The sequence below is a fragment of the Marmota monax genome, unplaced genomic scaffold, assembly GCF_021218885.2.
Source record: "Marmota monax isolate L192 unplaced genomic scaffold, Marmota_monax_Labrador192_F-V1.1 WCK01_AAM20220418_F8-fsc00075, whole genome shotgun sequence".
Classification (NCBI taxonomy): Eukaryota; Metazoa; Chordata; class Mammalia; order Rodentia; family Sciuridae; genus Marmota; species Marmota monax.
Genome location: NW_026694772.1, coordinates 9,301,554 through 9,426,435, shown reverse-complemented (window position 1 = coordinate 9,426,435; position 124,882 = coordinate 9,301,554). Strand labels below are relative to the sequence as shown.

At 36.9% G+C, this 124,882-nt stretch overlaps 2 protein-coding genes and 1 pseudogene across 5 annotated transcripts; 1 reads left to right on the top strand and 2 right to left on the bottom strand.

Moving 5' to 3' along the window:
• Positions 1–9,966: 9,966 nt before the first annotated feature.
• On the bottom strand, positions 9,967–67,198 carry Apoo (apolipoprotein O). 4 transcript variants are annotated; one of them, XM_046425312.2, is made up of 9 exons: positions 66,979–67,180; positions 49,043–49,150; positions 45,635–45,754; positions 42,396–42,450; positions 39,991–40,086; positions 34,030–34,121; positions 30,182–30,262; positions 29,984–30,066; positions 9,967–13,825 (listed from the first exon to the last, which is right to left on the bottom strand). In XM_046425312.2, exons 1-8 carry the CDS (start codon positions 66,985–66,987, stop codon positions 30,010–30,012), a joined length of 618 nt encoding a protein of 205 aa, XP_046281268.1. In that variant the 5' UTR covers positions 66,988–67,180; the 3' UTR covers positions 9,967–13,825; positions 29,984–30,009. The 4 variants fall into 4 exon arrangements, with proteins under 4 accessions (XP_046281268.1, XP_046281269.1, XP_046281270.1 ...); XM_046425313.2 differs by lacking the exon at positions 29,984–30,066 and adding an exon at positions 17,922–17,987 and having other exon boundaries at positions 66,979–67,166; XM_046425314.2 differs by lacking the exon at positions 29,984–30,066 and having other exon boundaries at positions 66,979–67,172.
• On the top strand, positions 66,626–97,692 carry CUNHXorf58 (chromosome unknown CXorf58 homolog). Its single transcript, XM_058572913.1, has 9 exons — positions 66,626–66,689; positions 69,711–69,840; positions 71,480–71,570; positions 78,421–78,515; positions 78,936–79,047; positions 84,079–84,210; positions 91,105–91,334; positions 93,905–94,064; positions 94,739–97,692. The coding sequence occupies exons 2-9, from the start codon at positions 69,731–69,733 to the stop codon at positions 94,913–94,915; spliced, it is 1,107 nt and encodes a 368-aa protein (XP_058428896.1). The 5' UTR covers positions 66,626–66,689; positions 69,711–69,730; the 3' UTR covers positions 94,916–97,692.
• LOC124079630 (translation machinery-associated protein 7-like) lies at positions 74,874–75,206 on the bottom strand (annotated as a pseudogene).
• Positions 97,693–124,882: the final 27,190 nt, after the last annotated feature.

Below are 124,882 nucleotides of genomic sequence, written 5' to 3'. Positions count from 1 at the left end.
TTTTTTTTACCCATTTTTATGTGGTGCTGAGGATCAAACCCAGTGCCTCGCACATACCAGGCAAATGCTCTACCACTGAGCCACAACCCCAGCCCCCAAAATAATTTTATTTAATCCTATTAATAATTCTGAGATGAAGACACTAAAGTAACTGAGAGCATTCCTAGCAAAAAAGAACAACAAGTATAAGGAAGGAATAAGGCTGTGACCTGTGTGTTGCCCATCCCTGTGGGTGAATTTGTCTACTGTGACAAAGTGGCAACAGATGCTCTGGGAGGAAAGGGGTATAAATGAGGAAGTGGGACTTGCAAGGGGGATGAATACTTCCTGGTTCAACACTTCAGCTGGGGGCTACTTTCCTTATTCATGGTTTGAGCTGAGCCAGAAAGTCAGAGAATAACTCAGGACACACAGGCGGGTGGGCATCATGTGTCTGGGCTCTGATAGGTCCCCTTAATAGGACCTCTTGGTGCCCACCAAACTCAGAGAAGCATTCAAGCAGTCACTTTTTTGTCCATCAAGATTCTATTTTTAGTTGCTTTTAGCAACTATCTGAGTCAGTTGGAAAAAATGTATGCTACTCTACCTCAAATTTTTATCCTATCAAATTCATCATCTCTATCATCAACTTCCTAGAAATAGGTTAATGAAATAAGCCACAGAGATAAACAACTGAGCCAGTACCACCCAAACTCCCAGAGTACATTTTGATTAAACTTTGAGGCAATCCTTCATTTTCATTTTAGACACTATATACAATCCTGTATAGGCCAGAAAATGGTGTCAAGGCAGAGTTCAGACAACCAGGGAGCTGCTCAGGCAATGTAGGACACACAGCCTTTGGTTTTTCTGGCTTTTTAAAAAATGTGGTAAAAAACCACTTAAGTTTTTTGTTTTTGGTAGCAGGGGCACTTAGGGTCTCGCTAAATTGGTGAAGCTGGCTTGAACTTGCAATCCTCCTGCCTTAGCCTCCCAAGTGGCTGGGATTATGGGTGTGTGCCATCATGCCCAGCTTAACATAAATTTTACCATCAACTTTTTTTGTGTGCTGGGCATAAAACCCAGGGCTCTGTTCATATTAAGCATGCACTTCTAACCATTTTTAAGGGAATATGTTACTTAAGTATATTTACATTGTTGTGCAACAGATCTCTAAAACTTTATCTTGCTGAAACTCTATGACTAATGAAAAATAATTCTCCTTTGTCCCATCCCCTAACCCCTAGTAAAACATCATTTTACTTTCTGGTTTTGTGAATCTGACTACTTTACCTCACATAAATGGAATTTTGCAGAATTTATGTGACTGGCTGATTTCACTTAGTGTCTTCAGAGTTTATCCATACTGTAGTATGTGGCATGATTCCCTTTTTTTAATATTTATTTTTTAGTTTTAGGTGGACACAATACCTTTATTTATTTATTTTTATGTGGTGCTGAGGATTGAACCCAGTGCCCCACCCATGCTAGGTGAGCACTCTACCACTGAGCCACAAACCCAGCCCTGATTCCCTTTCTTTTTTGTTAAAGGTGGAGAGAGAGAGAGAGAGACAGACAGAGAGAGAGAGAGAGAGAGAGAGAGAGAGAATTTTAATATATTTTTTTTTTTTTTAGTTTTCGGCGGACACAACATCTTTGTTTGTATGTGGTGCTGAGGATTGAACCCAGGCCGCACGCATGCCAGGCGAGCGCGCTACCGCTTGAGCCACATCCCCAGCCCCAAGGATACCCCTTTCTTTTAAAGACTGAATAATACTCCATTGTATGGCCATACCATGTTGTCCATCCAATTATCTGATGATGGACATATGGGTTAATTCCACCTCTTGGCTATCGTGAGTAGTTCTGCTATGAACATGAATCTACAAATATGCAGTCTTTTAATATTTTTTAATTTGGTACTGGGATCTAACCCAGGAGCACTTTACTACTGAGCTACATCCCCAGCCTTTTCTTTTTACTTTTAATTTTTTGAGACAAGGTCCCGCTAAGTAACTGAGGCTGCCCTAGAACTTGTGATCCTTCTATCTCAGCTTCCTGAGCCATTGGGATTATAGTCATGCACCATCGCGCCCAGCATATGCTCATAGTCGCATAGTCTTTTTTTTCTTTCATAACTTATTTATTACCACTTTGATGTGCAAATCAGAAACCTGAAATCTTTTCTTCTGCATAAGGGTGTTAATGTTTTATCTGGAATTCCAATGTCAAGTACAGAATTTTACACAGATTAACTTTAAAAGGGGTGTAGGTAAGGGAAATGGTAGGGAAATGTCAGTATCTTAAAGGAATGAGTTGATTCCTTTCCAGACGCAATTGACCTTTTGCTCAGTGGATTTCTTTGCCCTGCCTAGCTCAGGCACCTAGGTTCATAAAGGGAAACTATTCACACTGTTCACCCTTTTCCTCCAAGCTTTTTTTAAATTGATTTTTCTTAATATATGACAGCAGAATGCATTACAATTCTTACTACACATATAGAGCACATTTTTTCATATCTCTGGTTGTTTATAAAGTATATTCACACCAATTCATGTCTTCATACATGTTTTGGATAATGATGTCCATCACATTCCACCATCATTAATTACCCCATGCCCCCTCCCTTCCTCTCCCATCCTTCTGCCCTATCTAAAGTGTATCTATTCCTCCCATGCTCCTACTCCCTACCCCACTATGAATCAGCCTCCTTATATTAGAGAATACATTCAGCATTTGTTTTTTGGGGATTGGCTAACTTCACCTAGCATTATCTTCTCTAACTCCATCCATTTATCTTCAAATGCCATGATTTTATTTTCTTGTATTGCTGCGTAATATTCCATTGTGTATATATGCCACATTTTCTTTATCCATTTATCTACTGAAGGGCATCTAGGTTGGTTCCACAGTTTAGCCATTGTGAATTGTGCTGCTATAAACATTGATGTGGCTGTGTCCCTGTAGTATGATGATTTTAAGTCCTTTGGGTAAGACCAAGGAGAGGGATAGCTGGGTCAAATGGTGGTTCCATTCCCAGATTTCCAAGGAATCTCCATACTGCTTTCCATATTCAATGCACCAATTTGCAGTCCCACCAGCTCATAGTCTTTTTTAAGAAAATATTTTTTAGTTGTTGATCGACCTTTATTTTATTTATATATATGTGGTGCTGAGAATCTAACCCCGTGCCTCAAACATGCCAGGCAAGTGCACTACCACTAAGCCCCAGCCCCAGCCCCTGTACATAGTCTTTTAAAAATGTATTAATTAAGATATAATTCATATACCATATAATTCACACATATAAATTAAGTGTAAAACATAATATTTTTCAGTACAGAGTTGTGCAACCATCACCCCCAAAAGAAATCCCACTGGAAGTCACTCCCCATGGTCAGTTCATGCGTCAACTTGACTGCAGTTCCCAGGTGTTCAAACACTAATCTAGGTGCTATTGTGAAGGTTGCCTTGTAGGTATGATTAAAGTCCATGATCAGTTGACTTCAGTTAAGCGGGCCTGATTCAATCAGAGAAAAGGGTCATTAAGAGCAGAACTGAGGTTTTCCTGAAGAAGAAAATTCTGCCTGTGGACTATAGCTTCAGCCTAAGAATTCACTTGCCTCTTCTGACTATTTCAGACTCACTTAGCCAGCCCCACAATTGCCTAAGCCAAGTCCTTGCAATAAACTTCTCGTATGTATCTCCTACTTGATCAGTTTCTTTGGCTGAACTCCCATTGATAAGCTCCCACCCCTAGAGTCCTAAGCAACTATTAATCTGCTTTTTGCCCCTATGGATTTGCCCATTCTAGACATTTAAAATACATGGGATCATACAACATGTGCTCTTTTGTGACTGGCTTTCACTTAGCATGTTTTTAAGTGTCACCAATGTAGCATGTATCAATACTTGGTTCCTTTTATGGCTGGATAATATTGCATTGTATGGAAATGTTTTGTCTATCAATACACCAGATGATAGACCTTTAATTATTTCCACTATTTGGCTATTATGAATAATACTGTTATGGACATTTATATGTAAGTTTTTGTGTAGACATAGGTTTCATTTATCAGTATATACCTAGGACTGGCTCTGCTGAGTCACATAGCTCTATGCTTAACATTTTGAGGAACTACCAGACCGTTTACTCCACATTATCGTCAACAGTTGGGTATTTCATTGTGGTTTTTATGCCTATTTTCCTGATGACTAATACTAATGATGGTAAATATGTTTTCATGTGTTTGTCACTTATGTAAATTCTTTTGAAAAATGTTTAAATCCTTTGTCCAGTTTCATATATATATATATATATATATATATATATATATATATATATATAACTGTTGAGTTGTAAAAGTTCTTTATATATTCTGGATACAAATCTCTTATCAGATATATGACTTACAAATATTTATTTTCACATATTCTATGGGTTGACTTTTTTCTTCATGGTTAGTTTGTTGTGCTTTTGGTGTTGTATCTAAGAAACCATTGCCCAACCCAAGGTCCAAATTTACTTTTACCAAGATTTACTCCTATGGTGTCTTCTGATAGTCTTATTAGTTCTGTCATTTAGGTATATGATCCCACACAGACTTCTACAAGTCTTACCTATTGGTAGTGCTTCCCCAGGGAAATACCATGGCACTATCAAAAAAAGAAACGAACTATTGTGTTTAAAACAAAATGTACAATGTGTACTCTTCAGCATTCTGATCTCAGTTGAGAACAATATTTGAAATGAGCCAGGGCTCTCTGTAGGACAAATAAATGCTTTCATAAAGATGTCACTTTTGAATGGAGTGCAATCTATGACGTATTTACTTATGAACCAGCCCAAACAGCTTGCTGCCATAGCATGAGGGAAGAAAGACTCTACTGTGAGAATCGGGGGGGGGACCCCAAAACAACAACAACAAAACACCCTAATCACTAATTTGGTCTAAACAAGAGAGCTTAGAGTTTTCTGTGGCTTTCATAAACTATTTACTTTTTGCTCGAGGAAGATGACTAAAAACTTTTTTAATGTCTTGTGACCTGAAAATATTTAATGTAAATATAATAGGACTTTTATTTGTTTTTCCTGTAAAGTGGAGGGGAAGATGGAACAACATAAAACAAATACCATCTTAACAGGCTGTTTTGGGGGGGGATCCTCCAGATTCACTAAAATATCTCACAGGATCCAGTATGTACTTGTACTCATGGCTTAGGTTTATTGTCGCAAAGGATATATGACAGGTCCAGCAAGGGAAAAAAACACAGGATTACTATGTTTTCTCCCTCCTGGCCTGGAAGGGGACATATTCAATGTGTCCCCATCTCCAGCAGCAAAACTGGAGCTACACAGGTGCACTATTTCTGCCCAGCAAAGCATATTAGAGATTCAGTACTCAAGGATTTTACTGGGGCTGGCACAATAGTCACCCTCTGCATAGCAACTACCTAATGTCCCAGAATAAAATCAGGTGTTGGCCATAACTCATGCCATTTGCACAATCTATGTTACCTGATATAGCAGAGTTTGGCACCCCAGCCTTATAAGCATAGGAACTGTTGGGAAGTAATTTCCTAAGGGCCAACCCTGCCAGCAGACTGTTCTAAAGATGGCAGGCTCAAGACTGCTGTGTGAAGTATATCTCTTCTGCACAGAGGCCATGCTCTCATGTAAGCTCAAATTTTAGGTTTACTTAAGGAAACATGCAAATTTAGTTTTGTTAATATTCTGAATTTAGTATCATTTCAGAGAGCTGAACTTTTTCTTATCTAGGAACAAAAATTTAAGTATAACACTTCAGCAAATATTGTCCAATGGCATGTGTAAGTTACTAAGACATATGTTTGTCACTTGTATAACTTCTTTTAAAGGACAGTGGCATACTATATTATGCAAATCAATATTAATTCTAAGTTAAACATCCCTGTTAATTAAAGTAGGACATGTTGGCTCTCAAGCAATGGGATTCTTAACCAGACATTCCAATTCCTATCAATATATGAAAGTAATAAGAGATTATTTTATTTTTTATTTTGGGTTCCAGGAAATGAACCCAGGGGTGGGGTGCTTACCACTAAGTCACATTCCCAGCCTTTTTTATATTTGACTTGGAGACAGGGTCTCGCTAAACCGCTTAGGGTCTTGCTAAGTTGCTGAGGCTGGCCTCAAACTTGCAATCCTCATGCTTTGGCCTCCCAAGTCACTGGGATTACAGGCCAACATGGCCAGCAAGAAATTCTTTTCTTTTTTTTTTTTAAAGAGAGAGAGAGAGAGAGAGAGAGAGAGAGAGAGAGAGAGAGAGAGAGAGAGAGAATTTTTTAATATTTATTTTTTAGTTATCGGCGGACACAACATCTTTGTTTGTATGTGGTGCTGAGGATAGAACCTGGGCCGCATGCATGCCAGGCGAGCGTGCCACCGCTTGAGCCACATCCCCAGCCCTAGAAATTATTTTCTATATACATAACATTAATGAATATTCATGATTGAATTATAGGAATATATCAAAGGTGCCCCAAAAGCTCATCTCTGGGCTCACCCTTGCTAGACTTGCGGGGGACAAAAGGTACTCCCAAGGAAAAATACAAAGAGCATGACATAAATCCTAACTCAGTAAATCATCCATCCAAGTCAACATCCCCTGTTTTACCAGGCTTGTTTCCTCTGATTAATTTCCCTTACCTAAAAAAAGTTATTGTGCCCCCCAAATTTAAAACTCTTGCCTAGATATATTATATTCAGGTCTTAGACAAACATCCTTGGGTGCTTTTTTCTCACAAGATCAATGCATGAAACCATTACCTATCATTGATATTTAATTTGTACATTATGATGTTGCTGCCCTGTAATTATTCTGATTGTTTCATGCACTTAACTTTTTCTTCAAATCTGAACTGTGAATGGTATTTCTCTACCCTGCCCATGCTAACAGATCATCTAGACCATGTATTCAGTAGATGCTTAATAAATTTCAGGGGTGAAATTGCAGAATAAGAAGGCTTTTGAAGATGCACCTAAGCCAACCTCCTGTTTTCAGATTTGAAGTCAGAAATAAAGGGACATAAAACCTGACCTTTGTGGCAATCAAACAAATCAAATACCTACAGATACCTTCCAAAGGCTCTGACTGAAACAGAATCATAATGCAATTGTGAACTGTCAATAATTCACTCAGCACACATTGGCAACATATGCACCAGTTACATCAGGTCAGCACTGCCGGAACACTAAGAAGACACTTGCCCTGGCCTCAGAATTATAGTCTATGGAGGAGATGAGGTGTGAACTAACAAGGGGGAAACATCCATGAGGCCACTAGAAATCTAGAAAGTGATCAGGAAGTTCAAGAGTTGGGGGAGATTAAATTCCTTGCTTTTTGTAGAAACTGTTTCTAAATCTTTTCATTATTTTTTATTATATCAATGTTACATGGACACTGAGGTTTTTTTTATTTTTATTTTTTAATTTTGAGTCAAGCTCTCCCCAAACTGTTCTCCTAAGTCTGTTGCAAAAACACAGAAGTCCTATAGTCTCCCTCTCCCCATCCCTTTCTTGTATGCTAATTATATCTTTTAAAATTTAAACTTAAATGCTAAGCAAACACTCTACTGAGTGAAGAAGTTAATATTAAGAATCTCATGTTTACTTTGTAAACTTTGGTTCCATGTGTCCACAGGCACCCCTCCTGTAATGAAGGCATCTCTCTCTCCATTCCCATTTTTCTTTAATTTTTATTTATTTTGCAGTGCTGGGGATCAAACCTAGTGCCTCATGCATGCTAGACAAGTACTCTGCTATAGTTTATAGTTAACTATAAAGTTCTATATTTAGCTATACATCAAGCCCTATTTAAAAAAAATATTTTTAGTTGTAGATGGAAATAATACCTTTATTTATTTTTATTTGGTGCAGAGGATTGAATGTGATAGGCAAGTGTTCCACCACTGAGCTACAATTCCAGCTCAAGTCCCATTTATTTTTAACTGATATATAAAAACATAAAAGTTGTACATATTTATGGGATACCATGTGACATTCTGATATATGTGTCTAATGCTTAAGCCAGGGTAAACATATCTCCTCAAGTATTTATCATTTTTCTTTTTTAACATTCACCATTTAAAAAAATATTTTTTAGTTGTCAATGGACTTTTATTTATTTATATGTGGTGCTGGGAATCAAACCCAGGGCCTCGCACATGCTAGGTAAGTGCTCTACCACTGAGCCACAACCCCAGACCTGATTCACCATTTCTTTATAGTGAAAACATTCAAATTCCTATTTTTTAGTTTTTTGAAATATATGGTACCTGTTATCTCTAGTCACCCTACTGTACAATAGCACACCAGAATTTCTTGCTCCTATCTAACTCTAACTCAATACCCATTGATCAACCTTCCCCCAGGTGCTAAAGCCATCTTAAAAACCCATTTCCTCTTATCTTCCTGGGGTTCCAGGAGAAACTAATGTATATATAATTCAGACACTACCATTACCTGAGTGCTATTTTCTCAAAACTTAGAAGAGATATGAAAGATAAATTTAGATGGCTAATACTTAAAAGCTGATGTTTTCCCTGTAGTGAACAAAACATTTAAGATCATTCTCCTGATGATACACAAATTTGGGGTCACTCCTAGTAAAATCTCAGTATTATATCATCTAAGCACTTGAAGGATTCACTATGACTATTTCTGAGTGTGGGAAGCAGTTTTTCAATTCCATATTTTTCTCCATCATTCACTCATTCATTCATTTGGTGTTGGGGATTGAATCCAAGGATGGCATACTACTGAGCTACACCCACAGCCTATTTATTTATTCATTTATTTACATCCATAGCTTGCTTATTTATTGCTTATTTATTTGTTTGTTTATTTATTTATTGGTACTGGGGAATGGACCAAGGGGCATTTAACCACTGAGCAACATCCCCAGCCCGTTTTTTAATATTTTGAGACAGGATTTTCAAAGTTGCTTAAGGCTTCACTAAATTGCTGAGGCTGGTTTTGAACTTGTCATCCTCCTGCCTCAGCCTCCTGAGCCACTGGGATTATAGATGTGTGCCACACATCCAGCTTTTTAATTTTTTTTTATTTTTATTTTTTTTAATTTTGAGTCAAGATCTCCCCAAATTGCTTAGAGCCTCGATAAGTTTCTGAGGCTGGCCTTGAATTTGCATTCCTCCTGCCTCAGCCTGCTGAGTCCCTGGGATTATAGGTGAGCATCACTGCACCTAGTTTTTTTTCTATCTTTGCCTTTTACCTTTTCTTCTGTCTTACAATGCCATCAATAGGGCAGCATTGGAGGGGGAGATTTACAAGGTTGTTTTTTTTTTTTTTCCTTTTTCCTTCTTTCTTAAGATTCTGGGGATGGAATCAAGAGCCTCATATTTGCTAGGCAAGCACTCTACCACTGAGCTACTCCACCAGTCCTATAAGGACTTTGATTAAGGTTATTTCAGTTTGAGGTAGCCAGGGAGAAGAGTCACTCCCTTGGCTATTCTTTTGTCTTTCAGAGTTCAGCAGCAAAGCACTACACTTGATTAAGAAAATAAAAGCCCCTAAATATGAGACATAGGTGATTTATTCAGTATGTCAAAGGAACAAAATGTGAAGTGAAATGCTTGCTTATAAAAACAAACTTTTCTTTCATCCAGAAATTTCCTTGGCCATAATTTCATAAACATAAATAAGACTGAACTTCAGTCACATCTGGAGTTTGACCTGATTGTACCTTTACTCCTGTGTGCTGGCTAATTACTGATCTGAAACATGAATAGAAGGATATTAGACAGGAGGTTTACAGAGTGAAAACCAATACCTTAACCAAGTTTCTTTCAACCCACGGTGAACAAAATCATTATTTCAAATATTTGCCTTTAATGAAAATTAAGCTTGAAAGAGAATTTAGTTCCACAAATATAATGCTGATCCCCTCAAAATTGTTTTTGCATTAGACTTGGTGAACTAAAAATTGATAACTTTCATACTCATGGTTTATTAGTCAGTTTATACAATAGGAATGAATACTGCTGGCCACAAAGAAAAGTGTTCTCTAAATATTTAGCTTTTCTCAAACGATAAGTGCAAGGTGCATTCATTAAACATGACAATGACAACAAAAGTCCCATCTATTTTCTCAGAAGTCAAGGATTCTAAATTATAGTTTCACACTCATAAAAATCAGTAATACTCACTACATGGCCTAATTTTAACATTCATTGACTTCCTGTTTGACCTCTAGTAAGTCCTATTTTTAACACCTGTATATGCAAAACACACATTTCACCTATGCTTTGGATTTTCTTTGGGGTATTTACATAATTGATTTATTCATTAGGGTTAGGTGCTCTGCATTATGTGGGCCACTACTGGGCTGGGTACCAGCATTGCACTTGGAACAAAAGCTGCTGACCCACAGGCCTAGACACCTCTACCCTAAACTCTGGGTGGTACTGTCAGTCAGCTCAACTGGCTCTGGGTTCTGCTATGTACTACTGCTTAGCTTTTGTCTCAAGGTGTGATAAAGGTGGTAAGATTGGTGAAGGCATTCTTTAGTATTCCTAATCCTTTCTTTCCTCTGGTTGAAGCAGAGGAAAATCTTGATGTTGTTTGTTTGTTTGGTATCAGGTATCGATCCCAGGGGCGCTTAACCACTGAGCTACATTCCCAGCCATTTTTATCTTTTATTTTGAAACATGATCTCACCAAGTTGCTTAGGGCCTTGCTAAATTGCTAAAGCTGGCTTTGAACTTGCAATCCTCCTGACTCGGCCTCCCAAGCCTCTGGGATTGTAGGCATGCACCGCCGCCCCTGAACCAATCTTGATTTTTTACAAAGCACTCTTTCTTGGGAATCTGTCATCACAGAACAAACCAAACCACATTTATCTCTTCAGAGGAGTTTAAGTCAATTTGTAAGGTAGATAACATTCCCTCCAGAGTCCCTGAAGTTCTTCAAATAGAACTACAGAACTATGTTGATTATGTTGCAGATAAAGTAGATGGAGAGTCATGGTTTTTATTATAAGGAGATATGACCATAAAAGATGGAATAAGAAGTATAACAGTAGATAGAAGTATCTTGGCACAGAAAAAGAATAACAAGAATAAAGCTGGCGGCTGGGACTGTAGCTCAGTGGTAGAGTGCTTGCCTATCATGTGGGAGTCACTGGGTTCGATCCTCAGCATCATATAAAAATAATATAAAGGTTATTGTGTCCAAAATTTAAAAAATGCTTAAAAAAAGAATAAAACTGGGCATGATAACACATGCATGTAGTCCCAGCAACTCAGGAGGCCAGCCTCAGGAATACAGTGATATCCTGGCTAAAAATAAAAAAATAAAAAGGGATGGGCATGGTGGCACATTCCTGTAATCCCAGTAGCTCAGAAAGCTGAAGCAGAAGGATTGCGACTTCAAAGCTGGCCTAGGCAACTTAGTGAGGCCCTGTCTCTAAATAAAAATTTAAAAAAGGGCTGGGGATGTGGCTCAGTTGTTGTGCCCCTGGGTTCAATCCCTGGCACCAAAAATTAAAAAAAAAAATTAAAAATTAAAAATGAAAAGGGCTGGAGATGTAGCCCAGTGTAAAGCACACCTTGGCCCATTCCCTAGCACCCCAAACAAATAAAGTACAAATGTACCGAATTCAGGAATAAGGCAAGAGAGGAGAGAGAGAAAATGGCACTTTGAAAGTATAAAGAATTGGAGAAACACTTTAGGGACTTAAGTACTTATTTTTTTGGTGCATTATATGGGCCACTACTCAGGCCATTGAACTCAGGGCCTTGTGCATGCTGTCTATGCTCCCCCACGGAGCTACATCCTTAGCCTCCAAATATGCATTTGTTTTTTGTTTTGGTACTGGGGATTGAACCCAGGGGTACTTAACCATTGAACCATATCCCCAGCCCTTTTTGTATATTTTATTTAGAGACAGGGTCTCATTAAATTGCTTAGGGCCTTGCTAAGTTGTTGAGGCTGGCTTTGAACTCACAATCCTTCTGCCTTAGCCTCCCAAGCCACTAGGATTACAGGCATGCACCACCATTCCCAACCCCAAATATGCATATTTTATATTCCCTATAGTTTAATATACATAGGAGGCATGGAAAGTATTAAATATAAAAAGAAAGCTGCACTTGAATACAAACAACCAGGAAAAGATCTTTGGGCCACCATCCATAAATCAAAAATAGTTCAAAGGGTAACTAAGCTATCTGTGTTGGTAGATAATTCCTCTGCTGTACTAAACACAGATCAAACAATAGTAGAGCTTGGTGATACCTAACCCCACCACCAAATGGAGGAGTTAAGAGGTTTCAAAAAAACATTTCAATAGTGACTGAAGGATTAGCAATGAGAAGTAATATTGTATATTAAGGAGGCACTCAAATACCTATTGATTAATCATCTCCAGAGCATGCTGAGGTATAGGCCATTTCTTCTTAATATTCTATAGATCAAGCAACCTCAATGAAGAAACTCATGGAATTTCCACTTTGCAGAGTGACAGAACCCTAAGACAAATGGAGAAAGCATATTTATAATTTAGGCACAGCTTTAATATATTTGTATGATTTGTCCAGTAACACAAAAAAGTAAGATTTCTGGGTGACTAGGATTATCCCATGTACAACTTTGCTTTAGCTCATTGAATTCAGTAACAATACCAGCTGTGTTCCTGCCATTTTGGTTCTATTAAAAGTATTTAATACTAATACATGCATTTCTATTTGTGCATGGCTATCTTCCCAACCATTATCGATTCTGGAAGATCAACAATTAGGAATTATACTGAAGACAAGCATCAAAGGCTTACAGTTTCCAAAACAGTCTAAAATTTGGAAATTTTAAATTCTCTCATATTGCCCTTGCCATCCTTCCTGGCTAGTTGACAACTCAAAAAAAGAGACTCCTGCTGATCCTTGCTCTAGGAACAGAGAAATCCATCTGTGGTGCATTCAAGGGCCACAAAGTGGGAGGACACAAGCTATACAAAGAGCTGATACACATAGCCACATCCCCATTCATCCACTGGCAGAGCACATATACTACTTCATTATGAATTTCACTTCCATTCAAGATCTGGAAGATCTGTATAAACTGGGAGATGACAGTCACAACAAGGGTTACTATTACAGTTTTCTTCTGTTATGTCTTCTAATTAGTACAGGCATACTGTGTTACTTATTGTTCCTTGTGTTGGTTTTTTCTTCTTCCACATTTTTTATTGGTGTTTTGTAATTGCATATATTGATGGAATCTGTTGTTACATATTCATACATCCATACAATATAACAATATAATTTGGCCAATATCACTCCCCAGCATTTCCTTGTGTTGATTTTTAAAGCACTGTCTCTTACCTAGAGTCCCTCTCCTCGGCCCTCCTTTGGGTTTGGGGAATCAAACTCTGCAGACTGCTCTCTGCTACTGTCCAAAGAAGAGTTAATGTTGTCTTTAGCAAACAACATGCATACACACAGAAACATGCACCACGCACACTAACTATGCATATATATGAATACAAGATATGCTTAAACTATCAATGATATCGGTAAAGAAAGCAGGACACCTTTTTTTTTAATTTGGATTTTAATTATGTACATAAATAGTGACATGAGAATAAGAGTTCTAAGGCTTGTACATTATCTCCAGGTAAAAGGATTTCAGCTTAGTCCACTTGTAGTATGGCATTACCCAAGATAATGAAAAGGCCTACTATAGATTTTCCTGAAGAAGAAGGCCAGTTTACTATATTCAATACTGACTTCTCTGCCATTTTTCTGTAGAAATACTGATTTACTGTCTGGAGTTTCCACTGTTTACCTACAACTAAAAGAAAAAAAAAGAAAAACATAAGCAAACTGTGCCAGAAAAAAATGACTCTAAAATTTAATATTTTGAAATTATGAAACCACATAAAATATTATGTTATTATTACATGACCTTAAGGATCATGAGCCAGAGAAAACCGTAATTATTCTCATTTCACAAATGAACACTCAGATTCTCAACTGGCTGTGTCTCTATGCATAATTAAACAGACAAATGGATGAATATGAAGTAGAGGCCTAAATGGCACAGCACACACCATACCTCTCTCTCCCTCTAAAGATCAAACAACTACATTTCCATGTATCTGCTGGAGGAGAGAATATTATCCTCAGTTAGATATATACCTCTCCTCATATCACCTCATCATTGTCTTTCAGAATGAAACATGTGATTTCAAAGACATGTCAAAGCCAAACTGAGTCTTCTCCAGATTGTTTTTTTCCTTGTATGTAATGAATACAAAGAAGTAACTGGAGATTTATAAATATTTTATTGTTTTTGAAATTCTGGGAATTGAACCATACACATGCTAGGCAAGCACTCTACCACTGCACTACATCCTCAAAACCAATATTTTAGAGGCCAGTGAATATTCACTTGATCATTTAATACAAACCCCCAAAATTGTAAGTTAAACATATAGACCACTAACATCTTTTCTATGTCAATTTATTAATCTGTTTTTGGCTTCTCTAAGAATTTGATACATTTACTACATTGTTAAACTCTAAAAACTGGAAACAACCTATATTAACAAGGATTAAGCAGACCACAATAGTAATCCAGACTAGGAAATCATTAAATAAATAAAAAGGGAATGAGGCCAGGTACAGTGCCACACACCTGTAATCCCAGCCATTCAGGAGGCTGAGGCAGGAGGATTGCAAGTTCAAAGCCAGCCTCGGCAACTTAGAGAGACCCTGTCTCAAAATTTAAAAAAAAAAAAGGGAGGGAGGATATTAAATTTTTTAAAAAGTGGGCTCAGTGGCATGCATTCAAACCCCATTACCAAAGAGAAAAATAAAAACAAAAAAGAAAAAAAGAAGGAATGAGATGGATCTATAACTATGACAATAAACTATGTACATAATATATTAAGTAAAAAAAAGTAGGGTCATTCATTCATTCAACATAGCTAAACATACTACCATCTATGAAGTATTCTTACCAAAAAATGGAACCTAATATGGTTAAGTCTTTGGATCTAATTATCTATTTATGGGAAATAGAAGAAAAGAACCAAGGGGCTGGGGCTGGGGCTCAGTGGTAGAGTTGTGCCTAACATGTGTGAGGCACTGGGTTCGATTCTCAGCACCGCATATAAATAAATAAAATAAAGGTCCATTGATAACTAAACAATAAAGAAAAGAAAAGAGCCAAGAAACAATGGAGTGACAGTAAATGGATGTATTCAATCACAGCCAGAACATGGTAAATTCTAAAGGACAAATAAACCAGGTTTTCAATGAAAAAAATGGTAAAGGATTAATGAGGCAGAGAGAACCATCACAATTTAAAAGTTATACTCCATGTATGTAGAATATGTCAAAATGCACCCTACTGTCATGTATATCTAAAAAGAATTTAAAAAGAAAGTTAATGGGTAATATCAGTACCAACTAAAAAAGAGACTTAAGTCAAGCACAAGGGGCAGACCTTTTTTGAATCCTGGTTCAAACAAACTACAAAAATGTTATTAATGAGTCAGGTGCAGTGGCATATGCCTGTAATCCCAGTGATCTGGGAAGCTAAAGAAGGAAGACAGAAAGTTTGAGGCTAGCCTCAGCAACTCAGCAAGACCATGTCACAAAATAAAATATAAAAAAGGGCTGGGGATGTAGCTCAGTGGTAGAGTACCCCTAGATTCAAAATTCCCACTACCAAAACAAAAATTTATTAATGAGACAATCATGGAAATTTGTACACTGATTAGGTATTAGATGGTACTCAGGAATTACTGTTAATTTCTTTACTTGTCATAATACAATTATGATTATGATCTCATTTTGTCAAAAAAAACAAAAGCATGCATGTATGCATATATATGTATTTATATAAACATGCGTACGTACACACATACACATATATTATATATAAACTAAAAAGTACAAAATGATACTAAAATTATGAACCAAAATTACCTCTTGGAAAGGAATAAAAATAAGAAAAGCTTTGAAAATATTTATGTGGGACTGGGGATGCAGCTCAGTGGTACAGCATTTGCCTAGCAAGTGTAAACTGTGGGTTTGATCCCAAAGGAAAAAAATCTGATTAGATTATAAAAGAAAACGCATACTATTTGCAGAAAATTTTAAAAATACAGAAAGTTACAAAAAAACCCAAAAAACTTAAAATTCATCCCACTACCTGAAAGATACATGCTTTAATTTCCTGCTATATATAAATTGAAAGAGGAACTGGATTTGTTTTCTACGACCCAAAGCAGGATTAGTACCATTGCATAGGAGTCAGAGGAGACTTCACTTAGTAAAAGAAATAGCTTCCTAAACATTAGAACTGTCCAAAGACAGCTGTGCTGTCTGGTGTTTCCTATCAGTAGAGGTGTAAAAGGGAGAACACACAGGGTTATAAGGAATTCTGCTTGAGGCTTAGGTTGGGTCAGTACTCCCTCAAATTTTAAGTTTATATGACTTTCTGGCTCTCTACAAATATGGAAATAGCTTGAAGAAAAAAAACCTAAAATTCATCATTCTCATGAATTTTAAATAGTAACCATAATTTTCAATAAATATAATACAAAAGTTTAAGAAATTTTCTGATTATATGGGCTGGAGATATAGCTCAGTGGTAGAGGCCTGGGGATCAAACCCCAGAACCACACATGTGTGCGCATGTGCATGCACACATAGACACATACACACAAAAAAAATTTCTCATTATAAAAGGAAATTCATATTCATTGCAGAAAATATTAAAAATACAGAAAAGCTGTAAAGAATATAAAAATAATCCTACTACCTGAAAGATGCACACTTAAATTTTTTATGTATCATGGTCTAACAATGTAACATATTACCATTTTCTTTTCTCCACTGAATAATAATTGTACATATACTCCCATGCAAACACATATATTTTTGAAACAGAATAATATTCCTCTTTATGAATATACCATAATTAAACTATTTTCTAGGTTGTTTACAAATTCAATATAATCAAACTATCAGGATATCATAAGAGCTATTGTAAAATTTTTTAATATATACACAAAGTAATAATATAAATAGTGTTTTTGTACTTAGCAGGTGTTTGATAAGTAAATATTGATTAAAAAATGAAAATAGGGACTTAAGATAAAAAAATCACACTTATTTTCTGCCTTCATCTGATAAACCTTAAGTTTATCTAGCCTCAGATTATTTAATCTTCAAAGAAAATGATTATGCCTAATAATAAAGAAAGAATAAAGAACTTCCTATGTCACTTAATATTGCTACATAATCTTGAGCTTCCCTACAATAGTAATGTACTTAATAAATGTTTACTGAATTAGTATTAGGTGAATCCAAGTATGCTTATTATAAGAAAGGGCTGTTTGAAAAAATAAACTAAAAAAATATGGGCATTTTTTGACTGTTTGAAATGGATTTGTAGTTGGGCACTGTGGCACATGCCTACAATCTCAGTGACTTAAGAGGCTAGAGCAGGAGGATTGCAAGTTCAAGGCTATCTCAGCAACTTAGCCAGACTCTGTCTCAAAATAAAAACTAAAAAAAGGATTGGGAATCTACCTCAGTGGTAAAGCATCCCTAGGTTCAATCCCAAGCCAAAAAAAAAAAAAAAAAGAAAGAAAGAAAGGCAGGCAGGCAATAGATTCATAGATAAAAACCAACTCTGTGGTTCTAGATTGTCCTAAAACAAACAAACAAACAAACAAAAAACCCAGGTGCTCCTCAGGAACAAATGAAGTTAAGTCATGGCACCTAAGCTCAGAAATTAAAGATGGAAAAAATAAGCCCTATGTTTTCCACATAAGGTGAAAATTGCTATAATATATTAAATTAATTAAAAAGAAATCATTTCAGCTGGCCTGAACAATGCCAAAAATAACCAGAAATTTCTTGTTCTTTACCTGATTAAAATGGGCAGAACATGGAGTTTTCTACTTATTTCCAGGTGAATTCTTCACATTTCCTGGCTTGTAAAACAAAAGTGAAAGCTTTAATGCAGTTTGAAAAGTAATAGAGAAACTCCTCAAAGTGTTTTTTCAGTATTTGGCTGAATACAAACATTAAGTGTCATTATTTTCTTGAGGGGTATCAAGCCATTTTTTTGAAGGGCTCGAGGAAATCAAAGAGGGCTGAGGAGGACAATGAGATCCCAAATTCTCAGCCGGACTTGCAGTCACTGACCATTAAATATCATAATGCAAAGTGACCCATTTCTCAGTAAACTGAAGGATTACTAGGGCTCCCTGAGGGCCCTGCTGTAGAAAGTAACTTAGGCACAAAGAGCAGTAAATAAAGCTCCATTAATCTCCATTATGCAGATTCAGCCAAACAGTTGATTCTATAAAAAAATCAAATCAATAGTGAAAAGATTTTGTATTTCCTGAAAGATTTAGATTTACTTCATACCACTGAAAGATTTAGATTTACTTCATGCCACTGTCATTGCTGGAGAAGGCTTTATACCTGTGGGAGGGCTTCCTGTAGGTACTCCGTCCCTGCATTAGCCACCATAGGGGCCAATTCACCAAACACACTTAAACTGAAAGGTTTAAAAATAGACCACACCCAGTCTGCCTGGCCACCACCCAGGAACACATAACTAGGTCATATCATCCATGAGAAGTGGTGGAGGAAAGTTTCTAGTGGGAAAAATTAATATGCTAAATGTTTAAGGCCTTAATTTCTTTCCTATATGTTTTTAAAACTTTAATTCTGAAATCTTGTGAATAAAACCTACTTGACAATAGTCAAGCTTCCTTCCACGAGCTGGCAGTCTGAAAATCTCTAGGCTGCTGCTGAGCATGCAATGGGGCTGTGCCCCTTTGGTCTGGACTTTGCACAGTTCTCCTGGGGGCCTTCTTTCAGAGGTATTCATGGTGAAGCTGGGGTGGGGGTGCATAAGAAAGCAGGAACACCCAACTGACCCTGTAATTTCAGGGTATAGTTTCGAAGCAACTTTGTGGCTTCCTGGAGTGATTGAGAACTGGTCTATAAGTATTGCTTTATATCCACTGTTGCAGCATGATTAACAGTGTCCCCTTTCAATCTCAATAGTATCCTACTTCGGATGATAAATTATATTATCACCTTATCTATACACCATATTCAATTGATGATGGAATTCTGGGAAACAAGGCCATATGCACTGCTTGATGGTTCAACATATAATACTCAGATTTACTTAATGCTCTGAACAGAGCTCTACAGGACCCAGCACCTCTCTGCTTTCTTGTCCTCTCTCTTCCTTCTCCAGAGCCACTCCCAACCCTAGCCCCTACGTGTGCACACACGTGAACACACACGCGTACACACACACCACACCACAGCCCAAGGCCTTTTTGCCATTGTTCAAACTTGCCAACCTCCTTCCTGGACATGACTTTTGTACAATGTATCCCTTGCATACATTGGAGTGGTCAATCTCAATTTTTGCCTGGATAAATGCAATTTGTCCTTTGGGTCAAGGATTTCTTCATGACCTGCCTTTCAACTGAGACCCTTTTATTCACTTTCATAGCAACCATGTCCTTCTTGATTTGTAAAATTACTTCCTTCATGTTTGAATCCTCCATTAATCTATAAGCTTCATGAGGACATACTATCCCTGGGGCCTCCTAGCATAGAGTATTAAAATCTTTGGTGAATAAACAAATGGAGCAGGGTAGAACCTGGAGATCTGATGACTATTTTAAAAGTATGGGTGTGTGATTCATGAAGAAGACATAAAAAGAGGCTTATGAAGGTGAGGAAGAGAACCATGGCTAACAACTGGGTCTGACATGAAAACAATGTGATTCTATATTCAGTTAAATACATTTAGGTCTCAATTAACATAATGCTTGCCAATACGTCTAATGATATTCTTTGATATTCTACTATCTATCCCCAGTATCTCAATCTCCAAAAATAATATGCTAAATTTAAAGTGTTTTAATCTTTTAGACAATAAGAAAATAAGCACACAGAACATTCTTCTGATTAAGGAAAACAACTCTGCTGCTAGGAAAATTTTCTTGTTTGGTTAATGTATTACTTATAGAACAATAAAACATGAGAGTCAAATATCTACTAAAAACGGATTGAGCCCATCCACCTACCCTATTACAAATCAGACCTCTCCTGGCAGAGACTGCCAATGACCTCACAGAAAATAACATTCTGACTTCAAACGGCAGTTTGTGATTTAGCACAAGCCACAAATCTTTTTTTTTTCATTTTCAGACAGAAATTGTTTTAAAATATTTTATAATTCATTTTCCATATAATATAATTTTAATACATACTTGGTTTTGGTTTTTAAAAATTATTTTTTAGTTGTAGTTGGATACAATACCTTTATTTTATTTATTTTTATGTGGTGCTGGGGATTGAACCCAGGGCCTCACATGTGCCAGGCAAGTACTCTATTACTGAGCCACACCCCAGCCCCTCTGGTTTTGGTTTTTAAATTTATCTTCTTACTACATCCATGAACATGAATAACAATTTCTGTTAACAAAACTGAACCTTTTTTAAAAAAATCAAAATATTGATTTCTAATTAGTATACACTGCCATATGAAGAGGGTTTGCAAGGCAAATCTTTGAGATATAGCAGCCTACTGAAATATTTTAGTCCCTCATCCACCAGTTGAGTTATTTTCATCAATAACAATTCCTCTGAAATGCAGTTTCTTCACTCATAGAATGGGGATATTAATAGACTCTGCCTGAGCAAAAAGCATGTACCCAGGTCAAGTATCTACCACATAGCAATTCTAGTTCACTGGAATGTAGTAAGCAGAACAATACTTCTGCAAGATGTCTGTGTCCTCTAATTCTAGAACCTGAGACCACACTACCTTACATGACAAAGGGAAATTGAAGCTGCTTTAGAATTAAGGTTGCTAGTCAGTTGCCCTTAAAAATGGGGAGATTATCTTGAATCCTCTGGGTGGGCCCACTCAAATCTTAAGAGTTAGTAGGGTCTAACAAAGGAGGCACAAGAAGGAGTCAGAGAGAAGGGGCTTGAAAAGGACTTGGTCTGCTGTTGCTAGCCTCAAAAATGGAAGAAGGCTGTGAGGCAATGCTTCTAGAAGCTGGGAGAGCCTCGGCTGCCAGCCTGCAAAACAGACCTTGATTTTATAGCTGCAAGGAACTGAATTCTGTCAACAACATAAATGAGCAGGAAATTCTCCTCTAGGGCCTCCAGAAAGGAATGCGACCCTGCTGACACCTTGATTTATTATTGGACTTCTGACCTACAGAGCTGAGGTGATAAATTTGTATTACATTCAGGCTGAAAATTTATAGCCATTTATTCAGAAGCAATAGGAAACAAAAATAATTATATAAGGCTTCTTGACTGAGGTGTATAAGCCATATGATTCCAGTTTCTCCCAACAGACTATCTTCTCGGACAAATGCAAAATTATGCAGTGTATATAAGTGGTGATTAATGGTATCAAGTGCTAAAGTCCATTCATTTTATATGCTCCTCATCTGGATAAGCTCCTTTAATCCTCAAAACAGCACAGGAGACACTATCCCTATTTCTCAGAGGGCTAAAGTAATTTCCCAAGGTTTCAAGGCTAGGATGACGTAGAGGCCTAGAGGGAGTCTGGTACTTTTGCTCAAGTCTACCCTCTTAGCCACCAGGCCATGTTACATTCTGCCAGCTAATCTTCTCTGGTACCAAAAGCATATACTTTACTCAAGAGATGATTACCCTCCACCCCCCACATTTTCTAGCTTTTTATTTTACTAAGGATATTTTTTAAAAATATATAAAAATCATGGCCTAGTACTTTTATTTATTAGAATTTAGATTTATAAGAAAGGTACAAATTCAGAACAAATTTGGCTTTATGGAGAACCTACCATTTGTCCTAACTTTTAAAAAAAAATTATAGTAATAAGAACATTTAACATGAAATCTACCCTCTTAGCAGATTTTTTTTTCTTTTGCAGTGCTAGAGATTGAACCCAGGGCCTCATGTATGCTGGGCAAGCACTCTACTGCTGAGCTTCATCCCCAGCCCTTAATATACTTTTAAATGTATGATACAGGATTGTCCTCTAAAGGCACAGTGTTGTATAGCACATCTCTAGAACTTATTCATCTTGTTTGACTGAAACATTGTACCCATTGATTAGCAACTCCCCATTTCTCCCTCCCCCAGGCCCTGGTAAATATCTTTCTATTATCTGTTTCTATGAGCTTACAATTTTAGATACCTCACAATAGTGGAATCATGCAGTATTTGTCCTCCTATTACTGGTTTATTTCAAATACAAATATTTTAAGATCACATACCTTTCTTTTAGCTAAACTGTCCAGTGTGTTGAGAGAACTGAGGAATTTGGAATAGAGGAAGAGAAAGCAGGGCATGTTTACTCAGGGTGGTGGTTGTTGCTTCCCTTTCATTTTCCTGCTGAGCTAGCAAAGGACTGAATAAAACTATTAAAAGCTCAGCTTTAGAAATTCTGCTCAGTTTTCATGCTGGGAACAGGTTTATGTATCTGTATGTGTTTTCCTGCCCTTTAAATAATTAGTTATTCTTGGCCTTTAACAGTCATTCCAGAATTCTTTGAAAGTAATTTGTTGCATTGTTTAAAAGCCTAGTGACGAACTAAAGTATGACATTTACTGAGACATGGCATTGTTTTTAGCTCATTATAAAACAACTCCAAAAAAGCCATCTGTGATACTAAGGACTGACACCTACAACTAGCCTCCAACTCTGATACTCAGATCTTAGGCTAGACTATTCTGAAAAGTTTTCAGATTAGCAATGGACAATCAATAAGTATTATATCCATGCTTATTTTAAGCTCCTAGAGTAAAAGAGTGAAACCACAATACAGAAGATCAATAAAACAACTTTTGATTATCATCAGAAGAAAACTGAAAAGACAAACCCCAAATTTAGGAAACCTCTGTAAATATATAGTCAAAAATATTGATATCTAGGAAAAAATAAAGAATTCCTTATAGGTCAATAAGAAAGGGATAAACAACCCATACAAAATAATGGCCAAAAGACATAAACAGGCATTTCAAGAAGAAACTAATAAATATGTGGAAAAATATTCAATCTCATTAGTAACCAAGAACATGTAAATGAAAACCACAATGAGAAATATTAGGAACATTCTGACATGCCAGGTAGTGAGGAAACTATCCCAGAAAATTTGAGTCATGTTCAAAAGGACTCAGAGCCAACTACCACTACAAAATGGGACAATTTGAAGTTTAATAAAGATAAGAATTTCAAAGCATTTGAAATCATCAAATATTTCTAAATCTACAAATTCATAATGATACTTAAAAAACTAATTGGTGACCTTCTGAGGATGAGAGGAAAGTGATTCACTATTTTGAATTTGGATTATTTATAAGAGAAAAAAATCAAGTATTTATCCTATTTTCCTATATAAACTATGAACTGGGCAACTAAACAGTAGATGGAAGGAAGGGGTTCCTTATCAAAATATTACAGCTAATATGTGAAAATGAAATGATAGAGTAGAACATCACCATTTTCCAACCCCCATGATTCAATGAGTCTTGGTACTGGGTTATCAAAAAGGCAAACCAAAAACAAGACTTATGTGCCTACATAAACCTACAGCCTTGCCAAAGGATCAGAAATGAACCAGCTCAAGCAGCCTCATGATGCAGCTGCCCATTTTCAGGAAATATAGAGAACATGTTAACTGCACCTTAAGTGTATAATCAGCAAAACCCAAACTGCTAAAAACTCTATAGGCTAAACGTGCTATGTTTTTTTTAAAATTTGATTTATTTTATTCATTTTAGTTGTTGACAAACTTTTATTTATATATGGTGCTGAGAATCGAACCCAGTACCTCAGACATTCAAGGCAAGTGCTCTACCACTGAGCCACAACCCCAGCCCCAAACATGCTATGTTTTTTTAAATTTTTGTTTTGGTTTTTTGCAGTACTAGAGTTTCAACCAGGGGCATGCTACCACTGAGCTATACCCACAGCCCTTTTTATTTTATTTTTTTATTTTCAGACAAAGTCTCGCTAAGTTGCTGAGGCTGGCCTTAAACTTTTGATCCTCCTGCTTCAGCCTCCCAAGTCACTAGGATTATAAGCTTGAGTCACTGCACCAGGGTACCAGATTCTTTTAATAATTAAACTGTAATGAAAATTTTAAAAAAGGAGGAAAACCTTTAGATGAAGACCTCAAAAGAAAAGAAGTTAATTAAAAGGCATAGAAGTATAAACTAATGGGCAAGACTAAAGTGACAGGGATGGGTACTTAAGTAAGAAAGTCCTAAACAAAGACAAAGCTATTACAATAAAAGTCAGGAGAGCAGTGATTTTTGGAGGAAAGGAAAGGTCTTCCTGAAATGAGCTACATGGAGGAATTGTGGGGGGCTGGCAAAGTTCCTTTTTTTATTGCCTTAGACAATGGCTTACAAGGATGTCTACCTTTTAATAATTCACTTAGTTACCCCACATTTAAAAGCTTAGGAAAGCCCATTATTGGGGCTGAGGGATATGTAGAAGGATATAGGCAGCCAGGACAAAATGGTGAATGAGGAAGTCAGGGGCAGGTGTAGACCAAAGAAACAAGAAGAAGGTCCTCCAATGAGGTCAACATCCTGGTTGGTGAAAAGTGCTCATGGACACAAGTAGGGGACGATCCAATACACATACTAAAATACACAAGTGGACATGTAGAACACCAATGAACAATAGAGAGAAGAGCATGGACAGGAGAGAAGATTTTTTAAAAAAAGAAGAATTAGAGAGACCATAAAAAGAACAATCCAAAACTTTTCTTATGGGCCCCAAGCTCTGGGGCCCCTTCTCTTCAGAGAAGTCTGTTGCTGTCATTTGCTATCTCTGTATCCTGTTCTTTAATTCTTTGCTGAATGGAGACAACAAGCCCAAGAACCCTAGACAGTAACAAGGCAACAAGGGAAATTTGAATATAAGCTATATATTAGATAATATATATATCAACAACAAAATGTTAACTTTCTTGAGTATGATAATGGTATTGTGATTATATAAGTAACTCTTCATGTTGTTTGGAAGCACATGCTGAATTAGACATAGGTGGAAAATACAATGATATCTACAACTAACTTTCAAATGGTTCCAAAAAAGAATACATAGTACGTGTATGAGAGCACTATGCAAATGTAACAAATGCTAATTTGTGAATCTAAATGAGCAGCATATTCATTGTACTAGTCCTGTAACTGACCTAGTTTTGAAACTTTTTCAAAATAAAAAATGGGGAATAAAGTAATACCATATGTGCACACACACACATCCACAATGAAAAACTATTTTAAAGTCACCAGACTGGCAAAAAGTGGAAACAACCATTTGGCATCATGTAGAAAAACTGAAGATGAGCACATCCTAGGAAGCAGCAATCAGAAATACTGGACTATAAAAACTCACAGATCATAAAGTAGGTACAGAAATGCTCACAGCTGTATGTTGTAAAAACATTATGTTGAAAGTCACCCAACTAGCCATCAACATGGGGTATTTTCCCAGAAATACCCTATGTGTGTACAGTACCCTATGTAAGTTACAGTAGTGAGAAATGAACAAACTAGTGCCATATATAGTCCATAAACATAATGTTAAGGGAATGTTAAGGCAAATAAATACAGAAAGGCTCCTTTGAGATAAACCACACACACACACACACACACACACACACACACACACACACACATATATATGCATACACAAACACATATTTGGTACATTTATATTATAAAGGCAAAAGACAAGCAAGCTAAACCATGGTGTTTTAGAATATATACATATGTGGTTAAACAAAAAGAAAAGTTTAAAGAGAAACAAGGAAATGAAATTACAAAATTCCAGATAGTTGTTGCCCCTGGGAAGACAGAGGGGCCCCATGGAAGACTGGGAAGGCATCGGCAATTTCCTATTTTCAAAGGTAGATAGATGGTTTTCATATGTGTGGTCATTACATTATTGAATTTTAACCTATATACATGTTATATATTCTTTAATAGAAAACATAAAAAAAACAAACCTTAGACCATACAATGACAGTATTTCTGGACACCCCTATTTTTGCTTCACAGTTTGAACAGAAGCCATTTTAGCTGAAGCAAATGAAATCTCTTAAATGACCAATGACTGAAACGAAAGACTGAAAGACATTCTCATCAAAACTACTGGTAGAAGACATAGGTCAAACATTTAGAATCAGTTAGAAGGGAAGTGGCTGAGCAGCATAATGCCAGACTTGTTTTTGGGTACTTGAGAGTACTATGATCACATGGGAAATAATACAATTAAGAACTGAAACATCATTCATAATATTTAAAATTTTAGGGCCCTGTTTTAAACATAATGTCCACAAGCTTCTTTGCATATAACCCAAGGGATGTATATCTGTTATATCATTAGAGTAATAAACAATTATAAATTAGAAAATACTTCATTGAGACTATAATTAAACTTGACTTGAAAACCAACTTCCAAACAAGCCAAGAAACAAACAAAAGTCCCCCCTCATGAAGTGTCCCCTAACTCCCTTCAAAGAGCCTTTCCTCTGGCACTTTATCATGTTTTGCCTTGTATTTTGGTTGTACACTTTATCTCTTTTACTAGATTATAGATTATGTATGTGTGTATATATATACACACACACATACATACACTTTTAAATTACTTGATATTCTATGAAGAAAATGTACTCTGCCCAGGGCCTCCAAATATTCCTGTGCCAGGGGAATTTGAATCTTTGTTCTCATTAACAAAATAAAAAAGCCATAAAATCTATGAAACCCAACAAGGCACTGGGGGCGGGGATATGTCACCAAACCCCAAAGGTACTTCCTTATCAAATAATTTCTGAAACCTACGTATATCGATTCTTAGGGCTTTCTGATATTTTTCATTTCAAACTTGTAAATGTTTAACAAGCCATTCAACATAAATTTTATTGCCTTCTACCGAGAACAAACAGCTGTCAGGAAAATTATGCCTTCAGGGTAAACAAATAGGACAACATTTTAAGTTCTCATAGACTCTGAAGAGGACAAAGGTAGAAAAGACTGGAAAGAAAAAAATGCACACCAATCTTGAGCTAATTAGAAATCTTTACCACCCCACTCCCAGCAGACTCGCATAGAAATCTGAGTAGCATTAATCACCACATAATGCTGGCCTGTTTAATTTGTGTTCCAACCACAATCCTGCCAGCACTGGCTGAATTCTCCCAGCAGTCAGAGAAAGCTGCTTGCAAGAGGCCCTCACTTTAGCCTTGATGTGCGTGCACAGCTGCAGGCACTACAGTGAGGCTTAGAGGCTCCTGGGGGATCCCCTCTGGCTTTGGTGTGTCATAGTCTGCGGTCACACCACAGCCAGCACTAGGAATTGAGACTGATTTAGTCTCACTTTCCACATTTCTTTCTAGGGCTGTGGATAGTTTTCCTGACATTTTATTTCCTTTCCCATATAAAAATCTGGTGTGGACTTGTTAATGAATTTTTTTTAAATAGGAAAGAAAGTATCCAAAGAAAATGTCAGAGAAATGAAAATAAAACTGTGTTTATTTTTTAAAAGGGATTGCCAGAGTACACTTGATACTAATATAGAACTTCCTACTCGAGAGCTAGCTTAAAAAAGGCGCAAGAAGGCCTCATTCCTTTAGAAACCACCAATGTAAAAATTAATCTTGGGATTTCATTTGGCTGAGTGTGTGTCCAGTGACTCAGGAGGCTGAGGCAGAAGGATCACAAGTTCAAAGCCAGCCTCAGCAACTCAATGAGGCCCCAAGCAACAGCAAAATCCAGTTTCAAAATAAAAGGTCTGGAGATGTAGCTCAGTAGCTGAGCGCCCCTGGGTTCAATCTGATACCAAAACAAACATAAATAAAAATAAAAGGGAATAGGGATGTAGCTGAGTGGTTAAGTACACCTGGGTTCAACCCACAGTTCAAAAAAAGGGGGGGGGGATGGGAGAGACTCATTCTTTTACAAACTACAAGTGTAAAAATTAATCTTAATTAATCTTAAGACTTCACTGGGCTGGGTATGGTGATGTACACCTGTAATCCCAGTGACTCTGGAGGCTGAAGCAGGAGGATGGCAAGTTTGAGGTCAGCTTCAGCAATTTAGCAAGGCCCTAGGCAACTTAGTGAAACCCTGTCTCAAAATAAAAAGGGCTGAGGATATTGGCTCTGTGGTTAAGTGCCTCTGGGTTCAATCCCTGCTACCAAAAAAAAAAAAAAGTTCACTGGAAGATTATTTATGTATACAATGAATGCTATAATTTACTTTTATTTGTATATGTGTATGAGTATGTGAACCCAGGAGTGTTTTGCCTCTGAGTTATATCTCCAGTCCTTTTTTAAATTTTATTTTGAGAACAGGTCTCAATAAATTGCCCAGGCTGGCCTTGAACTGTGATCCTCCTGCCTTAGCCTCTCAAGTAGCTAGGATTATAGGTGTATGCCACTGAGCTTAGTCTATAATTTGCTCTGTAATGTTACTTTGCACGTTCTAGCTCAAAATTCTGAATTTTGAGACAGCTGTGCTAGGGATTCAATCTTTGCACATGTTAAACATGTGCTTTTATCACTGATCTACATCCCCATGCCACTTATATATACATATATACTTTTTTTGTTTTCTTTCTTCAGTGCTGGGGATCAAACTCAGGGCCTCGTGGTAGGCAAGTGCTCTACTACTGAACTACACTCCTAGTCCCATATATTTTTAAGAGTATTTTCATTTCAAATCATTGGAATCTAAATGAATTTTCTTTAATCTAAGATGCAGAAGATATGTTAATAAAAGAACCTTAATTCTGGGCTGGGGAGGTGGCTAAATAGTAGAGCACTTGCCTAGCACATGTCAAGCACTGGGTTCGATGCTGAGCATCACATAAAAATAAAAGTATTGTGTCCATCTACAACCAAAAACTATTTTTAAAAAAGAACCCTAATTCTGCTAGGTGTGGTGGTGCAGGCCTATAATCCCAGTTACTTGGGAGGCTGAGGCAGGAAAACTGTAAATTTGAGGCTGCCATGGGCAATTTAGCAAGACTCTGTTATCAAAACAAATATTTAAAAAGAGATGGTGAGGTAGCTTAGTGGTAGAGCACTTCCCTAGCCAGCATGAAGCCCTGGGTTCCATTCCCAGTACTGCAAAAAAAAAAAAAAAAAAAAAAAGGGAAGAAAAAAAAAGAAAAAAGAAAAGAAAGAACCCTAATTCTCCCTTAGCTGGCTAGCTGTGCCTCTGAATGCTTAGAGGAAACATGATACCTTATTGTGTACTCATTCTTCTTTAACAGGAGAAAGGGAGAACATACTAGCAAACACAGGCCACATTCTAGCTATATAACTGCTAGGAGAGATGAGAGGTAACATATCCTTATGATTATACAACCCTTCCTTCTGCTGTTCATCTACCAGATGGCACAAAGAATGTGGCCTGTAGCTGGTGGCTAGTCCCTAACACACCATGGCTCACACCCTTATCTGGGTGATGAAAAGACACAGTATGGGCAAAGGAAAGAACAGAGTTTATGATAAGTAAAAAAAAAAAGGTGGGGATTTCAATTATGTCTTTTGGGGGAGCACGGTATATTCTCTTTGAATCCATTTTTTTTTCAAATTATTTTTTCTTTCTTTTTTTGTCTTCAGTACTATGGATTGAAACTAGGGCCTCACACATGCTAGGCAAGATTCTATTACTTGGCTAAATCCCTAGCTTTTTAAGATTTTATTTTAAGACAGGGTCTCATTAAATTACCCAAGCAGGCCTCAAACTCAAGATCCTTCTGCCTCAGCCTCCTGAAATTAAAGGTATGTATCACAATGCAGCTCTGAATCCAGTTTTGATAAGACTTTAGGATAAGGTGCTACACTTTGAGCAACAATAAATAGATTAGAGTGGAAATTAGGGTCTAAGGCTGCAGTGGAATGCATTTTATGGTCACCATTGATTTGGTCCTGCTGATAATAACTAAGTGCTCCGAAATTGTATTGTTCCTCCACTAAAAAGTCCGAGCTGGAGATGCAACTAAAAACAAACAGAAAAAGCAAGTAAAACAACAGGGTTATCAAATATTTTACAAAACCATAGAGAAACCACATATTTAAACCAAAAGAAAGATAATAAAAATGATGTTTCTTACCTTCTGAAAGTTCTCCTTCCACAAATCTTCTATGACTATGTATCCTCGTAAACCCCAGTCATATAACTTCTCTCCAGTGACCTTGAAATGAAATGGAAAAGATCTATTGCTATTCCATACATGACTAGTGAGGAAGAGAATTCCCTGTTTTCAGGAAGAGCTGCATTTAAGCACATGACCACTACAGGAAGTCTTAGGACATACACATTAAAACTGAGTAACATAAGCAAGTAAAGAGTAAGAATGAAAAAAAAAAAAAGAAAGAAATAAGAGGAAAAAATTAAAACAAAAAGGTAAGAATGATAGTATAGGAAGAAAAGTAGTCTGGGGCTGGGGTTGTGGCTCAGTGTTAGAGGCCTTGCCTGGCATGTGTTGAGGCCCTGGGTTTGATCCTTAGCTCCACATAAAAATAAATAAATAAAACAAAGTTATTGTGTCCATCTACAACTAAAAATAAAAATAAAAAAAAGAAAAATAGTCTGGTTGTATAAGTTATCTTTTTAAATAATTTGCTATAAATTACAGGTATGTATATTTTTGTGGTACTAGGAATGGAACTCAGGGCCTCATGCATGTGAGGTAAGTACTCTACCACTGAGTCACATCCCAGCCCACAAAATGTATATATCCTAAACTTTTGAAACTTCAGAGAAAAAAAATAAGAGACCACTGTTAATATTGAAAATTTCTGAAAATCACATGCAAAAAGGTGTCTATGTATCCCATCTAGCACCCTGCCTAGTACATTACAACCAAAAAAGTCATATCTGCTAAGTTGAAAGTCAATCACTCATTTTAGGGACTCAGAGGAACAGTAAATGAACCCAATGAAGATGATCCTAGTTTTCCCAGCCCCCCTAAATATAAAGTCTTTGGATTTGTACAGAGCTTTTGAAAGTAACAAAATCCAGAATTGTTCCTCTAATATCAGAGGCAAGCTCAGGGAGTTCATGACCTTAAAATGCACTTGTCTACCTTTGGCTAGCTGACTTGAATTGCTGGAAACTTTTTTTAAAAGTACTGAGCCTTCAAAAAAAATGTTTTTAGTAATTTGCATTCATTGGTCCTATGAACGTTGATTGCTCTTCTCTATCATACTTCTAATTTCTGAAAATGTTAGCCTCTTCCTAATTTTTGTAATTAATATTTGTATAATAGTGCTTGATTTACAAGCACTTTCACATGACTTATCTCTATCCTGTATAACACCAAGGAGACAAAAGGAGACACTCAGAGGCCAAGTGAATCATCTAAAGTCAAATGCAAGTAAATTCAGTGTGTTTGCAATATGCAGATTCCTTATAAATCATATTCTTTCAGTTGCTCCTACTGTTTTTAAAATATATGATATGATTCTTGGACCCATTGGTAGATGCATTGAACATTTATTAAACATATGGGTGGTGCTATTCCTTGTATTTTACATTTCTGAGAAAAAAATAACATTCTCCATGAATCTGAGAATTTTCCTATAGTGCACTTATCTAAGTGCTACTGAACAGAAAATACAATATAAACCATTAAGGGGCTTGTCCAAGATCCAAGTATTCATAAAAAAGAAAACAAACTGTGAAATAGGAACTAAATGACACTGAAACAATATCAGAAAATTGCTTTCAATCACTGATGTTCATTTGGTTGTTTTATTCTGATAATATATGCAATGCTGGGCATGGTGGCACACACATCTCAGCAACATAGCAAGACCCTGTCTCAAAATAAAAAATAAAAAGGGCTGGGGATGTGATTCTGTAATAAAGCACCCCTGTGTTTAACCGCTAGTACCACAAACACACGCAAAAAAATACACAATATATATATATAAAACACATTTTTTTTAAAAGAGAGAAAGAGAATTTTTTAATATTAGTTTTCGGTGGACACAACATTTTTATTTTATTTTTATGTGGTGCTGAGGATCGAACCCAGCGCCCCACGCATGCCAGGCAAGCGCGCTACTGCTTGAACCACATCCCCAGCCCAATAACACAATTCTTTAAAAAAGAAAATAAAAATTTTAAAGTGACCAAACATATTTACAACACAAAGTTGATCACTGTAACCATTTTTATGTGTACAATTCAGTGATAGTAAGTTTATGTGCAATGTTGTACAACCACAACCACTCTCCATTTCCAGAATATTTTCATCATTCCAACAGATCCATAATTTTTTAAAAATTTTTATTAGGTGTTGATGGACCTTTATTTTATTTATTTTTAAGTGGTGCTGAGGATCAAACCCAGTGCCTTACACATGCTAGGCAAGTGCTCTACCACTGAGCCACAACCCCAGCCCCATAAAGTTTTATATCTAGTGAAAATAAAGTTAATATAAAAAAATTTTTTAAAGTATATTGTAACTTATTTTTACTTATTTATTTGTGGTGCTGATGATTGAGCCCAGAGCCTTGTGCATGTGAGGCAAGCACTCTACCAATTGAGGTATATTCTCAACCCAAATTAATTGTTTTGTTCAGGTTCATTTTAGGTACAAAAAAAAAAAGACAAAACTACTTCTCACTGACTTTAAAAACAATAAGAATCAACTCAGATTTACATCCTACTATCTTGGTTGTAAACATAAAAGATGTTTTGCAACATGCTGTGACACATTAAGACAAAAAAAAAAGACCTCCACTCTGGGGGCAGCTATATCTACTTCTCAATCAGCAGCCCAGCCTCTTTCCCCAACCCAGCCATTTACTATTTAAATCATAATAGACTGAGATGATGTTTAATCATTCTTTTAAATCTAAGGCAATCAGAAGTCACTCCCTGTTCCTGAGCTGGGACTGGAGCAGGGGCAAGAACATTACCTACTGCCTCCAGGACCTTATAAACAATATCAAACCTATGCTGGGAAGATCATACTGGCCCTTCCAAAGCCATCAATTTCTCACAGTTGGGGGCCACTGGAATCCCACCTACAACTACAGTCCCATCCAGGAATTTGTCATGCAGAATCCAGGGAGTTCATATCAATCTATCTAGCTCAGAGCCTAATACTGGTGACTGCACTATTGTCCTCTTCTGGGACTTAGTATCCTTGTGATACGGCAGTTCTGGCAACTGGGTCCCTATCTCCATAATCTGTTCAGGACCTAAAAACCTACAGCCTGCTTTACTCTTACCAGTTTTCCTAGGGACTCCTATGTTTAGAATTCCCTTCTCTGAACAATAAATCCTAAGCCTGGCCTTTGTCCTCAGAGTGTCTGATTCAGTTGATATGTGGTGGGGCCTGAGAATCTCCATCTCTAACAAATTCCCAGGGGATGCTAATGCTGCTGGTCCAGGAACCACCCTTGGAGAATGGTTTAGTTTACCCATGTTGTCTACCACTGTGATCTACCTCCTTCCAGGATACAATCAAGCTGAGGTGTGAAGGGCAAGAAAGGAGCAACAGCAGAAGGGACCACATGCCCTCAAGTCCCCAGTGAGAAAATTGAGGCTGGCACTAGGGAGATATGGAGGCCAAAGCACAGCCTGTGCCTGCAAGTCTATTGAAGAGAGGTTATGACCAGACACATCTGAACCGAGTGACCCATAATTATCAATTTAGAATGGGTCTTTAGACTTCTGTGTAAGTATACAGAAATATTGCCTTACATTTTCTTGGCTTAATGTTTAAATTAGCATGCATTATTTGAATACTGGCATCATAAATGGAGAGCCAGTGCTGAGGCACACAATGGAGAAAAACATTTCAATTTGTTGTAGTTCATCTATACGTTCAGCCAAATTTTAATCTGGTGTTTTTGTAACTACAAAATAAAATAAAATTAAGCAGCAAATCCATATATCACACACAAGAATGAAGGACATCCTAACTTACTGGGTCTATCTCACCTGAGCAAATGCAATGGCTTGTTGTGGGTAATAGATAGAGGCAGCTAATCCCATGAAAGCAGGTGGATACACAAGCTTCTTTATTTTTGAACCTAATAAACAAAAGGTTGTACACACCATCAGATGATTCATTATCTGTCTCACCATTACAATTTACCTTATACATTTAATACTGAACAAGATTGCTTTGACCTTAAATTGAGAGAATGCATTTAGTAACAGTATTTACATGCCTTTCCCACAGCTTTATTAGAATATAATTCACAAAATTCACCCATTTAAAGTTCAAAATTTAATGGCTTTTAGTATGTTCAAAGAGTTGCATAATCATCATCAAAAACAATTTTATTATCCTCAAAAGAAACTCATACCTTTGGGCTGGGGGTGTAGCTCAGTGGTACAGCATGTGCTGGGCATGTGGGAGACCCTGGGTTCCAGAAAAAGGGAAGGAAGGAGAAAGGAAAGGAGGGAGGGAGAAATGGAAGGCAAAGAAAGAAGGAGAAAAGAAAGAGGAGAGAGGGAGAAAAAGGGAAGGTAGAAGGTAAGGGTGAGGGGTGGGGGGAGAGAGAAAGAAAGAGAAAGAGAAACCCACCAATATCCATTGGCAGTCACTTCCCAATTCCCCTTCCCCCCTGCCAGCCCTAGGCCACCAATAATCTACTTTCTGTATCTATGGATTTGCCTACTCTGAATATTTCATATAAATGGAATCATATGTTCCTTTGTCATTGGCTTCTACCACTCAGCAAATGTTTTCAAGAGAACCACCATTTCTAAGGAAGCAGAAAAACATTATTTTGAAATCAAACAAACAAATCAGAATTCTGGTTTCTAAGGTTTATGTTTTTCTAACAGCAAACTGGCTTCCTATTTAAATAATAAACACAATTGTTCCCTTCCTCTTCTTCCTGAGACTTCATTAAAATAACAGTAAAAGAATAAAATACAAATTTAAAAATCCACCATGAAGAAAAATGTGTGGAGAGGCCACTGGCAGATAAGAAGAATCAACTGGGGGTATAGATCAATGGTACAGCACTTGCCTATCACAGGCAAAGGCCCAGGTTCCATCCCCAGCACTGCAAAAGAAAAAAGTGTTAACCAATTTTCAGAAACTGAAAAGTGAAGAGAAGTAGCCTTAAAGTCTTGAAGAAGGGTTATAGCTAAAGAGGGAGCAGACCTGTCCCAGGCAGAGATGGCATGTACTATGGAGAGTGGAAGTGACACCCAGGAATCAAGACAGGGGACAAGTGCAAGTCATACATGGACAAATTGATCCCTTCCTTTCCCTATGCGATCCCAGTGCAAAACTGCCCATGGCCAGGAATTCAAGCCAGGCCAAATTTTTAAAGCGCAGCAGGGTATTACTAAAGAAATGCCAGGGGTTTTCTACTAACAACCAAGATAGTTGTGTGTGTGTGCACACAGTTAGTGCTTGAGAGTAAAGCCCTTCTAAAACTGATCCTGAGTCCAGTCCAGCTCACCCTGAGGCAGAAGTGTCTGTCAGCAAGCCCCATCTAACACAAAAGCATGCTTACTAGCATTTCAATTGCCCCATTCTGAAACCTGACCTGACAACCAAGGATCACCAGTTGTTGGAGGAAAGCCTAGAACCTAAGACAAGCAAGGGAAAAAACCCCACGGGAAACAGAACTTCAAAACAAAACTAGACCTGTTATTAAGTATCATCAAATAAATTCAAGAAGCAACTACATTAAGAGAAAAAAGAATTCTATGAAAAAAGGAACATTCAGGGAATAAGAAAGAGTTCAAGGAAAGGAACAAAGTAAAAAAAAATCTAAAAGGAATGAAACAAAACAATCAAGAAAATATAAGATATATAGGGTCATTTTTAAACAACTCAACTGCTAATTAATAGAAGTGCAGCAAATTTTCAAAGATGTGCCATATAGATATCATCCTTTAGCTGAAGGCTGGGAGCCACCCAATGTCCAATCAAGGAAAGAAAACGTCTATATAGTCACAGCACCATAGAAATTCAGAAAACAAAAGATTTAAAAAGATCCTTAAAAGTTCGAGGAGGGAAAACAAAGAATGACTTCAGAAGGAACAGGTCTGGCTATTGACTCTCCCATCTATATGCCAGATGCTACAAGACCCAGTTTTCAAAGTTTTAGTGGAAAACAAATGATATCACTATCTAAACTATCACTTGGTATAAGGGCAGACATGCAAGGTCTTGGAAAGTTTGTCTCCCATATATTTTTAAAGAGACTCTTTTTTAAAAGAAATTTAAGCATATGGTTGAACAACATGGCAAAATAAACCAAGGAGAAGATAACCCAGAAGATAAGAACAGGGGGCTCAAGCCCAAGAGAGCATAAAGGAAGTCCTAAAACAACAGCTGTGTTGAAGTCTGAGGTCAGGCTGCAGAGGATGAAGAGCTATGGAGAAAAGAGGAATTGATAAACAACAGGATGCTGAATTTGGAGAAACCTGAGAATGAGGTAAAAACAAAAAGTGGCAGAGGGTGAAAAAGGAGAATGCAGGTGGACTTAACATTAGAAATAGTCACTGAGGGCTGTGGTTGTAGCTCAGTAGCGGAGCGCTTGACTAGCATGTGTGAAGCACTGTATTCAATCCTCAGCACCACATAAAAATGAGCAAACAAAATAAATGTATTTTGTCCATCTACAACTGTGTGTGTGTGTGTATGAAAAAATAAAAAAAAAGTAGTCTCCACTGAGAGGCATGGATGGTGTTTTTGATGGATACACGTTAGGGCAATGTGTATTAATAATATACAATTCTACCAATGCAAGTGCTGCTTATTAATTTTATACTTTATTTTTCTTAAAAAAAAAATTTGTGGGGCTGGGTTTTCAACCCAGGGCCTCAGGCATGCTAGGCAAGCACTCTACCACTGAGCTACACTCCAAGCCCCTGGTTTTAAACTTTAAACAGATAAATATTCAAAGATAAAACTGGGGCTATTGAGAATATGAGTATTATCGACTAGACTATTAATAAGTTAATGTTTCGGGGCTGGGGTTGTGGTTCAGTGGTAGAGCGCTTGCCTCACACGTGTGAGGCACTAGGTTCGATCCTCAACACCACATATAAATAAATAAATAAACAAAATAAAAGTATTGTGTTCATCTACAACTAAAAAAATATATTAAAAAAAATGTTTCTCTCCAAGTCCTATTGCCTGGGTTAAAAGGATATAATTATCCTGGAACAGAAAAATCTGTTATTCCTCAGGTCTTCCCTGTCCACTTGAAGCTTTATGCCCAAGCAGGTGGGGACCAGCTGAAGAGACCAGCAAAACTAATGACACTCATTTTTCACTTCTCTAGGGAAAGCTGATAAGTAGCAGCTCTTGGGTTTTTGGGCCCTGCTGGTCTACACAATGAGCTGGAAGGTCCACACACACCTTAGGAAGGAGGTATGACTGCATGCCCGCATGCCCACCTTCATGCTCACCCCTCCCAAAAAGCCAGTGGTGTAGGCAGTGAGTATCAGCGTTGCGAAAGGACAATCACTCACTGGCTGTCAGTGAGGGGAAGAGCCACCAGAAGGCACAGCTCTCACTCTGGGAGCACTGTGTCACCATTATAGTCGCAGGCCTCCTCATTAACTTAGGCACACTACTTAGCAGGTGTGCTCAAGAAACCCTACCAGGAGGGACTTCTGAGCCCATCCTGCTGCTGCATAGGGGATTATCTCCCTGGAGGGGCCTGAAAACCACACTTGTCACCCATAAATGAGTCTACCATCCCATTTATCTTGCTCAGTGAACCCCTCTGATGCTTTTCACCTCAGGCCCTTCTAAATGGCCATGAAAAAAAATTTACTATCACCTGTGAGTGCATGAATGTGTACATGCACACATGCATGTGCCTATGTGGACATTTTTTTTTAAAAAAAGAATGAAAGTTTCAAATTATTTTAATGCTACCAGGCCCTCCCAGGAAGGGGAAAAAAAGCTAGGAACAAATAAGCAAACAAACACAAAGGGATAGGACCCATGGTAGCAGGTACACTCTGCCCAGGAGAGTGCAGTCTCCAACCCTCCTCAGGACGGAAACCCTAGAGGATGGCGGACAAACACCTGATAGGACAGGAAGTTACCCATAGCACTGAAAGCTTTCTTTGGGCTTGCAAGACTCCCCCACATGCTCAAACAACAGAGAGGGCAGTAGAAGCTTATCTCACTGGATTCCACATTCTAGTCATAGCCACAATTCCAATACCCCTGGCCTTTGGATGTTTATAAATCCCAAGCACTATTTAAATGACAATGGAATCCTTTTCTGAACAGCTTTGCAGGAAATAAGGGGAAAGATATATGAAAAATAGTGTTGCTTTGCAAATTGGTTACTAAAAAAAAAAGAAATGGAAATTTAATTCTCATTGCTTAGTACAAGATGAGAGAAAGGCAAGGAGACCAAGACACCGTTCATTCAGCAGGTGAATTGGGAGTAGCACTAGGGCTGCATTTACGCTCCAGATTCTAAAATAACACTTAATGCATCAAGAAGAAAGAGTTCTAAAACTGGTGAAATAGGTATCAAACTATGGTTCTGTTTTAGGGGGGTCAGATTACAGGGTTCTTTATAGGAATTTCTCTTTAAGAATTTAGGTTTGAAGCTCAGTTGTAGAGCGCTTGCCTTGCGCGTGCAAGGCACTGGGTTCGACCCTCAGTACCACATAAATGTAAAATAAAGATATTGCGTCCATCCAAAACTAATAAATAAATATTTTTTTTAAAAAAAGAATTCCTGTAACTGGAGCTGGGGTTGTGGTTCAGTGGTAGAGTGCTTGCCTAGTATGTGTGAGGCACTGGGTTCGATTCTCAGTACCACATATGAATAAATAAAGGTCCATTTACAACTAAAAAAATATTAAAAAAGAAAAAGAATTCTTTAACTGAATTTTATACCATAAGCATTCATTTTAGAGTCAGCAAAACTTCAAGAATTTCACAAAAACTTAAACTCATTGTAGTAAAGTCTTTTATCATCCTTTATTTTTTATAAATGTTCTGTAATCTAACAGTGAGTGCAGTGTTATTTTGGGGTTGGTGGTGCTGGAGATTGACCTAGGGCCTCATATATGCTAGGCAAGTGCTATATCACTGAGCAATGCCTTCAGTACCTACATAATATATTTAAGTTGACATTTGTTAGCTTTTTTTTATTGAGATGGGGTCCTGCTAAGTTGCCAGTGCTGGCCTTCAACTTCTGATCCTCCTGCCTCAGCCTCCGGAGTAGCTGGGATTACAGGCCACTAAACCCAGCTTTAATTTTAAGCATTTTAAAATTTTTTACATCATTACTGACTGAAGCCATGACACATCAAAAAGTTAATAAGTTCTCTATTAAGTTAGTGCTCTATTTACTGTGATTAATAGCCTGACAATAACAATGAAACATTTAGAAACAGTTTATTTCTCAGGTATGAAAGACTGAACAAAAATTCACTCTAGCCAGGCATGGTGGCGCACGCCTATAATCCTAGAAACTCCAGGGACTGAAGCAGAAGGATCCCGACATCAAAGCCAGCCTCAGCAAAAAGCGAGGCACTGAACAGCTCAGTGAGACCCTGTCTCTAAATAAAATATAAAATAGGGCTGGGGATGTAGCTCAGTGGTCAAGTACCCTGAGTTCAATCCCCAATGCCAAAAAAAAAAATAATAATAATAATAATAATAATAATAATAATTCACTCTGTACCTAAGAGCAGTAAAGAGTTGAACAGTAAATGTACTTATAAGAAAAAACTAATTTCTTTTCTACAAAGAGAACAAAATTTATATTTGCTTAAACAGAATGGAGTAAACGACTATATTAATTACATATTAAGAAGTCAATGTTCAGGAACCAACTCATTATTCTGAAAACTGTTCATTGAAAGTAAAGAACCAAACATACCCTATCTTTCCCACAAGAACTGACTGTTCAAAAAAAAAAAAAAAACCCACAAAATTGCACCCACCTCTAGTGAAAAGGAGTCCAACAAGGCCAGCAAAACCAATAACACCAAGTCTTGGAAAAAATCCAGGAGGTGCATTTTGGAGATATTCATAGCTATCTATAATAAAATCAGATTGGAAAAAAAAATCATAAATTACTCATTAAAAACCAAAGTCTTACATACAAGTAGTACATACAGTATCAAAAGCTTTTCAAACCACATATTGTTTGTATGCTGCTAATAAACTTCTTTTATATTCTTTCAGGAACCAAATATATAAGCCTAGGAAAAATAAGTATCCTTTGCCATCTGAACTCATTATTTGAACTCAAGAACAATAAATTTGGATAATGAAGGAAACTTGTGGGGAATAGCCAACTGTTGGTGGTGACAGAATAAATAAAAATAAACATAACACATAAGCCTATTCACCATGCCTTGTGACTCCATTCACATAATGCATCCTCTCCTCTCCCCTTCAATGAGCCAGTCTCACCCAGATAAGACCTAGCTTGGGCCCTATCACCTCAGAAAAGTGTTTTCTAAGTTCATCAGCCCAGACCTTTTGTCTTCATTGGGAATCACATATTTATTCTCTATACCATCACTTGGTACCTAACTCTATAGCACACATAGCACTATTCAGATGTCCCAGGAAACACACATCTGAATAGTTAAGTGCAGTGTGCTATAGAGTTGGAGAATATAAGCTCCTAAATGGTGGATTTGTGATACTTGTTACATGTTATCTTCCCTCAGTGTTAACAGCGGATAGTCATTCCACAAACATTTATTAAGAACACTGACAGGAGATGAGAAATACTGGATGAATTAAACAAATGAATTTCAGCTAGGTCATGACTTACAAAGCCCTCCTGTATGTCTCACAGCCTCATCTTCAGCACTCTCTATCTCCTTATAGTCCCACCTCCAAGTCTTGATCACACTGTGTCTGCAACACCCACGTGTTGGTGTGGCTAACACTGGTCCTTGAAGATTCATCTTAAAAATCCTTCCCCTCACTGCTCCCAACTCCCCAATCACTATTCAACTAGTCTCCTTCCTCTGTACCTTCAATAGTGGTCTGTAATTATTTCTGTATTTGCATTAGTATTGAATAATTTATTACATGTATCTTATTGGTTGTGACCACTTTCTTAATCAACGTTGATCTTCAATGACTGGCATGATGTGACTTGACAAACATATGCTGAACTGAACCAATAAGCTAGAATGCTGAGTAAATCTCTCCCCCAGAAAACACCAGATACTTAAAATTTTCCTTTCATGATTCTTTGGGAGATGTGATAATCATTTTAAACACTATTACAGAGCTTGTGTTATACATTTGCATTAACTTCCACCTGGTTAAAATTTTTACTTCTTTTGTCTTCAATCTAGTCTTGACTTTCTATCCTCTCAACTTGGTTTTCTGAGGCAATTTTCTACTTTCCTTTATTTTTGCCTACCAGCATAGTGTTGTTTAATTCTAGACATACACATAAGAACAGTTGACAGGAGGAGACCCAGATGGCTTTTCGTGAGCTGAGCAGAAGTAGGTAAATTACAAAGAAATAGGGAAAATGATGTTTTCAGATTGCTCTTGAAGCCAGAGCCCAGCTTCTGGTAACATGCCTTCACTATAGCTTCTGGAAAATGGTCTGAGAGCTTTGGCAGATAATAACTCATAATGGAATGTTTCTGCTTTAGAGTTTTTGCAGTAACTGAGTCCAGGAAAAGAAAAAACAAAACAAATACTGCAAATAATGAATGAAAAGGCTTCTTCAGTGCCATTTTTTTTTTGTTATCATGAAAACACATCCTTTTAAAAACAAGATTTTGATTCACCAAGATGCACAATGAGGGGAATGAAATATGATCAGTCTCTGTTTTACCAGTTCCTGACATTAGTCAGAATGTAGACAGAGCTCAGTTTATGAGTACAGGTAGGTGATAAGTGGCCTATATATGAGAAACAATCAAGGACAATGAAAAAAATGTAGGAACACTACTAATTATGCAATAAGACCTTTCCCAGGCACAGCAGCTCAGTTCCTTCCTGCCTCTAAACTTCTATAGCATGTAATAATAGCAATGTAAGTTAACTACTTTGATTCTAGGAATCTACTGATGAGTTAGTGTGCTGTACTACATTGTACCTGGAAATCCATTTTATTAAAAACACAGTGTATCTGCACTTGCTAACCCTATAATCTTAATAATGTTGAAGAAACTTAGGAGATATGAGCCCCCTGAAATCTGGATGAAAAGAACAAATTTTCTTTCTAGAAAAATTCACACAGTTCTAAAATTCTGTGTAAGATTTAAACAAATCCATATATCTCTAGATTCCATTCATAGAACTCCAGTTAAACAGTTCAATATTATTGAAGTAACTGATTATGCCTAATAACAAAATGACTTACCTAGCCCCCATTGAACCAAACTTTGCATCTTGGGCTTAGTTTTGGAGTATGTTTCCTAAAAAAGTAAAAAGGAACAGAATGAGTACAATTTGCTGATTATAAAGTAACAACATATATATACTTTACTGAACATTTTTGTTTTTGATGCTGGGAACTGAATCCAAGGCCCTGGGAGAGCTAAGAACATGCTCTACCACTGAGCTACACTCCTAGCTATTAACAGATTTTGAATAAAGAGATACTTTCTGAGTTCTTTTTTTTTTGTTTTGTAATTTTCCCTTCACTGCAAACTGCTTAGCAGAATGGTTTCCTATTGCCACAGGGGCAAAGATTCCAACTACAGTGCTTTTAACAACCCAGCATTCTTACTCTTCTCCTAAAATGGAAGAAAATAGACTAAAGATCAATCCCCTTGATAATTTAGAGGCAATCCTTTTCCTATGAAATTAAATTTGTGTTTCATATTGTCTATTTCCTGGTTTTGCCATTATTTTATAGCTTACATCTGGAAAGTACCCATTTGAAGCAGAAAATGACCAGCTTCAATGAGACAAAGGATCAAATGACTCAGTTTGGAGAGATACCCCAAAATTCTGAAGCAAATGAAGTAACAACATTCTTTTAATAACAATAAAAAAAAGCTTTGTAGCCAGGCAGTGGAACAGGCCTGTAATTCTAGCACTCCCTGAGGCTGAGGTGGGAGGATCCTTAAGTCCAGAAGTTTGAGAGGAGCTTGGGCAACATTGAGATTCCATCTCAAAAAAGAAAAAAGAAAAGCTTTGTATATGAACATCAGATGATCCTAAAGGAAACCAGGGACTAGCTAGAAGATATCCACCTTCAAGACGTCTACAGCAAAGATGGAAAAGGAGACATTAGGGTATTAGAAGATCAGAACTGTCATTTAAAAAAAGGATTTGTTTTAGATAATTCAGTTCAAGCCAGAAAAAGTTACTCTCATTATTTTAAATGGCCTTAAATAATAAATGCTGAATTTGGGGGAAGACAGAAAGAAATGAATATTTCTTCAGTAAAATCCATTATAGGTTTCTCTTCCACCCATTAAAGAGAAAGAAAACCTACAGGTTGAAATACAGAGTGACAGTCCACTTCTTTTGCTAGATTAATATTTTACTATTGGGGCTGGGGTTGTAGCTCAATGGTAGAGTGCTTGCCTAGCATGCGTGAGGCACTGGGTTCAATCCCCAGCACCACATTAAAAAAAGTTAAAAACAAATAAAATAAAGGTAAAAAAAATATTTTACTATTAAAACAAATTAGATCTTCAAGGAAGGACTAGAAATTGGTGGTCTGAAAAAGGAACCAGGAATTAGAAATATTTCCATTCATGAAAACTTCATTCCACCCAGGAAAATAAAACCATTATAATTAGAAGAAAATCATTTAGAAGTAGTGCAAACAGATATGCTGATAACTACTTTATCATCCAGAGAGGTGTTTTACTGCACTGAATATCATGCATAAAAGGAAAAGGAAAAGACAAAAACAACGTTAGGTTGTTGAAAGGTAAAAAGATAAAATACTTTCATTAAAAAAATATATTGGGCTGGGGGTGTAGTTCAGTGGTAAATCATGTACTTAGCATGCACAAGGCCCTAGGTTCAATCCCCAGCACCAAAAACAATACAAAATCAGACATACCAGAAATAACAATAGTCAAGCTTACATGACACAAAAATATTTACACAAATTTATTGACCTTATGTTTTTTCTTTCTTTTTTATTTTGTTTTGTTTTTTATTTGATTTTATGGTGCTAGGGATTGAATCCAGGTCCTTATACACGCAAAACATGCTCTCTATCATTGAGCTACACCTCAGCCCCTTGCTGACTTTATCTAAACTATTTACAGACAGATTAAAAACCTAGAACAAGATAACAAAGTCTAAGCACTTTACAACACAATACGTATAAAGTCTTTAGGTATTTCATAACTCACTTAAGTATAAAGGCCCAAATTATATTATTGATAGAGGTCATGGGCAGTACTTTTTTATCTCACTTGGTAAACAAAAACTCAGCAGTGGCACATGAAACTTTCAAATTTTAAGACAAGCCCTGGATAAAAATTGAACTTGTAAATCTCAAGCAAAGTAAATCTGACATTTCATACACACCAACATATTAGTTTTTATTCATTTTTTATTAGTTTTTATTCAGTTTTCAAAATCAAGATGAAATATGGCAAACATATATCAATACCTACAAATTCTGTAAATTGCAAACTTTGGTTTCAGGTGTTAAAAAAACACAGAAATACTTTCACTCCCATCATGACAAATGTCTGACCTAAAACATAAGTTAGAGACAGAAGCCGACCTGTACCTGTAGTTCATTGGGACAAACAATTCAAATATGTAATTCTACCCTATTTTGGCATCTACCTTTCTGTTACAGCATTTTAAATGCACTAAAACCATTTGTTTAAAGTGACACAGGTGTCATATACCTTATATAAAATGCTTAGGACTAGAAATATTTTATATTTTAGAAGTTTTCTTTTTATTTTGGAATACTTGCATAAACTATACCAGTTGAACATCTCTACTCTGAAAATCCAATATCCAAAATGCCTCACGATTAGAGATGCTCAGTTTATAGAATCTCTAGGAAAGAAAAATGTCCCAGTTTTAGTATGTTTACATTATATCCGTTTACTTTCATTACAGTCCCATATGCTCTCTAGTAAACACAATGTTTTCATAACCACAACCAACAAGGCAATTACCAGCCCTCTTCTCTCTAGTCAAGGTGCAAACCCCACCTAGGGAGAGGAAAATTTTCCCTGCAGCTACAGCAACTGGTGCCACAAGGAATCCAGGGCACTGTTGCACCTGCTCTCCCTGTGGCACTGATGAACATTTGTAAGCAGAGAACTCTTAACCTGGACCCTTTTATTATGCCTTTTTCTAAAATCATGTATCCAACATGGACTTTTTTTCTTACCTTTTTGTTATTGTTGTTGTTTTGGTACCAGGGGACTGAACCCAGTGATACTTTATCACAGAACTATGTCCCAGCCCTTTTTATTTTTTATTTTGAGACTGGGAATTGCTAAATTGCTTAAGGCCTTGCTAAATTGCTGGGGCTGGCCTCAAACCTGCAATCCTCCCAAGGAGCTGGGATTACAGGTGCACTCCTGAGTCACCAGGATTACAGGTATATGCTACCATGCTGGCTCTATATAGACTTTTCATTATTGACTCTAACAGCTGTACCTGACACCAACTGGTATACGGCTCAAAATGATGTCGGAGCTGTGAGATGCTTTCTTCAAGTTGAGTCCTTGGCTCCTCCACATATTTACATTGACCCTCGGGAGCTGAGTAGAGTGAAAGCTGCACACATTCAAACAAAAATAAAAAAGCATACACAGTAATGAGATCATGTAATACATTATCAAATTTGTAGGTGCAATATTTCTAATAATTTATAAATTACAATGACTCTAAGGGTTACACACAACCTAAAACTTTACTTCAGATGATCTTTGCACATTATTTCCTTAATCATAAGGATAATGACAAGGGGCTTGGGTTGTAGCTCAGTGGTAGAGCACTTGCTTAGTATGTGTGAGGCACTGTGTTTGATCCTCAGCACTACATAAAAATAAATAAATAAAATAAAGGCATTATGTCCATCTACAACTAAAAAAATAAGGATAAGGATAAGAGGGCAGAGCTACATGGTATCATATCCCTCCTCATCCACTGATGGAAAACAAAGCACCTTTCTTTCATCCATTTACACTGGTATCTGGTATTTCACCCCAGGTTTAGTTTAGAAAAAGGAGTCTATCGCTCTAAAGAGTAGGTTGAGGGGTTAGGGTATAGCTCAGCGGTAGAGTGCTTGCCACATACGTGTGAGGCACTGCGTTCGATTTCCAGCACCACATATAAATAAGCAAATAAAATAAAGGTTTATCAACGACTAAAAAAATATTTAAAAATAAAGAAGTAAAGATATTGTGTCTATCTACAACTAAAAAATAAATTATAAAAAAAGAATGGGTTGGGGGGGGGGGTTAAAAATGCTTGAGAGTAACTGAAGAATAACTGAATACATAGTTCAAATGATCAGTCTGGTGCTAATCAAAGGAGAGCAGGTTTGTTCCCCACCCAGAGAAGAATTTTCTTAGACACTACTGGCTGCCCTCTTCACTCTCAACAATGCTATTGTCCCAAAGCCTGAGAAAAGAGTAAAGGGCAAAAGATAAGCTAATTAGCTTTATATAAACACCTTTCAAGTAACCCTACAAGGGACTAAAGGTAAAACTGTACCTCAAATTATTCAAAGGAAACAGAAACTGAATATCCAAATAATCAGTGGGAAGTACAGACAAAAAAAAGAATCTAAACAATGTAAAGATTTCTTGTTTGATTATTTAATGTATACTAAGTATCTACTTAGGATTTTTACCAGCCAAGAAGCAGAGAGAATCAGATCTCTGATTTCTTTAAGAAAAATGTGAATGTTTTCTTGGCTTGATCAAGCAGTCCAGAATCAGGAAGGCTGCTTAGAAAAGTGAGTTGCAGTTGGGCATGGTGGTACATGCCAGTACTCCAGTGGCTCCAGAGGCTCAGGCAGGAGGATTGTAAATTCAAGGTCAGACTGATCAATTTGGCAAGGCCCTAAGCAACTTAGTGAGACCTTGCCTTAAAATGAAAAATAAAAGAACTAGGGATGTGGCTCTGGGCTAAATTCAATCCCTAGTACCAAAAAAAAAAAAGCTAAGCTGTATTTATAATCTACTGGGACATGGCAGGTTCCCCATTAAAAAATCTATAAAATATTTCTTAATTTTACCCTTAGTTCATCTGTTAAAGTTCAATACCACCATTAAAGTTCATCTGTTGAAAAAGCCGCAGTTTACTAATTTCCCACAAAGAAAACAAACTGTAAGGAAATATATTTCTTTTTAGTTATATATGATAATAGAAATATATACTATGGCATAATTATAAAAGCATGGAATATAATTTCTTCTAATTCAGTCCCCAGTATTTCTTTCTTTCTTTCTTTGGTACTGGGGATTGAACTCAGGGGCATTGGATCACTGAGCCACATTCCCAGCCCAATTTCGTATTTTATTTAAAGACAGGGTCTCACTGAGTTGCTTAGCACCTCACCATTGCTGAGGTGAGGTGCTAAGCAACTCAGTTGGTTCCACAGCTTAACTATTGTGAATTGTGCTGGTTTGAACTCTGGGAACTCTGGGATTACAGGCATGTGCCACCATGGCAGGCCAGTCCCCAGTATTTCCCCTTCCCCTCCCTTCCTTCCACCCCCTGTTGCCTTCTCTCTACTTTATTGATCCTCCTGCTATTTACTTATTTTTTTTAATTAGTATCTTATGGATGTATGTGATGATGAGATTCACTGTGGTATATTTATGTATGTACATAGGAAAATTCATTCCACTGACTTTCTCTATCGCATCTCTCCTCCCTTCCTTTCATTGCCCTTTGTTTACTCCTCTGATCTTTCTTCTATTCTTTTTTTTACATTCCTCCCCACCCTTAATTAGGATTAGCTTCCACATATCAGAGAAAATATTTGGCTTTTGATTTTGGGGGGATTGGCTTATTTCACTTACCATGATAGTCTCCTGTTCCATTCATTTACCAACAAATGCCATAAAGTCAGTCTTCTTTATGGCTGAATAATACTCATTATACATATGTATGTGTGTGTGTGTGGGTGTGTGTGGGTGTGTGTGTGTGTATGTGTATCACATTTTCTTTATCCATTCATCTGTTGAAGGGCACCTAGGTTGGTTCCACAGCTTAACTATTGTGAATTGTGCTGCTATAAACATTGATGTGGCTGCATCACTGTAGTAAACTGATTTTATTTTTAATTTTTTTTGCAGATGGACAGAATACTTTTACTTTATTTTTATATACTGTTGAGAAGCCAGTGCCTCACACTTGCTAGGCAAGTATTCTGCCACTGAGCTACAGCCCTAGCCTAGTATGCTGATTTAAAATCCTCTGGATATATACCAAGGAGTGGGATAGCTAGGTCCTATGGTGGTTCCATTTTTAGATTTTTGAGGAATCTCCATACTGCTTTCCATAGAGGTTATATTAATTTGTAGTGCCACCAACAATGTATGAGTGTACCCTCCTCCTCACATCCTTGCTAACATTGTTACTTGTATTATTGATAATTGCCTTTCTGATTGGAAATGAAATCTCATTTAGTTTTAATCTGCATTTAATTGCTGGAGACGTTGAAGATTTTTTTTTTTTTTAATATATCTGTTGACCCTTTGTATTTCTCCTTTTGAGAAGTTTCTGTTTAGTTCCTTTGCCCATTTACAGATGGGAGAAAATCTTTGCCACTGCTAATCAGGGCATTAATATCCAGAATATACAAAGAGCTCAAAAAACTTAACACCAAATGAAAAACACAAATAATCCTTTTAAATATCTTCTAACTGTGCTGGGGTATAGCTTAGTGGTAGAGTGCTTACCTAGAATGCACAAGGCCACAGCACTGCAAAAATAAAAAATTAAAATAATTATCTTCTAACTATCCTCCTGATATACAATTTGTAAAATCTCTTCTACAGTAACTAAGTCAAATGTCCAAAATATATCACTGCATGAACAGCATGTTACCTCATCAACTTTCATGGAATTTTTGTGAGGCGCATCCTTTTTTGGTGCTGCATAGACTCTGAAGGTGAGCAGGCTCAGGCTGGCTGGCCCCACGGACCTCTGAATTACCTGAAATGCAGAAGCAATTTTCAGCCTTCTATCCATGCTACAAACCAAATATGTACAACATGACATATTCATAAGCTCAGTCACTCCTGCCCTGAAAGACACATACAAGCACTCCATGAGAAGTAAATGTATTCCTGAAGTTCTAAGGAAGTCAGAACCTAAAATACATTTTTTCACAGACATAAAATTTCAGCTCAACTTTATCTTGATTTTCACAAGACAATAGTTTTTAAGTTTCTCTACCTAGGCTTTCCAGTAAAAAATTTTAAAACTATAGCTAGATAAATAGATATTGAATCTTTGGAACATGTTCAGAACCAACTCATCATCTTTCCCTAAGACCTGCCCTTCTTTCTCCATTTCCTCTCTCAGGAATTGTGACAACCTCATCAGAAACTCTGAAGTTAGCAATTTTCAAAAATGTAATACATTGTTATTAACTATGTTAGTCAATAGACACTATGTTGTACAATATAGCTCTCAAACTTATTCTTCCTTTTTCTAACAGAAATTTCTTATTATTTGACCAACATCTCTTCAATGCCCTCCCCCAACCCTCCCAGCCCCAGCAGACTTTTCTAATATCTGCTTCTATTAGTTCAACATTTTCAGATTTCATAAAAAAGGTAAATATATAAAGCAACATGTTAATTACCTTGATTTAGCCATTCCATAATGTACACATATTGCAAAACATCATATTTAGTACACAATAAATGATTTTTATTTGCCCATTTATAATTAATTGATCAACAATTTAAAAAGGAAATTCTGAGGTCATCTTCACCATCACCCTCATCCTATGGATCACTAAATCCTGCCATTCTGCCTATTAAATAATCTCAGTGCTACTTTTGCCTATGTATCCCTTCCTATACAATCTTTCCTTGGACCCTCATTTCTTTCCTGGATTATTTTAGCAGCATCCTTAACTGGTCACTGGCCCTCTAAGGATTAAAACCACCAAACAAGAAAGAATGATTTTTCTTTTTTTTTAAAGAATGATTTTTCTAAATGACAACCTTGATTATGTTCTATAATCAATAAAGACCTTAAAGCCAAAAGAAAAATGGTTATTACTTTCAATGGTATAAAAACAATTAACCCACTCTGAAGTATTAAGTGTTCATGTTGAAAGGTCTTAACTTCAATTAAGATCTTTTGGTATTTATTACCTTGGACTTGTACATCAACCAAAAAGTCTGTTATGACTGACCACAGCCGCCTTCTCTAACCTCATCTGTTAGATGCCCACAAAACCTGAACTCCCTATATTTCTCTCATGCTGCTTTCCAGCTTCATGGGTTCACACATGCTGATTCCTCTAAAAATTCCTCTACCTGCTTTGTCTTTCGGTAGAATTGCCTAAGAGCAGGGAGAATGCATGTTTTTATTTTATTTTTTATTTACCCATTTACTTACGTCTATTAAATTCTCCCTACCATACTGGAATCACTTTCAGGATGAGAATGTGTCTTAAATATTGCTATGGCAGTACCTGGCACATAAGAGAGACTCAATAACTATTCACTGCCTGCCTCAATGAGAAACAGAAAGAGGTTAAAAAAAAGAGTAGTTGTCTTGTTCTTTCTAGTTAGGCATGACTTAGCATAAAAGAAACTATATTACTAAGATTTGCAGTGCCTGCAATGTGAAAGATGAGACTATCCTATAATACAAAATATACAATGCTAGATAATATATAACAAAATGTCTCTTGAAACACACACCTAAAGTCATGTACACAAAAAAAATAAATTCTCATATTTCAGAAAAAAAGAGCTGAAAGCCATAAAGAAAAATGGTTATTACCTTAAATGGTATAAAAACAATTAACATACCCTGAAGTATTAAGTGTTCCTATCAAAGGTCTTAATTTCAAGACAATGTTCCTACAGATTTCTTTTGCTTCTGCTGATATTGGTCACTGTGGTTTGTGTGCATCACAATTATTCAGCAGGACCAGCAATACTTGATCCAACCTAAGGAAATCAATACCCCTCCTAGAAAATTGCTAAGACTTTCAAAAGGGTCTGGTTTTTAAAAATTCAGTTTTGATTAATCAACATGTAGCTCTTTACCCACCCCTGGCCTCTTTTAAAGAGGACAGGTCATCAGAGGCTTGAGTCACCCAAGAGTTCTAAGGCACACAGGCTGCTGGTATCTGGAAACATGAACCCATTGCTTTCTGCCTTCTGTGTCTGGTTGCTTGAACTGGGGACTTTGCATGGTGTTGAGCTGGCCCCACCTCAGGACTTTGTTTCCCACCCTCCCCTTATCTGCTCTAGCTGCTGCACCCCTCCTTACTCCCCCATCTAGCACTTGTACCTCAAATCACTAGGCAGCTTGGCTCCACAGTGTCCCATCTTGTCCTTGTTTTATATCTTGCCTCAGGTTGACCTTTTTCATTCTCAATTGCTGTGTTCAAACCTTACTTTTCACATGTTATATATGCCTTCTCATGGTCTACCTTTTCAGTGCTCTTTCCATTTTATGTTCTTTTTTTCCCCTCAGTGCCAGGGATAGAACTCAGGGCCTTGTACAACCTAGGCAAACATTACTACTGAGCTACACCCAACTCTCACTTTTATGTTCTTTTTTGGTACCAGGGATTGAACCCAGGGACACTTAGCCACTGAACCATGTCCTCCAGCCTTTATTATATATTTTATTTAGAGACATGGTCTCACTAATTTGCTTAGGGCCTTGCTAAATTGCTGAGATTGCCTTTGAACTCAAAGTTCTCTTGACTCAGTGTCCAAGGTGCTGGGATTACAGGCATGCACCACAGCGCCCAGCTAACTTTTAAGTTCTTAATGAACATTCTCACTCACATCTTTCTTTGATTTTAAAGCTCAACTCATTTGCCTTTTTTTGAGACAGGATTTCACTAAGCTGACATAGCTGGCCTTAAACCTGTGATCCTCCTGCCTCAGCCTCCCTAGTTGCTAAGATAACAGGTGTGTGCCACCACAATTGGCTTCATTTACATTTTTAACATTAAATTTTTAACTATTAATTTCTACTGTATTTTCCCCCTTATCTTACTCATTTTTCTAGATTTAATATTATTCTAAATCTGCCCCCCCCATTACTGCCTAAGTTGTTTTCTTCTTTCTTTTCTCCTATTAGTTTTCCTCCCAAGATGCCCAACTCCCATCCCACATCAAGAAGTGTAACCACAGAGTGGTAGCATGGAAGAAATCAACCCCTGTAGAGTCCCTCTTAGCTTTAACAGGCTCTTGACAGATTAAAAAAAAAAGAGGAAAAGCAAACCTCAACTGGAAGACTTGGGAGATCTACAGATGCTCTCTCCATAGAGAGCACATAATTTACTCAGGCTTTTTCAACCTCAGCACTATTAACATTTGGGCTAGATCATTCTTTGTTGTGGGGCTGTCCTATGCGCTGTAGGTCTGGCCACATCCCTGGTCTCTGCCCATTGGATGCCAGTGGTACCCCTCCAAGTCACAACAGTCAAAAATGTCTCTAGACATTGCCAAATGCCTCCTGGGGAGACACCCCCACATTAAGAACCACTGGTTTACTTGAATAAATATTAACTTCTGACATCTCTCATCATCCAGACTTAATGAAAATCTCCATGTTTTAACTCATGGCCTTAAATCTAACACACATAGTGAAAAGCAGAATAGTCTCCACTCAGAGATGAAAGGGAGTGAACTCAGAAGGGAATATTCTGTAGTGAAAGAAATGAACTATATCTTAATTGGGGTACGGGTCACACAAAGTGTATGCTTTTGTCAAAACTCAAATTGTATCCTCAAATTGTATATCTAATATTGTACAATCTTAAATCTGTGAATGTAAACTTCATTTTAAAAATATATAGCTTCCAGCACACCTCATCCATGCTAAGTTCATGTCAAGATAAAGATGGGAACTTTAGGCCAAGGATTATTCTTAAGGAGTCAGCCACACACCCAACCATAGTAAGGAACTAGGTAGTACTGCCCCGTGTGATGTATGGAAACCCATGGAAGCCTCAGTAAAAAGTTCATTGATGCTGATGTACTCAACACCTTGGGGGGTCACCCTTTTGGGGGGCATTAAAGGGGAGTTTTCTTGGTGGGAGACTACTCTACCCTGCCTCTGCACATGTCCACCTTCCCTACTCTAGATTTGATGAGTCTGGTTTGGAGATCAAAGCCACACCTACTCTGTTAAGAGCTGCATCTTTCATGAGTGCTAGGTTATAGACTAGATCCAAAGGCTGTGTTTCTATAGATCCAGCCCCTCTGGACTACACCCTTCAGTTACTAGTTAACTCTTGGGATTCAGATGGTGGTGGCAGGGGTCACAAAGGATGGTCCCCAATGTGCTGGTTTGTCTGAGTTTTTGAATATAGCTATGAGATCCACAGTCATAAGGAAAACTGAAATTTGGCTCAGATAGAGTTAATGACCCTCAGCTCTTCAAAACTCAGGAATGTCACTGAATTTCTTGGCTCAATGTGACTAAATCTTTCTTTCTAGTGTGATTTTATTCCCCAGCAAGATATCACTCTATCAAAGTACATTCTCTACCTTAGACTCTATCTTTCAACATTTGTTTTATTCAGCCCACAGGCACCTTAATTGTCAATGGAAACTGAACAACAAGATTGGCCTTTGATTAGTTGTAACCCTAACATTTGCTATAAAGGGGTAGGCTGCCATTATCTTAAAAGCACTCATTTGCTTCTTTCACTCCACTGAAGCTTGGCAAGGACTGATGACTGCAAAACAAATCTAGCCAGGTAAGCAGTGTTATATATGATATAACAATTACAAGAGGTCAACTGGAATTTCATTTCAAAAACAAATGCTCAATGCATACCTACTCCATGTCAGGCAAACTAAGTATATGCAATCCCTGCTTTACAGAGCTTTCAGGAAGCTTGAGTTTATTAAAAAAAAAAAAAAAAAGACTCAATTAGTATTCTAAAAAGACTCTGGCATACTTGAGTTTATCCTTCAGCTCCAGCAGCAAGGGTGGGTTCCTGAACACAGTTAACCAAGATATAAACCTGGTGAGGCCATAAACACTCAGATCATAATGGGTACCCAGAAAGCTAAACTGTTTTTGCTTTCCAAGTAAAAGAGCATTGTCCAGAATTTTCTAGCTCCAAGACCATATTCTGATTGTGTCCTGGTAAAATTGCTTTAAAAGACAAATAAAACTCCTCAATCTAAATAAGACATTCCAAAAATTATTCAGACTCTAATGAATGATGGGGCCCAAATCCCTGATAATGTGCTTTTGTTTTCAACTCTATGAAGTATTCAATCTTCTCCTCCTCCTGAGGTTTGCAGTGGATACCCTTAGCAAGCTAGGTAGTGACTTAGAAGGAATACAAGGACTACTAGAGTATCCTAGGTATACTAGCATGTTCCATTTGTTAAAAAAAAAAAAATCCCTTATGATCTATGTACTTTCATATATGGCATATTATAACACAAAAAATAAACTTGCTTTATTGATTTTATCCCCTTCTTCCTTCACTACTCAAACTCATCTAAAACTATTCTTCCCATTGCCACCAATGGCCCCACTGGATAGCTGGAATCTTGTCTGCATGCTGAAACTGGTAACCAGCATCTTCAAACTTTTTCCTTGGCTTCCAGAATTCTTCTTTGCCCCTATTCTGCAAGGTTGCTTCTAGGCATTGTGTTCCCCTGAACAGGCCCTAGGGTTGACAGACTCCTTTCCTCTTCACACTCCAGAGCAATTTCATTTAAATCTAGGTCTTTTCCTCCCACACTTGTTATCAATAGCCAAATCAATATCCCCCTGTCAGTTACATGGCACATGCTTGTAATCCCAGCAGCTCAGGATACTGAGGCAGGAGGATCGCGAGTTCAAAAACAGCCTCCAGCAACTAGTGAGGTGCTAAGCAACTCAGCAAGACCCTGTCTCTAAATAAAATATTAAAAAAGGGATGGGGATATGGCTCAGTGGTAAAGTGCCCCTGGGTTTAATCCTTGGTACCAATAAATAAATAAATACATACATACATATCTAGACACACACCCAGGCCTGGATTCTGCCTAAGCTTGGGCTCATATGTCTCACTCCCTTATGGACATTTAACATATAGGTTATATGACAGGCATTTCAATTGCTACTTCAGATCAGACCTATCCAAAAGTGACCCCCCATTCTTTTCTTTTTCTAAATTTTTTTAGTTGTAGATGGACACAATACCTTTATTTTATTTATTTTTTTTAATGTGGTGCTGAGGATCGAACCCAATACCTCACACATCTTAGGCGAATGTTCTACCACTGAGCCACAACCCCAGCCCTGCCATTTTTTCTTGAGGTGATGAAAGGTACTTCATGAATATGTGTGTGTATGTATAAAATCTTCTAAAATATATATATTTAAGGAGTGCATCATGATATTTTAAATTTATCTTTTTCCAAAAACCTAATTGTCTCAGATTCTCTCCTCATTTAATGCTTCCACAATCCATACAAAAAACACCATCAAAGCAACTCTTTAGTGAAACAATGAAAACAGATTTCAAAGATAATACGAAGTGGTTCAGGCCTCCACAGGGACCAGTTATTCACCCTCAGTTGGTATAACTGATAATGTGGAGAAAGAAATTATAACACCACCTGTGATAAGTGTACTAACTGACAAGGGGCAGAATTTACACAGAAGACAAACTAATGTACCACAACCAAAAAACTCTTGGAAAAAACACAGAAGGAGGCAAAATCAACAATTAGAAAGTTTATAAATTTTTTTTAAATGCAAAGTCACCCAACAGACTGGAGGTTAAGAATCAGTGCCACAGGCTGGGGTTGTGGCTCAGCAGTACAGCACTTGCCCAGCACATGCGAGGCCCTGGGTTTGATCCTCAGCACCACATAAAAAAAAATAAATAAAATAAAGGTAATTGTGTCCAACTACAATTTAAAAAAAAAAACAAACAGAATCAGTGCCACTAGGAACATCCTCTACAAGAAGGAGTAACAAAAGAAACTAAAGGTCTGGAACATGAAGATGATTTTCAACATACCACAATCTTTTCAGCTACACCCATGAGTAGAAATGATCAACACACAAAGAAAACTTGGAAGACCACTTAATGGCTGCTACTTGAGTGATATAAAAAAAATTGTCAATCAATAAGTTCTGTGGTGGGGGGTGGGGGGGAATAGAACCAGTATTTACCACTGAGCTCATTTCCAGCCCTCTTTTTTTTTTTTAACGTCTTTAGTTGTTGATGGATTTTTATTTTACTCATTTACTTACATGCGGTGCTGAGAATCGAACCCAGTGCCTCACACATGCTAGGCAAGTGCTCTACCACTGAGCCACAACCCCAGCCCCTCCCAGCCTTTTTTTATTCTTTGTTTGAAGACAGAGTCTCATTGCATTGCTAAGGCTGTCCTCACATTTGCAATCCTGCTGAGTAGCTGGAGTTACTTACAGGCATGCACCACCCAATGTTGTTCTTTGTTAATATACCAGAAGGGGTCTCATGACTCAAAATAATTTGATATCGAAAACTGCATAGGGCTGGTATATAGCTCAGTTGATAGAGTGCTTGCCTCCCATGCACAGCCCCTGGGTTCAATCCCCAGCACCACCCACACACAAAAAAATGTATAAATGCTGGGGATGTGGCTCAGTAGTAGAGTGCTTATCTTGTGTGTGTGTGAGGACCTGGGTTCAATACCAAGCACTGCAAAAAAAACCCTGCATAAACAAATTTAATGCTTTAATTATTTCATTTAAGCTATTATTTTACTCAGCTGTCATACAACCTATATATTAAAACATGAAGTTCTTTCCAAAATTGTTGCATAATATAATTTTTAAAATCTCTGTGGAAAATAAATGTATCAGAGGATATTTTAAAAGTAAATGGCATCTAAAATTAGTCCCCTATTTACAGAAAGGGGCACAACCATATTCTTTTTTGCCCAAATGTTATACTGGTTCTTTGATCTTCAACCAACCTTTTCTGCAATAGTTTCCATTCTGAAAGCATTTTTCATTTGAAACAAAATAATTTTAGGGCTTGTGATATTTTAAAGGCTCAGTGGCAGAGCACTTGCCAGCATGCATGGGGCTCTGGGCTCAATCCCTGGAAGGAAGGAACGAAGGAAGAAACTCAGTCTCAGTATATTTAAAATAAAAATGAGAATGCATATTAGAAAACAGCAGTTGTTTCTAAAAGGGGGAAGATAGGAAATTTGTGGTAAGATTCCAAAGATGTTAACAGTGATTGTGGTATTAAAGATGGTATGGGTAGTGATATTAAGGGTGATTCTTTGGTATTATCTGTATTTCCTAACATTTTTACAATGAATATTGATTTTTCTATGTATATATTTTTAGTTGTAAATGGACACAATACCTTTTTATTTTATTTATTTATTTTTATGTGATGCTAAGGATCGAACCCAGGGTCTCGCACGTGCTAGGCAAGCGCTCTACCCCAACCCTGATTTATTTTAAAATATGCAAAGAACAAAAATGATTAGCTCCTGAGGTTATTTTAAAGAATCTGCCACAAAATATTAAGATAATTCCAAACAAAGAGGGGTAAAAATGTTTTGCTCTGTGATGTTTTTGTATAAATATAGTGACCAGCAATAGTTATGGGAATAAATATATCAAGAGAATAATTAAATCTAAATTCTCAAAATGACAGCTTTGACAGGCATTCATTTGGATTATAAATTTGGGGACACTCATATTTATCAGAAACAATAGAAGCCACAATCATTTCAGTTTGGGCCATAGTAAAGGGGATTATATAACCAATATTTTTCAGAGTTCAGACTTTAAACAAGATTATTTTATGAGAAACTTTCAATTCTGTAGTTCTGTACTAGAATAACTGATATTTCCTATGTTTTCCTATCCACTATAAACAGACTTTAATCTAAAAAGATAAGCCAAGAAAAAAATGAGGCTGTTTCAAGATTAATATTATCTTATTCTCACAGAAAATGAAGTTCTATTTTATCTTTGGGAGATAGAATTCCCCACAAAATTAGATCAACAAAGCAAAGAAAATATATTTAATCTATAATTGTTTCATTTTCTACTTCTTAAAAATAGCTATCAAGTTCTATAAAATTTATGTAGAAAAATAATAAACTTGTGTGATAAACAAGAAACCTCAGGACTGAAAAGATAGTTATTAATTTAGGCAGGTTTTGAGTTATCCAGTTGGTCTGAATTGGTTTCAGAGACTTGGAACACTGATGATATGTAATTTAGCAGGTTCCAAATTTATTTCGAACTTCCTCATCCAGACAGAAATTGATTGCTACTTGCCTAAAACTCCCAAATATATCCTTTTTTCCTCCCTCTTGGAATGGGTCCTGAGATCCATTCAGTCTCTTTTGAGTTCAGGGAATATAGAAAGGAAAAAATTGTAGAGGAACATTTACTTCAAGTCTTACTTTTCAAATGTGTCTATGTTTTCAAGCAACTAAAAACAATGTACAGGGTTGGGGTTGTGGCTCAGTGGTAGAGCACTTGCCTAGCATGGGTGAGGCACTGGGTTCAATCCCTGGCACCACATATAAATAAACAAAAGTATTGTGTCCATCTACAACTAAAAAAAAAAATTTAAAAAAACAATGTACATAAATTAAGGAAAATAGGAATACAAAAAATTTTTTAAAAGATAATCATATGCAAGACTCAATTCAGCTGATTATAATCTGAATTCATAATGAAAATCTCTGCAAAAATAAGGCATAAAAACAAGAAAAATAAATATTTGGACTATACACAGCAACTCTAACAGAGTTCCCAAACAGTGTGACCGACTCCACAAACAGGCTCAAAATCAATATTTGCAAAGTGACGTAAATCAACAACAGACAATTTAGGAAACTTGCTGGAGTTCTTGTATCACTTTTTGCTCACTTACCCATCTAACCTATGTCATAATATGACACATTAATCAGCCCCTCCAATAGTAAAGCAGATTCATTTTAGCCAGATAAAGAAAAACAAGTTGCTATTTCAGAAGAACTGAATTTGTGGAATGAGGAAAAAGAGAAGAAAAGATCCTTTATTATTTTCACATATTGTATTTAAAAAGACTGTTCAAAGGAATGAATAGACATATCTGAAAAAGAATCTACTGGTTATCCCTCCCAAATAAGGAAATGAACACACACTTGTGAATCTCTCTTTAGCTTTCACAGAGGGCTCCTCATCCTCATGGAACCAAACAAAGAAGTCCTTAAGTGGGAGCCAGTGTGGGCTTTGAATAAAACACACTGAATTGCTTCAAAGACTCAGAAAGAGTTGGAAGACAAAGGGTGACTGTACTTAAAGCATATTTAAAACAAAATTCACCCAAAATATAATTATACTATCTATAATGCATAAAGCTATAAAATCATGAAAACACAGCTTAATATTCAAACTTACAGGCATTTAGTATATTGAAAACGCTATGACCCTTACTCTAAATTCTTGCTTCTCCAAGTTTCAGTGTATAATGAACACAAATTTTAAAAAAACACCACAGAAAGAAATTGGCACTGTTGAAGTCTTCTAATAAAACTGGCATGAAGCTATGCAAAAATTAGGAGAAACCCAGAAAAAGCAAAAAATAACTTCCAAATTGTAAAACATATCGTTAGATGTGGATTTTTTTTTCTCCCTGAAAATAACTACATAAAGTTCCATGTTGTATGAACTAACTGTAAAATTTCATTTAAGCATTATTGGGGAAAAGGAACTGATACGAACTCGATGCTTCTATTTAAAAAACATCTTTTGGCACTATTGCTGTTGTATTATAAATAATCAACTTTAAACTTTTGAAACAGATAGGTATCTTGCTACAGAGATTTCTTATGCATCTAATTACTTGTGGTAACTTTCCATACAAATATCAAAGTTCATTTCTTAGCCTCTGAGAAGTTCTGTGAAACACATCTACATATAGATGATAAATTAAACCTTTAAGTCATAAAAGTCTACAAACATGAACAGGCCTCATGGGGTAATAAATTCATTTATCATAAATGTCTACTAAATTATCTACTTTTCTCCTCCATTTTGTTTCTGATCTCCCCATTCGTTTAAAGCATCAGTCATCATTCATCTGCTTCACCTCTTCCTTCTCTTCTAGTGCTATTTGCAATTGGGAAGCTATTTGCATTTTAGAAGATGGAAGAGTGCTACAGTGGGGAGAATTCACTTCTAAACAAGATGAGAATTTATCTGAATTCAAATCACTCTGGACCTGTAAGCAAAGGGTTAACCTGCAACCATAGATCACTTTAGTGGACAGATGTGATGCGGGAGTGATGTTAAACACCAAACATTCATATAACACTTTCCATATCTGTTATCTCACATAACATTTATGTTTTCTATTTTATCTTTTTGAACCTCCCAACAACCCCATGAGATATGGAGGGGCAAATGACTATTCCCACAGTACCGTGATCAGGGTCTCAGAGAGATTAAGAAACCTCATCAAGGGTTGCTCAGCCAGAAACAAGAAACACAACAACTAGAACCTGAGCCTGTTCTTTCAGACTGCGTCCAGAGCTGCAGGGCAGTTTTTTCTTCTTCTTTGTGATCTACTGTTCAACTTCTTTGAAGGGTTAGAAAGGAAAAAAAAAACAACCAATTAATTCTGCACATAAAAAAGTGATTTATGTGAGTAAAATGTATGTACTATAATTCCTCAAGAATTCCCGCAGATATGTTTAAATTGTAAGGGGGAAAAACTCTTGACTATATTTCAAAATAGGTGACATTTCAAATAATATTCAATATAAAGAAATACTTTTAATTTATAGATGTTTTTCTTTTTCCATTTAATATTGCAATTCTCCACTCAGTTTGTATTAGTAACATGCTAGTAACATGGTAAGAAAATTAATTTCAGGAAGACAAGCAATACAGGCATTACACCAAGCCACAAAGAATGTGTGAGGTAATAATGACTTATAACCAAGGACACATTTACTCAGGCTCCTCTGTGTGGCAAGCTTTGAGTACAGGTCACATCATTGCCCTTCAGCAAGGAAGTGACTCAGCTTTCACCAGGTCACGTTCTCAAGGTAGAGGCCTCAGTTAGCAGAAAACCAGATGATGAATCTCTAATCTCCAGCCCACCACATCTCTTTCAGGAAAACTCCATACTCTCAGGTTCCATGTTAAGCTAAGTACTATCTCTCGATGTCCACAGATGCTTCAATCAAATTATCACCTCCCTACTACCACCCCAACTCAGCCTTCTTCCACTTTCTCATTTCAATGAATAGACCTGACAATCACTCAATTTTCCAAACCAAAAGTCTGGACAGTGTCTTTGAATCCTCCTCCTCCTTCCTCTGTTACATCTGATCAACTACCACCTTTTGAAATAAAAAATTTTTTGGAGAGCCCCAAGATTGTACACTATCACAATACAACCTTAACAGCCTCAAGATGGTAACTAAATCTGGGCTCACCTTTCTTGAGTACTTCCTTTGTACTAAGCACTGTTCTAAGCTTTGGGTTTGAATGAATTTAATCTACACTATTTGAAGTTGGCGCCAGTCTTACCCTTGCCTTACAGATGAAGCAGCAGCTAAAAAGACCTTTATATTTCACTTAACGTAACATGGTGAGGTTCAAGGTCTTAATGCTGTGCTGAACTCTCATTCCTATGTCCTTGCATGAGTTGTTTTTTTTTTTTTTTTCCTTCTGTTTGGAAGGTCCTTTTCAACCTTGTTTTGGCTAGCTTCAAAGGTCAGCGTAAGCATGTTCTTCTCTATAAAGTCTTCTACTGCCCCCTGCTGGTGTTCTTCCTTCTAAGCTGGTAGTTCTCAAGGTTGGATGAATGCTCCAAAAACCTGATACCTAGATCTCACCCTTAGAGATTTTAACATTATTGGTCTGGGGTTCAGACTGAGCATAGGGACTTTTAAAAGCTTCCCAAGGGGATCTAACATGCAAAGTTGAGACTCACTGCACTATAATACACTTTTTAATATATATCTGTGCTGCTAACCACATGTGAGCTTCTGAAATGAAAGTTTCATTATCACCTGGGGCCTTTTTCAAACCTAAAAGTTCCTGAATTCCACCTAAGAAAGTAAACTGGAAGCATGAGCAGGGCCCTGGAAGCTACTTCTGTCCTTAAATAATTCTGGTGTGTGGTCAGATTTAGCAACTGTCTTAGGTAAGAACTGGGTCATGTCACTTGTACACACCAGGGTCCTGGCATGGTACACAGCCTATAGTCGGACAGTGATAAAATCTGAGAAATGAATGAAATATAGTAATGTGAATCTGGGGATTGGGTGTATATATTCAGTATTCAAACTTGCTGAACCAGCACTAAGAAAACTTCCTACAATAGAATGCAAATACTGGGAAGTTTTTCAAATGTGTTTTTAATCCACTAATGCCCCCTACTGACTACAAGATGAATAGCTAAATCAAAACAATGGCTATTAAACATGCACATAACTCGTTATACACATTGTACTATTCCACCAACACCTACACTATCAACTCTCATGCCCTCCAGTTCTATTTACTCCAAGCAGTTAACTTCCAAAGACATATCAATCCTACCATTTATTCTGTTCCCAATCAGCAATGCTTCTGGCCTGTTTGTTTTGTTCTGCAGTGCTGCTAGAGATTGAACCAGGACCTCCTGCATGCTAAAGCAAGCTCTCTATCACTGCGCCATATCCCCAGCCTAGCTGCTGGCCTTTTTTGTTTCTTAATCATTGTGTCTTCCCAATCCCGCCAAATTCATAAATCCACCCACCTCAAAAATACAATAAATGATTCACCATCAATTTAGCTTCATTCTTAACTAATTAATTCTTAACTATTGCAAGTGTGATGGGGGAACCAGCAACATCTATAGCACCTGGAAGCTCACTAAAAAGATGGAGAATCTGAGGGCCCATCCCAGACCTACTGAATTGGAATCTGTAGAATCTGGATTTTAACAAGAGTTGCATTTACATTAAAGTTTGACAAGCACTGATTCTCAACTAATAGACCTAACATCACTATTTTAGGACAAATATTTGGTAACACTCTTGATATCCTGTAATAAAATTCCATCATCCACTAACAAACAAAAGCTCAAAAGAAGATATCAGCATACTTATTTGATGGTAATATAAAGATGACAAAAGGAATGATTTATCAGAATTCTATTTCAGTGTAAAATGTTTAATACAACCAAAGACTTAAAGAACAACCTCTTGAGTTTCTAAATTGTACCTTAAGGGGCAGCTACCATTCAGTTGAGAACCATGGGTCTATAATCACTCCCACTCTTTTCCTTCCATCTCACAGAAAGGAGTCTTTTGCCCCTTTTTGAAGTTGAGGGATTCTCTTTTTAAAAACTTCCTTCTCTACATTTCTCCCAAGACCATAAACACTGCCAAACCTCGAATGCTATTACAACCACAAAACCACTCGAGAATCTTTTATTATTATTATTATTATTATTATTATTATTATTATTATTATTTTAGTTGTAGTTGGACACAATCTTTATTTTTATGTGGTGCTAAGGATTGAACCCAGTGCCTCACATGTGTGAGGTGGGCGCTCTACCACTGAGCTACAGCCCCAGCCCCCCCACTTTAGAATTTTGATCCAATATTTCCTTCTAATTAGTTCTTTCCTTCCTTTAACAGTAAACTCTATGTCCTTTTATTTATGAGTCACCTACCCATGCTAATACTTTACTTCCATCGGTAAATGTACATGTATAAGGTTCATGAAAGCTTTCCCAAGAGCCCAAAGCAATGAGCATGTGTCCAAACTCAAATCTAACTTATCTCTCTGAAATGGTCATTTTTGGTTGTGTATCCAGTCTCCATTCCACCTCTTCCTTCCACAAAGAACCCTACTGTGTTCATGAATTCATTCCTTTTCCATTAAGGTAAAGTGATCCTGTACAGTCTAAGCCAATCAGAGCATGGCATTCTTCTGGCAACTACTATTGGATTAGGTACCTGACCTAAATTCATCCAATCACACCTGGAGGAAGCATGGGAGTTTTGTCTTCTCTCTAGTGAATGAGAAAGTGTGTATGTTACTTGCAGTCATCTTGGAAGTATAAGGGAAATCAACGTTACCATGGAAAGCCAAGAAGAGACCAGTCCCTGATGACACTGAATCAGTGAGCCCTGAGTTACTATTTATTGATTAGGTTTTCCCAGACAAAAGCATAGTCTGTCCTCCTTGAAACCCTCCTCTCTTGGCTTTTCTCCCCCTCAAACCCTCCAGCCCACAGCACTAGGGGTCTAACCCAGGGCTTCTTGCATAAGCTCTACCATGGAGCTACAGATCTAGTACCCCTTCTCCCTTGATTTTCTAAACATCACTCTTTTGTCTACTTCTCAAAAGTTACTACTCCATCCCTGGCCTCCCTTCTTCCTCTGCCTACTCCTTACATTTTGGTGTCCTCCAAGGTTTGTTGTGATCTTTTCTACTCAAAATACATGCTCACCTGGAATAATTTCAGCTCACTGTAGCTTTCTCTTGACACATCAAAAGTGAGCCTCCACCTGGGTGTGGTGGCACACACCTGTAATCCCAGCAGTTTGGGAGGCTGAGGCAGGAGGATAACAAGTTCCAGGCCAGCCTCAGCAACTTAGCAAGACCCTGTCTCAAAATAAAAAATAAAAGGGTCTGGGAGTATAATTCAGTGGCTAAGTGTCCCTGGGTTCAATCCCCGGTACAAAAAAATAAGTGAGCTACCAGCTGGAGTACCACTGCTGATATGCCCCAGGTTCATTCACCTGATTAAAATTCCTGTCTTTCAAAACTAAATTAAAATGTCCCCTCTGTGAAGCCTTCCCTGAAGTCCTCAGGGATTCCTTATCCTTTTTTTTTTTTAACAACAAGGAACCCTTCTCAAAATAATGCTTCTAATTGCATAAAATACTAATTACATTAAAATAATCATATTTTAAGACTCAAACTCGTAATACAGTAATATGTGCTTGTTTACTAGCCTATTAAAGATCTAGATTTTAACTAATTTTGACATAGTGATAAGCACGAATGGTATTTTGAGATCTGCAACAACTGTAACATAAGAAAATGTCTGTGACTTGCACAGGTACTGTGACTTCTATTGATGACAGGTACCTGCAGTGGTTTATTGCTATAGGAGCTTGTTTAATCAATGGTCCCCAATCAACCAGCCCTCTCCATGTCCATGCCCTTGTATAGTCCTGTACCATATCAACTCTGGACATGGCTTGACAACAGCAAATGTGATGCAGATAAGTGTTTGTGTATTAGGACCTGCCCTCCTAGAGCCTCATGAGAAAGCCCATAGGAGGCACATGGAGGGGCACAAAGCCTCCGTACACTGGGGCAAGGCCACCTTTCAGTTAAGCTACTAGCAGAACTGCCCAGCCAAACCAGATTCTGAGAATTAGTAAATCATATTAAGGCACTGATTTGCAATGGTTCATTATCCAACAACAGATAACTAAAATGAATAGCCATAATCATAACTGAAGGAAATGCTCATTACTGACGGAGACTGATAAAAATAAAAATTTTTCCCTCTAACAGTTTAGGGAACCCATGAGCTCTAGCTACAGACCATTTGAGGAGTTGAGGACCCAAGGTTAAGAACCCCCAGTTAGGGCAAATAGGCCCAACTCTCCTTTTTACTACCATACTTACATTGTTGATACCAACACAGTTTAGCTGATTATAGCATACCCATCATCCTTGTAATCCTGTAACACAGCCGAGTTCCCAGTATTTAACAAGTGTTTAACATAATTTATAAAATGAATGCAAGTTGATTATGGGATCTGTATTCCTGACCCAACTGAGCTGCCTAAAACAAGTAAAAGCAAATACTCAGATGGCAATTCTATGTGTTAAGGCCTTTTCCATGTGCTTTCCACATACCAACTTACTCCTTCTAACAACCCTATGAGTTGTAAGTTATTACCCTAATTTCACCAACAGGAAAACTTGGAAAGTAGAATCCATGCTCTGATTTTATAGCCATTACTAGAATGTGTCCAAAGCACACTACAGCTCAATGAAACTTTTAAATTAGTAGCACAATTTCCAGACTTCATTAGCACTATTTTATGGATACTGTTTCTTGAAGACTCAATTCTGTAGATAAGTTTCCGTCAGCATGGGATTTGTTTTTTATACTGAAAATATGCTTTTTTAAAAAAGATGGCAGAATAGGGACTTTATGCTAAAAGGCAGGTTTTTCAAAATAACCTTCACTATATGAGTAGATTTCTTTCAAAGCACACGACTTCAAAGAAAACGTAAGAGGATCGACTTGTCCATATCAATACTGCTTGCTGAGGAGTTGAGCAAAGCTCCAGCTTCCCTCCACGTGCATCCATTTCATGCCAGCCTCCCCCACAACCTCGAGCAGCTTTTCCGAAGGTGACCCTCCCCCACCCACATTCCAGGTTCTGAAACCTGACTCTTCCAAGCAACCAAAGCCACGAACCCTGCAGTGTCCTCAACTGGCCTCACCTACCCACGATCCCAAGAGTGCACCGGGAAGGTGGGTACTTTGGGGGAAGCCACAACTTTTCAAAGTGTTTTATTCACGACTATGACCCAAAGGGCCAACCCCACCCACCCCAGGGTCTCACGCCTCCGCCCGGCAGACGCACGCTGCCCAAGAAGACCGGTGAATGAACCAAGGGGCCGGGACGCAGCCGGCTCGGAGGCGGGAAAAGCCCAGGGATGAGACGGGCCTGGTCCCCGGAGAGGCCCCACGAGAACGTGGGGAGGTCTCCGGGCGGCCGGGAGGGGGCGATGACAGCTGTGACCCGGCTCCAAGATCTCACCTTGAACATGTCGCTGGCAACGGCGGCTCCGGCAGGGTCACCCCGGCCTCGGCCCCGCCCACTATAGAAAGGCAACTACGGAGGCCCGTTAGGGCCCAGATTCCTACACCGCACACGGACTGCCCTACGGTTGACAACGGTACAACCACCTTGATCCGCGAAGGCTTGGTTCAACCACCCTTGGCTAAAAGTAGCCTTGTTGAGCTGCAGCGCGTCGCGCCTGGGGCGTCCCTCCTGGAGTCTCCGCCTCTGCGCTAGCTGTTGCTAGGCGGCAGTGTGGGCTGCACGCGGGGGCACGAGAAGGGAGGCGCTGGGAATTTGCCTTCGCGGCCACGATTGGGCGCTCCACCGTGTGGGTTAGGAATCCTGTACGCGGAGGCGGCCGGCTGAGGGCGCTCGTCGGACCTCGAGAAGCTTCGAAAGCCTCCCAGCCGGAAGTCGTTGATCAGGGCCTGGATTTACCTCACAAAAGGTTTTTTGGGATTTTTACCGTGGGCTGGACATTTCTCAGGGTTTAAATTTAAACTTATTTGCCACGTGCTTTAGTCGCGAAAGGTTCTAACATTCTTTATTCTCTTTAAGATATTTACGTGGAAGTTCCTCCCTGGGACTCAAATATTTGTCCCTTAATACTTGTAGAAGTAAGTAATAATAGGAATAATTATTAACAAGAATATCAAGCACTAATACAGCACTATGTGCGCAGCTCTGATCAAAGCTTGTTACACATACTCATCTAACCCAAGTAGATGGGCAAGATTACTATTCCCAATCTATAGATGAAGAAGCTGAGGCACAGTGAAGTCATTTATTGATTCAAATCCACAAAGAGAGAGAATGCGAAACCAGGGTCCAAACCCAGGTAGTGTGCCTTTGAAACCTGTACTCAGACTAAACAACTTTTATACTCTCTAAATAATAAGGGAATGTTTCATTCTGTATTTCCATCCTAATCAGATAGAAAATGGAAGTCCCATCCATATGGACATCTGAAAGATTTTGGGATTTGGGCAGTGTCATGTCACTGCCTACCAGCCAAATGCTACTAGGAAACAACTGTATTTGAAGAAGTTGAGGTTTCTCATTGCTGCTAGAAAAACACACATCTGGGGGAAGGTGGCGCATTTCAGTAAGAAGGTGTTAGAAACATTTTAGGATTTGGGCTTTGGTTGGGTGATTTGGGGGCAAGTTCAAGAAACCAGAGCTTTGCTTTGCATTAGGCTCTGTTGGGAAGTGGGGGTAACAGCGAGGCCCAGCTATGGGTGCTAGGCTAACTCTCAGATGTTAGGACTGCTTTTCTCAAGAATATTGTATATTCTAAAAATCATCCCCATCCCTAAGAAGAAATATTGAATAGATTCTGAAGGCTCTGCATCAATAATGTAACATTATACATAGAAGTGTGAAGCATAGTGATAAATTAGAGCAGGTGTTCTAAATTCAAGGGATATGTGAACTTGGGGGAAAATGACAATTTCATTTTTACTAACCTCTAACTGAACTTTAGCATTTCTTTCAATTGTAGTGTAGGCAACAACCCACAGTAGTATTAACAGTACCTCTGACTTTGTCATCAGTAGAAAGCACAGATATTTTCATACCATGTTGCAATCATGGCAGACATCTCAAAATATCATTTATGCTCATTAATACTTCAAAAGTACAATAGCTATTAGATTTGTTATTTAATGTATAAATAAGACACAAACATTACTATAATTTTGCTTTTAAAATGTTTTCATGATGTGACTAAGAATTTGGGAGCTGCATCCAAATTGGAGTAATGCTTCAAAAACTAAAAAAGTTAGAGGCAGAATCAGGTAATTTACAATACACCCTCTTGCTTTACCAATGAGGGAGTTGAACATGAAGAGTTACATGATTTGCCTAAAGTCTTATGGCTATTTGCTAAATGTAGGATGAAAAGTTTTCAGACAAATTTGTAAAACCTCTTCACTCTGCTAGGCACCAGTTATCAAAGTGCCTCCTTCTGGGTGCAGTTGTCATACCTGTAATCCTGGCCACTCAGAAGGCTGAGGCAGGAGGATCACAAGTTCAAAACCAGCCTTAGCAAACTAGCAAGGGCCTAAGCAATTTATCGAGACCCTATCTCTAAATAAAAAATAAAAAGGGCTACGGATGTGGCTCAGCGGTTAAGTGCCTCTGGGTTCAATCCCTGGTTAAAAAAAAAAAAGTGCCTCCTGCCCTCAACAGGATTTCTGGGTGATAATAGGAGAGTGATAAGACTGAATTATTGCTCTAAAAAGTTAACTCTAGCTGTAGTGTAAAGAATGAACACAAGGAGAAAGAGACTAGAGACAAAGACCAGTTAGAAGACTGTGGGGAGAGCCATTTGTCTTTCCCACATACCAAATAATATTTTTAGTACACAAAACAATGTAAAACATAAGCAACATTAAGAGATCCATGATGCCTTCCTTTTTAAAGAATTCTCTAATTAGCACAACAATTTTAGCATGAGTCAAGTCCAAGGAGTATAATAATATGGATTATGACCTCGAAAGCTTAATTTAGCCTTTAGTCCCAACTGCTAAAGAGGCTGAGGCAGGAGGATCTCAAGTTCAAGGCCAGCCTGGGCGACTTAGCTAGACCCTGTCACAAAATTTTTAAAAGTTTACAAGGGCTGAGGATGTAGCTCAGTGGTAAAATGCCACTAGGTTCAATTCCAGTCCCAAAAATAAATTAAAAAGGCTTAATTTTTGTAATTTCAGATTACTTCATCATAAGGAAAATGAGTCATTCCTCAAATGCAGCAGACACCCGTATTCCAAAATCAGATAATCAACAGCCAAGAAAAGGCCACAAAGCACATTTTCTAAATGTTGCAAAGGCAAAACGACTGTAAGTACCCATCTTTTGCCTTGTGTCATTCTTCACAAATGGACAGTTTCCAAACTTATCCATATTTACCCAGATAACTTCAAACAATTCTTGTGTAAATTAAAATTTTTCAAAAAAGTGTTTTAGTTGTTGAAGGACCTTTATTTTATTTATTTCTGTGTGGCGCTGATTATCGAACTCGGTGCCTCACGCAGGCGCCCTACCACTGTGCTACAACCCCAGCCCAAGTTTTTCATGTTTTAAGATTATTGTCAAGTTGAATGACAATAATTATAGCATTTTATAATTTACAAAGCAGGTTAACACACATCTATTTGATCCTGATACAACCTTATGAAACAGTTTTATTATTATATATTTTTAATATTTTGGGTTTTAGTTGAAGTTGGACACAATATCTTTATTTTATTTTTATGTGGTGCTGAGGATGGAACCCTGTGCCCTGCACGTGCTAGGCCAGTGCTCTACTGCTGAACCACAACCCCAGCCCCTTATTATTATATTTTATAAATGAGGAATAAACAACTAGTAGAAGATAAGTGACTTGCAGAAAGTTAAACTAATAAATGGTATCAACTAGTATTCAAAGGTTTGTTTCCATACTTCAGGTCTTCTCTGCATCTTGTATTCTGCATTTTGCCAGTCAATGGTGACATTAAACAGTCTAATTAGAAGGCTATGGGTAAATTCACTTGTCTTTCCAATATAGCACATATTCTAGTACACAAAGAATGTAAACTGTAAGCAGCATTAAGAGTCTCTCTCTGGGGCTGGGTTTGTTGCTCAGTGGTAAAGCGCTCGCCTCACACATGGGAGACCCTGGATTTAATCCTCAGCACCACATAAAAATAAATAAAATAAAGGTATTGTGCCCAACTACAAGTAAAAAATAAATATTAAAAAAGAGTCCCTCTCTGCACATGGCTCTATCATGGATAATGATGGGGTGGGAGGATATTATATAGGAAGACCCTCACAATCAGCCAGTGCTGGGATATGATTAATAGAGAATAATTGTCTGACTTGACTAGGATTAGCCTAGTTGGTTCAAGCAAATATTGGAGAAGGGAGTTTCTTTTTCTAGAGTGTAGTTATCAGCTCCCAGAAGAGACCTGGGCCTCCTGTAACTTCAGCTAGTCCACATTCCATTTTCATTCCACCTGAACCAGTTGGACAGTTTTAAAGAACTGTAACCAAATCATTTTAGGAACCAAGCTTATCTCTTCACAATTCTTATTTATTATATGCCTCTTTTGGGGTATTTGAGATCAAACTCAGGGCCTTACACATAGTAGACAAGTGCTATATCACTGAACTACACCCCCAGCCCTATGTATTATATGTGTCTTAATGATAAATTTATGATATATTTGCCTAAAATGATAAGGTTTTTACCAGGACTTTTCTTTTTAATCTCAAGGGAGATATTCTCAAGTATGCATGTCTTCATTCTGACTAGATTCTACAAATTACCAGTTCCATTTCTTGTGTCCAAATGTCCCTCATTAAGTCGTTCTTAGCATGGAAGATTAAGAGATATAGGAGAAATAAACATAAATTGAGAGTTTTCCAAGACTTTACAAAAATTAAAACTTATGTCATATATATTAACCTCTTTTTTTCTTCTCATAATTGATAGAGAAATTTCAGCTCGGAAAATACAGAAATCTTGGTTCACTTATATGGACAAAGTAATATTTCAACTCCTAAAACATACAGTTTGTGCAGCGGTATGTATTTTTTTTCTTTTACAGAATTACCCAGCTAAAATATCTGTTAACTAAAGATAGAATAAATAATCTTCTTTATCTCTTTCATTTTGATCTAATAACATTGCATAGGGTCCTGAAATTGCTTCTTTTGTTAGCTACAAATGAATATTTCTGGATTTATTTTTAATATGGATGACTATTATTTCTTTTTCTGAAGTAAAAATACTGTCTTTTTTAAAAATTTTATTCCTTATTTGAAAGCATGAGACAGAATACTTCCAACAATTAAAAAATTTCTGAATTAAGCATGCACAAGACCGAGTTCAATCCCCAATGCTGTTAAAAAAAAAGTAATTTTTTAAATGCTGAATTAGGGGGCTGAGGGTATGACTAAGTGGTAGAGCCCATGCATAGCATGTGGGAGACCCTAGTTTCAATCCCTAGCACCAAAGCAAACCAAACCAAACCAAACTCTGAACTAAAAATGCCCTTACCTTCCATGCAGGAATTTTGTTTCTTTTTTAAATTTTTTTTATTTGCTCAAATTAGTTATACATGACAGTAGAATGCATTTTCACACATCATACATAAATTGACTGTAACTTTTTATTTTTCTGGTTGTACATGATGTAGAATTACAGCAGTTATGTAATCATATATATATACATAGGACAATAATGTACAATTCTAGTATCCTTCCTACCCCCTTACCCCCTCCCCTCCTTCATTCCCCTCTGCCTTTTGTTCTATGGGATTGGCTTATTTCACTTAGCATTATATTCTCCAGCTCCATCCATTTACTGGCAAATGCCATAATTTCATTCTTCTTTAAGGCTGAGTAATATTCCATTGTGTATATATACCACAGTTTCTTTATCCATTCATCTGTTGAAGGGTACCTAGGTAGGTTCCATGGTTTAGCTATTGTGAATTGAGCTGTTATAAACATTGATGTGGCTGCATTACTATAGTATGCTGATTTTAAGTTCTTTGAATATAAACCAAGGAGTGAGATAACTGGGTCAAATAGTGGTTCCATTCTAAGCTTTCTCAGGAATCTCTGTACTGCTTTCCAGAGTGGTTGGACCAATTTGCAGTCCCACCAGCAATGTATGAGTGGACCTTTTTCCCCACATCCTCATTAACACTTATCATTGCTTATATTCTTGATAATTGCTATTCTGACTAGAGTGAGATGAAATCTTAGTGTAGTTGTGATTTACATTTCTCTAATTGCTAATGATGTTGAACATTTTTTTCATATATTTGTTGATTGACTGTATTCCTCTGTGAAATGTCTGTTCATTCCTTAACCCATTTATTGAGTTATTTGGTTTTTTGGTGTTAAGTTTTTTGAATTGTTTAGATATCCTGGAGATTAATGCTCTATCTGAGGTGAAGGTGGCAAAGATTTTCTCCCATTCTATAGGCTCTCTCGTCATGATCTTGCTGTGAAGAAGCTTTTTAGTTTGATTCCATCCTATTTATTGATCCCTGTTTTCACTTCTTGCACTTTAGGAGTCTTGTTAAGGAAGTCAGGTCCTAAGCCAACATGATAGAAATTTGGGCCTACTTTTTCTTCTATTAGACACAGGGTTTCTGTTCTAGTGCCTAAGTCCTAGAACAGAAATCCACTTACAGTTTTGTGCAGGGTGAGAGATAGGGTTTTAATTGCATTTTGCTATATATGGATTCCAGTTTTCCTAGAACTATTTGTTGAAGATACTATCTTTTCTCCAATATATATTTTTAGTGCCTTTGTCTAGTATGAGATAACTGTATTTATGTGGGTTTGTCTCTGTGTCTTCTATTCTATACCATTGATTTACATGTCTGTTTTGGTGTCAATATCATGGTGTTTTTTGTTACTATAGTTCTGTAGTATAAAGGTCTGATATTGTAATGCCTTCTGCTTCACTTTTATTGCTAAGGATTGCTTTGCTATTCTGGGTTTCTTATTTTTCCAAATGAATTTCATGATTGCTTTTTATTTCTATGAAGAATGTCATTGGAATTTTAATAGAAATTGCGTTAAATCGGTATAACGCTTTTGGTAGTATGGCCATTTTGACAATGTTAATTCAGCCTTTCCAGGAACGTGGGAGCTCTTTCTAGCTTCTAAAGTCTTCTTCAATTTCTTTCTTTTGTGTTCTGTAGTTTAGATTGTAGAGGTCTTTCACCTCTTGTCATATTGATTCCCAAATATTTTATTTTTTGAGGCTATTGTGATTGGAGTAGTTTTCCTAATTTCTCTTTCAGTGGATTCATCACTGATGTATAGGAACACATTTGGTTTAAGGGTGTGAATTTTATATCCTGCTACTTTGCTGAATTCATTTATTAGTTCTAGAAATTTTCTGGTGTCATTTTTTGGGTCTTCTAAATATAGAATCATGTCATTGGCACATAGTAATAGTTTGAATTCTTCTTTTCCTATCCGTATCCCTTTAATTTCTTTCTTTTGTCTAATTGTTCTGACTAGGGTTCAAGGACTATGTTGAATAAAAGTGGTGAAAGGGGGCATCCCTGTCTTGTTTCAGTTTTTAGAGGGAATGCCTCCTCCATTTAGAATGCTCTTCTCCATTTAGAATGATGTTGGCATTGTATTTGGCATATATAGCTTTTACAATGTTGAGGTATGTTCCTTCTATCTCTAGTTTTTCTAGTGTTTTGAACATGAAGCGGTGCTATATTTTGTCAAATTTTTTTTGCACCTATTGAGATGATCATATGATTCTTTAAGTCTATTGACGTGATAAATTACATTTATTGATTTTCATATGTTTAACCAACCTTCCATCCCTGGGATTAACTCCACTTGATCATGGTACACTATCTTTTTTTTATATATAAATAAATCCCACTGACTTTTTTTTTAAATAGACCTTTATTTTATTTATTTTTTTAATGTGGTGTTGAGGATCGAACTCAGTGCCTTGTGCATGCAGAGCAAGCACTCTACCAACTGAGCTATATCCCAAGCCCCTACACTATCTTTTAAATATGTTTTTGTAAGTGATTTGCCAGAATTTCATTGAGAATTTTTGCATCTATGTTCATCAGGGATATTGGTCTGAAGTTTTCTTTCCTTAATATGTCTTTATCTGGTTTTGTTATCAGTATGATACTAGCTTCATAGAATGAGTTGAGAAGGGTTTCCTCCTTTTCTATTCATGGAATAATTTGAGGAGTAGTGGTGTTAATTCTTCTTTGAAGGTCTTGTAGAATTTGGCTGAGAATCCATCTGGTCCTGGGCTTTTCTTAATTGGTAGGCTTTTTGTGTGTGTGTATTATTATTATTATTATTATTATTATTATTATTATTATTATTTTACGAAAGTTTATTAAATTTACAACAGACTCCAACATAACACTTCATTCTAGCTATAGGTGGCAAAAGATGTTACAGCAGGGATCCAGATGTCTAAATAGGAATGGAATAAACGGTCACAATCATTTCAGGCACAAGAATCGGCTTACTTTTTGCCAGATTTCTTAATTCCACCTGTGGCCAGGGGGGTCTTCGCTTTTAGCTCCTCAAGTTTCTTCTGCTCCTCTTTTTGTTTCTGTTTGAAAGCCTTATCTTCCTCATCCATCTCCTTGCTTCTTAGGTTGTTTCAGAGGCTTCTTCTTGCCACCTTCCCGGCCGGACATGGCTCCTGCCGCCCCTACCCCAGACCTTGCTCCTCAATTGGTAGGTTTTGATGGCATCTTCTCTTTCATTGCTTGAAATTGGCCTGTTTAAATTGTGTATGTCTTCCTGATTCTGTTTGGGTAGGGAAGCCAGGTGGGTTTCTGTGACCAGTATTCCCCTCTGTAAATCTCTTTCCATTTCTCCTGGTCACTTAGGTACACTCTCTGTCATACTGCTGTATGAGTTTGCCTATCTTGTTTTTCAGGTCAGACTTTGGTCTGCCAGTAATTGGCTTCCCCAGCTGCTAGCCCCTTGTGTTACAGCTACAAAATGGTTCCTTCTGCTGTCCTCTGTGCACATTGCCAAGAGAGATGGAGCTTTCCTCCCATTCTTGGATACTGTGCAGCACAGCTCACTGTTTTCTCGAGCAGTGTCTGATCTCTAAACTCTCTGTACCCCAACATGCCTCAGGCTTCCTGAGAATGGGGGTTCCTTTAATTCCTTTATTGCTTTACTGTGTTCACATAGGGACTGTTATCGTTTGTGTCTTCAGCCACTGTCATGGCTATGGGGCTGATCCCCATTATTTTATTATACAAGATCTCCTGAGTCCCTGATCTGTTTTGAGTGACCAATATTAAATTCCAGTAAAGTCCTCCTAATTCTTTTTTTTATATTTATTTTTTAGTTTTTTAGGTGGATACAATATTTTTATTTATTTATTTTTATGTGGTGCTGAGGATTGAACCCAGTGCATCATGCATGCTAAGCAAACACTCTACCACTGAGTGGTAGAGTAGCCCTGCTCCCCCCACCCCAGTCTTGATCATTCATCCACCTTGCTAAAAAGCTGCCTGTTTGCTTTTCTTGGTTCATGCCACTGAGCCACTAGGGAAACAACCCCTCTATTCCCCCATCTTGCCCCTAGGAATTTCACTTCTTTTTGTTATTGTTTTGTTTTGGTACTGGGGATTGAACTCAGGGGCACTCAACCACTGAACCACATCCTCATCCCTTTTTTTATATTTTATTTAGAGCCAGAGTCTCACTGAGTTGCTTAGCGCCTTACTTTTTGCTGAGGCTGGCTTTGAACTCATGATCCTGCTGTCTCAGCATCCGGAGCTACTGGGATTACAGGCATGTACCACCGTGCCTGGCAGAATTTCACTTCTAAGAGTCCATTCTGTGATATATGTACAACTTCATTGCAGCATTGATTATAATAGCAAAGAAAATGAACCACATAATGTCCATTGATAGATTGTAGATTAAATAAGTGTTGCTGTTTTCATAGTGTTAAACCTTACAGCATTAAAATATTCTGCAATAGAAAAATAACCAGCATAGCTTGATAGTGAAAAAGTCAAGTCAGAAGAGTATGAAGAGTATAATCCTATTTGAGTAAAAAACAGAAACAGATGCATATCCTTAATCCCCCCCTATGTAAACAACTTTGGCAACCCTAGTTGCCAAATACTCTCCTAATAAAAGAACCAATGGGGCTAGGGATGTGACTCAGTGTTAAAGAGCTTGCCTAGCGCGTGTGAGATGCTGGGTTCAATCCTTAGCACAACATAAAATTAAATAAATAAATGAAGGTATTGTGTCCAACTACAACTAAAAAAATATTTTAAAAAGAAGAACCCATAATTCCAGTAGTTTACTATTAGTGATAGTCATATTACAGGAAATTTTAGCAGTGAAAAAAATAAATTCTGAGCAGTGTGTACACTTCTTCACCCTCTGATTCACGGACCCATTTATGAGGTCAGTAAAAATAGAACATCCCAAAGAAAACCCACCCAAGTGAACTCTTGACATTTCAGGCTCATTGTCCATTGTCTTTGTATACAGATCATGTTTTAAGTATTATATTACAGGTTTCCTCATAATTTTATACTCTTAGCAACAGAAAGAAGAAAATAAATTCTTTTTTCATCTGTTATTCAAATGCTTCAAGTCAATACTTTACATTAATAATGCTTGGTCTTATTAAAAGCCCTTTATTATACATTTTTATATGATTATCATAGGTATAAAGATTGAGTGGGGTTGTTTAGGATAAATAGTGGGAATTTTAGAGTTAAACAGATCAAAGTTTAAATTCTGGCTTCCCTATTTGCTATCTGCATGCTGTTGTGTAAGTTACATAAACTCCCTAGGCCTCAGCTTTCTCATTTGTAAAATGGAGTGATAATATATTTTTTAATTATTTTATTTATTCTTTTTAGATATATATGACAGTAGAGTGTATTTTGACATATTATACATACATGGAGGATAACTTATTCTAATTATTATCCCATTCTTGTGGTTGTACATGTTCTGGAGTTTCACTGATCGTGTATTCATATATGAACATAGGAAAGTTATGTCTGATTCATTCTAGTCTTTCCTATTCCCACCCTCACTTCCCTTTATTCCTTTTTTTTTTTTTTTTTTTTTTTGCTACCAGCGATTGAACTCCAGGGCACTCAACCACTGAGCCACATCCCCAGCCCTATTTTGTATTTTATTTAGAGACAGGGCCTCACCATTACTGAGGCGGGCTTTGAACTCTTGATCCTCCTGCCTCAGCCTCCCGAGCTGCTTGGATTACAGGTGTGTGCCACTGCACCCAGCTCCTTCATTCCCTTTTGTCTAATCCACTGAAGTTCTATTCTTTCCTCCCACTCCACCCCTTAGAGTGATAATATTCTAATAATATTGTTGTTGTAAGGATTAAATGAGATTTTTCATATATAAGGCATCTAACAAACTTTGTGGTACATGAAAGGTGCTTAAAAAGCTGGTAGCATTACTATTATCATCCTCATTTTTACAGCGATTCATTCAACATCAAATACTTGTTAAACATCTCATATGTTCCAGGCACTGTACTAGATGTTAGGGATATAGTGGTAAAGAAGAAAGACATTGTCCCTACCTTCATGTCACTTAAAGACTAGTAGGAGACATAGTCAAGTTTATAGGTAATTACAATAGATTGTGAAAAGTATTGTCATAGGGAAAGAATAATGCCTGTGATCTCAAAAAGGACACATACCCAAATTTGGATACCCAAAAGATTAAGTAACTGACTCCAAACTACACAGATGACAAAGTAGGAGCCAAGATAGGAGCACACCTCTTCAGAACTCCAAGCCCACTTCATCATGCTTCCTCTGTTATAGTCAGCAAATTAAATCTGGCTAGTGTGATACTTTTCATTTACAGTGCCATCATCTATTTCAGGAACATTATGTGACATATGAAATTCTGAAGAAAGTGAGCCCCTTAGAGGCTGAACTTATTAAAGATCCTAGCATGAAGTGTAAAGTCAGATTCAGGTAATGTGTCTATGCTGATTTCTCTCAAAGAATACTTAGTTAATAAGGAGAAATTTCAGAAATTAATTTTTTAAATCCTCATAACTTCCCAGGATATAATTACAATTTAAATGTGTTGTTTTTATTTGCATTTGTCATGTGAAGAAACTATGGCATAACTGTTTCACTAAAAGTTGTCATGAGGGTAGCACTCATCTCCCATTCAGTGTCCATTCTGACAGTATGAGAATAGTTGTGAGCACCCCAAAGTGCTGAGTCTCTCATCATCTTCAGTTCATTTCATTACTAGATTATTGTATGCTGTTGGCATAGCCTTTACCCTGTATTCAAGAGACTATATGAACTGTCTGAAGTACGGGGGGAGAAGTAATTGAGCCCCAAAACTGATGGTAAATGACTAATTTTTGGTCTTTATTTCAGATTTAGTGGTGAAAGGTTTCCACCTTTTATCGTTTTTAAAATTTTTCTGCATACTGAAGGTCGTGGTTACAAGTATTTCAGTGGAAAAAATTTATTACAGCCATCAAATGAGGTGATGTTTCCTGATATACATTTTATGTTAATTTATCTTCTTAACATCTATGTGGTGTCTGAATTGCATTCAAAGTGTACAGACTAAGTTATTTGGACATTAAACAGCCCACTGAGCAGTTAGCATTTTTTTAAAGCACCATGTTTCCAAGTATCTCCATTTATTAGCTAAAAAATCATTTGGAATGAATTACTTATATAAGGCTATAGAAAATATCCATCAATTTTCTTTGTATTAAAATTTTTGTTGGTTAATACGGACTAAAGCAGTCTATTGGTCAGGACTTATACAGAATGTTTGATGAAATTTTGTTTGTTTTAATGAAATGTTATTCTTTCTTTGATCCTAGTAGCATATTTTTTAAAAATGTGCTGGACTATACTGTTGAAAATGAACTTTTAAGATATTTATTCCTTTTTACACGAGTTCTCATCTTACTTTTACATTTCATGAATAGTCACTACAGCACTGGAATCATCTGGGGATCTTGTTAAAATCCTGCCACTGCTGCTGTTCAGTGGACCACACTCTTAATAGTAAGGATCTACAGTAGAGGTTTTACTTCTCTGACCCTTATACCTGACTATATTTAATTGGTTTTGGAAAAAGGTACAGTTTTCATATTTAACCTTTAATAATACCATACATCAAAGGTTAATTTCCTGGGCTGGGGGGTGTAGCTCAGTGGTAGAGCACTTGCTTGGCGTGTGCAGAGGCATGGATTTGATCCCCAGCACCATACACACATAAAAAACACCTACTGAGAATATTTCATACAAAAAGTGCAGCCTGTATGAAATTATAAGGTCTAGCATATGTTCAGGAGAGAGGACCATACAGCCTGACAGCTTCTCTGATCAGATCCAGCATATGTGGCATTCAGTCCCTGAAGAGCATTAGAAAAGGAGCAGGGCTGCTTTGTTCCATGTTTTCAGACAATATCAGAGAGTAATGAACTCTATTTCAGAAATGAATTTAAATGGACTACATATTTTCATTTAGGAAAATGGTGTTTCAAAAACATTAGTATTTGTTCATTTACATAGATTGACTTCAGAAGGGAAAGTATATGTTTATCTTACATTTGAGAGATAAATTCGTGCCACATTCATCTATGGAGTAAGCTGATATTTGTCTCTATAAAATATCATCAGTTGTTTCTTCTTTGAGGTTATATAATGGGGCTTTTCCAGGAACAGAAATTCTCCTGGGTCAGTTCCTACAAGCTCCTGCTGTGCCTTGGCTTGAGAAAATGAGAACCTTAGAGGCAGTGACCGGAAAACCCTATGTGTACATTAAAACTCATTAGAATGCTGTGTAATTACTTCATTAAATGTTTTTGTTTTATTTTTGTTGCTTTCTTCACTCTCTGATAAGGAAATAATTTTTGCAAAAAGGGAAGTGATTGTTAGAAAAAAGGAAATAGCCCAGAGATTTAAAAAAGAAAATATGTATTTATGCCTTTTTTTCTCTTTGCTATCACTATCATTTTTGTGGAATAGTCACTGTTAGTTTGTTACGTAGTCTTCATTTTTTTCCCTGAAAATATTCACACAGAGGTTGTATAATTTTGTTTGTTCTTATTGTAAAATGTGATCATACTCTTCATCTTGAGTGTTTCACTAAATATTATAATGTGCTTTAAGTGATCTACCCAACTTCAAGGGAACAGTTTGGGTTTCCCTTGTCCCTTTTATTCAGCTTCAAAGCAGACTCAGTAATACTTAGATTCATGATTGATAAAAACAAATTTGCAAAAGTGAAATTTTTCTCACTCTAAGATTACTCACCTCCTTTGTTCTTTGAACAAAGGTATTCTATTATATCTTTAGCAAACCTATCCAACTCTTCAAAGTTTTATCTTTTTGGCAATATTGGGAGTAGAATCCAGGGGTGTTTTACCTTTACCTCTGAGATATATCCCCAGCCCTTTTTATTTATTTATTTATTTATTTTTTATTTTGATACACTGTCTCACTAAGTTGCCAAGGCTGACCTTGAATTTACAATCCTCCTGCCTTAACCTCCTAAATCACTGAGATTACAGGTGTGCACCACCATGCCTGGCTAAGTTTACCTATTTATTAATATGACTCAAATGAGTTGGTTTTAGTCCATTTAGATATTTCATAGTCTAAGTTCACTTATAAAGAATGTAGAATTTCACACATTTTTGGTTTTCCATCTTTTTTTATGGTGGACACAATATCTTTATTTTATTTTTTATGTGGTGCTGAGGATCAAACCCAGTGCCTCATGCATGCTAGGCAAGCACTCTACCACTGAGCCACAACCCCAGCCCTGTTTTCCATCTTTTCCTCCTTATTTTCATTTCTAGTTTCCTTTCTTGTCATTTTCCAATTACATTTCTTATATATTCACAAAAAAATACAAGCAAAACAGGTGGAAGGATATAGAATAGTCTAAACAACTTTGAAAAACAACAAAGAGGATTTACAGTAACTGATTTTAAGTCTTATAAAGCCACAGTAATCACGACAAGGACCTAAAAATAGGCATATAGATCAACAGGCGAAAATAGAAAATTCAAAGACAGACCCACACATAAATGATCAATTGATTTTCTTCAAAGGTGCCAAGACAGTTCAAATGGTGCTAGAACAGTTGGATAGCCATGTGTAAACAAAAAAAAAATCTCATTTCAGTTGCCCACTTTAATGATCTATTTTCTGAGCAATGCTTATGTACAGAAGGTCAGTATTATTGTTAGTCCACCAGACAATATTCTAAAGCCTTGCTACTCAAAGTATGGTCTCCAGTCCCACAGCACTGACATCCATTGGAGCTTGTTAGAAATGCAGACTCTCAGACCCTACTCCAAACCCCCTGAGTGAGCATCTGCATTTTAGTAGGGCCCCCAGGTAATCCTATGCACCATACAGCTTGACAGCACTGTCTTAAAAGTGCCTTCCATTTCTTCCTATAAGGAAGGACTTTCCTGAATTTGTCCAGAGACAGGAGATGTCTGACAAAGAACATCTTGGCCATTGGACAACAAACTTTTTTCAAACCCTTCTCAAATGGGAAGAGGGCTTGCCCTATGCTGCCAAGCATATTTTACTTTGGCCAAGGGACTGGAATGGTACAGACACAGATGAACCACACAGTTGAGGCACTGCACAAATAAGGAAATTGGGGATTGGAGAGATAGATGGTGGTGGCTGAGTGGGGCAGTGGAGGGAGGAACTGACAATAAATAACTTTTCTAAATAATTTGAGCTAATGTAAAATATACTTTTGCCTTAAGAAATTCCTAAAACAGAAATTACATGGTTTCCATACATGTTCAGTATAAACTGATTTATTTTTACCTTTAGTGTCACTATAGGACTGGTTAATTAGAACTCACAGAAAATAAATTATAAGGAAGCAAAATGGAGAGATATTCCAATATTGATTTTTTTTCTTTAGATGAATAATGTATAAAAAAAATTAATGAAATGGAAAGCAAAAATGACCTACCTATAGGAAATCCCCATGTCATATTTTCACTAAACTGTTTCTGTCCCTTCAATTTGTTGCATTAGAAATAAAACTACTACTATTTGGATATTTTCTTCTTTTTTCACTTTTCATATGTCTTCAGAGCTTTGGAATTTAAAAAAATAAGCAAAAAGGATTGTGGGTAATAATAGAATTGAAGTAAAAAATACTTGAAGGTGACAGGGGTGTGGTGGTACATGCCTATAATCCCAGCTACTTGGGAGGCCAAGGCAGGAAGTTCGGAAGTTTGAGGTCAGCCTGGGCAATTTATTGAGACCCTGTCCCACAATTTTAAAAAATAAATTAAATTAAAAGGGCTGGAAATGCATCTCAGTAATAGAGCACCCTGTGGTTTGATCCCAATGGTGGTGTGTGTGGAGGAACTAGCTGTTATGTAATGTGCTAAGTAAAAAGAACAGATTTTCTGGGTTTTTGGTCTTGTCCCAACCACTCTTTTTAAGGCCTTCTATCGGCATTATAACAGAGTTCCCATACTTTCATAATACATTCTGAGATACGAAAGGAAAGAGAAACTGATCTGGAATCAGATAGTGGGAATATTCTTCTGGGCCAGCCTTCCTCTTCATAAGCAGACCCTTTGTGACCAGAAGCACAGATCCAGAATATAAATATGTGTTAGAAGAGTTGGCACATTCTTAGGGAGGGTGGGAAGCACTTAAGTCTGTCTTCCCAGTGTACATATACCCCTTAGCATGAGGATAGATGTACAGGAAAAGGTATGATGCAAATAGAGCCAGACAGCATTTGAGACTGTATGTTCTGTGATTCTTCTTTCTCTGACCTCTCAGGTGCTTTCCTTGAATATAAACTGTTGACATTTGAGAGAGAAAGAAAAATCCTTTATTTGCTTGTCTTTGGCTACTGAGAATGAAATCTGAAAGGAAGAAAGGCCTAAGCAATCTGATGCCTACATGTTTCCATTCGGGGGCAATGTATTAGTTAACACATAAAAGAGCGTCAGTCTTAGTAACACCTTTCATTGCTAAGGCAACCTATTTAATAGCCAGCTAAGTTTTCTCTGTATTGACAGCACAAATGACGTTGTAGATTTGTTTTGTTAAAGGAAAATAAGGTTTTTTAAGGGGAAAAAGCAGATTTAAAAAAAAAAAAAAAAACTATCCTCTAAGAATTGTGGACTCTGGCTGGGGTTGTGGCTCAGTGGTAGAGTGCTTGCCTCACATGCATGAGGCCCTGGGTTCTATCCTCAAAACCACATAAAAATAAAGATATTTTTAAAAGTCTTTAAAAAAGAATTGTGGACTCAAATACTCCTCTAGCTACATTTTAAAATTGTATAGGTATGGCTATGGAACAAATTTTAAGTGGTTTTAAAATTTCTATATGCTCCTCTTTATAAAGGTAGCCTTTCTAGTCAGTAGCAAGCTGCTAGGAAAAAGGAACCATGTTTGATATATAATTGTTAGAAAAATATGTGTAAAATGTGTGCTGATCATTAAAGGTATTATACTAGTATTTTTAAAAATCTGTTTCCTATTCTTTCCTTAGGCAATGGTTGATGCTTGCAAGATAATGGGGAAAAAGAAATTTTATCAACAAATTATGGAAGATGAACATATTTTCCAGAAGTTCAAAGTAACTGATCATGTAGATATTGTGACCATGCAAGATTACATGCAGGTAAGGAATTTAGATGTTGAAAAATATAAACAAGGGCTGAGGTTGTGGCTCAGCGGTAGAGCGCTCGCCTCGCTCGTGTGAGACCCTGGGTTCTATCCTCAGCACCACATAAAAAAATAAATAAGTGAAATAAAGGTATTGTGTTCAACTACAACTAAAAAATAAATATTTTTTTAAAAAAAAGTGTATAATTCAGAGGCATTAAATACAGTCACAGTGTTATATAACTATCACCACCATCTAGTTCCAGGATTTTTTCATTTCCCCAGAAGGAATCCAATAAACATTCACTCTCCGTCATTCCAGCCCCTGTGAACTACCAGTCTGCTTTCTGTCTCCATGGATTTGCCTAGTATAGATATTTCGTGTAATATGATATAATGTCATATGTGGCTTTTTGGGTCTGGGGAGAGATAATAGCTAAGGGATATGGGGTTTCTTTGGGGGGTGATAGAAATATTCTGGAATTAGAGGCAATGGTTTTGCACATTGTAAATATACTAAAAACCACTGAATTGAGCTAGGCATGGTAGCCCACACCTGTATCCCTAGTGGCTCAAGATGCTGAAGCAGGAGGATCTCAAATTCAAGGCCAGCCTCAGCAACTTAGCAAGGCCCTAATCAGCTCAGTGAGACCCTGTCTCAAAATAAAAAATAAAAAGGGCTGAGGATGTGACACCCCTGGGTTTAATCCCCAGTACCAAACAAACAAACAGAAAACCCCACTGAGTTGCACACTTTAAAATGGCTTAGTGACTTTTATGGGCTGGGGTTGTGGCTCAGTGGCGGAGCGTTTGCCTTGCACGGGTGAGGCTCTGGGTTCGATCCTCAGTACCACATGCAAATAAATAAACAAAAATCACATGGCGCTAGAATAGTAAATGATGGGGATTTGACCTCATAAGGAAGGGTTCTCTTATTTTCTAGAAGCTCTCTGCTACAATAACAGAATATTCCCAACATAAGACACTTAAGCAATAAAGGTTATTTATTGACCTGTGAAAGAAGTCCTCAGATAGGTGGTTCCAGAGCTTGCTAATTCAGTAGCTCAAGGATATCAGGGTTCTGGGTCAACTACTCTCTGATCCTCTTGGCTTCTTCTCATGGTAACAAGAATGATAATCATATTCCCCCTCAGTTCCATTTGAAGAGAAGAAGATGGGAATTCCTGGTATCTTCATCTCAAGAAAGAAAATCTTTCCCAGAATTCCCAAATAGATTTCTCAGGTCCCATCGGTTAGAACTCTCCCTAAACCAATCACTGATAAAAGAAAACAGCATCCTTTCCCACAATTGAGTTAAAACATGGTGCATATGCTGGGGCCCTCCTTCCCAGAGGATATTGCTATTCCATATCTGAATAAAAACTGGGCTTTATGAGCAAAAGAGATGTGGGAAATGGTTGTCGGACAGATAATTAATAATGTAGGGAGTGAGCAGGTGGGGCAAAAGCTCTGTGGCGGAGGAGCTGCAAGGCTCCAAAACAGGTCTGTGGGGTTTAAAAAGAGCATACAAAGGGTGTGGCATGCAGGCAGGCTGCAGGGTGATAAGAGATCATGCGGGGCTATAGACAATGGTAAGGTTTTTTTTTTTTCTTGTTTATTCTGTGTGCAATGAGAAGTTGATGTAGTGTTACAAGAAATAAGGTGATCAAATCTAATGAGTGATATGATCACTCTGGCTGCAGCATAAAGAATGAATTAGAAGGCAGCAAGAGTCCTTTATTAGCCTGGAGGCTCCTGAGTATTCTAGGAGAAATGGTGATAACGTGGTTTAAAGTCTGAGTCTGGAGATGAAAGAGATAATTAGAGAAAAAGCAGTTGTCCTGGGTGACAGATACAGAAGGAAGCTAAAGGAAGGTATTCAGCATGACTTCTAGGTTTCTGGTTTGTCTAACTGGATGGATAGCAGTGCTGGATCAGTGCGCTTAAATTACGTACCTGAATAATAATAACAGAAAATGCTTCTGTAGCACTAATTCCTTTTATTCTCATAACAATACAAAGAGGCAAGTACTGTTATTATCCTCATTTTGCAAATTCTAAATAAACAAGGGACTACAAAATTATGGCTCATAATAATGATAATATATGGCCTTAGCTCTTCACTCAGTTGCTTCAATGTGAAACATGAAATTAATGCAGTGCCTTAGAGACTTCTTGATGATTTTTTTTTCTTTCTTTCTTTCTCTCTCTTTTTTTTTTTTTTTTTTTTGGTACTGGGGACTGAACTCAGGGGTACTTTACCACTGAGCTACATCCACAGCCCTCTTTATTTTTTTAAGAGATAACCTATGAGATAGGGAATTGGATCAGGAAATACATAGTCAGGGGTGCCAAATATCTTTGCTAAGAACATGGGTAACATACTTGGAGATGTGAATATGTCAAGGATTGGTGTCATAGCTCTCTATAAATACCCAGATAGGCATATTGGAAAAGAGAAATAAGATGATTGCAAACATTTATTGAGCTCCTATGCATGGCATTGATTTTTTAGCTCTTTACTAGTATGTTATCTCCTTTAATCTTCAGGTCTGTAAATCATGTGACCCTTTGTTTGTTTGTTAAATATTTTTAGTTGTAGATGGACATAATACATTTATTTACTTTATTTACGTATTTTTATGTGGTGCTGAGGATGGAACCTAGGGCCTCGCATGTGCTAGACAAGTGCTCTACCACTGAGCTACAACCCCAGCCCATCATGTGACCCTTTTTATTGTTTTGTTTTTGTTAATACTTTTATTAGCTATCATTTACATACTATCTCTGTATAGATTTTAAGTAGAGTTTAATACTCTTACTATTTTCAGAAAGTTGTGGAACCTCAACTACAATCAGTTTCAGAACATGTCATGTGACCCTTTTTATACATGAGAAAATGAGGCTTAACAAGGTTCAAAAAACTTGCCCAAGGTCACACAGTGAATAAGTGACAGAGAATATCATTGACAGCTCTGTGACATTCACTTATCTTACTACTCTACTCTTGGAAAATAAACAGGCAGTCTCACCATGCATGGTAATGTGTAATCATAAAAATGACAATGCAGACTATAATCATGCAAGGAAAACTTAATCAATGGGGAAAATTGTGATTGTCCCATGACCTACAAAATTTTTTGTCAGAACATTAAAATCTTTCCCTTACTATCATATAGGAAAATGAAAGGAAAAAACCTAAAACATTTAATATGCTATAATTTAAATATTAGAAACATTAAGAATGAAAGTATTTATTTCTTTGTAAAAGCTTACCAACTTGAATATACTAACAAACCATTGAATTGTAAACTCTTGAGTGGGTGAATTGCATAGTATATGAATCTCAATAAAGTTGTGGAAAATGGACTGGGCATATGCCCAGTCAGTAGTAGAGTGCTTGCCTTGCATGCATATGGCCCTGGGTTTGATCCCCAGTGCCACAAATAAAAGAAAGAAAGCTATGAAAAACAACTTATCAAAAGTAATTTTAAAATAGTGCTTGCCTTCTTGTTTTTGTTGTTTAAGTTTACAATAGGGAGCAAGCATCTTTCATGTCCTGGTGAGTTGTCATACTCCTAAATTTAGATCAACTGTCAACAACATTTTATTCTTTGCACATTATATGTTGCAAAATATGTCACAATTCCTTTAATGTGAAGCTGTTTTGGGCCAGCATCACTTACTCTGGGAGAGCTTCATCATTTTCATCATAGCCACTTTCCTCATTTTTGTTGATAAGTTCACCTTCACAAAATTCCTCTAGGTACTCATTTGTAGTCTTTTAAATGATGGCAGTGTCAGCATTCCATAGTCACCTCTTTCTTCCAGAACTTCATTTACATTTGATTCCAATTTCCCTTCCAGTGTTACCACTTTCTGTTTCTTTGCTGGACAATTTCCTCTTTTTTCCCATTTATATTTAAACTTTATTCCTTTAACATATTCATTAAAAAATGTCAGTAGAAGAATTAAAAGTTCTTACAATAAATCCATGTAAAAAATAAAACCACAAAATCTTTATACTAATGTAAAAGCTAGGATACAAATTGAGCATTTTAATAATCAGAGTATAAATCAATCTTTAAGACTGACCTTTGTTGCATAGAACATTGAATCATAACAGATCCTTATCAATTACCTTTCTATACTGATGAAATGGAGGCAGTCCACTTAAGACTCATGTAGGTTCTAGAGCTTAAGGAATAAAATCAAAACAAAGAAACAAATTCTCAAATGCCAAAAATTCTGAAAAGAGCTATTTTTCCTAAAAATCTCTTATTTGAAATCACCTCCTTCTTGCTTACCTTCCTGTTCTTTTATGCAAACAAAGCTAAACATTTTTCTTCTTTCATTTACTTAGTCTTGACAAATTACTCTATTAAAACTTATATAAGGCATTATACATGTACTCTTTTTTGCATTACAATTCTTAATACACATATATACCACAATTTTTCATATCTCTGTTGTCGTGTATTAAATAAATAAATAAAATCATTTAAAAATAAAAATAAATAAATAATAACTTTTAAAAAACTTATATAAGGCAAAATACTTTAATAAAACAGTACAAAGTTAATTGTATATAGGCTCTTGAATATAATTCACTACAGTCTTCCTGTTACGAGTGAACCTCTAAAAAGAAAGGACATTTTGGTCTTCAGTTGATGATAGATCCTGCTTTTCTCATAATTTTCAGCTTAGAGAATCTCTTGTTGAGTGAAAGCTTAGTCTGATTACCCAGTGCTTGAAAGTTGAAATTCAGGAATATTCCTTTGGGCTGCTATGAGAACTCTTGGTTATATATTTAGTTCTCATTTGGAAAGCTTCAATTCCACGACTCACATATCTTTCATTAGTTCTTTTAGTTTCATTGGAGTTGCACTCATTTTCTGATGTTATCTCTCAATTTATATTCAGTAGGTTATTTGTTATTTCTTTGTTGTACTTCTCTGGAAGTATTCGTTCCTTTTTTTTTTTTTTTTTTTTCCATTGCAAAACTTATCAAACTCAGACTCGGTTTCAGGTGATGATTTGAATCTTCCTCCTGGTAAGCATCTTCAATAATCTCTGATTGGCCGTAAGATAGCCCTGATTGACCATGAGATCTCTCTAATATGACATGATATTTTTCTGAATAACCATTAGATCTCTCCAAGTGACCATGAGATCTCTCAGAGCTACCACAAGATCCCTCCAAGAGACCATGAGATCTCTCTGATTGGCCATGAGATTTTTCTGTGTAGCCATGAGATCTCTCTGATTGACTATGAGATCTCTTGGATTTGCCAGGAAATCTTACTGATCTCTAAGTGGCCTTGATTTCCTTCTGATTGATGCTGTTTCTCCGATTGGTCTTGATTCCTCTCTGATTGGGCCTTATAATTGTCATTGCACTTCTCCTGCTCAATTGAAGGCTTCTTATTCAAGGGCTTTGTCCAGACTTCACTCCAAAAGGTCCTTGTTTTTTTTTTGTTGTTGTTGTTGTTTTTTGTTTTTTGTTTTTTTATCATCATCTCTTTCCTCAAACTTGTTCTGGAATCTCATGCATCCTTTCTTCCTGTGATGCCTACCAGCATTTGATAGCCATCTTGAAGCTCCAGTTTTTCTATTGTTCTGTTGTTTATTCTTTCTTTTTTTTTTTGTCCTTGCTGGTAGTTTCTACCTTTTTAAGGATTATAATGTCATCTAGAGACATATCCAGAAAAGCCAGCTTTCCTTCATTGTTAGGGTGTGCACTTTTCCAGAAAATGTTAGATTAGAAACCGTAGCCATCTCGACGTGTCTGCACCATACTCCGAGGCACAGCATCTAATCTCCTCTTTTGATTAACCATTTTTGTAAAATGTCACATGAGTTTATCACTGTGAGACAAAGAGGCAACACAATTACATGATTTACTATCCACATGTAAACTCAATACAGAGCTGCACTAACTAAACACTGACAGATTTTGAAAATTGTGATTTGTCACTAATCATGATGCACATTTGTCATTTATGTAGTGATCTATGAATTGATGACCTAGTAGCAGTGTTTCTACTTTATGTAATTGCTCCCAGTTACACCAGGCTAACTGAAATTGGCACTATGTTGTTGGGGGATTGGTGTGATTATTCAGTGAGATGGTGGTAATTGAAATTTGTGCATGCCCAAGTGGTACAAAGGGAGCATTGCCTCTGTGTGTGTGTGTGTGCATATGCACATGTGTATCCATGAGTGTGTACGTGTGCATGAAAGTGTGAGAGTGTGTGTATTTGTGCATAGGATACCCTAAAGACCTCACTATTACCCTATTTCCTAGAATTGTAGCTCCTCCTGCCCTATTTCTCTCTTAAATGCACATTTATAATATTAAATTGATTATATATATTTATATTTTTAAATTCCTAATGTGATATAATTGTAAGTTGAAAAAAGTGGAATTTCTACAAGTACACTGAATGAGAATAATGAAGGTCTACACCTAGGACCAGAGATGAACTCATTATTTCTAAAAAGGTTTTGTGCAAATGTCCTCTGAACCCAAGCATGTCATTAACGAGCACAACCGATATGCAGAACACATAGCTACCTGGGTATTAATTTTTAGACCTTTCCTGAGTTTAATTTATCTGAGTGATATGTGTCATAAAAGTGTTTATGCATTAAATAAACATTTAGTGAGCATAAATGTGTTATACTGTGTGACTTGAATCCTGCCTTTCAGCAATGGAGCTGAAATGTACAAAGATGGAACATTTAGTTGGTGATAAGAGTCATAGAAGAGATGTCAATAGAGTTCAGAGATGAGACCAAGAAATGGCTCTTGGATTAAGTGACATTTGAATGGAACCTTGGGAAATGTGTCTAAAGCCATTATAGATTGCCAGCAACCAATCATTCTAAATCATTTTTTCCCACACAGTATTCCAGTCTCCTGGATGAGACCCCTGCGTCATCTGGTGGCAGGAATAACCACTGGCGAAGATTAAACCTCGAAAACATTCCCAGGACAATGATGATATATGACATAGTTGATTATGCAGAGTCTGGAGTAATCTCAAACCGTTTACAAAAAGAAATGAAGTATCTGTTACAGAGACCACGGACAGAAGAGATGCGTCAGCACCAGCTAAAGATTGTTTCTCAAGTTAGGTAAAAGAGATCCTTCCTCAGGCTTGCAATGCTAAAGACAGTTCCAAAAAATGTTCACATTCTGCCAAAGAACTCACTAAAGATAAATAATAGGGCATTTGGGGAAAATAAGGTTGGGGCAGATTGCCCAAAACACATGCAACTTCATAAACACAGCACTAACAAAAAGGACAATTGGTACCTGGGGAGATAACTTGTACCAACGAATAGGCAACTCAGGGTGGCTGGAGGCTGCCACAGCAAATATAAAAATTATACATTGATAGAGGAGAAATGCTGGTGACTCTTTAATTAGAGCAGGTAGTGTTAGGCCAGCATGGCTGCCTGTTAAGTGGACATGAGAAACAGTGCAACCTGGCAAGAACTAAGAGCCATGTAAAGTGGGGAAGAGGATGGAGGGCAGTAAGAGTGGATTGGGGGTGGGTAGGTGTGTCTCTCTGGGGAGACAGCCCTAGGTGCAAGTACTAATTTTTGTTTTCACAGATAAAATCAAAAAAGGCTCCTATTGCCTATGCAGCACAGAGCTGAAGGATTTTTTTTTTCCTTTTGTGCTGAAGGTTATAATTCTGTTCTTGCTATTCTGGCTCCCCTTGCCTAGGATAAATTGCATATAAATTACAGTGACATTATTCCTTTCTTTACCAATAGCATGTGAACCAGTTCACCTTTTGGAAATGGATGTTGTAGCAGAATAGATGTATTATGATATGAAACAACATGGACAGAATGTGATTGCTCCAATTACATTCCTTTTTTTTTCTTTCCATTACTAAGACTCACCTTGTCCATCCTATTTACAAATAAAGCTGACTTTTTTCTAAGATAGAGATGGTAAGACAGAAGAGGACATACTGGCAATCTATTTCCACATACTCATTTGGAATGAAAAATACTCCCTTAGTACATGAAGAAGACACTGATGACCCACTGTAAAGCAAACATGCTGGGTTCTTTTTTTCAGGAGTATAGATGAGTGGTGCTGACCCAATAATATAATTTAACTCATTTATTTTATGATCAAGGCTATACATTTGCCAAGCAGATGGCCTAGTTGGGCATGGTCTATCACTATGAAATACATTTTTTCTAACTCATTCATTATAGGTACTGAATATAGAACTTAACCCTAATACCACCAAGGTCAAATAAATAATGTAATTTTCTTTGCCACCATATATAACCGAGACTCCCTGCTATTTAGATTCTTGCTATTGATGATCCAAGGATGAGTCACTTAAGAGCCACATAAGTAACCAAATTCTAAATCAACTGAAGAGGAAAATATATTTTCATAAAGCCATCGTTGAATGCAGTCTTAATCTGAGATCTCCCAGAAGCAAGCCTTGAGATCAGGATTTGAGTTTGAGTAGTTTATTTGGGAAGTGATCCCAGGAACCACTAATGGAAGAGACAGAAAAGTGAAACAGAGAAGGGAAGGCAGCCAAAACTGTGTGTTTGCAAGCAAGTTACCACAGTGGGTAACTGGAGTTTAATCCCTCCTGGGAATATCAGAGCCAGTGTAGAACATGCAACTCAGAGCTATCCCACAGGGGCCAGAGTATCATTAGTCATTGCTTTAGCATTGTTTAGAAGGAGAGGTATTAGTTCTTGGGCACTTTCAGTCTTCCCCGAACAGGCTCTTGTTTTCAAAGACAGCTCTCAGATGAAGTGATGCAGATGCTGGCAGGTAGAAACTGAACTGATGTGCCTGCAATGGTAAGGCCAAGGGGGTTGTAGGCAGGGCACCAACTGTGTCTAATCCCAACATCAATTTTAAAAAATAGCTTGTTTTAGCAAGGTGCGGTGGCGCAGGCTTGTAATCCCAGTAGCTCAGGAGGCTGAGGCAGAAGAATCAGGAGTTCAAAGCCAGCTTCAACAACTTAACGAGGCCCTAAGCAACTTAGCAGGACCCTATCTCTAAATAAACATTTAAAAAGGTCTTGGGATGTGGTTCAGTGGTTAAGCACCCCTGGGTTCAATCCCTGGTACCAAAAAAAATAGTTTATTTTTTCACTATTATGAAATATGCTGCTTTTTTGGTGTTACTATATGGTGTAAAAGAATATTCAAATGGCTACTGCACAGTACTTTCCAGGAAAGCTTATTTAAATTACTACCTCATTTTACCACTTTCATCATCATCAACATCATCACCTGTACACCTCCATAAGTGCCAGATAAAGCACAGTCCTATGTAAACTCAAGCAGAAATGATGATGTTAAACTAAAATCTCATACACAAGTAGGTGCACACGCCTGTAATCCCAGTGACGTGGAAGGCTGAGGCAGGAAGATTATGAGTTCAAAGCTGGACTCAGCAAATTAGTGAGGCCCTAAGCAACTTGGTGAGACCCTGTCTCAGAATAATAAAAATGGCTGGAATTTTGACTCAGTGGTAAAGTGCCCTTGGGTTCAATTCCTGGTACAAAAAAAAAATTCACACACAATGCTGCTTTATATACTGAAGTATATGATATATTTGCTAGAGAATGCTGTGATACAATTTGGAACTTGCTCCACATTTTAAATTTTTGAATGCTTTTTCCATCTATGATACAAACATTTTCTAGGTGTCCATCCTTTGCAATTATGCAGCCTTTATTACAGCCCTACCAGCAGCAAAGTGAAATGAAACCTCTAGGTCGTCGATCCAAGCAAGCTCGAATGAAAGTTGAAAAAATGAGAAAAGCTTATAAGATGGCTAAAAACATGAATGCTTCTGAGGTGACCGTAAGTTTAACTTGTACATAATTCATTGTTTTGAACAATATTCAAACTGTCCATAAGTAATTCTACTTGTGTAAGATTTTCCTAATCTACAACTTCAAGGCCAAAACACTTTTGGCATGTTATACCTCAAATAGTATAAAGCAACTTTCATCTTAGTAACACATATTGAAAAATTCTTAAACAATTTTAGTAGCTGTTCTGAAAAACACCAGCTGTTTTGGCTTCACATCAGCATGAATTGGCAAAAAAAGCTATTGTCTCCGTATGTTGATGCTGTTAAATTGAGCACATCTCGATGGTGGTTTTCTCAGAATGGAAGACATTTCTGTCTAAAATGTTGTTGTTTTTGAGAGATAGGGTCTTACTATGTTGCCCAGCCTGGCTTCAAGCTTCTGGGCTCAAGCAGTCCCCCATCTCAGGCTCCCAAGTAGTATGAGACTATAGGCATGGCTCTATCTAAACTTATAAAAGGCTATACTATGTAAAGTCTGCCTCAATATGCTTTCATATTGTCAGAATATTTATAATGAACAAGTATTCATGTATTATTTGGTAATTTTTAAAAATCTGCTATAAATTTGGGGGTGATTAGACTAAGTATAAAGAGTAAAAAAATATAAAGTAGTAAAAGCCAAATATAAAACACTCGTACTTTTATTTATAATTCTGCCTAGGAACTGCAAAAGAATGCAGCAAGTGCAAAGAAACAAGAGACAATCATCATCTCTACCCCTTCTTTTGACATTGTGAAAGTTAATGAATCTACATCAGATAGTGAATTGGAAAAAGAAGAAAAGGAATTATTTGCCTGGTATCAAGACTTGCATATTGATTATTCTCCCTCATGTTGATACACAGCTAATTGACAGAAAACCAAAGTAGTTTAACAATCTGCTTGTCTGTCTGTAAATAAAGGACAATCAAATAGAAACAGGTCCTGGGTCTGCTGTGTTAACCAAATGTGTGACATATTTGTAAGCCTTTTGTATTAACATGGGTGCAATTATTTTTTACTGACAGGATTTTAATTTAAATAAATTATTTCTACTAAAAGCCTTCAAACTAGCAGAATACAGTTTTATTCAAGAAATGATAAGTTAAATTAATCCCTGGGACTTTTATCCAATTTTGATTTTTTTCATTTTAAAAAATATCTGAACAGGCCATGCTTAGCATAAATATTAGAATTCACAAGATAAAAGAATGTTCTTGAGTCAGCCTACAATGTCTTTTTTTAGTTACATGTTGTTTTTACAGAACAGCTTATGAATGACCTATTCTGAATTATAATAAAAATAATAATGGATTTGTTGCTACAGTAGGCATGACGTAGCATACCTAATCGTTATTGAGCATTATAAGAACCTGGGACAGAATGTTGCATCTGCTCTAATATTGTACCTTGGATATCTTTCAAGTATAAAGACTAGAGTAATATTTATCAATTTCATTTTGAATTGATAAATTCACAGTCCTGATACAGTGCAAATTATTAATTTCTTCTGTGATCCAGGCTACTGGAATATATCAAACCTTACTGGAGATTGTGATAATTTTTAAAAGTGCAGTTATTTATTGAATTTTAAAAATAAAATTTTTAAATTTTGTTTAACATTTAAAATACTTGATTGCTGATCTAACTCAGACATAGTAATCTACAAAAGGATCTTATCTTCTGCTAAAGTATTCTCTTTAATGGCAAAGAATATTGGAGAAAATGTGTATGATTCCCACTAGAATATATTTAACATAAACATGCACTCTTTGTTACTAATACATCTTCATTTGATATCCAAAAAAAGAGGGAAGTTGGGCTTGGTGGTGCACACTTTGTGACTAGGAAAGTAGAGGCAAGAGGATAGCAAGATTGAGGCCAGCCTGGGCAATTTAATGAGACCTTGTCTCAAAATAAAAAGGGCTGGGGTGTGGCTTAGTAGTAGAGCACCCCTGGGTTCAGTCCCTAGTACCACAAACACACATAGACACACATATTTGATAATCCCCTTGTCTTCGGCTTGTACTGGACACTGGTTGAATAGAAAAACACCTATTTGTCCTCATGAGTCATGCATCTTTTTATTAATTTGCAAAGCAGTTCCTTATCCAGTCAAATGCCTGTCAGATTCAATCCACTCATATTCCATGTAATAAGTAACAAAGCTAAGGGAGATTTCAGGTAGTAAGATGAGGAAAAGGACAAAGGAAGGGCACACTCTGTATCTCATGGTACCCACCTCTCATATTTCATTAACTGTAACTTCTTCCTCATGATATCCCACATAAACAATATAACCACGTGACTGAAAATCCTTTGAAAAGCAAAATTGCATATAATCCCAACAATATAATACAAAAATATTTTCATTTGATTATACCTTTTTAATCTGTCTAAATGCCCATATATTTTTCACATGACTATAATCATAGGTAACAGATTTAAGTTTTTCACTTAATATTATATCTTAAACATAATGCACTTAAAAATAAGTTTTAAGGGGGCTGGGATTGTGGCTCAGCGGTAGAGCACTCACCTAGCATGTGTGGGGCCCTGGGTTCGATCCTAAGCACCACATAAAAGTAAGTGAATGGAATAAAGGTATTGTGTTCAACTACAACTAAAAAAATATAAATATTGAAAAAAAAAATAAGTTTTAAGGGTTACCTGGGAGCCCAATGGGTTGATAAAGCAAAATTTACTTAGCCATACCCATTTCATTGGATATTTCAGTTTCTAATTCTTTACTACTGTAGGTAATTAATAATAGGATATTTTCAGTCTTCTTTCTTTTGGTTATCTTTCTGTTATTTATATTTTAAAATTTATTTTTCTGTCATTTATTTTTAACCTAATTGCACTGTAATCAGAGAACATGATTTGTATGTTATTCTGGGAAACTCGTTGAGACTTGCTTTATAGCCAAGTACATGATTAGTTTTCATAAATGTTTCCTGTATTCCTAAGAAAAATGTATGTTGTCTATGTTGGATACAAAGTTCTGTATTTGTCCTTTTGATCAAGCTGGTTAATTGTATTATTTTCTATATAGTATGCTATCTGAATATACACACACGTAATGTTTTGTTATATACTCCTAATTCTTGGTCTGTGTGACACCAATTACTGAGAAAATTGTACGTTATGTATATCCTACCACAATGGGTAGACTTGTCAGTTTTGCCTCATAATTCTGTGCTATAGTTTTGACCTTTGGTGTCCCCCAAAAGTCCATGTGAGAAAGATTTCATCCTCGGCTGTTGGGAGGTGGTAGAACCTTTAACAGGCGGGGCCTAGTGGGAGGTCTTCAGGTCATGGGGGGACATGCCCTTGAATAAGATAATGGGACCCCAGCCCTTTCTTTTTCCTTTATGTTTTCCTTCCTGAACACAAGGTGATCCATTTTACTCTGACACTAGTCGTCACCACGATGTGCTGCCAAAGGCCCAAAACAATAGAACTAATTCATTATGTTCAGAAACCTCCAAAACAGTGAGCCAAAAGTAAACTTTTCTCTTCATAAGTTGATGATTCTCAGGTATTTGTTATAGTGATAGAAAACTGACACTTTTTTGTCAATTTCGCTTTGTTATTTGAAGACAATATTAGGCACATATATAATTTCAGAATTAACATATTTTCCTTGTGAATTAAATATATTATCACTATATAGTTACTCTCTTTATTCCTAATAACACATTTTTCCTTGAAGACTGTTTCTCCAATATGAACAGAGCTACTCTAGCTTTCTTTTTTGGGGGGAGGGGCAGATTACTGGGGTTTGAACTCAGGGACACTCAACCACTGAACCACACATCCCCAGCCCTATTTTTTGTTTGTTTTTTTTGGTTCTGGAGATTGAACCCAGGGCCTTGTGCATGCAAGGGAAGCACTCTACCAATTGAGCTATATCCCCAGTCCCCCAGCCCTATTTTTTGTATTTTATTTAGAGACAGGGTCTCACTGAATTGCCTAGCACCTCACTTTTGCTGAAGCTGGCTTTGAACTCACAATCCTCCTGCCTCAGTCTCCTGAGCCACTGGGATTACAGGCATGCACCACTGTACCACAAACACACATAAGCTTCTAGCTTTCTGTTGCTTAATGTCAGCCTGGCAAATCCATATCCTTTCCTATATTTTTTTGGAAGGGGTTGGTACTATGGATTAAATCCAGGGCCTTGTGCATGCTTATAAGCATGCTTTAGCACTGAGCTACACACCCAGCCCCTTCATCTTTTTTATTCTCAATGTTTTCATGTGACAAGTCCTGGCTAGATGCTCACTAATTCCATTTCCTCTTCCTAGGAACAAATTTCAAAACACCTGTTTTGTAGTTATGTTGGGACCTTGTGAATGAGTTCTCTTCAAAGGAATGTGGGCAGAAGTGATGTATACCACTTCTAGGCTTAGCCCCTAAAATATTGTACATGGGTATGTGATCTTCTGTTCCTACTTACCCATTCCTCTGTTCACATGGTCTGAGGCAAAGAACTCCAAGGGAAGTAGGAGTGAAGAATACTAGATTCCTAAGTCACTGATTGAGGAAGAGCAGGAACTTGGCTTGATGAACTGTGATGTGGTCAAAAAATAAACTTTGAAGCTGGGTATGTAGTGGTAGAGAATCTGTCTTGCATTCCTGAGGCCCTGGAATTGATCCCTACCGAGAGAGAGAGAGAGAGAGAGAGAGAGAGAGAGAGAGAGAGAGAGAGAAACTTTGTTCTGTTAAGCCCAGCAATCTTATGGGTTATTTGTTACAGCAGCTAACATTAATTATTCTGATAAACCATATCTTGGTATTTTAGACTTTCTCTAGGATACAGCAAGTATCTGGATCATTTTGTTTTAATCCAATCTGTACATGCTTTTCTTTAACTTGTGAATTTACTACATTTATACTTTATAATAATTTTATTTCATTGTTGATGTATTTGGAATTATTTTTACTATTTTATTTTGTGCTATTCTTCCTGCATTTCTTTGTTTTTTCCTCTTTTCCTGTTTCCTTTCAGATTATTCTTTTGACTCCACTTTTTTACCTTTACTGTTTTAGAAGTCTTGCACTCTCTTTCTATTCTTAAGAGATTACTCTTAAATTTTGTCATGTGTAGTTAAAGGCTAAAGTTACACTAATGTAAAAAATTAGAGCCAGGCACAGTGGTACATGCTTATAATCCCAGCAACTAGGGAGGTAGGAGGATTGCAAGTTCCAGGCCAACTTCAATAATTTAGTGAGACCCTATCTCAAAATAAAAAGGGCTGGGGATGTAGCTCAGTGGTAGAGAGCCCCTGGGTTCAGTCCCCAGAAGCCCCCCACCAAAATAGAAGGGATGACATCAGAGGGAGGGAGGAGAGAGAAAGGGGATATTGGGAAATGAGAATTATCATATTATGTGCATGTATGAATATGTCAAAATGAATCCTGCTATTAAAAGTCTGAAGTTAACAGCTCCACTCTCCTCCCAGAGGCAGGCTGCTAATCACCATCCCCTTGTGACAAGTTATTGTTATAGCTGATATCTTAACATTATCTTGTTTTTAACTTCCAAATTAGATATTATTTTGTAAATCTCAGACTTTCCTTTGGGATAATTTTTCTTTATCCTTTCTTTATCATGTATTCTTAGAAGTTTCTTTAATGAGCATCTGTTGGTGATAATTCTTTCAGCTTTGGTTGTCCTTTTCTTAAATATGTAATTTCGGTATGTATCAAATTCTACATCAACAGTGGTTTGAAGTTATTGTTCAGCAATCTGAAGTTATTATTCCACTGTCTTCTGGTTGCTGCTGCCAAGCCTAATTGTTATTGCCTTTAGATGATGTCTCTTTTCTAACAACCTTTAAGATTTTCTCTTTGTATTTTGTGTTCTTCAGTTAACCATGAATCTCCCACATTGTCTAGCTTCTAGTTTCTCTGCCTCCCTCCTCTCCTTTCTTCCTTCCTTATTTCATGTTGGGGATTGAACCCAGGGCCTTGTGCATGCTAGGCAAGCACTCTACATGACTGAGCTACATCCCCAGCCCTCTATTTCTGTTTCTTTTGATCTCATTATCCTTTGAGGGTCTGACTTTATGCAGAGGTCTCAATTCCAATCTCTTACTTTCCCTAAGCCCAAGATCGTGCGTCTCACATACATAGGATTATTAATACCTGAAATTTTAGGTTTCCTGTATCTACACTGTGCTCAGGGCATCAGTCACTCACCATGCTAATATATACAATTCCCTCTTTACTTTTTAGTCCTGAAGATTTTCCTTCTTACAAGCTCAACTATGACTTTTAAAAGATTTGTTTTTCATTTTACATAGGATTTGTACGGTTTTTTTGAAGCAAGGCAGGTCAAAGCTCACACTGTCATTTAATTCTGTTGAATTATATCCTTGGGATAAAATCTTGAAAGAGATACTACTTACACCAGAGGTGTTAAGCATTTTTATATATAGTTATTTGTATCCATTGTCATATTTCTTTCCAGCCATTTTTCTCTCTGAATGGTAAGTACTAGACTGCTTTTTGTTTATCTACTTCATGGAGGCAGAGTGCTATAAGAATAGAGTGTGAATTTTGAATCAACTAATTGTGGTTCTCTCTCTCCTTCTATCCTTGCATCCATCTCTCTACTCTTCACATATAGAGATCAGAGAAATTGTTTTTCTTAAAGGCTTTGTTGTGGCTTGAAATGTGACAGAATTCAGAAAGAAGGCTCCATTTGGGAAGATGTAGAACTGGTTAAAAATACTGGCTTGAGCTTTCAGAATATTCTCCATGGTCCAGTTAAAAGTTATTTTCCTGGGTGCAGAACTTTTCATTTTTTGTTTGTTTCAGGCGTATGTTATTTTATCTAGATAAGAACATAAAATCCAAGTCCAGCTGCCTTTAAAAATATCTATATACTTACAAGAATAACATGTTACCTCTACTGTACATGAGCAAGTTCATTCATTCTAAAACTATGTCACTCAGCACCAACTCTATGCCAAGAAGAACAAAACATAGTGGCTTATTTCATAAAGCTTATGGTTTCAGGAGAAAAGAGAGAGAAATAAATATTGCAAAGTGCCAAATGCTATGAAAGAAAATAAAACAGTATGGGGATTGGCAGGACTTTACTGGTTTATATAGATTAGGTTAAAAAAAAAAACTCTGATATGGTGATTTGAGAAAAGTCCTGAAGGAATTTAGGGAAGAATGTTCCATGCAGAAGGAATAGCAATTAAAGGTGAATGTGGCTGGAGTAATAAGATCAGAGATAGGGAAAAATATTGTATAGGGAATTTTTGTGTCATCCTAAGGAATCTGGATTCTATTCTGAATAATATGGAAAGTTATTTGAGGGTTTTCAGCAAAGGCAAAGCACAATTTAAGTTTCATATTAAAAGGACAATTTTGATGCTATCAGGAAAATATACTATGGAGATATAGTATACATTTTCAATATGGGTAAGGTCTTCCTAAGGCATCCTGTGAATAATTCTGAGAAAAGAAGATATTCATAATGTGCCCATCAGCATTACTGGTATTAATTAGTTCATTCATTCAATATATATATATATATATATATATATATATATATATATATATACCAAATATTAGGGGAATACCTAGCACATTTGATACACAAAGTAAATCCTTGTTTGTTTGTGGTACTGGGGGTTGAATTCAGGGGTGCTTTACCACTGAGCTGCATCCCCAGCCCTTTTATTTTTTATTTTGAGACAGGGTCTTGCTAAATTGCTGAGGCTAGCCCTGAACTTATAATCCTCCTGCCTAGGCCTCCCAAATTGCTGGGATTATAGACATGCACACCATACCCAGCTTGTAAAGTGGATGCTTTTTTTAATATTTAGTTGTATTTAAAAAAAATTTTTTTTAGTTGTTTATTTTATGTGGTGCTGAGGATTGAACCCAGTGCCTCACACATGTGAGGCAAGCACTCTACCACTGAGCCACAACCCCAGCCCAGGATGCTTTTTTAAAAAAATATTTCTTTAGTTGTAGATGGACACAATATCTTTATTTATTTGTTTGTTTTTATGTGGTGCTGAGGCTTGAACCCAGGACCTCACAGCTGCAAGGCAAGTGCTCTACTACTGAGCTATAGCCCCAATCCCAAGTGGATGCTTTTTTAACAGAACCTCCTCTATAAAAATTATTTTAAGAAATAATGATGAGGGGCTGGGGGTTGTGGCTCAGTGGTAGAGCACTTGCCTAGCACATGTGAGGCACTGATTTCAATCCTCAGCACCACATAAATAAAATAAAGGTATTGTGTCAGTCCACCTACAACTAAAATATATATACATATATATTTTAAAAAAGAAATAATGATGAAATAAAACTAATAATTATGGCCACAAAAGGAACAAAATGAAAATATTTTGAGTGAATTTCATATATACACATACATACACATATAATAAAATGCCATAAAAATAAAATACAAAATCAATAGCACATCACAAAGAATAAAGGAAAAACACAGGTCAATTTTTTTAACATTACATTAATGTTTTTTTCCATATTTTATTGGTGTACATAATGATGGGCATTAATGTATTTTAAAGAAGAAAAAACATAATGGTCTACCACAGTAATGAAAAATAATATTACAGTAAAAAAAAAATGCTGACTTGAACCATGCACTGTGGTGCACATCTATGGTTCCAGCTACTCAGGAGGTTGAGGTAGGATTGCTTAAGCCCAGGAGTTTGAAGACAGCCTGGGCAACATAGCAAGTCCCTGTCTCAAAAAAAAAAAAAAAATGTTTGCTTGAATATCTGTGCCTCTGCTCCCTCCTCAGACCCTACTAAAATTAGAATAAAGAGGATTTTTCTAAAAACAGGGATAATTTTCAATGATAGAAATCAGAGAAAACAGTAGCAAATTTTCAATTGGAAAGCCTATGAATGAGTGGTAGTTGATTTAGCAGATCTGGAAAATGGAGTCTTAAACTGGTCTTCAAGAACGCTAAGAAGCAAACTAGTTTATACCAAAGGATCCCCAGAGAGTCAGGAATTGGTAACAAAAGTTTACCTTGAGAAGTGAGGAGTAGGGGCTGGGGTTGTAACTCAGTGGTAGAGCCCTTGCCTAGAATGTGTGAGGCACTGGTTTTCAATCTTCAGCACCACATAAAAAATAAAGTAAATAGCCTGGCATGGTGGTGCACGCCTGTAATCCCATTGACTTGGAAGGCTGAGGCAGAAGGATCACGAGATCAAAGCCAGCCTCAGCAATGGCGAGGCACTAAGCAACTCACTGAGACCCTGTCTCTAAATAAAATACAAAATAGAGCTGAGGATGTGGCTCAGTGGTTGAGTGCCCCTGAGTTCAATCCCTGGTACCAATAAATAAATAAATAAAATGAAGGTATCGTGTCAATCTACATTTAAAACAAAAAGAAGTGAGGAGTAAAGGCAAAGGAATTTATTGAAAATCTGTTTAAGAAGTAATGAGTGGGGCTGAGTCTGTAGCTCAGTGGTAGAGCATTTGCCTAGCACGTGTAAGGCACTGGGTTTTATCCTTAGCATCACATAAAAATAAATAAATTAAATAAAGGTATTATGATTCATTCTAGAAGGCAATGGCATCATCACTGCTAACACAGGGTTTTACAATCCATTTCAGTATCCTAGAAAGTCATCTGAGTGATTGACACAGCCCCTCCTACCCAGGCCTGGGTGTCAGTCTGCCCATTAACAGAGGGAAGCAGAGATGCGTCTCTATGTCTCATACCTACTTTGTGACTGCTCAAAACTGGCATGGCTTAGGGAATCACTGGTGCTATTCTCCACTGGCATCCAGGGCCTTTTAGACCCTTCCAAGGCAATAGTTTGTTTGTTATAACATTTGCCACTTTTCTTGTTCTGCTAACCGTGTGAAATTCTCTCATGAAATTTTGTTCTGTAGATAATGCCCTGGGAAGCACCAAAACTAGGAAATGTTCTACTAGGTAGACATGCTGTTTTCTCACCACTTGATAATAAAGAATCTGGGTACTGGGCTGAGGTTGTGGCTCAGCAGTAGAGCACTCGCCTCGCACATGTGAGACCCTGGCACGTGCAAGACCCTGGGTTCGATCCTCAGCACCACATAAAAATAAATAATTGAAATAAAGGTATTATGTCCAACTACAACTAAAAAAAAAAGAAGCTGGGTACTGGTGGGAGAGTATTGTGTCCATCTACAACAAAATAAAATATTTTTTAAAAAAGAAGCAATGAGTGGGGCTGGAGGTTTAAGCTCAATGGATGAACACTCACCTAGCATGTGTGAGGCACTGGGTTCATCCTCCAGCACTGCAAATAAAGAGGGAGGGAGGAGGAGGAGGAATTACAACACCAAATCCCTTCCTCACAATTAGGGATTGAATTGCAACCCTAACCACCAAAAAAAAAAGTGTTGAAGTCCTAAACCCCAGTATTTCAGAATAGGGTTATTGCAAATGTAATTAAATTAAAATGAAGTCATAGTGGAGTACAGTGGGTCCCTAATCCTATATGACTGTTATCCTTATAAGAAGACAGCCATGTAAAGACAGACACGTAGAAGACCATGTGATGATGAAGGCATTGGAGTTATGCAGCTGTAATCCAAGGGAGGTCAAATATTGCCAGCAAAGCACCAAAGGGAGTATGGCCCTGCAAATATCTTAACCTTGAATTTCTAGCTTCCAGAGCTGTGAGACAACACATTTCCCTTGTTTTAAGCCACCCCGTTTGAGGTATTCAGTTACAGCAGCCCTAGGAAACTAATATGCCCACCCTGCAGTCAGACAAATGCCCTTCCTTTACTTAGGCACAAGATTAGATTTTTTTTTGTCTGGAGGGGGCAAAACAAAAGTTCTCTGGCCTAGAAAAAACATAAGGCACAACTAAGGGCCAGGGTACTGTACCAAACAGGAATTAAGCAAAAGTTTACATATCGAATGTTGAAACCCCTGCCTTCTGTCCCAACTTAGCACTTAATGATGCTGGGAGATAGAGTTATACTCTCCAGAAAGTTTAGATGAGATTTATCTCAAGAATCTGACCACCAAGTGAGCTCTCTGGGGACCTTTTTATAAGGGCACTAATCCCATTCATAAGAGCTCCATCTTTATGACCTAATCACTTCTCAAAGACCCCACCTCCTAATAGCATCACTTGAGGATTAGAATTTCAACATGTAAAGAGGGGAGAGGTAGAAACATTCAGTCTACAGCAATATCCAAAACTAAAACTCAATAAGTATCTAATTTAAATCCTAGAGACTCCAGAGGACGAGAGGCCAAGGCAGAGGAGGAACTGCAAGTTTAAAGCCAGACCGGGCAATTTAGGGAGATCCTGTCTCAAAGGAAAAAATAAAAAGGGCTAGGGATATAGTTCAGTAGTAGAGCATCATTGGGATTCAGGTTCCATCTCCAGTAAGGCAAAAATGAAAAAAAGAAACAGAAGTATCTAATTTATAGATATGCAGGTAAATACCAAAAGAATCAGGTAAGGTGTATGCAGTGGTGCATGCTTGCAATCCCAGCAACTCAGAAGGCTGAGGCAGGAGGATCACAACTTCTGACTAGCCTCAAGAACTTAGCAAGACCCTAAGCAACTTAACAAGACCCTGGCTCAAAATTTAAAAAGTAGGAAGGGCTAGGGGTGTAGCACAGTGGTAGAGAGAGCACCCTTGGGTTCAATCCCTAGTACTCACCCCCCAAAAAAGTAGAATCAGTTAAAATATTTAAAATGGTTGCCTCTAACAATCAAAAAGTAAAGAGGGGCAGTGTCTAGTGTTTTTTATAGCAGTCATTGTAGAAATATTTGATTTTTAAAGCTCTGTGAATGTATGCATTTCATTTCAAAAATTAAAGTTAAAAAAAAGAAAGCAAGAGAATTGTTAAGATACAGACAAAAATGTGCTGGAAAAGCTCATAACTTAGCTTGCTCATGCTGGTTTTTAAATTTTCAGGAATTTCGTGAGCCAGTTGTTAAATTCAGCCAAAATGAAAAACTGAATTGTATAAACTTTCAACTATGTAAACCATATCAGAAGCACAGGTTTTTAAAAAAATATATTTTTAGTTATAGATGGACACAACACCTTTATTTTGTTTAGTTTTTTTTTTTTTTTATGTGGTGCTGGGGATCAAACCCAGTGCCTCATATACGCTAGATGAGCACTGTACCACTGAGCCACAACCCCAGCCCCAGAAGCTCAGGATTAAGCACTCAAAACTCTTTACTTTTTTGGGGGGTGCTGGGGATTGAATCCAGGATCATGCACATTCTGAGCACATGTAATCTAGCACTGAGCTATACTCCCTGCCCAAAACTCATCACTTCTAATTATTTTACTATGTTTGACAATAGTCTGTGCTCTTGATGTTATTGATATCTATCTGTATGGTAGAAATGCTACATATGGTGTGTTACTGGACCTCTCATTCCAACTGTGGTGCAATGTCATGTTGGTAACCTGAAAAAAAAATATATATATATATATATATAATTTTATATATAAAATGGTTTATATGTGGTGTCCCCTAAAAGCTCACATATTATACAATGCAAGAAAGTTTGGAGAAGAAATGATTGGGTCATAGCCTTAACCTAATCAGTGGAGTAATCCCTGATGGGATTAACTGGGTGGTGACTGGAGGCAGGTGGTGTGTGGGCTGGAGGAAGTGGTTCATTGGGAGTGTGGCTATGGGATATATATTTTGTATCTAGAGAGTGGAGTCTCTCTCTCTCTCTCTGCTTTCTGATCATCATGTGAGCCACTTCCTTCCACCACATTCTTCTGACATGATGTTTATTTAGCCTCACCTCAAGCCCTGAGGAAATGGAGCCCTCTGTCAATGGATTGAGACCTCCAACACTGTGAGCCCTCAAATAAATTTTTCCTCCTTTATAGTTGTTCTGGTCAGGTCCTTTAGTGACAGCAGTGTAAAAGCTGACTAAAATTGTGTATGTGTGTGTGTGTGTGTGTGTGTATAATTTATATATATATATATATATATATATATATATAATTTTTGTTATTTATTTCTTAAACCTTTTTAAATACTTATTTTTTAGTTATAGGTGGACACAATATCTTTATTTTATTTTCATGTGGTGCTGAGGATTGAACCTAGTGCCTCTCACATGCCAGGCGAGCGCTTTACCTCTAAGCCACAACCCCAGCCCATATTTCTTAAACTTTTTTATTGATAAAAATGTATTTACTCATGGAAAACCATATAAAACAAATGTACAGTTTAATGCATTTTTGAAAGGCAAGACAATTTTGTAACTACCATCCATGTTAGAACCATGACTGACCACCCCAGAAATCGTCTACCTGCCCCTACATCTCCAAAGAGTGCTATATTTCTTGCGTTTAGGATAATCATTTCATTATAGTTTCATAACCTAAGCATGTATGATCCATATGCATTATGGTTTAATTTAACCCCATATTTTTAAAGCTTTTTTATTTTTTATTTTTGTTTTTTGTGGTTTTGGGAATTGAACCTTATATATACTAGACAAGCACTCTACCACTGAGCTATATCCCCAACCCCAATTTCACCCCATATTTTATATTGCTTTTACCTCTTTTTATTCTGTAGATTCTCCACCCACATCTTTTTTCCTCTGAAAATTTGTTGATTTTCCATTCATCCTGAAGCATCTCTCATGATCTGGATTGTGCTGTTTGAATTTCCATGGTATAGCTGATGTCTTCCTCTGTCCTCTGTATTTCCTGTAAATTGGTGATTAAATCTAGAGATTCGATCTTTATTATTATAAACAATGACAACCACAAAAATAATAATTCAGCAAATGTGTGTTGAATATTACATACCTGAAAAGAATAAAAACATAACATAATGATTAAGGATTTTCATCATTTTGCGGCAACTTGACAGAATCTTCTTGAGGGACAAATTGTTATATTTCACTCTATACCATTAGCTTTGTCTCTGCATTAGTCAGCTTTCCATCACTGTGTCAAAAATACCTGAGATAATCAACTTATAAATAGGAAAGATTTATTTTCAGAGTTTCAGTCCATTGTCACTTGGTTCTATTACTTTGGACCTGTAGCAGCACAGAACATGTGGTGGAAGTGTGTGGCAGAGGCCACCTATTTATCTTATGGCAGCAGAGAAGCAAAAAGAGAGTCAGGAAGGGGTCAGGGTCATAATATCCCCCTCAAGGGCACTCCCCCAATGACCTAACTTCCTCCCACATGTCCCCACCTCTTGAAGATTTCACCACTTCCCAATAGCAGCATAGTCTGGGGACTAAGCCTTTAACACATGGGCCTTTAGGGGTCACTTCCAACAATAGCAATCTCCAACTCAGGAGCCATCTTCAAAAATGTTAGACATTATATGTGAAGTAACTGACATTAACTGACAAAAGAACTCTGATAATAGTATAAAAGTAGTGCAGCAATGCCTTCCTAAAGAAATTATTAACTGTCATTAAAATTGAAGGGAGATCAGTAGAGTAGAGGAAAGGGACCTGGGGAAAGAGGAAGGGAGGAAAAGGGGAAATAATGGGGAATGACATTGGCCAAATAATATTGTTATATTGTGTGCATATATTAATAAATATGTAACAGATCCCACCATTATGTAGAACTATAATGCACCAATAAAAATAGGGGGAAAAAGTTATTACCTGCATAATCACTTGTATAAAAGCTGCTGTTTTTCAAGACATTTTTAACAATGGTACATTGACCAAGCACCACTGACAACGGCTACAGTTTTCATAGGAACAATTTGCAGGAACACAATCAAGAATTTTGAAAGAGGAGAAAAAAATGTCATCTCACATTTCTAATATTTTTATTTATTTTTTTATTTGTTGATGATCCTTTATTTTATTTATTTATTTTTTATGTGGTGCTGAGAATTGAACCCAGTGCCTCACACATGCCAGACAAGCACTCTACCACTGAGCCACAACCCCAGCCCAGCATATTTCTAATCTTATGTAAAAATACACAGAATAAGATTCTATCACTTGAGGCTCTCTGCAGCTTTTTTCTATGGTGAAACAACAATACAATTTCCCTAAATAATGCTAATTATTTGTAGAATAATGTTGAATAACTTTACTTGGGAGGCTGAGACAGGAAGATTGCAAGTTCGAAGATATCCTGGACATCTTAGTGAGACCCCATCTCAAAATTTTAAAAAAAAAAATTGAAAGGGCTGGGATGTAGCTAAGTAGAGCACTTTTGTAGCATGTTCAAGGCCCTGGGTTCAATCCCTAATAATGGAAAAAATGACAATTTGAAGAAATGTTGATTTGCTTAAAATCAAACATCAAGTCTTCATTTTCATGAACAGTACCTGACTAAATTATTTTAAGTGTGGCTTAAATTGTTTTGTGCTCAGTTTCATAATGTACTGGTGAAAAAATTTACTGTTTATAAAATTAATGAAGTTTTACAACATGAGAACTTACTTCATCTCTACTATTAAATCTTTTGCTTGGAAGTAAGGTGAGAGGCTCAGATTTGTGGGCCAAGAAGATGTGAAAAAATGAAAATTGCCCCAAATCCCCAAATTTTCAAACCTGGTCTATAAATTTACAGTATCTTATTCAGCTATGATTCATAGAAATGACATTAAGTTTAAAATATTCATGTGTATCATTTTTTAAAGTTCTCCAAGAGTAAATCATTTCCTTCTGTATTTTTGGAAAAGTGAATATTCATTTTTCCCTGGTAATATTAAATTATGACAGTCTTTGGCACTCAAATTAACCTGTCAAATTATATTCTCCAAAATTCTCCAACATTTGCAGAAACATGAGAAACATCTAAAAGTGAAAATATCAAGATATGATAGGATATGGATCAAGTAAAGAAATACAAAAATTATACCATTCTATAGTAGAATTTTTTAAAGAATTGAATACAACTTAATCATATTTTAGATCAATAATTATTATAGATTTCTATAAATAAGTCTCCAGTGTTAAAAAATGTTGGATCAGCATTTCCAGAAATCTCTGACTAATGCCATTATACTATCTGTCCCAAGGAGTTTTATTATGACATCATCTCTTGAGAAACTTTAAATATTAATCCATAGGTTATTTTCAGCATGCAATCCATTACTTTTTTCTTATTCATGGTACTTTCTCATTTAGCATTTTGCATTAACAAATAAGTTAATGAAATTCTTTTAACATGCTAAACTAAATTGGATCAGATGATGATCTTTAGGTTTGCATTAATTTAAAATAAATTGCAATGCTCTGTGCAAAGACTATGCTTTGCCAGTCTCTTTTTTCCTTCACAGTTTACTTCTAAAGGCACAGCATAAAAGGAATTTTTTTAGATGAGGTCTTGCTTATTACCCAGGCTGGCCTCAAACTCCTGGGCTTAAGCAGTCCTCCTGCCTCAGCCTACCTAGTAGCTAGGACTACAGGCATGTGCCACCATGCCCAGCAGGAATATTACTTTTGACAAAAGGTTTACAGTGTCACCCCAGGAATATATTTCTACAGTTCAAGTAATTTTGGAATAAACTAAATCAAGGTATTCATATTTTTCTTCTCAGATCATAAAAATCTTTATCTGGAAAATAATTTTTCTCACTATGTCCAAAATGTAATTCTCTAATTACCCTGCTATGGCAGATACTGTGGATGGGCTACCCATATCTCCTGGCCTTTGCCACTTGACTTCCAACTTACCAGCCTCTGGAGTCCTTTGTTTAGGGTATCTCCTGCCCCTGGTATTTATGCAAGCAGACCCAAAGTGTCAAGGACTAATGGCCCTCAAGGGTAGCTCTTACTCAATGCCTCAGAGAACTTGGTATATAGATGTCCCAACTCCTTCTGCTTCTGTAGAACAACTAAGGGGTATATGTGTATGTGTGTGTGTGTGTGTTTTATACTGGTTTTCAGACTTTTCTCAGCACAATTGAGTTCCAGACACCCACAGTGGTAAGCAACTTAATAGCACACAGTTTATTGGCTGTCTTGCTTCCTTGAAGGTATCACTTCCCCACTAATTTCCCCAATCTCTTACTGAGGGATTTTGTTTGTTTGTTTTTGTATGGTTTTTGCACCTTCTACATAAACTATCTGCACCAGAATCTTTGCCTCAGGATCAGCTTCTGGACAAAACCAACCTAAGACTCATCAGCCCTTACTACTTAGGTTCATTCTTTCCTTTGCATTTGAATTCATTGTCATTTCCTGGTTTGGGTGCAATGAAGAGAGAAAATGTCAACTTTGTTAGGAAATGGCTTTTCAGCTACTTCTGAACATACTGTCTTCTTTGTACTCTGTGTCAACAATAGTCACTTTATTCCTCTTGCTAATACTCCAAGATATAGAAATCTACAATTGGTTTTAGCTACGTGGAGAGAAAAAAAATGGGGTCTCTGGGGTCACTATAGTCAAATCAAGGTTCCAATCAGTACTGATTCCAAGGGTGTCTTTCAGCTTAAAATTCTATGAGTTTTAGCACTAATTCTACAAAAACTTTTCCATAAAATTGAAGAGTAGAGACTATTTCTCAACTCATTTTATGAGGACAGTATTACCCTAATACCAAAAGCAGACAGAGGCAGCACAGATAATGAAAACTATAGAATATTATCAATCATGAACTTAGACACAAAAACTCTTTCAAAAATTTAGCAAATCAAATTCAGCAATATATAAAAAGAATTATACACCATGATCAATTGGGGTGTATTCCAGGATATAATGGTTTGATATTAAAAAAATCAATCATTGTAATTTTCCATATCAACAGGCTAAAGTAGAATAATCACATGATAACATAATTGATTCAGAAAAACACCTGACAAAAGTTAACACCCATGCATGATAAACACTCTCAACAAGTTAGGAATACAAGGGACCTTCCTCAAATTGATAAAAAGTGTCTACCCAGCTATCTAAAGTTTTAGGTAACATCATACTTAATGGTGAAAGACTGATGATTTCCCCTTAAGACCACTGTAATAGTTCCTTATTCAACATAGTACTGAGAGTCTTAAAAGTTGCAATAAAGCAAGAAATGGAAATAAGATGCATATAAATTGAAAATAAAGAAAGGAAACTATCCTTATTTGCAGGCGACACAATTGTCTATATAGAAAACCCTCAGGAATCTACAAAAAGCTTGTAAATCTAATGAGTTCAGCAAGATTGTGGAGTATAAGAAAAATGCATAAAAATCTATCCAATTTCTCTATAACTAACAATGAACATGGAGATTTCATGGCCAAAATTAAAACACAATGCCATTTAAAATCACTTTTTTAAAAAGATACCGAGTATAAATCTAACAAAATATATGCAGGATTTATATGCTGAAAATTTTTAAATATTGATGAAAATAATCATGATTTAAATAAATGGAAACACATACTGCATTCATGAATTGGCAAACTCAGTACAGTAAAGATGTCAGTTCTCTCCAAGTTGACATACAGGTTTAACAAAATTCCTATCAGAATCCCAGCAGGGCTTTTGTGTAGATATAGACAAGCTTATTCTAAAAGTTATATGAAAAGCTAAGGCTCTAAAATAGCTAAAACAATTTTGAAAAAGAGGAATGAAGTAGGAATAATCACTCTACCTGATATCAACATACTATGCAGTTACAGTAATCAAGACAGCGTGGGCCCTGGGTTCCACCCCCAGCACCATACACACAAAAAGTGTGGTGGAGAAATAGACACACAGATCAATGGAACAGAATAGATCTCAGAAATGGACCAAAACACACTAAATTTTTTTTTACAAAGATGCAAAAGCAATTCAATGGAAGAATAATAGTCTTTTCAACAAACAATGCTTGACAGCCATAGACAAAAAATAAATAAAATTAAACTGCAATACTGCAAAAAAAAACACCTAGTTTGAACTGTATACAAAAATAACTAAAAGTAGATCATGGATTTCAGTGTAACACATAAAACTAAAACTTTTAGAAGAAAGCGTAAGAGAAAATCTTCAGGAACTAGCGCTCAACAGTATTCTTAGACATAACACCAAAAGGAAAATCTATAAAAATTAATAAATTGGACATCATGAAAATTGACTTTCATACTGTGAAAAGACAGCTGGGTGTGGTGGCGCACACCTGTAATCCTAGCGACTCAGGAGGTTGAGGCAGGAGGATCATAAATTCAAAGCCAGCCTCAGCAACAGTGAGGTGCTAAGCAACTCAGTGAGAGCCTGTCTCTAAGTAAAAATATACAAAATAGAGCTGGGGATGTGGCTCAGTGGCCAAGTGCCCCTGAGTTCAATTCCAGGTACCCCCCACAAAAATGGGAGAGAATGAAAAGACAAGCTACGTACTAGGAGAAAATATTTGCAAGCCACATACCCATCAAAGGACTTGTATTTTGAATATATAAAGAACTATCAAAACTAAGAGTAAAAATATTTAAAAAATTAGAAAATGTACAAAGGAAATCTACAGAAGTTTCACTGAAAAGTATATGCAGATGGCAATAAGTACACGAAAATATGTTCAAGATTTTAGCCAAATTAAAACTAAAATGAAATACTGTCATTCACTTATCAAAATGGCTACAAGGTACAATGGTAAAAATAACAAATGGTTGGGATGGGGCTATGGTTCAGTGCTAGAGCATTCGCGTAGCACATGCGAGGCCCCTGGGTTCAATCCTCAGCACCACATAAAAATAAATAAATTAAATAAAGGTATTGTGTCCAACCACAATTAAAAAATAAAATATTTATAAAAAAACAAATGGTGGTGAGGATGCAGAGGAACTAGACCATTCATACCTTGCTAGTGGGAATGTAAAGTGGGTACAGCCATTCTGAAAAGTAGGTTAGCAGTTTCTTCAAAACTAACCATTTACTAAACACATGAGTGAATATTTCCACTGTTGAGCATTTATCCTGGAGAAATGAGAAAACCTGTGCATGAATGTTCATAGCACCTTTGTTTCTAATACTAGAAAATACTAGAAACAACCCAAATTCTTTTAGTGGGTGAATGGTGAACAAACTCTGACTCATCTTTAGAATGGAATAGTATTTAGGAAGAAATGAATTTTTGATACTCAAAATAACTTGCATGGGCCTCAAGGGCATTATTGTCAGTGGGAAAAAAGTCAATCTCAAAAGGTTATATACTGTATAATTTCATCTATATAATATGCTTGAAATAACAAAACTATAGAGGTGGAGAACAAATTAGTGGTTGCCAGGCAACAACAAGAACAGGAAGATAGGATGGAGACTGGATGCAAATACAAAGAAGTAGGGAGAAAGCATTTTTGATTGGTTATGGAACAGTTTTATATTTTGATTGTGGTAGTTGGTACCCAAATCTATATGTGGATAAAATATACACCCACCTAAAGATCTAGATTAAAATGACTGCAGATTAAAAATGATTGAAAACTAAATGTCTAATGAACAGCATAGTTAGTTAAGAGTAATTGACCAGTGTCATTTTCTAGGGTTTGATATATTATACTATGACTGTATAAGATATCACTATTGGGGGGCTGGGGTTGTAGCTCAGTGGTAGAGTGCTTGCCTAGCACATGTGAAGCACTGGGTTTGATTCTCAGCACTGCATTTAAATAAATAAATAAAGGTCCATCAACAACTAAAAAAATTTTTTTTAATATCACCATTGGGGGAAACTGAGAGAAAGGTACATGGGACACTTTATACAATTTTTGCCACTTCCTGTAGGTTTAGTTATTTCAAGGTAAATTTTTTAAAAATTCTGAGTTTAAGCTGGGTGTGGTGGTGCATGCCTGTAATTCCAGCAACTCAGGAGACAGAGGCAGGAGGACTACAAGTTCAAGGCTGCCTCAGCAACTTATTAAGATCCTCAGCAATTTAGCATGACTCTGTCTCAAAATAAATAATAAAAATGGCTGGGGATGTAGCTCGGTGGTAAAGCATCCCTGGGTTCAATACCCAGGACCAAAATTTTTTTTTTTTTTACTTTTTAAAAATCTTCTGAGTTATGTGATTATAACAAAAGAGGGAAAGGCACTCTAACTATTGGTTTTGTATTCTTGGTTATCATCATTTTTCAAGTGATTAAAGTATAGACTGACATAAAACTAGTTAAGGCTTGGCTACAGCTAGAACCATTACTTCTACTCTGTTGGGTTTTCTACCACATCGCAGTGCCTCATTATTCTTTCTGCCAAGGAATGGGAGTGAGATGAGGGAAAAAGGGGCCTGGCCCATGTACTCTGCTATGCTTTTTGATCTCGCCTCACTTGGCACACTAATAAGACTGAAGCAGGTGTTCTTGCAGGAAAAGCCATGTTATTGCCCTGCCTTTCCCCAACTAACTTACATGGGAAAATCTCTTTAATTAAAGAAAGAATCTTTAAGCCACAATTAGAAATAATATAAGTACTTTAAAATATAAGCCCCTGGGACAGTAAACACTTTGGTATGCATAAATTTCTGGCAAATGCAAATTACCAATCATTATAAAAGCCATAATAGAGTGTTCAAGAAGCATAAAGAAGAGGAGTTTGTCCTGCCCATTGGGGTGGAAATGCTGTCACAGGGCAGGACCTTTCTGCCTTTTCCATGGCTGTATTCTTGTGTTTCTACCCGCTCTTCTATATTTTGCTACTATTGGGCTTACATAAAGGTTCATGGATTATATATTATATAATTGTAAAATATCCATCTTTGTCTTATTAAAAGTTTGCTTTCTTGAATTCTTCTTTGCCTATTATTAAAATTTCCATAATGCTCTGTTTTTGCCAGAATTTGCTTGATATAGCTTTGCTCAGATTTTATTTTATTCTTAAATATTTTTAGTTATAGATGGATGCAATATCTTTATTTCATTTATTCATTTTTCAATGTGGTGCTGAGGATCAAACCCAGTGCCTCACATATGCGAGGCAAGCACTTTGCCACTGAGCCACAACCTCGGCCCCAGATTTTATTTTTTAACTTTGGCTTTATTGATGTGTCTTTTTTAAGTATTTTTTTTACTTGTCAGTGGACATTTATTTTACTTATTTTTTTATATTTAGTTTTTAGTTGTAGTTGGACCCAATACCTTTATTTTATTCATTTATAAGTGGTGCTGAGGATCAAACCCAGGGCCTTACACGTGGTAGGTGAACACTTTACCGCTGAGCCACAACCCCAGCCCTATTTTACTTATTTTTATGTGGTGTTGAGAATCGAACCCAGTGCCTCACACATGCTAGGCAAGCGCTGTACCACTGAGTCACAACCCCAGTCCAATGTGTCTTTGATAAATAGCATATAACTATGTTTTATTTTCTTTGCCCAACATGAAACTCTTTTTTTAAGAAGAAATTCACCACATTATGCCAACTTGCATAATAATTATTTATATTATTTTCTTATATGTTCTTTTTTTTTTTGGGGGGGGGTATCAGGGATTGAACTTAGGGGCACTTGACCACAGAGCCACATCCCCAGCCCTCTTTTGTATTTTTTATTTAGAGACAGTGTCTGACAGGGTCTCATTTAGTTGCTTAGTGCCTCCCTGTTGCTGAGGCTGGCTTTGAACTCGCAATCCTCCTGCCTCAGCCTCCAGAGCTGCTGGGATTACAGGCGTGTACCACTGTGCCCGTCCTCTTATATGTTTTTTTTTTTTTTGTGTGTGTGTGTGTGTGTGGTGCTGAGGATTGAACCCAGGGCCTTAGTGCATGCGAGGCAAACACTCTACCAACTGAGCTATATCCCCAACCCCATCTTATATGTTCTTGATGCATAAATGTTTGACAATGTGTGGCTTTGCACACTACAATAGCTAGAACAAAGGTTGAATTATGCAGTCACACTTCTTTTCTGACAAGACTCCATTTTTTTCCATTATTGGTTCCAGACTAGAAGCTCCTCACTCTTGAAATCAATAATACTTACTAGTATTTTGTTCATACTGAGAGATCAACAATAATAATGAGCAACACTTTATGATAGAATTTTTTAGTTAAGTTTTGTTTTCTTATCTTTCATTGATTTCCTCCTGCCTTTATTAAAATTCTCTCTCTTTCAGCCCAAGGTTGATCTGTACTGATTAATCAGGATGGAACCTGATTAATCTGAAAGTTAAAAGCAAATAAATCTAGCAGCTTGGGAGGCTGAGGCAGGAGGATCGAGTTCAAACAGGCCTCAGCAACTTAAGGAGGCCCTAAGCAACTTAGTGAGACCCTGTGTCTAAATAAAAATTTTACTTTTTTTATATTTTTTTTTTAGGTGTAGATGGACACAACACAATGCCTTTATTTTTATGTGGTGTTGAGGATCGAACCCAGGTCCTGCTCATACTAGGCAAGCGCTCTATGGCTGAGCCACAATCCCAGCCCCATAAATAAAAATTTTAAAAGAGCTAGGGATGTGGCTCAGCAGTTGAGAGTTCAATCCCCAGTACAAAAATAAAAAAATAGAGAGAATAAATAATTTTCAGAGGAGAAAACTAACTTAGGCCTTGAATCCTTGCTGCGTGAATGGTGGGTACCTAGTCAAGCATGACTATGGTTATAAACTGCACATAGAAAATTGGGCCAGATGGGAGTTCATAACCCAATTGAGTCAAATGTATGAAAGATGATATATCAGGAGCTTTGTAATGTTTTGAACAACCAATAAAAAATATATATATAAAAAAAAAAGAAAATTGGGCCAGAGAGGGCTAGGGATGTAGCTCAGTGGTAGACCACTTGCCTAGCATGTGCAAGGCCTTGGGTTCAATCCCTAGAACCACAGTTGTTATTATTTACTTTTGAGAGTTCTGTATATATTCTGCTTACAATTTCTTTATCATATGTGTGGGATTGTTTGGTTTGGTTTGGTACAGGGGATTGGATCCAGGGATGCTTTACCACTGAGCACTGAGCTACATCCCCAGCCTTTTTTTATTATTATTTTGAGATAGGGTGCCGCTAAGTTGCTTAGGGCCTCCCTAAGTTGCTGAGGCTGACCTCAAACTTGCTATCCTCCTGTCTCAGCCTCACAAGTTTCTGGGATTATAGGCATGTGCTATTGTGCCCAACTATTAGATATGTGTTTTGCAAAATATTTTTCTTAGGCTGTGGTTTTCTTTTCTTTCTTTCTTTCCTTTTTTTTACTTGTTGATAGACCTTTATTTTTTATTTATTTATATGTGGTACAGAGAATCGAGCCCAGTGCCTCACACATGCCAGGCAAGAGCTCTACTGCTGAGCCCCAGCCCCAGCCCAAGGCTGTGGTTTTCCCTCACCCCTTAACAGTGTGTTTTGCAAAAAAGCAGAAGTTCTTAATTTAACTTTTTTATGGATTATTCCTTTAATATAAGAAATAAGAAGTCTTTGTCTAACCTAGGTTAAAAAATATTTTCTTCTAGAAGTTTTATTGTTTTAGGTTTTATATTTAGATCCCTGGTCCATTTTTAGTTCCTTTTTACACAGGACATGGGGAAGACAATGTGGCTCTTTTGTTTATTTGTTAGGGATGTCACCAGCAACATTTGTTAAAGAGATTATCTTTTAAAATTTGCCTTTGCACTTTCATCAAAATCAATTGGCCATGCTGGGATGGTAGCTCAGTGGTAGAGCACTTGCCTGGCATGTGTGAGGCCCTGGGTTTGATTCTCAGCACCACATACAAATAAGTAAAATAAAGGTCCATCGACAACTAAAAAAAAATATTTTTAAAACATCAATTGGCCGTATATGTGTGATTCTATTTCTTGACTTTCTGTTGTATTCCATGGACCTTTGGGCCTATTCTTTATTATTATTATTATTATTAGTTTTTTTTAGTTGTTGACAGACCTTTATTTATATGTGATTCTGAGAATCGAACCCAGTGCCTCAAATGTGCCAGGCAAGTGTGCTACCACTGAGCCCCAGCCCCAGCCCCTGGGCCTATTCTTTTGCCAATACCACACCATCTTGATTACTCCAGTTTCATTGTACATCTTGAAATCAGGTACTGTGAGTTCTTTGCTTTGTTCTTTTTCAAAGTTGTTATAATTAGTATAGATTCTTTGCCTAAAAATATATTAATTTTAGAGTTGGCTTGATAGTTTCTACAAAGTCTTTCTTAAAGGATTTTGGTTGGGGTTGCAATGAATCATTAAATCAATTCAGAGAGAATTGACAGTGTATTGTTTATTACTGCATTACAAATTAGCCCAAAATTTAGCAGCCTACTTATTTATTTATTTATTGGTATAAGGATTGAACCCAAGGGTGCTTAACCACTGAAGCACATCCTCAGCCTGTTATAATTTTTATTTAGATACAGGGTCTCACTAAGTTGTTTAGGGCCTTGCTAAGTTACTGAGGCTGGCTTTGAACTTGCAATCCTCCTGCCTCACCCTCCCAAGCCACTAGGATTATAATTATTCAATAATGATTCTGGCTGATAATAGCCATTCTAACTGGAATGAAGTGATATCTCATTGTAACTTTGATTTGCATGTCCCTTATGATTAGTGATGTTGAACATTTTTTTATATACCTGTTGACTATTTGTATGTCTTATTTTGAGAAATGTCTATTTAGGTCTATTGCCCACTTTTTAATCATATTAACTATTTTTTGCTAGCTAATTATTTGAGTTCTTTATGTATTTTGGATATTAAGCTCCAGGACAGTTTTGATAGTCTCTTATTTTCTAATTCTATCAAATTTATCTTTAATTCTTTATATACAATATCTGAAAATCCCACTATCTATCATCATTTTTCTGTGCCTGCTTCTGAAGTTTGATGTTTCTGCCTTAATGATGGCTTCTTTCTTCATGGGTTTGATAACTTTTTAAAATCTGAATTTGTAACTTTATGGGAATTTTTTAAAGTCTGTAGGATGTATATCTGCAGAGAATTTTTTTAATTTCCTGTAGGCACTACTCAGGACCACTTTGAACTCTATTTTTGGCATTGAGGTTACTTTGGACCTGAGATTGAGGTTTCCATCTGGCCACACCCATGTGAAATTGCTCATGCTTGATCTCGAATTTCTGATCTTCCTGCCTCAGCCTCCTGCTCAGTCTCCTGAGTCGCTGGGATTATAGGAGTGTACCACAGACCCCAGCCATGGATGGGCTTTTTCAAATTTAACTTCCTGAGAGTGTTGCTTTTTGGTTCCTGATTTCATGTGTAAGGGAAAAAGGGATTTTTTTTTTTACCACTCCCCTCTTAGTTATTCTGTGAGCTCTTTGACTGGATCTAGGAACCCAATTAATACAAGTGCAAATTAACAAGGAGAAAGCATAAAAGTTTTATTAATTTACATATATATGGGGATCTTCATAAGAGCATGGAGTCTGATGACATAACTCAAGGAAAGAATATACATTTGTGAAGGAATGACAGGACAAATGGATATCTGGACTACAGTAGTAAATTCTATAGATGTTACTAAGATATATATGGGGTACAGTGTAGTAGAAGATAAGGGTCACTTGAAAGAGTTTGTTTATTCAGGTTCTTTGAAGCCTCAGTTACCGGTCTCTGGTGATCAAGGCTATTTTCCGGTCTTTGTATGTGAAGAACATTCCTTCCAAAATAATTTTTATGGCTTGCTGCATGTAGGGAAAGATAGGCCAAATGGCTCTTCCTAAGACAGTTACAGTTCCTCAAGTGAATGCAGCTTGAAATAATCAATATACTAATTTGGCATATTTTGAGATGGTATATCCTTGACTCTCACATGCAAGGGTCTCCAATCTGACCTTGACCACCGCCTGAGCTCTGGGCTTCATTTCCCATCCCACACAGAAAGGTCTCATTAAAACTTGGCTCTAAGCCAACAGGTATCAGTAGATAACTCCATAGTAAATATGATTTCTAGCTCTTGTGGATTTGTGTCTTCCTATTATTTGTACCTTGACAGGAACTCCCTTATTTTCTCACTATTACCCTATATATTAAAATATTAAAACTTTTGGGGCACTTAACGTGTTCTGAACTAGAAGTTTCTCTGAACATCTAATGCAGTATATTGTTGGAAAAAACAAGTCCTGCTGTTAAGATATAAATGTATTTCTTTGGAGAATTTTTTCCATGCAGATATGTAATCTATATAATGAAAAAATACCATTGTGCTGCTTTTAACCAGTTGTGTCATTCAGCAATATATTTTGAAGATAAGATCTTTTTTAAAATAATTTTTTAGTTGTTGATAGACCTTTATTTATTTATTTTTATATGTGGTGCTGGGAATCGAACCCAGTGCCTCACATATGCCAGACAAGTGTGCTACTGCTGAGCCATAGCCCCAGCCCCGAAGATCAGATCTTTTGCATGAATAAATGTGTCAGTAGTGCTATGGGTGTGGTTCCCCAGGAAATAGATTGAGATAGAGATTTGTATGCAGGAAATTTATTAGGGAATGTTCTGTAGATCAACACTTATGGGGGAAGAAAATAAGGTAGGATAAAGCAGTAGGGGAAGTTAGGTGATGTAGTAGCCAGAAGATCTTCGGCTTTGGAGTTGAGAAGGCCCTACAGAGTGGTCCCAAATGGAAGAAAGAAGGCTGGGCTTTTATACCCCTGTGTAGGTTAATGTGGGCTGCCTCTGGAAGGGGTTAGGAAGACATTGGGCAAGACAGCTAAGTACAGCTGAGTACAATTCCTGAAGTTAGCTAACAGGGTACCTGGGAGTTTTTGAAGAGAGATCCAGGGTGGATCACAGAATCTACCACATTTAGAGACAATTTTGGTTCCACATAACAGAAAAGCTACTGACCCTTGCTTAATAAACAGTTCATTTTTCTCATGTAACACAAGGTCTGCAGTAGACGATTCCTGACATCAACAGCATTGGTCCCTCCTATTAGGAAAGCCAAAAACTTTCTCAAAAAGGTCCCCATTAGAACTGGGGTAGTGGCTCAACGGTAGAGCACTCGCCTACCACATGTGAGACCCTGGGTTCGATCCTCAGCACCACATAAAGATAAATAAATAAAATAAAGGTATTGTGTCCATCTACAACTAAAAAAAAAAAAAAGTGGCCCCTATTAGACCTTTCCATACATCTCATTGACTAGAACTGGAACTTGTGGCCACTCCTAGTCACCAGGGAAGCTGGGAGACTGGGATCAGGATTGTCAAAATTTTGTGTAGGGAACAGTGAATATTGCTACCCTGAACAACATCTGCATTGTTAGCATAGAAGAAAGGAAAGGATATTAGTAATACAACTAATGGGGTCTGCTGCAAAATAAGCCTCTACAAAATTATTTTGAATAATTTCATATAGATATAATTTGCTGAAATCACTGTATATTGCTGGACATCATGGTTCTTTCCTACATTTTTCTGTTATTCATGCTTTGCTATGCTGAAATAAACATCCTCGTCAGCCCTTAATTGTTTCCGCAGGATGAAAAGACAAATATGTAATTTCTGAGCATTGAGAATGTACCTTTTTAAGGATTTTGATACATATTGCCAAGAGGTACCTGAGAAAGTTTCCATAAATTTGTCCTAGAAGCAGTAAATAAAGAGGCTAAGTTTGCCCAGATCCTTACAGATACTGAACTAACATTCTTATTCATTTTCATCAGACTTACATTGTTAAAAAAAGTACCTTGGTTTAATTTTCATTTTGATTGATTTTATTCATCATGCTTATTCATTTTTTGAATTGTGGTCTAAAATGGAGCTTGTATGGTTTTGCTTTTTAGAAATTGTCGAGATTCAGTGCTTTGGTACTGTAAGGGTTAATCACAGTAGGTCTGCAATTCGCATGAGATGTTTGGTTAAAAATTTTTTCTTGACACTGACTCCTGGTCAAAGCATGAAGCATATTGATTAATAGTGTCTCTATGTAACCATGAGTCCAAAGAGTTTCAGGGCAGTTTGACCCAACTTGTCAAGATTGTTTATTGATAACAATGAGATGTGATAACCACCCCCATCTTATCCTCCTCCCCAGGAGATCTGCTAGTTTTGCAGTAGCAATATGCCTAGGTGACCAGCAACATATAAACAACCCCAGCAAATACTTCCTTTTATCTTTTCCTCAGTTCTGAAGTGTTCTCTACACACAGCATTGATTCTCTATCCAGGAAACATCTGGACTGCCCTTCATAGAGAGAGGACATTAGAAACCATCACCTGACCTGTAGCCTGACTTTCATGCTCTTGACATAGTGTGTTTACTGTTATAAAGTGTAGATATTTGAGGTCTTGTGAGTCTCCTTTAGCAACTGAACCCTGGTTTAATTTTTTTTTTTTAAATTTTTAGTGCTGGGGATTGAACCCCCGGCCTTGCACATGCTAAGCACTTGCTCTACCACTGAACTGCACCCTACTTGAACCCTATTTAAATGCCACTGTTAGTGCAGCTATATATTCAATTTTTGTAAACACTGTGCAGGTACTAGGAAAAAAAAGTGTACTGTCTGCTATACATGTTTCTTTCCAGGAATCTATTAAATAAGACTGACTAATCATATTATTAAGTGAGTCCCCATCATATTTTACCTTTACACATTTCAATGACATTGTGTTACAGATTGGTTTTGGTCTCAAATCCTTTCAATTTAAGTAGTTTGATCTTTGATTTCCCATAATTTGTGTCTAATTTGTATGTTTTCATATTTTCTTACATTGTCTCAAAATAAAAAATAAAAAGGGCTTGAGATGTGGCTCAGTTATTAAGCACCCCTGGGTTCAGTCCCTAGTACCAATAATAATAATAGTAATAATAGTAATAGTAATAATAATTAATAATAATAAATAACATAGAGTTGATTTTTTAAAAAAATACAATCTTGGAACTTTTATTTGTAAACATGGGAATTCATTTATATTTATCATTATAACTACTACATTTAGTTTATAATTTTTATTTACTATTTTAAATAGTTCATTGGTCTTTCCTTTTTCTAATTTTTTTTCTTTAATGAATATTTTCTTTGCTTTTTTCTTTTTAAATGTTTTCAAGGGCATATATACTCTTTTTAGGCCTACTAAGTATGACCTTGAAGCATTGTGAGTCTGGGGAAGAACACACACAAGGTGTTATGACATTAAGAAAGCTACCAAAGACAGCTATCTCATGGCAAAATGACTCAGGAGCCAAATTAAAGAAGTTCCCACTAGCCACATTGGGATAATGCAAACATCAGTATAGATAATAGCAGTGGGCTGAAAAACAACAGAGAAGTTTTGATCTGTGAGTTCATCATATTATCCAAAAACGAAATCCTTCCATTTACCTTAAAAAAAAAGAAGGGAAAAAAAACCCTTATTGTTTTCCTTTAGAGGAGTTTATGACACAAACTCTATTTGGAAAACTTCTAAATAAAAAAATCCAAGCAGGACAACAATTTTTCTGGTGTTGGGGATTGAATCCAGGGCCTCATTCATGCTAAGTATATACTACCATTGTTCTATACCTTCAACCCCAGATAACAATGATTTATTTTAAAAAAATCTATGCCCTATACTGCTTATTAGAATTTTTTAATGACATGGTAGCCTTTTAGTTTCTCATGATTCTGCCTAGTTGAGCTCACTTTTACTTTCCTACCTTTTTATTAATAAAGCCTTAGGTTTAGATACAGATAAATTATTTGACTTTTAAAAATTGCCTTTGTAGTTATCACATGAATTCCCCATTTTTTAGATCTTTGGTGGTTTGATCTTTTGTAATGCTTTGTTTTGGTTTTGAGACCATGTCTCACTATATTGTCCAGGCTGGCCCTGAACTATGGAACTCAAACAATCCTTGTGCCTCAGATTCCTGAGTAACTGGGAACAGAGGTGTGTGTCACCACATGTGGCTTGATACTTCATTACTAGAGTGGTATATTTTTACTAGATTTTTTTTTTCGAGAAGTGTGCATTAATGTTATAGGGTTTTTTTTTTTTACTTT

Excerpts from the sequence above, each read along its gene's own strand:
- CUNHXorf58 (XM_058572913.1), top strand. The coding sequence starts at position 69,731 with ATGAGTCATTCCTCAAATGCAGCAGACACCCGTATTCCAAAATCAGAT. Across the intron at positions 69,841-71,479 it reads GTTGCAAAGGCAAAACGACT|AGAAATTTCAGCTCGGAAAA; the intron begins GTAAGTACCCAT and ends CATAATTGATAG. Across the intron at positions 71,571-78,420 it reads AACATACAGTTTGTGCAGCG|GAACATTATGTGACATATGA; the intron begins GTATGTATTTTT and ends CATCTATTTCAG.
- Apoo (XM_058572914.1), bottom strand. Across the intron at positions 45,755-49,042 it reads ATTCCATGAAAGTTGATGAG|CTTTCACTCTACTCAGCTCC; the intron begins GTAACATGCTGT and ends GAATGTGTGCAG. Across the intron at positions 42,451-45,634 it reads CGTATACCAGTTGGTGTCAG|GAAACATACTCCAAAACTAA; the intron begins GTACAGCTGTTA and ends TTACTTTTTTAG.